This window comes from Entelurus aequoreus, linkage group LG17 (assembly GCF_033978785.1).
Source record: "Entelurus aequoreus isolate RoL-2023_Sb linkage group LG17, RoL_Eaeq_v1.1, whole genome shotgun sequence".
Taxonomy (NCBI): Eukaryota; Metazoa; Chordata; class Actinopteri; order Syngnathiformes; family Syngnathidae; genus Entelurus; species Entelurus aequoreus.
This window is the reverse complement of record NC_084747.1, coordinates 8,764,607-8,905,751: the sequence shown is the minus strand read 5'-3', so window position 1 is coordinate 8,905,751 and position 141,145 is coordinate 8,764,607. Positions and strand designations below refer to the sequence as shown.

General features: G+C 41.8%; 6 protein-coding genes and 1 pseudogene across 9 annotated transcripts; 2 read left to right on the top strand and 5 right to left on the bottom strand.

The window, feature by feature from the left end:
• Positions 1-3,288: 3,288 nt before the first annotated feature.
• On the bottom strand, positions 3,289-16,822 carry LOC133632238 (gastrula zinc finger protein XlCGF57.1-like). The gene is made up of 2 exons (XM_062024557.1): positions 16,359-16,822; positions 3,289-6,478 (listed from the first exon to the last, which is right to left on the bottom strand). Exons 1-2 carry the CDS (start codon positions 16,471-16,473, stop codon positions 4,941-4,943), a joined length of 1,653 nt encoding a protein of 550 aa, XP_061880541.1. The 5' UTR covers positions 16,474-16,822; the 3' UTR covers positions 3,289-4,940.
• A 16,306-nt stretch (positions 16,823-33,128) lies between these two features.
• Positions 33,129-46,259, bottom strand: LOC133632253 (gastrula zinc finger protein XlCGF57.1-like). The gene is made up of 2 exons (XM_062024589.1): positions 45,961-46,259; positions 33,129-34,445 (listed from the first exon to the last, which is right to left on the bottom strand). The coding sequence occupies exons 1-2, from the start codon at positions 46,073-46,075 to the stop codon at positions 33,169-33,171; spliced, it is 1,392 nt and encodes a 463-aa protein (XP_061880573.1). The 5' UTR covers positions 46,076-46,259; the 3' UTR covers positions 33,129-33,168.
• A 5,096-nt stretch (positions 46,260-51,355) lies between these two features.
• LOC133632278 (gastrula zinc finger protein XlCGF17.1-like) lies at positions 51,356-53,171 on the top strand. Its single transcript, XM_062024628.1, has one exon. The coding sequence runs from the start codon at positions 51,682-51,684 to the stop codon at positions 52,747-52,749; it is 1,068 nt and encodes a 355-aa protein (XP_061880612.1). The 5' UTR covers positions 51,356-51,681; the 3' UTR covers positions 52,750-53,171.
• A 10,365-nt stretch (positions 53,172-63,536) lies between these two features.
• On the bottom strand, positions 63,537-136,934 carry LOC133632280 (zinc finger protein 135-like). Its single transcript, XM_062024630.1, has 2 exons — positions 136,598-136,934; positions 63,537-64,573 (listed from the first exon to the last, which is right to left on the bottom strand). The coding sequence occupies exon 2, from the start codon at positions 64,529-64,531 to the stop codon at positions 63,548-63,550; it is 984 nt and encodes a 327-aa protein (XP_061880614.1). The 5' UTR covers positions 64,532-64,573; positions 136,598-136,934; the 3' UTR covers positions 63,537-63,547.
• Positions 65,922-66,040, top strand: LOC133633002 (5S ribosomal RNA; annotated as a pseudogene).
• Positions 80,651-87,226, bottom strand: LOC133632231 (uncharacterized). Its single transcript, XM_062024548.1, has 4 exons — positions 86,935-87,226; positions 84,783-85,031; positions 83,068-83,202; positions 80,651-82,377 (listed from the first exon to the last, which is right to left on the bottom strand). Exons 1-4 carry the CDS (start codon positions 87,035-87,037, stop codon positions 80,885-80,887), a joined length of 1,980 nt encoding a protein of 659 aa, XP_061880532.1. The 5' UTR covers positions 87,038-87,226; the 3' UTR covers positions 80,651-80,884.
• Positions 115,810-119,404, bottom strand: LOC133632295 (uncharacterized). Of its 4 annotated transcripts, none has more exons than XM_062024650.1 (3): positions 118,791-119,404; positions 117,015-117,669; positions 115,810-116,528 (listed from the first exon to the last, which is right to left on the bottom strand). In XM_062024650.1, exons 2-3 carry the CDS (start codon positions 117,539-117,541, stop codon positions 116,345-116,347), a joined length of 711 nt encoding a protein of 236 aa, XP_061880634.1. In that variant the 5' UTR covers positions 117,542-117,669; positions 118,791-119,404; the 3' UTR covers positions 115,810-116,344. The 4 variants fall into 3 exon arrangements, 3 of the variants coding, with proteins under 3 accessions (XP_061880634.1, XP_061880635.1, XP_061880633.1); XM_062024651.1 differs by having other exon boundaries at positions 117,015-117,385; XM_062024649.1 differs by lacking the exon at positions 118,791-119,404 and having other exon boundaries at positions 117,015-117,948.
• Positions 136,935-141,145: the final 4,211 nt, after the last annotated feature.

Below are 141,145 nucleotides of genomic sequence, written 5' to 3'. Positions count from 1 at the left end.
AAGAGCCATTTTGGCAAGTTTCACAAATTAAAGAAAGTAATGGGAGCCACAAAAAAAAAATTAAAATGAAAAACACCGCATAAAAAGCTTAAATGCTTTGTGCTATGTTAACTAGGGGTCTCCGACACACGCACCGGCACCCACTTTAATGTGGAAATTTGATGTTAGTGCAGCCCGCGAGTTTTGAATGAATGGCGCTTGATAGTGTCATACTTACCAACCCTCTCATTTTTCCCGGGAGACTCCCGAATATCAGAGCGTGATGACACTGCATTTGGCGCCCTCTACAGTCTGCCCTAAAAGTGTACCTGCTCGACCACATGTAGAATGCAGTTTCAGCTTGCTCACGTAAGTGACAGCAAGGCGTACTAGCTCAGCAGCCACACATCTTACACTGACGGTACCAATACCCAGAATCCCATGCAGCCCTAACTCTTCCGCTCAACCAACGCACGGAGGGGGGTGATGTGTGGGGGATTTGGTGGTAGCGGGGGTGTATAATGTAGACCGGAAGAGTTAGGGCTGCATGGGATTCTGGGTAATGGTTGTGTTGTGTTTATGTTGTGTTACGGTGGGATGTTCTCCAGAAATGTGTTTTTCATTCTTTTTTGGTGTGGGTTCACAGTGTGGCGCATATTTGTAACGTAACAATGTTAAAGTTGTTTGATACGGCTACCGTCAGTGTAAGCTGTGTGGCTGATGAGTAAGTATGCTTTGCTGTCTCCTGTGTGTGCAAGTAATAACAACATGCAACATGTGGCTGGACTGGAACGCTGTATGTAAATGCTATAGAGGACAATTACTGCAGTGCAATTAGGGCATGCCCTTTATTTAGTAATTAGAGTGTAAATAGGATTATTTTTTCCCTGGGAGTAATCTAGGAGAGACACTGAGATCCATAAACCTCCTGGGAAAATCGGGGGGGGGGTCGGCATGTATGTAGCTGAGCCGCATCAGAGTGGTCGCCGACCCCTGCTCTAGTATATGTTGGGTTTTTTTGTTTTGTCATAAAAAAATACAATCATGTGTGCTTACGGACTGTATCCCTGCAGACTGTATTGATATATATTGATATATAATGTAGGAACCAGAAATATTAATAACAGAAAGAAACAACCCTTCTGTGCGAATGAGTGTGAATGGGGGAGGGAGGTTTTTTTTGGGTTGGTGCACTAATTGTAAGTGTATCTTGTGTTTTTTATGTTGATTTAATAAAAAATAATTTATTTTTTTATTTATTTCTTGTGCGGCCCGGTACCAATCGATCCACGGACCGGTACTGGGCCGCGGCCCGGTGGTTGGGGACCACTGCCATATATGGATAATCCGCTTGAACAAAACGTCACACTGGAACAAAATTCCAAACGGACCGCTTGGGAGGAAGTAAGAAGGAAGGCAAGTTTGTTTTATAAATATCTCTGCTGTCAGGGACCGCTGTCGGTCTTGAACCCCAAGATGCAGAGATGGCAGGTGCAGGGCGGGAAAACATGACTTTAATGTCGAAAAACAAATAGTGCAACTGGTAAGTGCACATGCAGGGACAACAGGAAGCAGGCAACAGGAACCAGGATAACAGGAAACAGGCGACAGGATACAGTATGCAATCATCGAGCCCTGACCGGAGGGCGAGGCAGGCATGAATAGCAGCCTGATAGGCAACTGCAACCAGGTGTACCAGGCTGGCAATCAGGGACAGGTGAGGGGAAACGAGCGCTGAGGGACAAATGCAGGAAATGGAACCAAAATAAGAGCGCTGACAGGAAATAAACACAGACACAGAGGACAACCCAAACAAAACCAAACTGTCAGTAACGAGCCTGACATCTGCAATGCCTCCACAGTTTGATTTCAAATGTTCAGGACTCAATCCCAACTACACATAAGCAGGGACTAATAGGTAAAGAAAATAGTTGGTTTTGCATAATAGGGCCCTTTTGAATAGTCATAAAAAACGAATAAACTTAATTTGCATACAAAAACCAATTTAAAAAATTAAGTTTAATGAACTATAGCGCTGAACGAGTTTTTGCAGTGAAACCTACAAGATCGACATATGGAAGTTTCTCAAGAAAGTACGATTTTACAACAGCTGGAAGTAACAATTAGTTACAGCTAAGAGCTAATAGCTAACAGTCCCCTGTAATTAATGAACCAAGTGCTCCCAACTTATTTCCACCAGAACCTCCTCTGTTTTCAGGTCAACTCTGCAAAATTTCGACTGCTATCATCTGTGCAACGTTTCCCTGTTGGCAAGTTGCCAAGTTCCACCGTCCTCATGAATTTGGGCCGTCTCGTGCTGACCAAAGATGAACTCAAGTTTTCTTCCGGTTCCCGTTTCAGCCATTTGGATTTCTTCAATAGTTTGTTGTGTCATTTTTATACAGAGCCAAAAAGTTGTGAGCGAAAAGATCTTTACGCTCGTAACCTGTGAATCTCCTGGGGGCTCGGCCCCCCACTGTTCTTAAAACCTAGTGACGCCCCTGTTTTTCTCAGACCTGGAGTCATGGAAGGATATATCATTTATTTTGAAACCATACAGGTGTGTACAGAAACCCGAATTATGTGCTCAGTGGCCTTAAATTGCCAAGCCAATTCTCTTTTAGGCAACTTTTCCCGACTTGTCCCGATCATGTTTTGTTTAGTTATGTTCTGTTAATTTTGGACTCCATTGTTCCTGTTTTTGTGCACCCTTGTTTGTTTTAGTTTCCATGACGACTCATTAGTTTCACCTGCCTCATGTGTTCGGGACACGCACCTGTTCTAATCAGGAGATTATTATTTAAGCCTGTCGTTGTCAGTTAGTCGGGCTGGCGACATTGATTGTTCCATGCTTTGTTCAAACTGATCGTTTCATGCCACAGATTCATGCTTGTTTTCATGCGATTATTCGCTTCATGCTATGCCAAGTAAGTTTTGTTTATTCATGCCACAGTTAGCGAGTTTTTTGTTTCATGTTCATAGTTTATGCTAAATCTTAGCTTTTGTTTCCTGCGTTAAGTTGTGCCTTCGCCTTGAGCGCTTTTTGTTTTTACCTTTTTGAGAGTCATGATTAAAAATGTTCCTACCTTCAAGCCTTGTCCGGTATAGTTTGATTGCATCCCGGGAGAACAAATCTTGCAGTAAGCTGCGAAAAAAACCCCGTCGTGACAGAATGTCGCCAGCCCGACTAACTGACAACGACAGGCTTAAATAATAATCTCCTGATTAGAACATGTGTGTGTCCCGAACACATGAGGCAGGTGAAACTAATGAGTCATCATGGAAACTAAAACAAACAAGGGTGCACTAAACAGGAACTATGGAGTCCAAAACTAACAGAACATAACTTAACAAAACATGAGCTGGACCACGGATCATGATAACTTTATTTGTATATCAAACATTATCGGGGCCTGAGACAAATAATACAAAAAGAGGACACTATGTCAGGTTCAAACACCGATAACATCTATTAAACAGACAAGAAGCAAGGAATTAAACAGAGACAGGATTCAATTTAGCTCAATGAGGATAAACGTCTGGGCTGTACTATTGCAGTCTTCCACCACGCTCTGACAAAAGGATTGCGCGCCTCCTCTTTTATTTGGACTGATTACATGGCAACAGTTGTTTCTAAGTGGAGAGGGGGTCGTAAACAGCCATTGCCCTCGGTCACAAAACAGTTCAAAGAAAAGATGCCTGGAGCTCGCGTCAGGTCCTGCTTCCTCTCCGCTTTGTAGATCTCGGGTCAAGACTAGATCTTCCTGTGGATTACAATAGTTAAAAGAAACCGACACCTTCATGTCGCTTCCCACAGTGGAGTTTTACAAGCCTTTTGCTTGGTAAGATCAAAGACAGCTTTTGTCCTCTCGCCTCATGGAAACACAAAGTTTTGTGACAATTATTCTGACACACTACATGTTTACTGCGCTTATATTTGTGTCACATGAGTTTTTATTTCTGTAATAAAACAGAAGTAAATGTTGTTGAACATAAGGGATACTTTGTAACTACAACACTATTACACAAGATTGACACAACACGAACACAACTTCATGATCATTAATGTACACTTCCGTAATCCAAAAGGAAGGTGAGGGAAACCCCATCCATGTTGTTCTGAACCAATCCAAGTTGTGTAGCTGCTGTTCTTAGCATCAGTCGAACTCACAGGAGGAAAAAAAACATTTAATTCTTTTTTTTCTGTTACAGATTAACTTAGAAGACAACTAAGTTAACACACTAAAATGCCGACTGTATAAAGAATTGCTTGAATGTTTAGTTTGATGTAAAGATTTTAGCACTAACAAATTTAATTCGACACATGCTGAAACACCATACATGTTGTGCCTTTTTTTTTCAGAAAAAGCTATTGTACGAACTCTGAAACTAAAGGGTTTTTCTCCTGCGATCAAACAATTTGCTCTTTTTAGTGCAGCTTTGAACACAAACGGGTGTATGTTTTTGTATCTTAACATATATGTTATTGTCTGGCATCTTTCTTACGCCACATATGGAACATGTTTTTTATTGTCTGGCATCTTTCTGACGCCACGTGTGGAACATGTTTTTTATTGTCTGGCATCTTTCTGACGCCACGTGTGGAACATGTTTTTTATTGTCTGGCATCTTTCTTAGGCCACGTGTGGAACATGTTTTTTATTGTCTGGCATCTTTCTTAGGCCACGTGTGGAACATGTTTTTTATTGTCTGGCATCTTTCTGACGCCACGAACCATGAATTGATTTACGTGGACCCCGACTTAAACAAGTTGAAAAACTTACTCGGGTGTTACCATTTAGTGGTCAATTGTACGGAATATGTACTGTACTGTGCAATCTACTAATAAAAGTTTCAATCAAACAAAAAACGTGTGGAACATGTTTTTTTTCTATTGTGTGTTTCCCTTGTGTCACCTCATACATCACCTGGAAAAAAAGCTTTTCCCACAGACTGAACAATTAAAGGCTTTTTTCTCCAGTGTGTGTTCTCATGTGTCCTGTGAGATGAGTCTTGAGAGAAAAGTTTCCCCCACAAACTGAACATTTAAAGGGTTTTTCTCCAGTGTGTGTTCTCATGTGTCCAGTCAAATTTTCCTTGCGTGAAAAACCTCTCCCACAAACTGAACATGTATATGTTTTTGCTCCTGTGTGTGTTCTCATGTGTGCAGTCAAATATAGTTTTCGGGCAAAATTTTGACCACAAACCGAACAATAAAATGGTTTCTCTCCTGTGTGTGTTCTCATGTGTGTTGTCAAATCACTCTTACGAGAACATCTTTTACCACAAACTAAACACATGAATGGTTTTTCTCCTGTGTGCGTTCTCATGTGCACAGTCAAATGGATATTTTGGGAAAAATGTTGACCACAAACTAAACATTTAAATGGCCTCTCTCCTGTGTGTGTTCTCATGTGTGCTGCCAAATTAGCCTTTTGAGATATATTTTTACCACAAACTGTACATTTAAATGGTTTTTCTCCTGTGTGTGTTCTCATGTGTCTAGTCAAATTGAGTTCACGATAAAATGCTTTACCACAAATTGAACAATTAAATGGGTTTTCTCCTGTGTGTGCTCTCACGTGTGTAGTCAAAGTTTGTTTTTGAGAGAAGTTTTTACCACACACTGAACATATGTATGGTTTTTCTCCTGTGTGTGTTCTCATGTGTGTTGTCAAAGTTTGTTTTTGAGTGAAGTTTTTACCACAAACTGAACATTTGTATGGTTTTTCCCCTGTGTGTATTCTCATGTGTTCAGTCAAAATTGGTTTTTGGGAGAAGCTTTTAGCGCAAACTGAACAATTGAATGGTTTCTCTTCAGTGTGTGTTCGGATGTGTATTGCCAATTCACTCTTGCGAGAAAATCTTTTACCACAAACTGAACACCTGAAAGGTTTTTCTCCAGTGTGTGTTCTCATGTGGTTTGTTAAATGGGTATTGTAAGCAAAATTTCTATCGCACTCTGAACAATTAAATGGTTTTTCTCCTGTGTGTGATCTCATGTGTGCTGTCAAATTGATCTTTTGAGAAAATGTTTTACCGCAAACTGAACACTCGAAAGGCTTTTCTCCTGTGTGCGTTCTCATGTGTACTGTCAAAGTGTTCTTTAGTGTAAAGCTTTTAGCACAAACTGAGCAACTGAAACATTTTGTACCGCTCTTTTTTTTGGAGCAATCGGACTGTTTGTTGTCAGTGTGAGTCCTCATATCACCTTCACAGTCTGTATCGCTGCTCAAAGTTACTTCAACCTCGTCTTCAGCCTCACTATCTGACAGTGGAGCTAAGAGATTTTTCACTTGTGGTTTCTCTTCATCATCTTCAGTCTTCACAGAGACAACAGTCAATGACAACTTGGTGAGATCAGCTTCTTGAGTTATCCCAAATTCCTCCTCTTCCTCTTTAATGTGGGGGGACCTTGGATGCTCTTGCTTCAAAGTGGAGCCTTCACCTTGCGGCTCAGGGAAAATTTCTTCCGTATGACCAATCAGTTGCTGGACGTCTGCAGGACAAAAACGACATAAAAATACTTTAGTTCAGACATGATCCATGACATATTTATCCTTTAAATCATTTCACACACTGTCTTCAAAGTACTGCATGTGTGTGTAGTGTTTCATGGCCACTCCTTTAGTGCCTTGCCAGAATGATGGATCAGTGTTTACATGACATGGCCTAGACTCAGGACAGGTGAAATTTTGCGAGGAACAAATGATCGAAGTGGATTTCTATTTTGGCTTCCCACGGTCATAAAAACATTACAACCAAATAAAAAGTGATTAATGGGCCGTGCAATTTCCTGAGAAAGAAAGAAAAGTGTTGTCAGTGGTTAGGATTTGCGGCAACATGCGTGGAACAAAAGACTGCACGCTGCAGTTTGGTTAAAAAAGACAAAAGCACAACAAACTTATTCCAGCATCTGAAACAGAAGCATCCTTGGGGGGGAGGTGGGTGGTATGGGTGGGATATAAACAAAAATATTTGGACATTTAGGGCAGACAATAGATATGATTTATGTGAATATGATGTAATGGATAGGAATGTCTGATGCTGGATGTCAATAAAAAAAAGGAAAAAAAAAGAAAAATAACAGTGATATCGATTTGACTTTTTTTTGCTAGAATTTATTGTAAAAATAACAGTGGTATTGTTTTTACATTTTAATGTATTTTTTTTGTTGCCAGAATTTTACAGTAAAAAACAACTGAGGTATTGTTTATATATTCTTGATTTTTTTTTGCCAGAATTTTACTGTACAAATAACAGTGGTATCGTTTTTTACATTTTTCAAATTTTTACTTGAAAAATAACAGTGATATCGATTTGACTTCTTTTTTTTTTAGCCAGAATTTATCATAAAAATAACAGTGGTATTGTTTTTACATTTTCATGTATTTTTTGGAAAAAAAGAAATTTGACTTTTTTTTTTTTTTTGCCAGAATTTATCGTAAAAATAACAGTGGTATTGTTTTTACATTTTCATGTATTTTTTGGAAAAAAATAAATTTGACTTTTTTTTTTGCTAGAATTTATTGTAAAAATAACAGTGGTATTGTTTTTACATTTTAATGCATTTTTTTGTTGCCAGAATTTTACAGTAAAAAACAACTGAGGTATTGTTTATATATTCTTGATTTTTTTTTTGCCAGAATTTTACCGTACAAATAACAGTGGTATCGTTTTTTACATTTTTCAAATTTTTACTTGAAAAATAACAGTGATATCGATTTGACTTCTTTTTTTTTTTGCCAGAATTTATCGTAAAAATAACAGTGGTATTGTTTTTACATTTTCATGTATTTTTTGGAAAAAAAGAAATTTGACTTTTTTTTTTTGCTAGAATTTATTGTAAAAATAACAGTGGTATTGTTTTTACATTTTAATGTATTTTTTTGTTGCCAGAATTTTACAGTAAAAAACAACTGAGGTATTTTTTATATATTCTTGATTTTTTTTTGCCAGAATTTTACCGTACAAATAACAGTGGTATCGTTTTTTACATTTTTCAAATTTTTACTTGAAAAATAACAGTGATATCGATTTGACTTCTTTTTTTTTTAGCCAGAATTTATCGTAAAAATAACAGTGGTATTGTTTTTACATTTTCATGTATTTTTTGGAAAAAAAGAAATTTGACTTTTTTTTTTGCTAGAATTTATTGTAAAAATAACAGTGGTATTGTTTTTACATTTTAATGTATTTTTTTTGTTGCCAGAATTTTACAGTAAAAAACAACTGAGGTATTGTTTATATATTCTTGATATTTTTTTTTGCCAGAATTTTACAGTACAAATAACAGTGGTATCGTTTTTTACATTTTTCAAATTTTTACTTGAAAAATAACAGTGATATCGATTTGACTTCTTTTTTTTTTTGCCAGAATTTATCGTAAAAAAATAACAGTGGTATTGTTTTTACATTTTCATGTATTTTTTGGAAAAAAAGAAATTTGACTTTTTTTTTGCTAGAATTTATTGTAAAAATAACAGTGGTATTGTTTTTACATTTTAATGCATTTTTTCGTTGCCAGAATTTTACAGTAAAAAACAACTGAGGTATTGTTTATATATTCTTGATTTTTTTTTTTGCCAGAATTTTACCGTACAAATAACAGTGGTATCGTTTTTTACATTTTTCAAATTTTTACTTGAAAAATAACAGTGATATCGATTTGACTTCATTTTTTTTTGCCAGAATTTATCATAAAAATAACAGTGGTATTGTTTTTACATTTTAATGTATTTTTTTGTTGCCAGAATTTTACAGTAAAAAACAACTGAGGTATTGTTTATATATTCTTGATTTTTTTGCCAGAATTTTACCGTACAAATAACAGTGGTATCGTTTTTTACATTTTTCAAATTTTTACTTGAAAAATAACAGTGATATCGATTTGACTTCTTTTTTTTTTGCCAGAATTTATCGTAAAAATAACAGTGGTATTGTTTTTACATTTTAATGTATTTTTTTGTTGCCAGAATTTTACAGTAAAAAACAACTGAGGTATTGTTTATATATTCTTGATTTTTTTTTTTGCCAGAATTTTACCGTACAAATAACAGTGGTATCGTTTTTTACATTTTTCAAATTTTTACTTGAAAAATAACAGTGATATCGATTTGACTTTTTTTTTTTTGCCAGAATTTATCGTAAAAATAACAGTGGTATTGTTTTTACATTTTCATGTATTTTTTGGAAAAAAAGAAATTTGACTTTTTTTTTTGCTAGAATTTATTGTAAAAATAACAGTGGTATTGTTTTTACATTTTAATGCATTTTTTTGTTGCCAGAATTTTACAGTAAAAAACAACTGAGGTATTGTTTATATATTCTTGATTTTTTTTTTGCCAGAATTTTACCGTACAAATAACAGTGGTATCGTTTTTTACATTTTTCAAATTTTTACTTGAAAAATAACAGTGATATCGATTTGACTTCTTTTTTTTTGCCAGAATTTATCGTAAAAATAACAGTGGTATTGTTTTTACATTTTAATGTATTTTTTTGTTGCCAGAATTTTACAGTAAAAAACAACTGAGGTATTGTTTATATATTCTTGATTTTTTTTTTTGCCAGAATTTTACCGTACAAATAACAGTGGTATCGTTTTTTACATTTTTCAAATTTTTACTTGAAAAATAACAGTGATATCGATTTGACTTCTTTTTTTTTTGCCAGAATTTATCGTAAAAAAATAACAGTGGTAATGTTTTTACATTTTCATGTATTTTTTGGAAAAAAAAGAAATTTGATTGTTTTTACATTTTCATGTATTTTTTGGAAAAAAAGAAATTTGACTTTTTTTTTTTGCTAGAATTTATTGTAAAAATAACAGTGGTATTGCTTTTACATTTTAATGCATTTTTTCGTTGCCAGAATTTTACAGTAAAAAACAACTGAGGTATTGTTTATATATTCTTGATTATTTTTTTGCCAGAATTTTACCGTACAAATAACAGTGGTATCGTTTTTTACATTTTTCAAATTTTTACTTGAAAAATAACAGTGATATCGATTTGACTTCTTTTTTTTTTGCCAGAATTTATCGTAAAAATAACAGTGGTATTGTTTTTACATTTTCATGTATTTTTTGGAAAAAAGAAATTTGACTTTTTTTTTTTGCTAGAATTTATTGTAAAAATAACAGTGGTATTGTTTTTACATTTTAATGCATTTTTTCGTTGCCAGAATTTTACAGTAAAAAACAACTGAGGTATTGTTTATATATTCTTGATTTTTTTTTTGCCAGAATTTTACCGTACAAATAACAGTGGTATCGTTTTTTACATTTTTCAAATTTTTCAAATTTTTACTTGAAAAATAACAGTGATATCGATTTGACTTTTTTTTTTTTTTTGCCAGAATTTATCGTAAAAATAACAGTGGTATTGTTTTTACATTTTCATGTATTTTTTGGAAAAAAATACATAAAAAAAAAAAAAACAGAAGCATCCAACCCAGTGGGGGAAATGCAACTCTTTACAAGGCGAACAAAACCGTAACAACAAACAAACTGACTAAAAAGCAGCTTATTGCGGTGGAATCATTTACTATGAAAGTATCATGGATGATAAGAGAGAAACACGATGGGGGACGATCACTAAAACAGTCGCTAAATATCTGGTGAACATACACTTTGTGTTAGCTACTTACTAAAACTGTGCTTTATTATTTAGTTGTATGCAATATGCAGTGTTACATTTTTGTTTAGGGGAGTATTTTATTCATGTTTTGCCTTCCAGCGGAAGGTCTTCAGTTGTTTGAAAATGATTCTATACAAGGTGCAATTCATATTTCTTGTACAAAACCCAAAAGCAGTGAAGTTGTTACGTTGTGTAAATGGTAAATAAAAAGAGAATACAACAAATCCTTTTCAACTTATATTCAATTGAATAGACTGCAAAGACAACATATTTAATGTTTCAACTGAGTAACATCATTTTTTTTTGTGCAAATAATCATTAAATCAAAATTTAATGGCAGCAACACATTGCAAAAAAGTTGTCACAGGGGCATTTATACCACTGTGTTACATGGCCTTTCCTTTTAACAACACTCAGTAAACATTTGGGAACTGAGGAGACACATTTTTGAAGCTTTTCAGGTGGAATTCTTTCCCATTCTTGCTTGATGTACGGCTTAAGTTGTTCAACAGTCCGGGGTCTCCATATGTCGCTCCAAAACCTGTATCAGTGTTTCCCACACATTCATTTATTTATTACGTCCACCACAAATTATTATTATTATTTTTTTTTGTCCTGTCCAGCTTCTCAGGCAAATCATATAGTTGATGTAGATGCCCATATAGGCTGTTGAGATTTACTTTACAAAAGAGAAGTGTAGGATACTTCTCTTGTTGCCTTATTTGTATTTGACCACTACTGTTTTCTGTTTATTTGTTACTGACTGTGGCAGGAAAACCTCTGCCTCTGTTTCACTTTATGTTGCTGGTAAATAATATGGTTGTAGTAGTAGGCTAAAGTTAAATTATTTAGTATGCACTAATTAAAGGGGCAGAGCTTTAAGAGACATTTTAGCTTTTATATTTTATAAGATATATTTTTTGTAAGAACCACAATTAATAAATATATTTCAGTGAATAACTTATTGTTCAAATCTGTATATAAATATGTACATAAAGTGTTGTAATTATATTGTAAAATGGATGGATGGATGGAAGTTTAAAACAAGACTGTTATTATTAATTAGTAAGTACACATTTTTTTTAGCCTTTTTAGAGAAAATCATATCATTGTAGTAAATTATGCAAATTGATCGATGATGTCATGGTGACCACGCCCATAGCCACGCCCCCACTGCCACAGGTATCTTGGCAGTTTATGGGAAACACTGCTGTATGTACCTTTCAGCATTAATGGTGCCTTCACAGATGTGTAAGTTACCCATGTCTTGGGCACTAATACACCCCCACACCATCACACATGCTGCCTCGTACACTTTGCGCCTACAACAGTCCGGATGGTTCTTTTCCTCTTTGGTCTGGAGGACACGACGTGCACAGTTTCCAATGTGAAATGTGGACTCGTCAGACCACAGAACACTTTTCCACTTTGCATCAGTCCATCTTAGATTAGCTCGAGCCCAGCGAAGCATTTCTGGGTGTTGTTGATGAATGGCTTTGCATAGTAGAGTTTAACTTGCACTTACAGATGTAGCCACAAACTGTAGTTTCTGACAGTGGTTTTCTGAAGTGTTCCTGAGCCCATGTGGTGATATCCTTTACACACTGATGTCGCTTTTTGATGCAGTACCGCCTGAGGGATCGAAGGTCACGGCCTTGCCGCATATGTGATTTGTGATTCACCAGATTCTCTGAACCTTTTGATGATATTACGGACCGTAGATGGTGAAATCTCTAAATTCCTTGCAATAGCTGGTTGAGAAATGTTGTTCTTAAACTGTTGGGACAATTTGCTCACGCATTTGTTGACAAAGTGGTGACCCTCGCCCCATCCTTGTTTGTGAATGACTGAGCATTTCATGGAAGCTGCTTTTACACCTGTCAGGTTCAAACACCGATGACATCTATTAAACAAGACAAGAAGCAAGGAAATAAACAGACAGAATTCAATTTGGCTCAATTGAGGAGAAACGTGTACATCTGTACCCTTGCACAGTGTCATCACGCTCTGACGGAAAAGGTTCACGTCTCCTCTTTTATTTGAATATTCCCTGTTGACATAACAACATCTGTTTCTAAAGGAATGGGAGGTATGTAAACAGCTCTTGTTTTTGGGTCACATTAACACAAAAGAAAAAGATGCCTCGGGCTTGGGCTAGTCCTGGATTGAGCTTGGGCAGGTCTTGGATGACAATAGATAACCCCCCCTCCCGTCTCCTCCCACCGTACACAATGGAATTTTCCAAGCCTTTGGCTTGGTGCAACAAAGACAACCTCTTGTCTGTTCATTGGGAACTTAGAGAATGGAAAGTTTTTTGATAATTTACATACAATTTTTCTGGCAGCACCCAATCATGGCACCCACCTGTTCCCAATTAGCCTGCTCACCTGTGGGATGTTCCAAATAAGTGTTTGATGAGCATTCCTCAACTTTCTCAGTCTTTTTTGCCACTTGTGCCGTTTTTTTAAAAAACATGTTGCAGGCATCAAATTCCAAGTGAGCTAATACTTGTGAAAAAAATAACAAAATTTACCAGTTCAAACGTTAAATATCTTGTCTTTGCAGTCTATTCAATTGAATATAAGTTGAAAAGGATTTGTTGTATTCTCTTTTTATTTACCATTTACACAACGTGACAACTTCACTGCTTTTGGGGTTTGTATTTTTGTTAAATATAAGCTACAGTATTTGAGTTGGAAAAAAAACAAAAAAACTCCACAATCTTGAGTCATCGCTTGCCGTTTGCCAAACCACTGATGAGAAGCACTGATGTAAACAATAAAAAATAACGATTTACCATTTGAAAGTGTTGTTTAGTAAATGTTCACTTGAAAGAAAAGCTTTGTGGTACTCAGTACACCCCCGAACTGTTTTACAACCTTTTCTTTGAACTGCTTTGGTAACCAAAGGCGATGGCTGTTTACGACCCCCCCTCCCTTAGAAACAGATGTTGCCATGTAATCAGGGAAAGTCCAAATAAAAGAGGAGGCGTACAATCTTTCGTCAGAGCGTGGGATGACACTAAACAAGGGTACAGTGTCTACACGTTTCTCCTCAATTGAGCTAAATTTAATTCTGACTCTGTTTAATTCATTGCTTCTTGTCTTGTTTAATAGATGTCATCAGTGTTTGAACCTGACAAGACTATATAGACTATATATAATATATTACTTAAATTTGTTTTCATTTCTAAAAAAAATGGTTTTCATTTAAAACAGCACTAGGTAACTTCTTAGTCTTCATTCAATATTTTCATAACTTTTGGGACATGGACTTACAACTTGTTGAATGAAAGCTCTGTCATGGCCTGAGGGCGTAAAATTACTGCTATCATGACAGAAGCTGCAAAACCCCCGACGAAACAGAAAGTTTTGTCCGAGGAGACAAAAAATAAGAAAAAGGGAGGCTACCCGGAAAAAAGGACAGTCAAGGATCAACATTGCTCACTGGCATGAGCTCAAAGATGAGGAGGAATTTTCGACCAATGCCGCCTTGGCTCTGTTCCTGCTAAACTAGTAAGTACCTTTCGATCCTTAAATCGAAAAAATGATGCTAATGTGCGGAAATGTGCATGGTAGCAATAAAAAGCCACCACACAGCCTAGCAGGCACAAGACATTGATACAACGTTGATTATACAAAACCCAAAACCAGTGAAGTTGGCACGTCTACTATGCAAAGCAAAAGCCATTTATCAACAACACCCAGAAACGCCGCCGGCTTTGCTGGGCCCGAGCTCATCTAAGATGGACTGATTCAAAGTGGAAAAGTGTTCTGTGGTCTGACGAGTTCATATTTCAAATTGTTTTTGGAAACTGTGGACGTGGTGTGAAAAGAACCATCCGGATTGTTTAAGGTGCAAAGTGTAAAAGCCAGCATGTGTGATGGTATGAGGGTGTATTAGTGCCCAAGACATGGGTAACTTACACATCTGTGAAGGCACCTTTAATGCTGAAAAGTACATACAGGTTTTGGAGCAACATATGTTGCCATCCAAGCAACGTTACCATGGACGCCCCTGCTTATTTCAGCAAGACAATGCCAAGCCACGTGTTACAACAGCGTGGTTTCATAGTAAAAGAGTGTGGGTACTAGACTGGCCTGCCTGTAGTCCAGACCTGTCTCCTGTTGAAAATGTGTGGCGCATTATGAAGCCTAAAATAGCACAAGGGAGACCCCCGGACTGTTGAACAACTTAAGCTGTACATCAAGCAAGAATGGGAAAGAATTCCACTTCAAAAATGTGTCTCTTCAGTTCCCAAACCTTTACAGAGTGTTGTTAAAAGGAAAGGCCATGTAACACAGTGGTAAAAATGCCCCAGTGACAATTTTTTTGCAATGTGTTGCTGCCATTAAATTCTAAGTTAATGATTATTTACCAAAAAAAAAAAAAGTTTCTCGGTGTGAACATGAAATATCTTGTCTTTGCAGTCTATTCAATTGAATGTAAGTTGAAAAGGATTTGCAGATCATTGTATTCTCTTTTTATTTACCATTTACACAACGTGCCAACTTCACTGCTTTTGGGCTTTGTATTAAAACAGGACGTACTACTGTAATTAGTCCTAAGTTATTAACAAAAAGTGTCCATGTCTGAAGAATTAATTTTTTGATGAAATTTATAATGAGATGCTGGCTTTTTTTTGCAATCTAAGTAAAGTGTTGTTTTTTTTAAACCCACCCATACATCCATCTTCTTCTGCTTATCCGAGGTTGGGTCGCGGGGGCAGCAGCCTAAGCAGGGAAGCCCTGACTTTCCTCTCCCCAGCCAGTTCGTCCAGCTCCTCCCGGGGGATCCCTAGAGTCAGCCGGGAGACATAGTCTTCCCAACGTGTCCTGGGTCTTCCCCGTGGCCTCCTACTGGTCGGACGTGCCCGAAACACCTCCCTAGGGAGGCGTTGGGGTGGCATCCTGACCAGATGCCCGAACCACCTCATCTGGTTCCTCTCAATGTGGCTTTACTTTGAGCTCCCCCTGGATAACAGAGCTTCTCACCCTATCTCTAAGGGAGAGACCCGCCACCCGGCGGAGGAAACTCATTTGGGCCGCTTGTACCCGTGATCTTGTCCTTTCGGTCGTAACCCAAAGCTCATGACCATAGGTGAGGATGGGAACGTAGATCGACCGGTAAATTGAGAGCTTTGCCTTCCGGCTCAGCTCCTTCTTCACCACCTTCTACCATCCTAGTCACGTCCGTTGTGTCCTTGAGCAAGACACTTCCCCCTTGCCCCCGGTGCCGCTCACACTGGTGAATGAATGATAGGTGGTGGTCTCGCTTCCGTCAGTCTGCCCCAGGGCAGCTGTGGCTACAAATGTAGCTTACCACCACCAGGTGTGAATGAATGATGGGTTCCCACTTCTCTGTGAGCGCTTTGAGTATCTAATAATAGAAAAGCGCCATATAAAATCTAATCCATTATTATTATTATTCTTGTTCTTTATGACCTCCAATCCTCTGCACGTTGATGTAGACATGTGGTCCAGTCTTCTCTTCACATCTCTTACTCTTCCCCAACATCTCTTCTTTCACATCATTATTTTCTTTACACAAGCGCTTGTTTTGCTCTTCCACTTTCTTCATTTGACTTTTGCATTCTTTCATCTCCTCTGATGTGAACTCCACTGCCTTCTTCAAGCTAACAATCATGGCGGCTCTTTCTTTACATTCTTCAACAAGTTTCGACTTCAAAGGCCTTGAAATTCAAATAGCTTTCAAATGACAAAACTTCAAGTCACTCACCTTCGTCTTTCGTCTTTATCTCCGTTGGTGATTTGCTGGAAGTTGGTGGCGCTGATTCTCTTTCATGTTCTCTTTTAGCGGACGTCGCCATCTTAGCATAGCAGTAGTCGTCCATCTTCTATCACGTCTTCAATCTTCACTTTAGATAACACTCCATCGCTTCAAACTCAACTTTCGTTTCGCGGGCTACGAATATTTGACCATTTTTATCGCTGTTGGATCGCAAATGCTAAACTTTCTCACAAAGCCGCAGCCTTCCGATCCGCCATCTTGGTCGCCACCACAGTCTTTGAGCAGCTCGATCCATTTGCGCATGCGCCAAAGGTCGGCCACTTCCGCTCCTGCTCTCGTCCTCTTATTCTGTTGACATCTGTTCTTTTTGTTTATTCTGCCTGCTTTCTAGACATGAATTTGACACTTATTTCATGTTTCTTCATTCTGCCTGTTTTCTAGACCAGTGTTTTCCAACCTTTTTTGAGCCAAGGCACGTTTTTTTCATTAAAAAAAATCCGAGCAGAAAAGGTTACAAAATGAAACTCCACCAGGTTGTCGTGCCTTATTTTGAGTTTGTTGTTGTTTCCTGTGTGCCGTGCTTTAGTTCCTGTCTTGCGCTGTTATTTTGGTGACTCTTCCTGTTTTGTTGGTGTTCTCCTGTAGCAGCTTCACGCCTTCCTTTGAGTGCTATGGGTGAGGGCCGACATCCGGGCAACTGAGCTACATACGGGTTCTTCGAGCCATAGCAACCAGACTGGCGTTGCCAACAAACCGTTGCCATTACTCTTTAACCTGTCGACCTACGCTGGTTAAACCCGTCATTCTGCCTCCAAAATGCAGAAAAACTGTGTTGTTTTTGGTTGTGCTAACCACAACTGGAAACAGGGAAAACAAAGGTTGTATTTTGTTCTGCCAAAGCGTGATAAAAGCCCACAGAGACGAGACAAATGGCTCGCAGCTTTACACCGGGAAAACGAGGACGGTTCTCACTGGAGTCCCCCAAAGTCCCGGGTCGTGTGTTCGGATCACTTTGTTTCTGGTAAATATAAGGAACAAAAATCCACCTTCTTAACCACAACTCGGCTATACGTCCGTGCTAATGTTGTACTTGTTGAATTTGTACCTTATAACGTTCGACAGCTGAAGTTGTTGTTGTACAAAAATAACATGCGGTATATACTATATAGTCTATAGCCTAGCTAGCTATTTTCGAAAACCGGACAACGAGAGGATACCAAAGGCAGCGTTAAGATGGACACCACCGGGAAAACGTAAGCCAGGGCGGCCAAAGAACACCTGGCGAAGAACAGTTGAAGGGGAGCTGAAAGAGATGAAGCTTACATGGGGCGAGGCACAGAGACGAGCACAGCAGCGAGATGAATGGCGTCGAGTCGTCGAAGCCTTATTTCCTATCCGGGAAGAAGAGGATTAAGTTAAGTAAGTAATATACTATATAGTCTATAGCCTAGCTAGCTATTTTCGAAAACCGGTTTCGTTTAAATTTGCACTTAACAGTTGGGTTTTTAAAAACCAATAAACTCTATAATTTTCATGTTGCCATTCAATACATGTAGCCCTCAAATCTGTCAATATTTTATACACTAACACTTGATCTTTTTGTTGATAACTTCCGCGTCTCTTTCTTAGTAGCGCGCAGGCTAAGCTAACTAGCAAGCTAAGCTAAGCCTGAGAAGCTTTAAAGTTCAGAGACGAGTCTGACGCAAATAATACATTTTCATTTTTTCCACACGATATGCGAATAAGTAAAAATGCGTAAATGAAGGATTTAACGCCGACTTCCAAGCCACAACGCTCGTTAAATGCTTTTTCTGTCAATGCTGTGTTCGCTGTGAGCTGGTTTTTTTTCAACAAATTCCCGGTTGCTAGGGGATTGGTAGGCGGAAGTGACGTAGGTCCGCCCTCACCCATTGCCCGCACCTTCTTTGTGTTAGCAATCAAGACTATTTAAGTTGTGCGTACGCTATCCTTCTTTGTGTGGACATTGTTGATTGTCATGTCATGTACGGGATGTGCTTTGTGGACGTCGTCTTTGCTCCACACGCTGTAAGTTTTTGCTGTCGTCCAGCATTCTGTGTTTGTTGACTTTGCAGCCAGTTTAGTTTTACTTTTGTTTTACATAGCCATCCTATGCTTCAGTGCCTTTTCCTAGCGGGACTTATTTTTTGGTTTAAGCGTTACATACCTTTTTACCTGCACGCTGTCTCCCGCAGTGCTCTGCATATTGGGATCACGACAAACCATCCTCGACGCGTTCCGACTTCTACAAAGCAATGAACTACCTGCTGCCACCTACTGGTATGGAGTATTACAAGATTACCCTGCCAAGCTCTACACAGCACAGGCACTAGACAACGGCACATTATTATGATTATTGATTTGCAAAAAATGTTTTTTGGACCAATTAGGTGAAGTTGCAAAATTTCCCACGGCACACCAGACAATATCTCACGGCACAAACAGTGTGCCGCGGCACAGTGGTTGAAAATCACTGTTCTAGACAACAATTTGACCATTATTTTAATTAATGTGTTTTATTTTGACAGCGTTTGCGGAAGCTGCTGTAATGTTTGTAGGTGTACCTTGTTGCTGGTTCAATATTGAGACGGTTGGATGGATGTGGATGCATTCATTTTAGTGTTCTCGTCAGACGTGTAGAAACGCCGACTCGACCATGAATTGATTAACGTGGACCCCGACTTAAACAAGTTGAAAAACTTATTGGGGTGTTACCATTTAGTGGTCAATTGTACGGGATATGTACTGTACTGTGCAATCTACTAATACAAGTTTCAATCAATCAAAAAAAGACAGAGCAATCGGATTTGACAAAACCTCATCGAGCTGGATGCAATCTTATTTGGAAGGGAGGCACCGTGCCCCCCCTCTCGGTGAGCTGTGGAGTCCCCCAAGGCAGTATATTGGGGCCTTTACTGTTCCTAATATACATAAACGACATGTCATCAGCATGCGACTGTGAATTGTTCCTGTTTGCGGATGACTCTGCCCTGCTGGTATCAGACAAGGACAAGTCACAGGTGGAGAAAATCCTCAGTGCTGAACTCTGTAGAACTTGCACCTGGCTCGCTGACAACAAGCTATCCATACACTTGGGTAAAACAGAATCCATCCTATTTGGGTCCCACATCAACCTTAAGAAAGTCACTGACTTCACCGTAAAAGTGGGTGACATTGTTATCATCAGGAAAGATGAGGTCACCTACCTAGGTTCCATTCTAGAGGCTAATCTTTCCTGTGATAAAATGGCAACCAAGGTAATCAAAAAGGTCAACCGACGAACAAGATTTCTATATAGAATCTCCTCTCTGGTCAACAAAAGCACCTAGAAGATTCTAGCGGGAACTCTCATTCAACCCTTTTTCGATTGCGCATGCACCTCCTGGTACCCTAGCACCTCCAAAACCCTCAAATCTAGACTCCAAACATCCCAGAACAAGCTAGTCAGGTTACTTCTAGACCTCCACCCCAGATCCCACCTCACTCCTACCCACTTCTCTAAAGTGGGCTGGCTCAGGGTGGAGGACAGAGTTAAACAACTTGCACTGAGCCTGGTCAATAAAATCCGCTACACCTCCCTGATACCGAAGTACATGTCAAACTACTTCCTTAACGTAAATGACCGCCATAACCACAACACCAGGGGGAGCTCCACTAACCACGTTAAACCCAGATTCCGAACTAACAAAGGTCTTAACTCATTCTCCTTCTATGCCACATCAATGTGGAATGCGCTCCCAACAGGTGTAAAAGAAAGGGCATCTCTATCCTCCTTCAAAACCGCACTAAAAGAACACCTGCAGGCAACTTCAACCCTAAACTAACACCCTCCCTTCCACATCCTACCTCCCCGGATTGTAAATAATCAAATGTAGATACTTGTTCTTATGCTTTCTGATCTCTCTCACTATGTCCACTACTTGCTGTACATATCCTACCAAGTCAGTCCTACACTGTTCCAATGTCCATTTCTCTGATGATGCAATTGTTGATGACTGAAGTGTTGATATCAACCAAACCTACACCCCGGATTGTAAATAATGTAAATAATTCAATGTATATACTCTGATGATTATCTTGTGTGATGACTGTATTATGCTGATAGTATATATCTGTATCATTAATTGATTAACGTGGACCCCGACTTAAACAAGTTGAAAAACTTATTGGGGTGTTACCGTTTAGTGGTCAATTGTACGGAATATGTACTGTACTGTGCTATCTACTAATAAAAGTCTCAATCAATCAAAAAAATACACCAAGCCAAACCGGAGTCAATGAAGAGAACGTCGTTGTAAGCTTGACCATTTACTTTTGACATTTTCTTCATAGACAAGATGGTGAAAAAGTGAAAATAACAAAGAGACACAAACAGACTTATTGCCTCTGCACATATTTGTCTACTATGACATACAAAATGTAACTGTAATGTCCCAAAATGTCCAGCAGAGGGCCTGAATGACTTGAACCTCCACACATTGTATCTAATTCGACAATTGTATTCAACATATCGGCACTATTACACTTTCTTAACATGTCTGACGTGTTGCTAACTTGTTAAAGACAACTTACGGCATTGCTTCTTCGCCACTTTGTGTAGGATGGCAACATAAATGACTACAGAAGACCGCAACATGCACGACTTGCTTTCGAACGAATACCGGAAGGCAACCAACAGGAAGTAATTTAGCGGAAGTGACATCATCTAACTGCTGTTTCCCGATTATAGCATACAATAAATAAAAACAACTTTAGCTCCAAATTAAAGCATTGCAGTCACTTATACAAAAGTATTATCAAGTAATTATGTAAATAATATTAACAATTGACTTCAGGACAACACATTAATAATCAACATCGCTCACATGCACCTGTCCCATACATCAGGCGTAACATTGTCCACTAGTGCGTGTTGACGTCACCACGCAGTCAGCGTATATCTTAAATATCACAGCTGCATTGCTTTTGATTGATTGATTGAAACTTTTATTAGTAGATTGCACAGTACAGTACATATTCCGTACAATTGACCACTAAATGGTAACACCCCAATAAGTTTTTCAACTTGTTTAAGTCGGGGTCCACGTTAAATAATTCATGGTACAAATATATACTATCATCATAATACAGTCATCACACAATTTAATCCTCAGAGTATATACATTGAATTATTTACATTATTTACAATCCGGGGGGTGGGATGCGGGGGGTTGGGGGGTTTGGTTGCTATCAGCATACTTCAGTCATCAACACTTGTATCATAAGAGCAATGGACATTGAAACAGTGTAGGTCTGACTTGGTAGGATATGCACAGCAAGTAGTGAACATAGTGAGCTCAGAAAGCATAAGAACAAGTATATACATTTGATTATTTACATTTGATTATTTACAATCCGGGGAGGTGGGATGTGGAGGGGGGGTGTTAGTCAAGGGTTGTAGCTGCCTGGAGGTGTTCTTTTAGTGCGGTTTTGAAGGAGGATAGAGATGCCCTTTCTTTTACACCTGTTGGGAGTGCATTCCATATTGATGTGGCATAGAAGGAGAATGAGTTAAGACCTTTGTTAGATCGGAATCTGGGTTTAACGTGGTTAGTGGAGCTCCCCCTGGTGTTGTGGTTATGGCGGTCATTTACGTTAAGGAAGTAGTTTGACATGTACTTCGGGGACGGCGCGGCGAAGTTGGTAGAGTGGCCGTGCCAGCAATCGGAAGGTTGCTGGTTACTGGGGTTCAATCCCCACCTTCTACCATCCTAGTCACGTCCGTTGTGTCCTTGGGCAAGACACTTCACCCTTGCTCCTGATGGCTGCTGGTTAGCACCTTGCATGGCAGCTCCCGCCATCAGTGTGTGAATGGGTGAATGTGGAAATACTGTCAAAGCGCTTTGAGTACCTTGAAGGTAGAAAAGCGCTATACAAGTATAACCCATTTATCATTTATCAGGGAGGTGTAGCGGATTTTATAGACTAGGCTCAGTGCAAGTTGTTTTACTCTGTCCTCCACCCTGAGCCAGCTCTCTTTGGAGAAGTGGGTAGGAGTGAGGTGTGATCCAGGGTGGAGGTCTAAAAGTAATCTGACAAGCTTGTTCTGGGATGTTTGGAGTCTAGATTTGAGGGTTTTGGAGGTGCTAGGGTACCAGGAGGTGCAAGCGTAATCGAAAAAGGGTTGAACGAGAGTTCCCACTAGAATCTTCATGGTGCTTTAGTTGACCAGAGAGGAGATTCTGTTGAGAAATCTTGTTCGTTGGTTGACCTTTTTGCCATTTGTTTACAGGAAAGGTTAGCCTCTAGAATGGAACCTAGGTAGGTGACCTCATCTTTCCTGGTGATAACAATGTCACCCACTTTTATAGTGAAGTCATGGACTTTCTTAAGGTTGATGTGGGACCCAAACAGGATGGATTCCGTTTTACCCAAGTGTATGGATAGCTTGTTGTCAGCGAGCCAGGTGCAGGTTCTACAGAGTTCAGCACTGAGGATTTTCTCCACCTGTGACTGCAACACACACTGGCTGGCTGTGTGTGTTTGGTCTGAGCTGATCTCAACCAGTTTTGTCTATAATTTCGTATTTTAGACATATACAACTTTTATTCAAAGTACCAATTGTCCACCCAGTGCTAATTTAAGTGGATATGCAAAGAAAAGAGTTGGATGGTTTTTACTGTTTGAGACTCTTATTAATCTGTGCTGGTAGCTCAGCAGCAGCTACCAGCACAACCAGGCCAGGGCCTCAGTAGCAGCAGCAGCAGCTAGCACCATCAGGACAGGCCAGCTGTTGTATGCATTTGCACTGGAGAGCAGCATCTAGATCTGCTAACACCACCAGGCCCAGGATACCAGCAGCTTCTACGCCTCCAGCAGCTCCAGCCTGTTCCACCAGATCAGGCCAGCTCCAGTCTTCAGCAGAGGCCCAGCAGCTATCATCAGGCCGGCTCCAGGCTTCACTAGAGGCCCAGCAGCTATCATCAAGCCGGCTCCAGGCTTCAGCCATCGCCCAGCAGCCATCATCAGGCCGGCTCCAGGCTTCAACAGAGGCCTAGCAGCTATCATTAATAATGGCCACCAAAAGAGACAGGGAAGAACTAAAGAGATCCAATGAGGAGCTACGGAAATCAGTGGAGTTTATGGCACACCAAATGGAAGCAATGGCAAGTAAGCAAGACACTTTGATGGGCATGATGAAAGATATTAAGGAACTGAAGAAGCAAAATGAAGAGAAAGACAATATGATTGTGCAACTGAAAAGTAAATTATCTGATTTAGAACAATATACTAGAATGAACGATGTCATCGTTACTGGTCTGCCAACGCGACCTGCGTCATTTGCTGCTGCAGTGAGGTCCGAGGTCCAGGGATCAGTGCCCAGGGACCAAGAATTGGACTCAGTGGAGCGGCAGGTGGTGAAGTTTCTCCAAGAAAAGGGAATTAGCATAAATAAGGAGAATATAGAAGCTTGTCACCGTTTCCCTCAGAAAGATAAAAGCAAACCGGCAACCATCATTATGAGGTTTGCAAATAGAAAATTCAAAATCAATCTTTTGCAACAAAGTAGGATGCTCAAGGGATCAAATGTTTATCTCAATGAACATTTAACCAAGAGCAATGCTGATATTGCTAAAAGAGCTCGGTACCTACGCAAAGAGGGACAAATACAAGCAACATGGTCGTCCAACTGCAAAGTCTACATAAAGCTAAATGGTGCACCTGAGCAGGCACAAGTGCTAATGGTCAGGAGCTTAAATGATTTGGATAAATTTGCATAGTCTGTGGTTTGCTGATCTATATGTTTTTTTGTGTTTTTAGAGTTGACATCTATTCTGTAAATCCTTATTAACTTTAAATGTCTATCAAACTTCCCAAAAAAGGTCTCAGAATTGCCCACTTGAACATCTGTAGTCTGAAAAACAAGGTAATTGAGTTGAGTAAAATAATGTTTGAAAATGATCTACATATAGTAGCAATTTCTGAAACTCATTTGGATGATTCAATTGACAATATTGAAATATTTATACAAGGTTACAATATAATTAGACTTGATAGAAACAAACACGGGGGAGGAGCAGCCTTTTATGTACAAGGCCACATTCCAATAAAGCAAAGAGGAGATCTGGGGCCGTACTTATCAAGCTTCTTAGAAGTCCTGAGAGTTTGCGAAATTTAGTCCTACTCTCAAACTTAAGAATAAAAGCTTTTTATCAACGTTCTTAAGTCTAAGAATCACTCCTACTCTCCACGATATTTAAGAGACCTTCAGAGGTGTCTTAAGTGGTTAGGAGTTGCCAGCAGGGGATGGCACTGAGGCGGGAGAGACGTGCACGAACGTTCAGGGAACGGAACAATGTTTTTTTTTTTTTTGATGACGAGCAGCTGATCAAACGGTATCGTTTACACAGAGCAGATATTATTTTTGTCACAGATTTAATACTTTTCGATTCCTTGTTGATTTCTGCATGTGTCTGCAGTGGGCTAGTATATATAGAGCCACCCACACCAGTTTCAAATTAGTTGCCTAATTAATGAATTTGAAAGAAAATGTTATGACAGTAGCGTATGTGTGTGGCCGTGAGGTGAGTGACGTCAGTGAGTGTGTGGGCGAGAGAAGAGAGGGAGCGGTAGCGTGAGTGCCGGCGGGGACTAGTTTGTTTTGTATTATTTTGTAGTTTATTGTCAAAATATACACTCCCATTGTCCACTTAAATATTTCCAAGATATTTTTTTATTCTTAGACAACGGATTCCCTTTCGTGATTGGTCATTTCTATGGACACAGAAATGACGTCACCTAAAATTCCGTTTACGGCACATAGTAATGTCGTAATTCAGCTCTGAGTGTGACACTTAAGATTCAGTCCTACACTTCGCTGAAAGTGTGAGTAAGACGCTTGATAACTAACTTTTAAGTGCAGCTTTCAGCGAATAATTTATTTACTCTTAAGTCAACTCTTAGCAGACTTCTTAGGAGTAATTCTAAGAAGCTTGATAAGTACGGCCCCTGGACTTGACAGATGTAGAAGCAATCTGGATCCAGGTTCACTTGCCACATCTAAAGCCATTACTAATCTGCTGCTGCTATAGACCACCTTCCTCTGATGCAGCATATCTTGAAAAAATGTGTGCAATGCTTCAGAATGTTTCTGACACAGACAGAGACATTTATTTCTTAGGAGACTTAAATATTGACTGGCTCTCAAAAAACTGCCCTATGAAAAGAAAGCTTAATGACACTGCCACTGTATGTAACCTAACTCAAATGATAAATCTACCAACCAGAATAAATATGAACAATTCAGGTGTATTGTCTTCAACTTGCATTGATCATCTTTTTACTAATTCAGAAGATAAATGCTCAAAGGTCGTGTCTGTGCCAATTGGATTTAGTGATCATAACATGATTGCTATAGCAAGAAAAGTGAAAGTCCCCAAAGTTGGACCTACAATTATGTATAAGAGACTCTACAAACATTTCTGTGATAATGCCTTTATTGAAGACGTACATAACATACAGTGGGACAGTGTATTTGAGTCAAAGCATACTGAAGCAGCTCTGCATGAATTCATGAAGTCATTTTCTTCTGTCTGTGATAAGCATGCACCCATCAAGAAGCTCACCGTCAGATCTGTCAAAGCCGCTTGGCTTGACTCTGACCTGAGAAACTTGATGAAAGATAGAGATATACGGAAAAGAGTTGCAGTAGATTCAGGTAGCTCAGAGGACTGGCTAGCATATCGCTCTTTAAGAAACAAAGTCACCAAATTAAATAAACAGAAAAAAAGGGTGTACTACCAATCTAGAATTGAAGAAATTAAACATGATGGAAAACAACTTTGGAGTACTCTCAATCAAATCATGGGTAGAGATAAAAAGGGAAAAACACCAGCATTTATTGAATCAGGTGAAGGCTTTATCACCAAGCCCAAAGAAATTGCTGATTACTTCAACAATTATTTCATAAGTAAAGTTGATACTATAAGAAATGGCATGCTGCCTCTAAATTGTATTCTATCTGAGTCACTTATTAAAAATGATATCATGCAGGACAAAAAATGTAAATTTGAATTCTCAGTCACTAATGTATTGGAAATTGAAAATCTATTGTCTGAGTTGAAATCTGACAAACCTTGTGGTCATGATAATCTAGATAGTAGACTTTTAAAATTGTCAGCTGGAATAATAGCCAGTCCGATATGTTATATTTTTAACTTAAGTTTTAAAAAAGGAATATATCCTCAAATATGGAAGGTTGCTAGAGTAACTCCTCTACCAAAAAATAGGAAAGAAGCATTCACTGGATCGAATAGTAGGCCAATTAGCATTTGACCAGTATTAGGAAAATTAATGGAAACAATTATATTTAAGCAAATTCAAAATTATTTCTCTATAAATGACATTAATTCAGACTTTCAACATGCATATAAAACTGGCCATTCAACATGCACAGCTCTCACACAATTAACAGATGACTGGCTAAAACAAATTGACAGTAAATTATTAGTTGGCACAGTGCTATTAGATTTTAGTGCTGCTTTTGATATTATTGACCACAAACTACTACTTATAAAACTGTCTGCTTATGGTTTTAAACTCTCAGCGATTAACTGGATGAAAAGCTACCTAGTCAACAGACAGCAATGTGTCATGTTCAATGGAACCCTTTCAAATATTAAAACATTATATTGTGGTATTCCCCAGGGAAGTTGCCTGGGACCTTTATTATACTCAATATTTGTAAATGATATGTCATGTATTTTAAAGAATGGTTGCTGTGCAATTTACGCAGATGACACAACAATATATGCTTATGCTGATAATTGCACAGACCTGAGCAGTATACTACAAGACAAGGTTATGCAGATTTCTAAATGGGTTACAGAAAATAAGATGAAACTTAATATTTCCAAAACAAAATGTCTTGTTATTTGCTCAAAACATGCTCATAGAAAAGAACGCATATTGAATGTTTCTTTGAACGGAGTTCATATTGAACAAGTTAAAGAAGCCAGGTTGCTGGGAGTTACATTAGATGAAAGACTATCTTGGGCCACTCACATTAATAACATAGTAACAAAAATGAGCAGAAGCATCTCAATCATAAGAAGAAGTGCCTATTTTTTTAACTAACACAACTACGAAACAAGTTATACAATCCCTTGTATTGTCACATATTGACTACTGCCCAGCAATCTGGTCTAATGCATCTAAACAAGAACTCAATAAAATCCAGCTTACCCAAAACAGAGCTGCCAGACTCGCTCTCCATTGCTCATTTAGGACCGGCGTTGAGATCATGCATAATGAATTGTCATGGATGAGAGTTGGTGAAAGACTAGCGTGTAGTTTGATTCTATTTTTAAAAACAATCTATACATACCATAAACCTTCATATCTGTATTCTCAGCTGTTGCTTGCTAGTGAAAGTCACAACTATGGTACCAGGTTAGCCCTAAGAGGTGCTTTCACCCGTCTTAAACCCAAAAGTGATGTTTTGAAAAAGACTGTAATGTATAGGGCAATCACTTACTGGAATCCACTTCCACAATATCTGCTATCAATCACCAGCAGAGTGGCTTTTAAGAATAGACTAAGAGGAGAAGTATTGCGGAAAGAGATTATTCTAGATTGTACCTAATGTCATGACTGTTTTTATTGACTATTTTATTGATTATGGGACAAGCAGTAGAATATGGTGGATGGAACTTTTTTCGTCACTAGTGTCTTTGGTACACTAATGTGTATATTTTAGGCCATTGGTTCTTTGTTTTATTTTTTTTTTGCAAAAATATATATATATCTATTTTTATATTGCTCTTTTTATCTTTGGTATGAACAATATTATGTAAACTCGAAGTTATTATTATTTTTTTGGTTCTTTGTTGTTGCTATTTTTGTATTACAACATTTTGTTATTTGATCATGTTGTACTGCATTTTAATCTTTTGTTTTGTGATTGTGTGATGTTTTTTGCCTGGACCCCAGGAAGAATAGTCTCCACTGCGGTGTAGACTAATGGGGATCCCTAATAAACTAAACTAAACTTGTCCTTGTCTGATATCAGCAGGGCAGAGTCATCCGCAAACAGGAACAATTCACAGTCGCATGCTGATGACATGTCATTTATGTATATTAGGTACAGTAAAGGCCCCAATATACTGCCTTGGGGGACTTCACAGCTTACTTATCAGTGCATGATGGGAGACTATATCTTCCGGTCTGGTAGAGTGGCCTGCACACAGTGAACATGTCTTACGTTGTCGTGTCTTTAGCCTTCATAAGCTTCAGAAAGCAATGAATATAAACAATTGCCTTATTGGAAAGTTAGAGTAACAAGACTTTGTAACTTTTAAGTGTCTTGTGTGCAATTTATGACTTTTGTTCCTACTGCATTAATGTTTATTTGTCCACATTATGTGGTTATTTTGGGTACTCAAATTTGCCTGTTTTTCAAAGTTTCATTTTTAATCGTCATTGCTACATGATACTACAATTCCATCCATCCAATTTCTACCGCTTGTCCCTTTTGTTTATGTATTTTATAGTATTTGAGTACAACATAATGCATTGCATAATGATAATCACACACATATATACAAATACATGTATATATATATACAAATACATGTAATACACACACACATATATATATATATATATATATATATATATATATATATATATATATATATATATATATATATATATATATATATATATATATATATATATATATATACAGGGTTTCCCGCAGCGCTTTGTTGTTGTCCCACACACACAACCATCTGATTGGTTACACGCAGAGCGGTAACAGCCAATCAGCAGTGCGTATTCAGAGCGCATGGAGTCAGTGCTCACGGCAGAGGCAGGCAGAGACGGTGCGGGTTAGCAGAAAGGCGTTTAGCAGGTAAGCATAATGCAGCGGACTCTCCCCAAATGATAATAAACACCTCCCAGTCAACTACTAGCAACATCACTATGAGCCCGTTGACCTTCTAGAAATATAAGCGGCAGATCAGCTCGCTCGCAGTCCTTGAGGTGAAGGCTAACTAGCTTTTAGCGTAACGTTAGCTCATTTTGCGGTGTATGCATGCGTGCGTGTGTGTATGAGTGTTACGGACAGCAAAGCCCTGTCCGTCTGAGAGAAAGACAAGCATTATTGACCTACAGTTAACTACTAAGTTATTTCACTTTACCATTTTCTGTGTTGAAGCAGCAAAAAAGGACATTATGTTAAATAAAGAGTTTCTGTCTCTGATAGTTGATATAATAATGTAACTGCATCATAAAGCCTACATGAACTCCATGGTGTTCAGGGATGAATAGTCTCTCCTATTGCTAGTGTACTATTTTTTCAGCTATAGTTACATGAATCATTAGTAATGTAGCAGCCTAGTTTGGAATGGCAGGGTCCCTGCTATCACATGTTGATACAAATATAACATTTACATAATAAAAACAGGCTTCCCAAATGATGTAATAAATTAAGCATGAGTTGAGCATATGTCAGCATGTGGCCCTACTTTTAACTCTTTTTTTTCAAACGCTTATTGCAAATGCTTATTTACAGTAAGTCATTAATTGGACTTAGTAAATATTGACTTACTAAGACAAAATAGTGACATACTTAGTATCTCAGGTCACTAGGACTGTTTTGTGTTTTGTTTTTACTTTACGGAAAAAATATCGAGATATATATCGTATATTGCCATTCAGCATACGGAGCGGAAAACACAACCAAAAATTGTAGGCTTCTTCACGCGACGAAGCCGGCCTACTTCACCACAGTTTGTAGTCTATTGCCCCCCCCAGGCAGCGATGAGATGGAGACGTGATGGTGGCGACAGGCCAAATTACACTGTTCCTTACACCCTCCCAGCCGTCTCCGTCCGTCTGCCTGTCAAGAACAATTGTAAATATAAACTATAATACTTATATTGTGGCAATGTTAATATTTGTAAGATGCTAGATATTTCCAGTACAGCTAGTGCTATTTAAGTATGAACTGTGCACACTAAAACTGTTATTCATGGCGGGAACACTGCAAATGTGTGTCACGTGACGATTGGTTGGGATTTTGGCCCTGTTCTTCAGGCCAGGTCCCAAAGGGGTGGCGAGCAAAAGGAACAGGCCTATGGTCTTCAGACTGAAACTGTGGAGGAGGGATTCAGACGCTCTCTCAAACCGCCCACCCACACCATATCCCTTGTGACCCACTATAGTGCACCGTGAACAGTCAACTGCAGAGGGCGTGGGTATGAGTATGATTGATGTGATTAAAAGCCTACTGAAATTATTTTTATTTATTTAAACGGGGATAGCAGATCCATTCTATGTGTCATACTTGATCATTTCGTGATATTGCCATATTTATGCTGAAAGGATTTAGTAGAGAACAACGACGATAAAGTTCGCAACTTTTGGTCTCTGATAAAAAAAAGCCTTGCCTGTACCGGAAGCAGCGTGACGTCACAGGAGGAAGGGCTGCTCACATTTCCCCATTGTTTACAATGCAGCGAGAGCGATTCGGACCGAGAAAGCGACGATTACCCCATTAATTTGAGCGAGGATGAAAGATTTGTGGATGAGGAAAGTGAGAGTGAAGGGTTAGAGTGCAGGACGCCAGGGTGTATCTTTTTTCGCTCTGACAGTAACTTAGGTACAAGGGCTCATTGGATTCTACACTTTCTCCTTTTTCTATTGTGGATCACGGATTTGTATTTTAAACCACCTCGGATACTATATCCTCTTGAAAATGAGAGTCGAGAACGCGAAATGGACATTCACAGTGACTTTTATCTCCACGACAACACATCGGCGAAACACTTTAGCTACGGAGCTAACGTGATAGCATCGGGCTCAAATGCAGATAGAAACAAAATAAATAAACCCCTGACTGGAAGGATAGACAGAAAATCAACAATACTATTAAAACATGGACATGTAACTACACGGTTAATGCTTTCCAGCCTGGCGAAGCTTAACAATGCTGTTGCTAACGACGCCATTGAAGCTAACTTAGCAACGGGACCTCACAGAGCTATGCTAAAAACATTAGCTCTCCACCTACGCCAGCCAGCCCTCATCTGCTCATCAACACCCGTGCTCACCTGCGTTCCAGCGATCGACGGAGAGACGAAGGACTTCACCCGATCACCGATGCGGTCGGCGGCCCGGAGACGGGGGAAGTCAAGGTGAGGTCGGCGGCTAGCGCGTCTGCTATCCATCTCAAAGTCCTCCTGGTTGTGTTGCTGTAGACCGCCGCTAATACACCGATCACACCTACAGCTTTCTTCTTTGCAGTCTCCATTGTTCATTAAACAAATTGCAAAAGATTCACCAACACAGATGTCCAGAATACTGTGGAATTTTGGGATGAAAACAGAGCTTTTTTGTATTGGATCCAATCGGGTCCGCATACTTCTGTTCCCTCCGTGACGTCACACGCATACGTCATCATATCTAGACGTTTTCAACCGGAAGTGTGGCGGGAAATTTAAAATTGCACTTTATAAGTTAACCCGGCCGTATTGGCATGTGTTGCAATGTTAAGATTTCATCATTGATATATAAACTATCAGACTGCGTGGTCGGTAGTAGTGGCTTTCAGTAGGCCTTTAAGTGAGAGAAGCACACACGCCTTTTCATTTTCTGTGCATTCTAGTCAAAAACTGCTAGCGTGTGTACTCGTGTGTTTTACTATATCTGTCTTCTGGGTGAATATGTTCCAACAAACTAAGCAACTAAACATTTTTTCTACTGTGTGGTTTCATGTATCAGGTATGTCTTTGTCTGCCAACACAACGACTGAAAGAGTTTTCTCCAGGGTGTTTAATTCTGTGTTGAGTCAAATTTTGTCCATAGAAAAGCTTTCGCTTTAAATTAAGTACCGTATTTTTCGGAGTATAAGTCGCTCCGGAGTATAAGTCGCACCGGCCGAAAATGCTTAATAAAGAAGGAAAAAAACATGTATACGTCGCACTGGAGTATAAGTCGCATTTTCGGGGGAAATGTATTTGATAAAAGCCAACACCAAGAATAGACATTTGAAAGGCAATTTAAAATGTCTAAAGAATAGTGAACAACAGGCTGAATAAGTGTACGTTATATGAGGCATAAATAACCAACTGAGAACTTGCCTGGTATGTTAACGTAACATATTATGGTAAGAGTCATTCAAATAACTATAACATATAGAACATGCTATACGTTTACCAAACAATCTGTCACTCCTAATCGCTAAATCCCATGAAATCTTATACGTCTAGTCTCTTACGTGAATGAGATAAATAATATTTGATATTTTACGGTAATGTGTTAATCATATCACACATAAGTCGCTCCTGAGTATAAGTCGCACCCCCGGCCAAACTATGAAAAAAACTGCGACTTATTGTCCGGAAAATACAGTAACTGTTTTTTTCTCCCGTGTGTGTTCTCATGTGATTAGACATCAGTGGCCTAGTGGTTAGAGTGTCCGCCCTGAGATCGGTAGGTTGGAGTTCAAATCCCAGCCGAGTCATACCAAAGACTATAAAAATGGGACCCATAACCTCCCTGCTTGGCACTCAGCAACAAAGGGTTGGAGTTGGGGGTTAAATGACCAAAATGATTCCCGGGCGCGGCGCCGCTGCTGCCCACTGCTCCCCAAGGGGATGGGTCAAATGCAGAGGACAAATTTCACCACATCTAGTGTGTGTGTGACAATCATTGGTACTTTAATCTTTAATGTGAGTGTGTGAATGACATTTACCGCAAACAGAACACCAAAATGTTTCTATCTTTTAAATCTTTTCTACTTACTATGTGTTCTTAGGTGACCGGACAAACGGCTCCTTCGAGTATAGCTTTTGCCACAAACTGAACAACTGAATGGTTTCGCTCCCGTGTGTTTCATTTGGTGTCGAGTCAAACCCTGTTTGTAAGAAAAGCTTTCACTACAAGCTGAGCAACTAAATGGTCTTTCTCCAGTGTGAGTTCTCATGTGGTAAGTCAAACTGCCCTTTTGAGAAAAGGTTTTACAACAAACTGAACAATGAAATATTTTTTCTCCGGTGTGTGTTCTCATGTGTTGAGTCAAATTCCCATTAGTAGAAAAGCTTTTACTGCAAACTGAACAATTAAATTGTCTTTCTCCTTTGTGTGTTTTCATGTGGTCAGTCAAATCACCTTTCTCAGAAAAGCTTTTGCAACAAACTAAGCAATTAAATATTTTTTCGACTGCATGTGTTCTCATGTGTTTGGTCAAATTCCACCTATGAGAAAAGCCTTTACAGCAAGCTGAACAATTAAATGGCCTCTCTCCTGTGTGTGTTCTCATGTGTAGAATCAGCTGTCTTCTTCGAGAAAAGCTTTTCCCACAAACTGAACAAAGAAAAGCTTTTTCTCCTGTGTGTGTTCTCAAGTGTTCGGTCAAACTGCTGTTGTGCGAAAAGTTTTTACCACAAACAGAGCAATTGAATGGTCTTTCCCCTGTATGTGTTCTCATGTGTACAATCAACGGATTCTTTAGAGAAAAGCTTTTACCGCAAACTGTGCAATTACATGGTTTTTCTCCTGTGTGCGTTCTCATGTGCAGCGTCAAACCGCTATTTTGAGAAAAGCTTTTACTGCAAACTGAACAATTAAATGGTTTTTCTCCTGTGTGTGTTCTCATGTGTATAGCCAAACGGCTCTCTTTTGTACATCTTGTACCACAAACCATGCAGCTCAAAGTTTTTTTACACGTCTTCTTTTTCGAGCAGTCGGCGTGTTTTTTGTCAGCGTGAGTCCTCATGTCACCTTCACAGTCTGCATCGCTGCTCAACGTTACTTCAACCTCGTCTTCAGCCTCACTATCTGATAGTGGAGCTAAGAGGTTGTCTACTTGTGGTTTCTCTTCATCATCCTCAGTCTTCACAGAGACAACAGTCAGTGGCAGCTTGGTGAGATCAGCTTCCTCCTGAGTGATCCAGAGTTCCTCCTCTTCCTTTTTAATGTGAGGTGGCTGTGAAGTCTCCTGCTTCAAAGTGGAGCTGACCCCCTGCAGCTCAGACGGAAGTTCTTCAGAATGACTAATCAGTTGCTGGATGTCTGAGGAACACAAACACGTTGAATGTGTTACGTTACGGTGCATAATCTTTGTGTTGTCCATAGGTCCGGTCGATTGTATGAACGTGATCGATGATAGTGATACGTTTCAGGTCAATCAGCTGTTAGCATAAACAAACTCGATCAAACATAGCGGAAAATATCTATCTAGAGTCTTCAGTTAACCTAACGTGAATATTTTGGGAATGTGGGAGAAAGCCGGAGTACTTGGAAAAACCCCATACAGACGTCCAAATAGAGATTCGAAGACCCACGCGGCGTAAAGTTAGACGTTACTGTCAGGTTCAAACACTGATGACATCTATTAAACAGACAAAGAAGCAAGGAATCAAACAGAGACAGAATTAATTTTGGCTCAATGAGGAGAGCGCGTAGACCTGTACCCTTGCACAGTGTCCCACCATGCTCTGACGAAAGATTGTTTGCCTCCTCTTCTATTTGGACTTTCCCTGATTACATGGCAACAGCTGTTTCTAAAGGGACGGGGGTCGTAAACAGCCGCCGCCTTTGGTTACAAAACAGTTCAAAGAAAAGGTCGGTTCAAAGAAAAGGTCGTAAACAACCGCCGCTTTGTAGATTTCGGGTCAAGACAAAATATTCCTGTGGATTACAATACTTCAAAGAAACCGACACCGTCATGTCGCTCTCCATCCTACACAGTGGAGTTTCACAAGCCTTTTGATTGGTAAGATCAAAGACAGCTTTTGTCTGCTCGCCGGGAACTCACTCAAACACAACGTTTTGTGATAACTTAGATACAATTATTCTGACAGTTACTGTCAGTAGTAATGTCAAAATCCGGGTAGTATTCACAGTCTTGAGCAAGGAATGCATTAATTAACCTAAAATAACTTTCTCTCCTTACTTTTGCAGAGGGCAACCTCTGTTTCAGAGTCCGTCATGCGCTCAACCCGCTGTAGCACGCAGTACTCAACGCCAGATCTTGAAGTAACAAATCATTTTCAATCAATCATTTTATGTTTTTGACTAAAATGTAAACGCAAAAACCCAGCAAATGCAGTTACGATTGAAACTAGTCCACCTGACTTCAACTATGTGTTTGAGACACGACACAACCAGAACCCTTGTGTGGTGTTCGGGTCTGTGGGACCCGTTTTCATTTTTTTATAATAAAAAAAATGATACAATTAATACATTTTTCAAACTGAGACTCACTGACTTTGGCTCATTTAATGTGAAGAACATATATCAGAATACATATTTAATGACCACACACCATACACCCCCCCCTACACATTTCTATTACATAGAAGATGTCCGGGGCTAATAGAAGTGTGGAAATTGATTTTTTTGTGTACCACACACACACACACACACACACACACACACACACACACACACACACACACACACACACACACACACACACACACACACACACACACACACACACACACACACACACAGCAGGCCTAGACAGGAGGAGGACAGAGTGTAGGTACACGGAACATCAGAGGGTCAAATGTGCGAGAAAATGAGAGCAGGCAGTGTTGACAAACAATGTTGCAACCTTGTGTGGGAACCGCAGGTGCAGAAACACAAAAGAAGAATCCCTGTGGGATGCAGAAACTGGCGGAGAAATTTTCCGTGCAACGTTCATATTGTTGTTACTCAGCCAGCGTTTGTGGGTCTGATGGACCCGTTGCATTTTGTGGCTTTTAATGCCTCACAATAAAACAATTTTATGTTGAAATACTGAACAGACGTTTACCTTATCCCAACAAACATCTGTTCAGTATTTTAACATAAAAGTGTTTGATTGTGAGGCATTAAAAGCCACAAAATGCAACGGGTCCATCAGACCCACAAACGCTGGCTGAGTAACAACAATATGAACATTACACAAGGGTTAAAGGCCTACTGAAAGCCACTACTACCGACCACGCAGTCTGATAGTTTATATATCAATGATGAAATCTTAACATTGCAACACATGCCAATACGGCCGGGTTAACTTATAAAGTGACATTTTAAAATTCCCGGGAAATATCCGGCTGAAACGTCGCGGTATGATGCCGTATGCGCGTGACGAAGTCCGAGTAACGGACGTTATGGTACGCCGTAGAATCCTATACAAAAAGCTCTGTTTTCATTTCATAATTCCACAGTATTCTGGACATCTTTTGCAATTTGTTTAATGAACAATGAAGGCTGCAAAGAAGACAGTTGTAGGTGGGATCAGTGTATTAGCAGCGGACTACAGCAACACAACCAGGAGGACTTTGTTGGAGCGCAAGCCGCGCTAGCCGGGCTAGCCGCCGACTTCACCTTGACTTCCTACGTCTCCGGGCCGCCAAACGCATCGGGTGAAGTCCTTCGTCCTTCTGCCGATCGCTGGAACGCAGGTGAGCACGGGTGTTGATGAGCAAATGAGGGCTGGCTGGCGTAGGTGGAGAGCTAATGTTTTTAGCATAGCTCTGTGCAGTCCGGTTGCTAAGTTAGCTTCAATGGCGTCGTTAGCACAGCATTGTTAACCTTCGCCAGCCTGGAAAGCATTAACCGTGTATTTACATGTCCACGGTTTAATAGTATTGTTGATTTTCTATCTATACTTCCAGTCAGGGGTTTATTTCTTTTGTTTCTATATGCAGTTAAAGCACGATGCTATCACGTTAGCTCGTAGCTAAAGCATTTCGCCGATGTATTGTCGTGGAGATAAAAGGCACTGAATGTCCATTTCGCGTTCTCGACTCTCATTTTCAAGAGGATATAGTATCCCAGGTGGTTTAAAATACAAATCCGTGATCCACAATAGAAAAAGGAGAGTGTGGAATCCAATGAGCCAGCTTGTACCTAAGTTACGGTCAGAGCGAAAAAAGATACGTCCATCGCTGCCTCTCAAGTCATTCACTGTAACGTTCCTCATCTACGAATCTTTCATCCTCGCTCAAATTAATGGGGTAATCATCCCTTTCTCTGTCCGAATCTCTCTCGCTCCATTGTAAACAACGGGGAATTGTGAGGAATACTAGCTCCTGTGACGTCACGCTACTTCCGCTACAGGCAAGGCTTTTTTTATCAGCGAGCAAAAGTTGCGAACTTTATCGTCGATTTTCTCTACTAAATCCTTTCAGCAAAAATATGGCAATATCGCGAAATGATCAAGTATGACACATAGAATGGATCTGCTATTCCCGTTTAAATAAAAAAAAATAATTTCAGTAGGCCTTTAATGTTAGAATGGTTAAAAGTAAGCAAAAAGGCGCCATGGAGAAACCAAGACCAGGTCTGGGCACAGAAAAGGGAGTGCTGCAGAGCCGAACAAAAATGTCGCAAGATAAAGCTCCAATCTTATTACAAGATTAGATGTGTTCAACCAGACTTTGCGAAGAACAAGGGTAAATTATTTTTTCTGAAATCATAACAAACTGTGGTAACAACTCCTGTGCCTTGTTTGCTTTAAAAGATCCCCCGGTTTCACTTCCCTTAGAACTAATTTCTACATCAAAGTGCAATGAGTTTGCAATATTCTTGAATGATAAAGTTTAAGACATTATCAAAATGCAATCATTTCCAGAAAACAAATAGCTACTCTGCAGACAGCCAAACAACGAGAGTTAGCACTTTCCACTCCTGTCACTGACAAAACAGTCAAAGAAGCTCATCCACAGTCAAAGTCCATCGTTAAGCTGCCTCGATATCTGCCCACCAGATTTTTAAAGTCTGTGCCCGAACAATTTGTTACAATTTTCTCCTCGAGTTAACATCTCGCTTCAGACCGGAACATTTCCAAAGACTGGAACATTTCCAAAGGTCCTAAAACTGCTGTCATTAGGACCCTCTCAAAGAAGACTAGTCTTGATGCCACTGTACTTATCAGAATAATTGTATCTAAGTTATCACAAAACTTTGTGTTGCCATGAGTTCCCGGCGAGCAGACAAAAGCTGTCTTTGATCTTACCAATCAAAAGGCTTGTAAAACTCCACTGTGTAGGATGGGAAGCGACATGAAGGTGTCGGTTTATTTGATGTATTGTAATCCACAGGAAGATTTTGTCTTGACCCGAGATCTACAAAGCGGAGGAAGCAGGACCTGACCCCCCTCCAGGCACCTTTTCTTTGAACTGTTTTGGAATCAAAAGCAATGGCTGTTTACGACCCCCCTTCCTTTCGAAACAGCTGTTGCCATGTAATCAGGGAAAGTCCAAATAAAAGAGGAGGCGTACAATCTTTCATCAGAGCGTGGTGGGAGACTGTACAAAGAGTACAGCCCAGACGTTTCTCCTCAATTGAGCTACATTGAATTCTGTCTCTGTTTAATTCCTTACTTCTTTGTCTGTTTAATAGATGTCATCAGTGTTTGAACCTGACAAATCCTTTCGAGCAGAAGCACTATAGACGAATAGTAGAGGAAACGCGTTATATTTTCGGTTCGGGGACAAAACAGGAAGTACATTTCCAAACCGCAGCACGTGCAGTCAGGCAACTAGTCCAATAGATGGCGCCATAGCACAAACAAGAACACACTTTTCCTGTCGGTTTTGAAAAATAGTACTATGGGCTGATAGTTGTTCAGTACTGTCAGGTAAAACACTGATGACATCTATTAAACAGACAAAGAAGCAAGGAATTAAACAGAGACAGAATTCAATTTAACTCAATTGAGGAGAAACGTCTGGGCTGTACTCTTTGTACAGTCTCCCACCACGCTCTGATGAAAGATTGTATGCCTCCTCTTTTATTTGGACTTTCCCTGATTACATGGCAACAGCTGTTTCTAAAGGGACGGGGGTCGTAAACAGGCGCTGCCTTTGGTCACAAAACAGTTCAAAGAAAAGGTGCCTGGAGGGGGGTCAGGTCCTGCTTCCTCTCCGCTTTGTAGATCTCGGGTCAAGACAAAATCTTCCTGTGGATTCCAATAGATCAAAGAAACCGAAACCTTCATGTCGCTTCCCATCCTACACAGTGGAGTTTTACAAGCCTTTTGATTGGTAAGATCAAAGACAGCTTTTGTCCACTCGCCGGGAACTCATTGAAACACAAAGTTTTGTGATAACTTAGATACAATTATTCTGACAGATTCTTCATTCGTCACTCCAAGCAACGTTTTTAAGTTTTACAATAGAACTAAAACAATTCATACTTACCAAAAAGTCCCATGTGTGATGTTTGTAGGAGTATTTTCATGCATATTTGTACGTGCTATTGTATGTAATGAAACGTTTACGCATGTCTGTGTTAGTATTATTAAAGAGGGCACCATTTTTTTCTAATATTTTACACAGTATATCCCGCCCCCTCACAGTTCCTCGTACGTAATGTCGTAATTACGTACATATGTAACACATGCATGCGCATTAGCATTGGGTGTTGTTAGCTAATAATAGCAATTTGGATAGCTAGCGTTAGCGATCATTGAATGTATATTCTATCATAACAACAACACGATTGCAAATTGTTATTTGCTTCTCTTGGAGCTACTTGTGTACGTGTGCACACGCTCCCTGCGCGTACGTGTTGAGGAGACCTTCTTTTTGTATTGTTTCAGTTTTGTAAATCCACCAAAACGTCACCGTAGAGTCATTCAGTCTATTCAGCTGATTGGAGAGCCAGCTTCCGCGGCAAGTGGGTCCATGAAGTTGACTTCTGTTTTGTTAGACCAGCCATTTTACTGCCGTGTTACAGGCACCGTTTGGAAACAATTTGTTGAAACAGTTTGTTTGAAAATGTCCATAGTTTGTATTCCTTGTTCACCACTTAGCAAAATGCTACTTGCTGGATCTGCTTATCACCCAGCTTCTAAAACTTCCGTAGATTCAGGCTAAAAATACAAGGTTCTGGATCATAATTTGTCCCAAAGGAGTAGTTATTGGCTATCATGAAGTTTGTCATGATTAGTAGTTGTTGTTATTGAAGGATATAGTAGGGCTGGGCGATATATGGAATATACTCGATATATCGCGGGTTTGTCTCTGTGCGATATAGAAAATGACTATATGGTGATATTGGAGTATACGTTCTCACGCAGTTGCTTTTAGCTGCGGGCATTACACTACAGGCTCTTCTCACTCTTTCTTGTCTCTCCTTCTCACTGAGACATAAAACAAGCGCACCTTCTTACATACGTCACATACTGTCGCGCGTGCAACGTCATACGCCCTCGCCGAGCAGACAGGTAGCGGCATGGGTAACGTTAGCTGTGATGCTAGCGGTGCGAGTGGTAATACGAGAGAAAGAAGGTGCGAATCTGGTAACAAAGAATAATATATTCCCAAGAAAAACAGCAGGGGGTCCATCGTCTGGCGGTGGTTTGGCCTCAAGCGGGAAGATGTCGAACAGACAACCGTAATTTGTCAAGTATGCGGCAAAAGCGTTGCTACAAAAAGTAGTGTTACTGCTAATTTGTAGCATTATTTGAAAAATCACCTGCTAGAGAATGAAGAGTGCTTGAAACTCCGCATGTCAACATCTCCGTTCGGTGCCACACCAACAAAATGCCCAAGCAACCATTTCCACATCAACACCGTATGAAACAAATAGTCAACAACAGAAGGAGATGACGTCCGCAGGAACCTACCACATAGTGAAGGACATACACTATTTGATGTCCTATTATGCAGATCATTTTTATGTGACACTTATTGAAATATCTTGTGTGTCATCATGCACAGAAGTTCACTTTATTTGTTTTAAACTATTGTAGTGGCGTTCTATACAAAAAGTGCACTTTAATTTAGTGTTGTTTTGATATGTCATCTTAGTGACATCATGCACAAAAGTGCACTAATAGCTTGTTTTAAAATGTCTCTGACAATCTTGCACTTTCTGTTTTGAAATGACATGAATGTTTGTGCCACTGCTTAATAACTGTTTAATAAATACACTTTTGCTAAATTGACTTAGATGTGGTTTCCCTCTCTGCATGAAAGTTTAAAAGTAGCATATATTAATGCAGTATGAAGAAGAATGTTTTAATGTAGACACATAGAATCATCATACTGCTGTGATTATATGCATCAAGTGTTCATTCAAGGCTAAGGCAACATATCCACATATATATGGTGTATCGTGACATGGACTAAACATATCCACATATATATGGTGTATCGTGACATGGACTAAACATATCCACATATATATGGTGTATCGTGACATGGACTAAACATATCCACATATATATGGTGTATCGTGACATGGACTAAACATATCCACATATATATGGTGTATCGTGACATGGACTAAACATATCCACATATATATGGTGTATCGTGACATGGACTAAACATATCCACATATATATGGTGTATGGTGACATGGACTAAACATATCCACATATATATGGTGTATCGTGACATGGACTAAACATATCCACATATATATGGTGTATCGTGACATGGACTAAACATATCCACATATATATGGTGTATGGTGACATGGACTAAACATATCCACATATATATGGTGTATCGTGACATGGACTAAACATATCCACATATATATGGTGTATCGTGACATGGACTAAACATATCCACATACATATGGTGTATCGTGACATGGACTAAACATATCCACATATATATGGTGTATCGTGACATGTACTAAACATATCCACATATATATGGTGTATCGTGACATGGACTAAACATATCCACATATATATGGTGTATCGTGACATGGACTAAACATATCCACATATATATGGTGTATCGTGACATGGACTAAACATATCCACATATATATGGTGTATCGTGACATGGCCTAAACATATCCACATATATATGGTGTATCGTGACATGGACTAAACATATCCACATATATATGGTGTATCGTGACATGGACTAAACATATCCACATATATATGGTGTATCGTGACATGGACTAAACATATCCACATATATATGGTGTATCGTGACATGGCCTAAACATATCCACATATATATGGTGTATCGTGACATGGACTAAACATATCCACATATATATGGTGTATCGTGACATGGACTAAACATATCCACATATATATGGTGTATCGTGACATGGACTAAACATATCCACATATATATGGTGTATCGTGACATGGCCTAAACATATCCACATATATATGGTGTATCGTGACATGGACTAAACATATCCACATATATATGGTGTATCGTGACATGGACTAAACATATCCACATATATATGGTGTATCGTGACATGGCCTAAACATATCCACATATATATGGTGTATCGTGACATGGACTAAACATATCCACATATATATGGTGTATCGTGACATGGACTAAACATATCCACATATATATGGTGTATCGTGACATGGACTAAACATATCCACATATATATGGTGTATCGTGACATGCCCTAAACATATCCACATATATATGGTGTATCGTGACATGGACTAAACATATCCACATATATATGGTGTATGGTGACATGGACTAAACATATCCACATATATATGGTGTATCGTGACATGGACTAAACATATCCACATACATATGGTGTATCGTGACATGGACTAAACATATCCACATATATATGGTGTATCGTGACATGGACTAAACATATCCACATATATATGGTGTATCGTGACATGGACTAAACATATCCACATATATATGGTGTATCGTGACATGGACTAAACATATCCACATATATATGGTGTATCGTGACATGGACTAAACATATCCACATATATATGGTGTATCGTGACATGGACTAAACATATCCACATATATATGGTGTATCGTGACATGGCCTAAACATATCCACATATATATGGTGTATCGTGACATGGACTAAACATATCCACATATATATGGTGTATCGTGACATGGACTAAACATATCCACATATATATGGTGTATCGTGACATGGCCTAAACATATCCACATATATATGGTGTATCGTGACATGGACTAAACATATCCACATATATATGGTGTATCGTGACATGGACTAAACATATCCACATATATATGGTGTATCGTGACATGGCCTAAACATATCCACATATATATGGTGTATCGTGACATGGCCTAAACATATCCACATATATATGGTGTATCGTGACATGGACTAAACATATCCACATATATATGGTGTATCGTGACATGGACTAAACATATCCACATATATATGGTGTATCGTGACATGGACTAAACATATCCACATATATATGGTGTATCGTGACATGGACTAAACATATCCACATATATATGGTGTATCGTGACATGGCCTAAACATATCCACATATATATGGTGTATCGTGACATGGACTAAACATATCCACATATATATGGTGTATCGTGACATGGACTAAACATATCCACATATATATGGTGTATCGTGACATGGCCTAAACATATCCACATATATATGGTGTATCGTGACATGGCCTAAACATATCCACATATATATGGTGTATCGTGACATGGCCTAAACATATCCACATATATATGGTGTATCGTGACATGGCCTAAACATATCCACATATATATGGTGTATCGTGACATGGCCTAAACATATCCACATATATATGGTGTATCGTGACATGGACTAAACATATCCACATATATATGGTGTATGGTGACATGGACTAAACATATCCACATATATATGGTGTATCGTGACATGGCCTAAACATATCCACATATATATGGTGTATCGTGACATGGCCTAAACATATCCACATATATATGGTGTATCGTGACATGGCCTAAACATATCCACATATATATGGTGTATCGTGACATGGCCTAAACATATCCACATATATATGGTGTATCGTGACATGGCCTAAACATATCCACATATATATGGTGTATCGTGACATGGACTAAACATATCCACATATATATGGTGTATCGTGACATGGACTAAACATATCCACATATATATGGTGTATGGTGACATGGACTAAACATATCCACATATATATGGTGTATCGTGACACGGACTAAACATATCCACACATATATATGGTGTATCGTGACATGGACTAAACATATCCACATATATATGGTGTATCGTGACATGGCCTAAACATATCCACATATATATGGTGTATCGTGACATGGACTAAACATATCCACATATATATGGTGTATCGTGACATGGACTAAACATATCCACATATATATGGTGTATCGTGACATGGACTAAACATATCCACATATATATGGTGTATCGTGACATGGACTAAACATATCCACATATATATGGTGTATCGTGACATGGACTAAACATATCCACATATATATGGTGTATCGTGACATGGACTAAACATATCCACATATATATGGTGTATCGTGACATGGACTAAACATATCCACATATATATGGTGTATCGTGACATGGCCTAAACATATCCACATATATATGGTGTATGGTGACATGGACTAAACATATCCACATATATATGGTGTATCGTGACATGGACTAAACATATCCACATATATATGGTGTATCGTGACATGGACTAAACATATCCACATATATATGGTGTATCGTGACATGGACTAAACATATCCACATATATATGGTGTATGGTGACATGGACTAAACATATCCACATATATATGGTGTATCGTGACATGGACTAAACATATCCACATATATATGGTGTATCGTGACATGGACTAAACATATCCACATATATATGGTGTATCGTGACATGGACTAAACATATCCACATATATATGGTGTATCGTGACATGGACTAAACATATCCACATATTAATAAAAGGCCATATCGCCCAGCCCTAAGATAGTGAATGTTCTGAAAATGTTTTTGCTGCCGGATGCTTAAAACGATCAAAACAGGAAAATATGACATGTTGTTATGATTGTGTTTTGCTCTTCCACTTTCTTCATTTGGACTTTTGCATTCTTTCATCTCCTCTGATGTGAACTCCACTGCTTCCGGCTTCCTCCCACCTCCAAAGACATGCACCTGGGGATAGGCCCCTCCCACCTCCAAAGACATGCACCTGGGGATAGGCCCCTCCCACCTCCAAAGACATGCACCTGGGGATAGGCCCCTCCCACCTCCAAAGACATGCACCTGGGGATAGGCCCCTCCCACCTCCAAAGACATGCACCTGGGGATAGGCTCCTCCCACCTCCAAAGACATGCACCTGGGGATAGGCCCCTCCCACCTCCAAAGACATGCACCTGGGGATAGGCCCCTCCCACCTCCAAAGACATGCACCTGGGGATAGGTTGATTGGCAACACTAAATGGTCCCTAGTGTGTGAATGTTGTCTGTCTATCTGTGTTGGCCCTGTGGTGAGGTGCGAATTGTCCAGGGTGTACCACGCCTTCTGCCCGAATGCAGCTGAGATAGGCTTCAGCACCCCCCACCACCCCAAAAGGGACAAGTGATAGGAAATGGATGGATGGATGGATGCCTTCTTCAAGCTAACAATCATGGCGGCTCTTTGTTGACATTGTTGAAAAGTCGGCTAATTTCTCAGGAAGGCTTTCTTTAGGTCTTAAATTAGCTTCCAATTTACAGAACTTCAAGTCACTCACCTTCATCTTTCGTCTTTATCTCCGTTGGTGATTTGCTGGAAGTTGGTGGCGCTGATTCTCTTTCATGTTCTCTTTTAGCGGACGTCGCCATCTTAGCATAGCAGTAGTCGTCCATCTTCTATCACGTCTTCAATCTTCACTTCAGATATCGCTCCAAACTCAATGCACGTTTCGTGGCTTTGGAAAATACCAATTGAGATATTTGTTGCTATATCTGCTGTGAATCATATGACTTTAAGATCGTGAATTCGAAGAATTTCCGAACAACCATAGCATGCGGTCTTCTCTTTTTGCTCGGCTTCAAGTACATTTGCGCATGCGCTAGAAGCCCGCAAATTCCGTTTCCTACTCCACAACAGCTGTTTTTCAAAACAAAGGCAATTTCATCTTGTTTTAAAATGTATGGTTTTTTTTCTTCAATGTTTGCCCTTTTTCTGGTTTGAACAACAGCCATCAAAAAAGTCTGTGCACGTGCTTGTATATATATATTTTTTAATTTTCAAACAGTAGTTGTCCATTATTTGATGTTAGATACTTTTGCCAACCATTGTTTTAAAACAAGATTAAAATGCCTTTATTTTGAAAAATCACTGCTGTGGAGTAGGAAACGGAAGTTGCGGGCTTCTAGCGCATGCGCAAATGTACTTGAAACCAAGCAAAAAGACGAGGACCGCATGCTATGGTTGTTCGGAGAATTTTCGGATTCACGATCTTAAAGTCATATGATTCACAGCAAATATAGCAACAAATATCTCAATTCGTATTTTCCAAAGCCACGAAACGTGCATTGAGTTTGGAGCGATATCTGAAGTGAAGATTGAAGACGTGATAGAAGATGGACGACTACTGCTATGCTAAGATGGCGACGTCCGCTAAAAGAGAACATGAAAGAGAATCAGCGCCACCAACGGAGAACAATCTGAAAAGCGAAGATGAAGGTGAGTGTGTTGCGTTCCCTCATTTGAAAGCTATTTGAATGCCAAGCCCTAAAAATAGAAATTAGCCGACTTTGTTGAACAATGTAAACAAAGAACCTGTTAGCATTTTTACCTCCATCAAAAATGGCGGAAATGTTTTTTAGAAGTTACCGCAGTAGTATCCTGCACCGGAAAAACTGCCTTAATTTAAATAAAAAGTGATATTAATCGAGATTGGAAAGTATATAGTTTGTATTTTTTGTTTAGCACTTAGCAATAGTGCTAATGGGTGAGGGCCGACATCCGGGCAACTGAGCTACATACGGGTTCTTCGAGCCATAGCAACCAGACTGGCGTTGAAAACAAACCGTTGCCATTACTCTTTAACCTGTCGACCTACGCTGGTTAAACCCGGCATTCTGCCTCCAAAATGCCGAAAAACTGTGTTGTTTTTGGTTGTGCTAACCACAACTGGAAACAGGGAAAACAAAGGTTGTATTTTGTTCTGCCAAAGCGTGATAAAAGCCCACAGAGACGAGACAAATGGCTCGCAGCTTTACACCGGGAAAACGAGGACGGTTCTCACTGGAGTCCCCCAAAGTCCCGGGTCGTGTGTTCGGATCACTTTGTTTCTGGTAAATATAAGGAACAAAAATCCACCTTCTTAACCACAACTTGGCTATACTGTCCGTGCTGATGTTGTACTTCTTGAATTTGTACCTTATAACGTTCGACAGCTGAAGTTGTTGTTGTACAAAAATAACATGCGGTATATACTATATAGTCTATAGCCTAGCTAGCTATTTTCGAAAACCGGACAACGAGAGGATACCAAAGGCAGCGTTAAGATGGACACCACCGGGAAAACGTAAGCCAGGGCGGCCAAAGAACATCTGGCGAAGAACAGTTGAAGGGGAGCTGAAAGAGATGAAGCTTACATGGGGCGAGGCACAGAGACGAGCACAGCAGCGAGATGAATGGCGTTGAGTCGTCGAATCCTTATTTCCCATCCGGGAAGAAGAGGATTAAGTTAAGTAAGTAATATACTATATAGTCTATAGCCTAGCTAGCTATTTTCGAAAACCGGTTTCGTTTAAATTTGCACTTAACAGTTGGGTTTTTAAAAACCAATAAACCCTATAATTTTCATGTTGCCATTCAATACATGTAGCCCTCAAATCTCTCAATATTTTATACACTAACACTTGATCTTGTTGTTGATAACTTCCGTGTCTCTTTCTTAGTAGCGCGCAGGCTAAGCTAACTAGCAAGCTAAGCCTGAGAAGCTTTAAAGTTCACTGAGACGAGTCTGACGCAAATAATACATTTTCGTTTTTTCACACGATATGCGAATAAGTATAAATGCGTAAATGAAGGATTTAACGCCGACTTCCAAGCCACAACGCTCGTTAAATGCTTTTTCTGTCAATGCTGTGTTCGCTGTGAGCTGGTTTGTTTTCAACGAATTCCCGGTTGCTAGGGGATTGGTAGGCGGAAGTGACGTAGGTCCGCCCCCACCCATTGCTTGATCTGCTTATCACTCAGCTTCTAAAACTTGTAGTTCATCCTCCTTATATTCAGGCTCAAAAATATAAGGTTCTGGATCATAATTTGTCCCAAAGTATTCTTTGTTGGCACTCATGAAGTCTGCCTTTATTGGTAAAAGTTGGTGGTGGTGTTGAAGGAAATAGCGAAGGTTATGATGTGTCTGTGTAAATAATGTGCCGCCGTTTGCTTAAAATGATAACAAATGATGAAAAGACGTAAAAATGACATGTTATTATGAATGTGCCTGTTATTACAGTACATATATACTTACAGCGTGTATATAAAAAGTTGCTGGAAGCTTTTGGATATTTCTTAGTTTTTTATTGGCGAAATAGAGTGCATCCCCATTACCTGCATTGTTAACTGACTTTTGCTAGCATTTATTTAGGAGTTAGAATGAGTGATGGGCAGTAGTGCACAACAAGTAGCGACGCTATGTAGCTTAACTACAGTTCCCAGTAGCGTGGCGTTAACTTAGCTATTTTTCCACCCATGTAGTGACGTAGCGTCCATCAAACGCTACAAAGAGAGAACATAGACTGCTAATCAAGGGCTGGAAAAGAAAATATATATTGCTATAATTATTTTATTTTATTGTTAATATGATAGTTAGTTATTTGTTACTAATGTATACCTGGTTGTTCTTTTAGATTATATTTAAAATTGCGTTTTGGTGGTACCGTTTTTACATTTTCAAATTAATACATTTGATTGATTGATTGAGAAGTTTATTGACATCTTAAAGAATTTAATCCATGTAATGCTTTAAAAAGGCAAATGGATGGCACAAAAAGCTTGTTTCCATTGTGGTCCATTAAATATTCATCACATTTGATACATTCAATAATAAAAGTTATACAACCTGTAGCATGCATATAAAAAATAATGTTACATTTTTTTATAAATGATGTACATATACATAGGGGTGTAACGGTACGTGTATTTGTATTGAACCGTTTCGGTACGGGGGTTCCGGTTCGGTTCGGAGGTGTACCGAACGAGTTTCCACACGAACATATGAAGTAGCCACCTAAGCTAAAGTCTTAACAAGCTGCTCCGCTTCGTTCTGTCTCTCTGTCAGTACTCTACACAGCACCCAGCATTGTCCCACCCACACAACCATCTGATTGGTACACACAGAGCGGTAACAGCCAATCAGCAGTGCATATTCAGAGCGCATGTAGTCAGTGCTTAGTGTTTAGCAGGTAAGCATCAGGCAGCGGACTCTCCCCAAATGATAATAAACACCTCCCAGTCAACTACTAGTAACATCACTATGAGCTCGTTGACCTTCTAGAGATATAAAAGGCAGCTCAGCTCGCTCGCAGTCCTGGCTTGAGGTGAAGGCTAACGGAACCGGGAACCTTCAAGTTGCTGGCACGGCCGCTCTACCAACCGAGCCACGCCGTCCCATCCAATCTTCTTCTGCTTATCCGTGGTCGGGTCACAGGGGCAGCAGCCTAAGCAGGGAAGCCTTCCCTCTCCCCAGCCACTTCGTCCAGCTCCTCCCGGGGGATCCCGAGGCGTTCCCAGGCCAGCCGGGAGACATAGTCTTCCCGACGTGTCCTGGGTCTTGTCCGTGGCCTCCTACCGGTCGGACGTGCCCTAAACACTTCCCCAGGGAGGCGTTTGGGTGGCATCCTGACCAGATGCCCAAACCACCTCATCTGGTTCCTGTCCATGTGGCTTTTCTTTGAGCTCCTCACGGATAACAGAGCTTCTCACCCTATCTCTAAGGGAGAGCCCCGCCACCCGGCGGAGGAAACTCATTTGGGCCGCTTGTACCCGTGATCTTGTCCTTTCGGTCATAATCCAAAGCTCATGACCTTAGGTGAAGATGGGAACGTAGATCGACCAGTAGATGGAGAGCTTTGCCTTCTGGCTCAGCTCCTTCTTCAACACGTCCGCATTACTGAAGACGCCACACCGTGAACAAGACTCCGAGGTACTTGTACTCCTCCCCTTGGGGCAAGATCTCCTCCCCAACCCGGAGATGACACTCCACCCTTTTCCGGGCGAGAACCATGGACTCGGACTTGGAGGTGCTGATTCTCATCCCAGTCGCTTCACACTCGGCTGCGAACAGATCCAGTGAGAGCTGAAGATCCTGGCCAGGTGAAGCCAACAGGACCACATCATCTGGAAAAAGCAGAGACCTAATCCTGCAGCCACCAAACCAGATCCCCTCAACACCTTGACTGCGCCTAGAAATTCTGTCCATAAAAGTTATGAACAGAATGGGCGACAAAGGGCAGCCTTGGCGGAGTCCAACCCTCACTGGAAACGCCACGCTGTCCCATTAATATTATGTATAGTATATCAAAATATGTGTATATATACATGAATACACACATATGTATGGGCTATATATATATATATATATATATATATATATATATATATATATATATATATATATATATATGTATATGTGCGTGTGTGTATATTTATATATATGTAGATGTTACTTTACATGTAGTCGGCTTTCGGCCCTTGGCCAAAAATTTTTAGCCAAATGTGACCCTCGAGTCAAAAAGTTTAGAGACCCCTGCACTGGTCTTTCTAGAGCTTTCCAGCTCTTTAGTATTCAAACCATAACTGCATTTAAACATGTTCTACAACCTGTCACTATTTACACTTCACGCACCCTCTTTATTAACCAGTAGAATTGTCCTTTGTTGCCTTTCTTCCTCTCCACCATGTTATTGCTTGTATGCACTTTGTGTGTGCGTTTTGACACACTCAACATCATGCGCCTCCGCTCTGTAGTCACCGCCTCACAGCGGCATTCAGATGAAAGAACGGTACCGGTACTTTTCAAAGGTGGTATAGTACCGATTTCAATTGATACTTTATTAGTAGCAGTATACTGTACAACCCTACTACACACACATACAGTACATAGAAGAAAGTGTGTTTTTGTTGTTTGTGTCTTGCAGACATCCAGCAGCTGATCTGTAATCCAGAAGAAGTTTCCCCTCAGTTAGGGGGGAGCTCCACTTTGAAGCAGGAGACTCCACAACCACCCTGCATTAAAAAGGAAGAGGAGGAACTCTGCATCACTCAGGAGGGAGAGTGTCTTCTAGGACGAGAGGAAGCTGATTACACCAAGTTTCCACTGAGTATTCTCTCTGTGAAGACTGAAGATGATGAAGAGAAACCACAAGTAGACAACCTCTTAGCTCCACTATCAGATAGTGAGGCTGAAGACGAGGTTGAAGAACCTTTGAGCAGCGATAAAGACTGTGAAGGTGATATGAGGACTCACACTGACAACAAACACTCTGAATGCTCTACAAAGAAGAGAGGTAAAACATGTTTGAGCTGCTCAGTTTGTGCTAAAAGTTTTACTAAAAAGAGCAGTTTGACTCTACACATGAGAACACACACATGTGAAAAAACATTCAGTTGTTCAGTTTGTGGCAAAAACTTTTCTCAAAATGGCTCTTTGACTCAACACATGAGAACACACACAGGTGAAAAACCATTTAATTGTTCAGTTTGTGGCAAAAGGTTTTCTCAAAATAGGGATTTGACTAAACACATGAGAACACACACAGGTGAAAAACCATTTAGTTGTTCAGTTTGTGACAAAAGCTTTTGTCGAAATAGCCATTTGACTCAACACATGAGAACACACACAGGTGACAAAACATTCAGTTGTTCAGTTTGTGGCAAAAACTTTTCTCAAAATGGCTCTTTGACTCAACACATGAGAACACACACAGGAGAAAAACCATTTACTTGTTCAGTTTGTGGCAAAAGCTTTTCTCAAAATGGCTCCTTGACTGAACACATGAGAACACACACAGGTGAAAAACCATTTAATTGTTCAGTTTGTGGCAAAAGGTTTTCTCAAAATAGGGATTTGACTCAACACATGAGAACACACACAGGTGAAAAACCATTTAGTTGTTCAGTTTGTAACAAAAGCTTTTGTCGAAATAGCCATTTGACTCAACACATGAGAACACACACCGGTGAAAAACCATTTAATTGTTCGGTTTGTGGCAACAGCTTTTCTCAAAATGGCTCTTTGACTCAACACATGAGAACACACACAGGTGAAAAACCATTTAATTGTTTAGTTTGTGGCAAAAGGTTTTCTCAAAATACGGATTTGACTCAACACATGAGAACACACACAGGTGAAAAACCATTTAATTGTTCAGTTTGTGGCAACAGCTTTTCTCATAGCGGCTCTTTGTGTCGACACATGAGAACACACGCTGGAGAAAAACCATTTATTTGCTCAGTGTGCTGTAAAAGGTTCACATATAATGCAGACGCAGTTAAACACATAAAAACACACAAGGGAAAATAACAAATTAGTTGTTTAGTTGGTGGTATGTTGCTCATATGTGGTGACATCCACCCTACCCAAGACCTCACTGCTTCTTTCACAAATATCTGAGGTATTCATATAAACTTGGATTAGTTGAAGCATAATCTTATCCACTCATGACCCCATGTCTTCTCTGTATCTGAAACCTTCCTGAACAGTAAGATAGATGATGCTTCAAGTGCTTGGTTACTCCTTCTTCAGTCCAGGACCTGGGGCCTCATGTGTCAAGTTTGTGCACGCTCAAAAACCTGCACTACACCCTTTTTCACTGCAAAGTTGAGATGTATCAAAACTGACGTTCATGCATAAGTGATGCTGGGTAACAGTTCCCACAATGGACCACAATGGAAACAATCCTTTTGGCTTTTTGTGCCATCCATTTGCCTTTTTAAATTATTACATGGATTCATTTATTTAAGATGTCAATAAACTTCTCAATTAATCAGTCCCAAAAAGTGTCAACTTTTACTCCTCAAACTGATTGATGTGCAAATCAGAGACATATGAACAATTAACCCCCACAACCCAACCCCCACCTCCCTCGACATTCGGGCATAACAGGTTCAATCCGGCCCGTGAGATTAGTTTGTTAAGAGTAAAAATCAGCTGCATTTTTTAATGACTTTTACTCCTCAAACTGATTGATATGCAAATCGCTGACATATGAACAATTAACGATCGTTTAGAAACTGAGTTCGGAGAGGAAGTGACGCCAGAAAGCCCGCGCCCCACACAGGAAGTGATGTCAGAAAGATCCCGCCACAGCCAGCTTCATAATAAAGCGGTATCGTAACTCGGAGCTATCAACTGGAAATATGGAGGCGAGTCATCCAGATATGCCCGTGTTTCTCCTTCTTCTACATGTACAGACACTTGTGGAAATCACACATGAATACCTTAAGAGAAAGCAAATGCATCTATTTGGGATACAACAACAGAAGAGAACTTTCCAATGTGTGATTCACTACAATAGGGCCCCAAAGCACACTGGATTCCAGTTAATTGAAATACCACAACACTGGATATTGTTAAGATAAGTTAAACTTAAGAATTTGCACACAAAGCAACACTGGAAGTGACTATGACGTGTGCATATTCCACGCGTGCGTATTAGGTCTCGTTACGCCGGCTGACGGGAGGCGGGGAGGGGTCTTAAACGGTGGCATTGTGTGTGTGTGTACAAGGATAAGGTTAGGTGGGATTTACCCTGGATAACCTACTTGGTGTAAACGGGTCCTAAAAAGAATATTTTGCGTTACCATAAATGATTGATGATTAATCACAGTGTTCGTTTAGACCGGCGCAGGAAGGCATTGCACAGGCAGCGATGACGTCACACACCAGTGGTAGAGGGGTGTGCTCTGTCCAATAATGAATTTTTTGCCGATATTCGGATATTGTCTAACTCTTAATTACCGATTCCGATATCAACCGATACCGATATGTACAGTCGTGGAATTAACACATTATTATGCCTCATTTTGTTGTGATGCCCCGCTGGATGCATTAAACAATGTAACAAGGTTTTCCAAAATAAATCCACTCAAGTTATGGGGAAAAGTGCCAACATGGCACTGCCATATTTATTATTGAAGTCACAAAGTGCATTCTTTTTTTTAAACATGCCTCAAAACAACAGCTACAAAAACAATGAAGGCGCACAGCTTCAGTCCAGAGCATACTAGAGTCATAAAGTAAACAATAACATAGTCCTCCTTTAGTAGACTGCCTGGCATACTGTATAACAGGAAATTATAAACTGGGCTCAATCTGCCCTGCTCTAACGTATTTGTATGAGTAACACAAATGTGCTGCAAGCTAGTGGTGAGTGCTTGAAGTGGCCTAGCAGTCAGTCAGAGCTTCTGAAATGCTGCGTTGAGACAGGGCACCTCTGTTCACTGCAAGCTGCAAAGTGTGTGCCATGCAGGGCAGACTAGCCACACCAAACTCCACCGTAGCTTTTGCCACACTGCGTGCGTTGTCCCTGACCACAATGTGGGCTTTCGCCTTGGGGTGGTTTTTGTTGTATTTTTGTCTTTTCTCTGCGGAGTCTTTAAGCGACAACTGTGTGGTATAACTTTTTTTCAGTGTTTGCTTTTCATCCATCTTCCGCTTGTATTCATCGTGTATCTCCTTATGATTCTTGAAGAGGTGGGAGATCAAATTGCTCGTATTAAAGGCAGACGTCTTGGTTCCTCCTCGCATAACCAACTTTTTGCAGTCATTGCAAATTGCCAGTTTTTTTATCCGTCAGAGACACTTCAAAATAATCCCAAACCATAGACATGGTGTCGTTAGTCAGTCACCAAGCGAGCTCGCTTGTTTGCCACGGCTACAGCACCGGCAACAACACACTCTTGTTGTTATGCTACGCTCGTGGTGGTTTGATGAGGTCATCAAGCGTCGCCAGTAAACCTCTCATGCTGCAGTTGTCAACTCCTGTGTTGTGTGTGGGAGAGGGGAGAGGGGAGGGGCTGCTGACTGGGAGACGCAACTGCTCTGTACTTCTCCCTACGTCCGTGTACCGCTCCATACAGCGGCGTTTTAAAAAAGTCATAGATGTTACTTTTTGAAACCTAAACCGATAATTTCCGATATTACATTTAAAAGCATTTATCGTCCGATAATACTGGATATTATCAGACATCTCTACTTGAAACTGGTTTTGATAAAAAGGAAAAATCCCACATTTCAGGTCAATGAGTGATTTGGTGGGAGTGAAGCTGTTGCTGAGAGAGTTTGCATGCTTTAAATATGTGTCATACATATATAAATATTAATAAATAAGTTAATGATGCAGAGTTATAAAATATTATTAGAAAATGTGTGATTGTAAAATCTCCTGAGCAAAATGTAAATGGATTGTGTTAATTGTGTTGCAAAGCGGAAGGATTGTTGTGATGTTGCGACCCCACGGACTGTAAACAAGGCAGAACATGCAAGAGGGGAGGGTGCTTGAGCACGTTGTCTTCAGCTCCTCCAAACATTGAAGTGTATTCCATGATTTGTGCAACACTTCAAGCAAGTGATTATTAGAACCTCTTTTCGTCAAAAGCAGCCAACGAGGTATTGTATTTTTGTCATTTCATTTCTTTCTGAGTGTTTATTGATGTGAAATCAAAGTCTGATGTACTGTATTGTACTGTATTTTGTAAGTTCTCACGGCGTGTTGGCGTGGATGGTGTGTACAGCAAGAAGGAGTCAATAAACGCCCGTTTTACAAAAACTAACTTTCCTGTGTTGCCGTGTATCGAACGGAGCTCCACTAACTGTCTGGTGTTTTACAGGATTCATGGAAGTTTATTGTCATAGCAGCACACGATACACATGAGATGGCACACAATTTAGTAGCATGTGAACAATAGGATTGGTCCTGGTGGAGATCTACACTCTTAGTGCTTTTCTTCTTTATTCAGAGGACTTTCTAAAGCATGGGTGTCAAACTCTGGCCCGCGTAATTTCACTTGGCCCTTGAGGCGATATCAAATTAACACTAAAGCTGACCCGCCGTGGTAACACCGCATTCACCACCAATTCTCCTCCCAGGAGACTCCCAAATTTCAGTGCCCCTCATGAAATGGTCACTGAAGCAATGTTAGTCCAGTCACATGATATGTGCGGCTTCTGCACGCAGTCGCACACAAAAGTGAATGCAACGCATACTTGATCTTCATTGATACAGGTTACACTGAGGGTGCCCGTAAAAAAATAACTTTAACACTGTTAGAAATATACGCCACACTGTGAATCCACACCAAACAAGAATGACAAACACATTTCGAGAGAACATCCGCACCGGAGCACAACATGAACACAACAAAACAAATACCCAGAATCCCATGCAGCCCTAACTCTTCCCGGCCGCAATATACACCCCCGCTACCACCAAACCCCGCCCACCTCAACCGACGCACGGATGGGAGGGGGGGGCGGGGTTTGGTGGTAGCAGGGGTGTATATTGCAGCCCGAAAGAGTTAGGGCTGCAATATACACCCCCGCTACCACCAAACCCCGCCCACCTCAACCGACGCACGGGGGGGGGGGGGTTGGTGGTAGCGGGGGTGTATTTTGCAGCCCGAAAGAGTTAGGGCTGCATGGGATTCTGGGTATTTGTTTTGTTGTGTTTACGTTGTGCTCCGGTGCGGATGTTCTCTCAAAATGTGTTTGTCATTCTTGTTTGGTGTGGGTTCACAGTGTGGCGTATATTTCTAACAGTGTTGAAAAACAATTTTTTAACTGGCACCCTCAGTGTAACCTGTATCAATGAAGATCAAGTATGTGTTGCATTCACTTGTATGTGTTGCATTCACTAATGCTTCGTGTGTACCAATCAAATGGTTGTGTGGGTGGGACAATGCTGCGTGTGTACCAATCAGATGGTTGTGTGGGTGGGACAATGCTGCGTGTGTACCAATCAGATGGTTGTGTGGGTGGGACAATGCTGCGTGTGTACCAATCAGATGGTTGTGTGGGTGGGACAATGCTGCGTGCTGAGACAGAGGCAGAGGAGCGAAGCAGCTTGTTAAGACTTTAGCAGCTAAAGTTAGCTTTAGCTTAGAAACTCGTTCGGTACACCCCCGTGCCGAACCGAAAGCCCCGTACCGAAACGGTTCAATACAAAACACGTACCGTTACACCCCTAGCAGATACAAATGACACATTCATGTTTTTGTGTAATGATGACAACGTATGCTCGCGCGGACGATTGACTAGTTGATGGTTTTCTTTTCAAATGTTCGTTCATAGCCGTTGTGCTGCTATGATAGGCCATTTCCGCTCGACACAGTGTGCATACAACAACATTATTAGGCTGTTTATTGAAATACTCCCACACTTTTGACCACTTTTGGCATGCTTTTCCCCCCTCGCTCGCATCGTCTGCTTTGATCGTCTGCTTTGATCGTCTGCTTTGCGGTCCGCCATGACGGTAGTGTGACGTAAATATGCGACACGGCGTCGACGTATTTACGTAACCGATGACGTCGACTACGTCGACGCGTCGTTTCAGCCTTAGCTGGCACGTTGTTAAAATGGATGTAAAGCGGACGTGAGGACAGCTCGTAGAGGACGTTAAAGGCAGTGTCTTTAAAGCACGACCCCAAGACTGTGGTCCGGCTCGATGAGTTATAATGACTGATAAACACCTTCGTTGGATAACGAAGGTTGCCTCAGTTCAAAGCCTGAGCCCCGACATTAATGAACTAGCATCCCAAAAAAGATGGCAGGTATCTGGTTTGGGCACATCAGATTATATCAGTGCTAGGTATTTGGGCTTCTAAACTAACAATAAAGGTGACACTTTAAACAGGGAGCCGCCGCTCTACAAGGGTTGCTTTACACCTTTCCTGTTTGTGGGCTCCCAGACCGTGGTCGAGGAGCGCAGGGGAGACGTTCCCTCCAGGGCCCATGTTGTGTCGGGGGTAACACTGGGTCCATGAAGCTCCGCTCTTTGGTCGGAAGGACGAGGCCGTCGATTAGTTACAACTTGCTCACTTTATTTATTATTTCCACAGGGTACAACCGGACATCCACCATGCTATTAACACTCCTCAAGACTAGGACAAACAGTGAATGCATTTAGACTGGCAAAGCAGACTATTAGTTATTGTCTGCGATGTATGTTGAGAGATTACTCAACGTGTAGTTTTGTAATCCATAACTATTGTGAAGCCCTGAAGTGGTTGCGGCCGTCAAGTACGACCGCCAAGTTCAGCCTACAAGCACAGTGTCCTGACCAGATATCTAGATCCCTAGATTGATTGTTGTAAAACGTTCTTTATCACATTGTTTACTTTCACACGTCCATTAAAGCTATGATTCATGTATGATGGCTCAGGTGTGATTCACTACAATAGTCTAACAGCTGCTGATGGTGAGGCAAGCAAGGTTTACTGTTCAAAGAAATGTGGCAATAGTCTACATTGAAACACAGGGTAAGGATACACTTCCAGGTCAGAGGTGACTATGACGGGCGCATTTTTTTCCGCGCTTGCGTACTAGGTCAAATTGCGCCAGCGGACGGAGGGGGGAGGGGGTCTTAAGCGGTGGCATTGTGTGTGTGTGGACAAGGATAAGGTTAGGTGGGATATACCCTGGATAACCTTAGCCTGCTTAGTGTAGAAGGGGCCTTAGAGATAGTGGGTGTTATGTCCACTCAATAATCCACCGAATAACTTGATGGACTCCATGTTTAACTTAGCTTAGTAGTAATGCTCGCTAACTTTTCTATTAGTGGCATTTGCCAAAAATAGGAAAGAGGAACTCTTCAGTTTTGATTAAAAAATTCAGACAGCGACCAAACAACTGTAGGCTAGTCTTCAAAACACGCTGCTAACGAGTCGTTGCTCGCGACTTGAACACGTCCATTCTTTTCTGTTACTTGACGACACGACAAACTGTACAGAGACTTTGTTAAATGTGACTAAATACTCACCTTACCTCTAAACCACGACATGATGAATATAAAAACACACCAAACGGGCCTAACAGAGTTGTTGTTTTGCTTTTAGTTTCTAAATTTGACTTTTGCATTCTTTCATCTCCTCTGATGTGAACTCCACTGCCTTCTTCAAGCTAACAATCATGGCGGCTCTTTCTTTACATTCTTCAACAAGGTCGGCTAATTTCGACTTTGAGGCCTTGAAATTCAAATAGCTTTCAAATGACAAAACTTCAAGTCACTCACCTTCATCTTTCGTCTTTATCTCCGTTGGTGATTTGCTGGAAGTTGGTGGCGCTGATTCTCTTTCATGTTCTCTTTTAGCGGACGTTGCCATCTTAGCATAGCAGTAGTCGTCCATCTTCTATCACGTCTTCAATCTTCACTTCAGATATCGCACCAAACCATACTTGCCAACCTTGAGACCTCCGATTTCGGGAGGTGGTGGTGGTGGGGGTGGTTGGGGGCATGGTTAAGAGGGGAGGAGTATATTTACAGCTAGAATTCACCAAGTCAAGTATTTCTCAGACCGCCATCTCAGACGGCCGCTGCTAAATAGCAAGCTTGTCTGCGCCGCACCACTACAAGGGGCGCAGCCACACGGAATTCATGTTTGTTCCTAGGTTGTTCGTTTGAGAGCGTCAATTTCCATTCAAGTGGGGAGGGTGGGGGGGCAGCGCCTTTCACTCAAGACATGCATAATCCCTGCAAGAGGGTAGGGCATAAAACAAAGCGGGGATGTGTAAAAGCATCATATACATACGGCACTTTAGATTGTGACCCTTTCAGGTAGTCTTATGGGTGTTTTTGGTTTGATATATCTTTTTTTTTTTTTTTTTTTGGTGTCGCACCACAAAGGGCAGCGTCTCGGCTCAGTACTTCAAAAGAGGCTTCGGCAATCCCGCGTAGACAGACCACATTTCAGTGGAGCATGCTGTGCCGCTGTGCGCAGGAGAGCTGTGGCGGCGTTGCGGAGGAGACTTCTCATTAAAGAAAATCTGCAAAACTACACAGGAAAAGGCACCCTCCCTCGCCACTGGGAGAAAGATTGGAACTGTCAAACAAAGCACACGCCTGGAAGATGTCTCAAAACAAAGACCCTCCCCAGGGGGGCGTGGCCTCCAGCTACGGCTGAAAATCGGGAGATTTTCGGGAGAATATTTGTCCCGGGAGGTTTTCGGGAGAGGCGCTGAATTTCGGGAGTCTCACGGAAAATTTGGGAGGGTTGGCAAGTATGCTCCAAACTCAATGCACGTTTCGTGGCTTTGGAAAATACGAATTGAGATATTTGTTGCTATATTTGCTGTGAATCATATGACTTTAAGATCGTGAATTCGAAAATTCTCCGAACAACCATAGCATGCGGTCTTCGTCTTTTTGCTTGGCTTCAAGTACATTTGCGCATGCGCTAGAAGCCAGCAACTTCCGTTTCTTACCCCACAACGTTGTTTTTCAAAATAAAGGCAATTTAATGTTGTTTTAAAACAATGGTTGGTAAAAGTATCTAACATTAAATAATGTACAACTACTCTTTCAAAATAAAATATATACAAATACAAGCATGTGCACAGACTTATTCGATGGCTGTTGTTCAAACCAGAAAAAGGGCATACTGATTGGTTATTTTACTCCTGTTTTACGTTGGGTCGAGGGGGAGGAGTCACAGCCCCGCTTTACCGTGTACCTCTTGCTTGGTTTACTTGCTCGCTATTATTTGCACGTCTAACAGAATTGCGACATCCAGTGGACACATTAAGAACAGCAATTTCTTTCATTTAAAAAAAATGCAGCTGAAATTTACATTTCACAAACTCATCTCACGGGCCGGATTTGCACATCAATTAGGCTGAGGAGTAAAAGTTGGCAGTTTGTTATGCAAACAGTTACCCAGCATCACTTATGCGTCAAAGTCAGTTTTTATACATCTTAACTTTGCAGTGAAAAAGGGTGTAGTGCAGGTTTTTGAGCGTGCACAAACTTGACACATGAGGCCCCAGGTCCCTGGACTGAAGAAGGAGTAACCAAGCACTTGAAGCATCATCTATCTTACTGTTCAGGAAGGTTTCAGATACAGAGAAGACATGGGGTCATGAGTGGATAAGATTATGCTCCAAATAATCCAAGTTTTTTTTTTTTGATTGAGACTTTTATTAGTAGGTTGCACAGTGAAGTACATATTCCGTACAATTGACCACTAAATGGTAACACCCGAATAAGTTTTTCAACTTGTTTAAGTCGGGGTCCACTTAAATTGATTCATGATACAGATATGTACTATCATATATACTATCATCATAATACAGTCATCACACAAGATAATCACATTGAATTATTTACATTATTTACAATCAGGGGTGTGGGGGGGGGGTAGGATATGGACAGCAAGTAGTGGACATAGAGAGAGAGAGAGAGAGAGAGAGAGAGAGAGAGAGAGAGAGAGAGAGAGAGAGAGAGAGAGAGAGAGAGAGAGAGAGAGAGAAGAAAAAGTATCTGCATTTAATTGTTTACATTTGATTATTAGCAATCCGGGGAGGGTGTTAGTTTAGGGTTGTAGCTGCCTGGAGGTGAACTTTTATTGCGGTTTTGAAGGAGGATAGAGATGCCCTTTCTTTTACACCTGTTGGGAGCGTATTCCCCATTGATGTGGCATAGAAAGAGAATGAGTTAAGACCTTTGTTAGTTCGGAATCTGGCTTTAACGTGGTTAGTGGAGCTTCCCCTGGTGTTGTGGTTATGGCGGTCATTTACGTTAAGGAAGTAGTTTGACATGTACTTCGGTATCAGGGAGGTGTAGCGGATTTTATAGACTAGGCTCAGTGCAAGTTGTTTAACTCTGTCCTCCACCTTGAGCCAGCCCACTTTAGAGAAGTGGGTAGGGGTGAGGTGGTATCTGGGGTGGAGGTTCTAGAAGTAACCTGACTAGCTTGTTCTGAGATGTTTGGAGTTTAGATTTGAGGGTTTTGAAGGTGCTAGGGTACCAGGAGGAGCATGCGTAATCGAAAAAGGGTTGAACGAGAGTTCCCGCCAGAATCCTCAAGGTGCTTTTGTTGACCAGAGAGGAGATTCTGTAGAGAAATCTCGTTCGTTGGTTAACCTTTCTGATTACCTTGGTTGCCATTTTATCACAGGAAAGGTTAGCCTCTAGAATGGAACCTAGGTAGGTGACCTCATCTTTCCTGGTGATAACAATGTCACCCACTTTTATGTTGAAGTCATTGACTTTCTTAAGGTTGATGTGGGACCCAAACAGGATGGATTCTGTTTTACCCAAGTGTATGGATAGCTTGTTGTCAGCGAGCCAGGTGCAAGTTCTACAGAGCTCAGCACTGAGGATTTTCTCCACCTGTGACTTGTCCTTGCCGGATACCAGCAGGGCAGAGTCATCCGCAAACAAAAACAGTTCACAGTCGCATGCCGATGACATGTCGTTTATGTATATTAGGAACAGTAAAGGTCCCAATATACTGCCTTGGGGGACTCCACAGCTCACCGAGAGGGGAGGGGGGGGGGGGGGGGGCACGGTGCCGTTCACCTCTACCACCTGCTCCCTCCCCTCCAAGTAAGATTGCATCCAGCTCCATGAGGTTTTGTTAAATCCGATTGCTCTGAGCTTATCCAGCAGTATAGCGTGGTTAACGGTGTCAAAGGCCTTCTGAAGGTCCAGCATGACCATGCCGCAGTATTTGCCCGCGTCCACCTCATGTTTGATGTGGTCGCTCAGATAGAGAAGACATGTGTCAGTGGAGTGGTTAGTTCTGAAGCCGGATTGGAATTTGTACATGAGTTTATTAGTGGCAAGGTAACTATCGACCTGTTCATAAACTATTTTCCCCATTACTTTCGAAATGGAACTGAGAATAAAAACAGGTCGGTAGTTGCCAGGTTCCAATTTGCTTCCTTTTTTAAAGAGGGGAGTTACTCTTGCTATCTTAAAATCTTTTGGTACTTGGCCTTGTGTAATTGATAGGTTTATTATGTGCGTGATGATCGGGGCAATGATGGAGGCAGAGTCCCTGAGGAATCTGGAGGGGATGTTATCAAGGCCGGTGGCCTCGTTAGGGTGGAGCGCGCTCAATTTTTTAAACACCTCATCAGCTGTGACCATTTCTAATTTGAAATCATCGTTGGATACTCTTAGCTTTCTGTAGAAGGCTTTAATGTGTTATACACCAAAGCGACCAGAGTGGTGGGACAGCTTGTTGACAAGAGTTGCGGCTATGCTGGTGAAAAAGTTTGTACGAATACCTCAGATGATTGTGAAAGAAGCAGTGAGGAGGTCCTGGGTAGGGTGGATGTCACCACATATGAGCAACATACCACAAACTAAACAGCTAATTGGTTATTTTCCCTTGTGTGTTCTTGTGTGTTTTACTACGTCTGCATTATGTGTGAACCTTTTACAGCACACTGAACAACTAAATGGTTTTTCACCTGTGTGTTTTCTCATGTGTTCAGTCAAATGGCTCTTAATAGAAAAGTTTTCACCACAAATTGAACAGTTAAATGTTTTTTTGCCTGTGTGTGTTCTCATGTGTGAAGTCAAAGAGCTATTTTGAGAAAAGCTTTTGCCACAAACTGAACAACTAAATGGTTTTTCACCTGTGTGTGTTCTCATGTGTGAAGTCAAAGAGCTATTTTGAGAAAAGCTTGTGCCACAAACTGAACAACTAAATGGTTTTTCACCTGTGTGTGTTCTCATGTGTCGACTCAAATAGCTGTTATGAGAAAAGCTTTTGCCACAAACTGAACACTTAAATGGATTTTCACCTGTGTGTGTTCTCATGTGTTGAGTGAAATGGGTATTTTGAGAAAAACCTTTGCTACTAACTGACAAATTAAATGTTTTTTCTCCTGTGTGTGTTGTAATGTGTCGACTCAAATAGCTATTTTGAGAAAAGCTTTTGCCACAAACTGAACACTTAAATGGTTTTTCACCTGTGTGTGTTCTCATGTGTCGACACAAATAGCTATTTTGAGAAAAACCTTTGCCACAAACTGAACAATTAAATGTTTTTTCTCCTGTGTGTGTTCTCATGTGTTGAGTCAAACAGCTTTTTCGAGAAAAGCTTTTGCCACAAACTGAACAATTACATGTTTTTTCTCCTGTGTGTGTTCTCATGTGTTGAGTCAAACCGCTATTTTGAGAAAAGCTTTTGCCACAAACTGAACAACTAAATGGTTTTTCTCCTGTGTGTGTTCTCATGTGTAGAGTTAAACGGCTCTTTTTAGTAAAACTTTGACCACAAACTGAGCAGCTCAAACATGTTTTACCTCTCTTCTTTGTAGAGCATTCAGAGTGTTTGTTGTCAGTGTGAGTCCTCATATCACCTTCACAGTCTTTATCGCTGCTCAAAGTTACTTCAACCTCATCTTCAGCCTCACTATCTGATAGTGGAGCTAAGAGGTTGTCTACTTGTGGTTTCTCTTCATCATCTTCAGTCTTCACAGAGAGAATACTCAGTGGAAACTTGGTGTAATCAGCTTCCTCTCGTCCTAGAAGACACTCTCCCTCCTGAGTGATGCAGAGTTCCTCCTCTTCCTTTTTAATGCAGGGTGGTTGTGGAGTCTCCTGCTTCAAAGTGGAGCTCCCCCCGAACTGAGGGGAAACTTCTTCTGGATTACCGATCAGCTGCTGGACGTCTGCAAGACACAAACAACAAAAACACACTTTCTTCTATGTACTGTATGTGTGTGTAGTAGGGTTGTACAGTATACTGCTACTAATAAAGTATTGTGGTACTAATCAATTGAAATCGGTACTATACCACCTTTGAAAAGTACCGGTACCGTTCTTTCACCTGAATGCTGCTGTGTGGCGGTGACTACAGAGCCGAGGCGCCTGATGTTGAGTGTGTCAAAACGCACACACAAAGTGCATACAAGCAATAACATGGTGGAGAGGAAGAAAGGCAACAAAGGACAATTCTACTGGTTAATAAAGAGGGTGCGTGAAGTGCAATATGGAGGTTTTTGGGCTTCTAAACTAACAATAAAGGTGACACTTTAAACAGGGAGCCGCCGCTCTGCAAGGGTTGCTTTACACCTTTCATGTTTGTGGGCTCCCAGACCGTGGTCGAGGAGCGCAGGGGAGACGTTCCCTCCAGGGCCCATGTTGTGTCGGGGGTAACACTGGGTCCATAAAGCTCCGCTCTTTGGTCGGAAGGACGAGGCCGTCGATTAGTTACAACTTGCTCACTTTATTTATTATTTCCACAGGGCACAAGCGGACATCCACCATGCTATTAACACTCCTGCACATGCTACCACTACCTCTCCTTACTCACCCACTCACTTACTCACGTCACTTACCCCACATACTGCCACTCTTAAAGGTGCACACACACATACACTACTCTCACAACAGCTGCTTTAAAACACGCCTTGCCAAATGTGGTGATTAGTATTACCACCTTTGCTTCAGACTTAGGTCAACATTTAAATAATAAGCATTCAGATCTGCACAAGGAGTTTAAATAGTGACAGGCATAATGTAGTTGTTACACCTGTCCTGCTGCTCTCTCTTTACTCGCCCGCTCACTCACTGACGTCACTCAGACAACACGTTGACATTCTCACAAACACACATACTACTCTCATAAGTTAACCAGCTCCCCTGCTGTGCACATGTAGATACGTAGACGCGCACACAGCTGCTTGGCTTGATGCCAAATATTAGCGCAGTTAAAACTCCCCAATTAGCAGTCAACTAATGACTTAACAGCATTACTACCTTGAGCCCTCCTGATCTCGTCCGATCTAAGAAGTTAAGCAGGGTCGTGCCTGGTTAGTACTTGGATGGGAGACCGCCTGGGAATACCAGGTGCAGTAAGCTTGAGTGTGGCAATGGTATGTAGGAACCTGCTGCCACACGTTGCGACCACCGAAGACAGCAAGAACTCGACTCGGTGAAAGAAACAACGTGAGTATGTCTCCCTGCTCTTCGTGCACCGTTCTCATGGATAGGTTGGCCCTACTAGAGGACCTTGTCCGCCATCTAGAGCAGAGTAATTTCGTAACTTTAGACGCGGTGGACACTAGCATTAGCTGTAGTGAGCTGACTAGCCCAGTGTGTAGCAGCCCTAAGCAGCCTACAGCAAAGTTGAACCGGTTGAGACGCATTATAGATTTAATCCTTTAGCTAGTCCTACACCCCAGGCTACCGGGCACCCTTAGTCATAGGGGTCTCCATCACCCGAAACAAACAGCTTAGCAAACCAGCCATAATTAAGTGTATTCCCAGGGTCAGAGCACCTGACATTGAAGCTAATCTTAGGGAGCTAACTCGCAACAGGCCTAGTAAACTTGTACGACAAGCCAATTGCACCACTATAGCTACGCAAACATAGTTGTACACGTTGGCTCCAATGACACTAGGATGAGCCAGTCAGAGATTACAAAGAGGAACATAGCTAGGACTTGTAATCTCGCTAGAAAGATGTCCAGGTATCGAGTACTTGTCTCTGGCCTCCTGCCTGCGAGAGGCAATGATGAGAGGTATAGCAGATTAGTCTCGCTTAACAAGTGGCTGGCTAGTTTTTGTAGACAACGTTCATTGATAATTGGCCGTCTTTCTGGGGGAAACCGGGCTTGCTGATGAGGGACGGCCTTTACCCTAACCGAGAAGGCGCCATCACTCCATCTAGAAACATAGATCACTGGTTAAGTCACACTTGACTAACTACACTAGAGCAAGCTCGGACACAGGCAATTACAGTGTCTGTTAGACCGAGTAAGGAGTCAGTTAAGCCAGAACTAACCAGCGCCAGGCTGGAAAATTCCTGCACACATAGCATTTCTCGTAGATTTATACACAACTCGTTTTTTCTGTAGTGACTGTACCAGATGTGAACATGCATTCTACTGAGGTGGCAAATAATGATGTGTTCAATCTATCGCAGCACCAAGCAAACAATCTGAAAATCCCCATCAAATCAATAATATATCATTCTAATTATTTAAGACGCACTACACAAAATAAGCATAGACTCTATTGCCCCTCTCAAGCTGAAAAAGCCCAAACCCAAGACTACGGCTTGGCTCAACGAGACCACCAGAGCAGAGAGGAGAGCATGGAGACAGGCGGAGCGGAGGTGGAAGAAAGATGTCCGCAGGTCTCTCTTGAGATACTGAGGGACAGACAGAAGAGCTACCACAGGGTGGTTAAAGCTGAGAGAGACAAGTTATTTTGCCAGTCTCATTGCCAATGCTCCAAACTCCAGAATTATATTCAGAATCATCAATTCTGCTGTTTGCCCTCCCACCACTGTTATCCAGGATGCATCGCCTACAAAGTGTGATGAGTTTCTGTTGTTTTTCTCAGATAAAGTAAACACCATCAGAAGTAATAATAATAATAATAATGAATTGCATTTGTTACGCACTTTACATTTGTTAAAATCTCAAAGTGCTACAAAGTATCAAAAATAAAAATAGAAAGTAAGAATATATAATAAAAATTTTTAAATAGAAATGAATCATGACACACACTAGATAAAACAGAAACATAGATAAAGTAGAAATAAGAGCCTGAAAGCACTAGATAAAAAAAACAGGCAAGCAAGCAGTGCATTTAAAAACAAGAAGGCAGAGAAATTAGATAAAAGCTGTGCTAAGAAGGTGGGTTTTTAGTCCCTTCTTAAAATGGTCGACCGACTGTGGTGCTCTAAGATGGTCGGGGAGAGCGTTCCAAAGTTCGGGAGCGGTCGAGCAGAAAGCCCGGCGGCCCATTGATTGTAGCTTTGTCCTGATGGGTTTGAGGAGGTTAGTGTTTGAGGAGCGGAGGTTGCGGGTAGGGGGTTGAGGGGAAACTAGGTCCTTGAGGTAGGAGGGGGCGTTGCCGTAGATGCATTGGTGAGTGAGCAGGTTGATCTTAAATTGGGTCCGGGATGCAATAGGGAGCCAGTGGAGTGATTTGAGGATAGGTGTGATATGATCACGCTTGCGCACTCTCGTCAGGATCCTCGCTGCGCTGCTTTGAATGTACTGGATCTTTTTGATGGTCTTTTTGGGGACCCTGACGAGAAGTCCGTTGCAGTAATCAAGCCTGGAGGAGATGAAGGCATGGACGAGTCTTTCAGTGTCGGCTGGGGTGAGTGAGGGGCGGAGTCTTGAGATGTTGCGGAGGTGAAAGAAAGAGGTTTTGCGCAGATAGTTGATGTGGGCTTCAAAGTTCAGGTGGGGGTCCATTTTCACTCCCAGGTTGGTGACAACTGGGGAGAGTGGCAGGTCCTGTCCAGAGAAGGTGATGCTGGTTATGGGGCATGTGTTGATCTGGTGTGGGGTGCCTATTTTCATGACCACTGTTTTTGAGCTATTGAGCTGCAAGAAGTTGATGCTCATCCATGCCTTTATCTCCTCCAGGCAGGTGGTGAGAATGGAGAGGGGCTTTGGAAATGAGGGTGAGGTTTGCATTGTTTGCAGGTAGAGCTGTGTATCATCAGCATAGCAATGGAAGGAAATTCCATGCCTGCTGATGATACGGCCAAGTCGTAGTAGATACAAGGTGAACAGGGTGGGGCCGAGGACAGATCCCTGGGGTACACCGCAGGTGACAGGCAGGGTGCGCGAATGTGAACCTCCCAGGGAGACATATTCTGACCGACCGGAGATGTAGGACTTGAACCACTGTAGTGCTGTATTGTTGAGACCGATGGTGGATTGAAGGCGACTGATTAGGATGTTGTGGTCGACAGTGTCAAATGCGGCTGTAAGGTCCAGTAGGATTAACAGAGAGGGGGAGCCGGCATCTGCCGCCATCAGGAGGTCGTTAGTGACCCTGACCAGGGCGGTTTCTGTACTGTGGGCAGAACGGAAACCAGATTGAAATTTTTCGCTAATGTTGTTGAGTTTGAGATGAGTTTGGAGCTGTGAGGAGACTACTTTCTCCAGTATTTTAGAGAGGAATGGTAGGTTTGAGATGGGCCTGTAGTTGGAGAGGGTGTCTGGGTCGAGGGAGGGTTTTTTAAGAAGAGGGGTGAGGATGGCGGTCTTAAGAGTTGGTGGAATGTGGCCAGTCTGAAAGGAGAGGTTGATGATGTTGGTGATCAGGGGGCTTATTGTACAGATGTTGGTTTTGACTAGGGTGGTGGGAAGAGGGTCCAGGGCACAGGTAGAGGGCTTCATTCTTCTGACAATGTCCTCAATCTCTTGCTGTGTAGTGCTGGTGAAAGATGAGAGGGGGTTAGGGATCAGAGGCAGTGGGACGATGGTTGGGACAATTTGAGTGACGGGGCCAGAAAGGAGGGAGCGGATGTTGTCTACCTTAGTTCTGAAGAACTCAAGGTAGGTGTTGCATTGATCAGCTGTTGTGTTATGATGTTTGGAGGATTGTGGTTGCAGAAAGTGGTTGACTGTAGAGAAGAGTGTTTTAGAGTTGCCAGGGTTTTTGTTGATTATTTTGGAGTAAAATTGTGACTGTGCCTCCCTGAGAGATCTTGCGTAGGCCTTTTGGTGTTCCCTAAAGGCCTGTCTGTGGATAGTTAGCCCAGTGGAGTTTCGCCGCCGTTCCAGAGCCCGCCCGGCCGTCTTCATTTTCCTCAGCTCGGGTGTGAACCAGGGTGCTGAGTGTGAGAAGGTCACTGTACGGGTTTTAACAGGGGTGTGGGGGTCGAGGAGGTTTTTCAAATTGGTGTTGTAGTGGTCGACTGCATCGCTCAAGGATGGGGGGATTGCAGCAGAGAGGAGTTCCAGGTCGAAGGTGAAAGTGGCGGGGTTTATGTTTTTAAAATTACGGAAATTGATTTGGCGTTTGGGCTTGATATGAGAGGTAGGGAACGGTAGCTCCATGGAAATGACCTTGTGGTCAGACACGCCCAGTGAGTAGGCGACCAGATTTTTGATGGGAGTGGAGTCTGTGATGACCAGGTCAAGAGTGTGTCCCCTGCTGTGTGTGGGGGTATCCACATGTTGTGTGAGGTCCAGAGAGTCCAATAGTTGTAAGAAATCAGATGCAAATTGGCAGGATGGGTTGTCCACATGGATGTTTATGTCTCCCAGAATTATGACATTTGTGGATGTTGAGCAGAGGGTGGTGAGGAGGTCAGAAACTTCGGAGATGAAAGTTGCGTTTTTTTTGGGTGGTCGGTAAATGAGGAGCAGGGTCATGGAAAAGGGGGGTTTGCAGTTGAATGCAAAGCATTCGAAAGTGGACAGCGGTGGCAGGGGGACAGGGGACAGTTCCAGGTGGTCCTTGTGGAGAATAGCTATGCCACCACCACGCCCCGTGCTGCGGGCCTTCTCCAGGTATTTAAGTATTTTTAAAGGCCTACTGAAACCCACTACTACCGACCACGCAGTCTGATAGTTTATATATCAATGATGAAATCTTAACATTATAACACATGCCAATACGGCCGGGTTAACTTATAAAGTGACATTTTAAATTTGCCGCTAAACTTCCGGTTCGAAACGCCTCTGAGGATGACGTATGCGCGTGACGTAGCCCGGCGAACACGGGTATGCCTTCCACATTGAAGCCAATACGAAAAAGCTCTGTTTTCATTTCATAATTCCACAGTATTCTGGACATCTGTGTTCGTGAATCTGTTTCAATCATGTTCATTGCATTATGAAGAAGGAAGCTGAGCAAGCAAAGAAGAAAGTTGTCGGTGCGAAATGGACGTATTTTTCGAACGTAGTCAGCCACAACAGTACACAGCCGGCGCTTCTTTGTTTACATTCCCGAAAGATGCAGTCAAGATGGAAGAACTCGGATAACAGAGACTCTAACCAGGAGGACATTTGACTTGGATACACAGACGCCTGTAGAGAACTGGGACAACACAGACTCTTACCAGGATTACTTTGATTTGGATGACAAAGACGCAGACGTGCTACTGTGAGTATGCAGCTTTGGCTTTTTTTTGCGTATGTACGTAACTTTTTTAAAATATATAAGCTTTATGAACCTTGGGTTAGGTGAACGGTCTTTTGGGCTGAGTGATTGTGTGTGTTGATCATGTGTTTGAACTGTATTGGTGTGTTCTATGGAGCTAGGAGCTAGCAGAGGAGCTAGCATAACACGTACCGTACCTACGTGCGCGTCACGTACGTAACTTTTTAAAAATATATAAGCTTTATGAACCTTGGGTTAGGTGAACGGTCTTTTGGGCTGAGTGATTGTGTGTGTTGATCAGGTGTTTGAATTGTATTGGCGTGTTCTATGGAGCTAGGAGCTAGCAGAGGAGCTAGGAGCTAGCATAACAAACACGCAGGTGTTATTATGCAGGATTAATTTGTGGCATATTAAATATAAGCCTGGTTGTGTTGTGGCTAATAGAGTATATATATGTCTTGTGTTTATTTACTGTTGTAGTCATTCCCAGCTGAATATCAGGTACCGTGAGTATGCAGCCTTGGCTGCTAAACATTCGATAACTTGACCGTATGTGCGCGTCACGTACGTAACTTTTTAAAAATATATAAGCTTTATGAACCTTGGGTTAGGTAAACGGTCTTTTGGGCTGAGTGATTGTGTGTGTTGATCAGGTGTTTGAATTGTATTGGCGTGTTCTATGGAGCTAGGAGCTAGCAGAGGAGCTAGGAGCTAGCATAACAAACACGCAGGTGTTTTTATGCAGGATTAATTTGTGGCATATTAAATATAAGCCTGGTTGTGTTGTGGCTAATAGAGTATATATATGTCTTGTGTTTATTTACTGTTGTAGTCATTCCCAGCTGAATATCAGGTCACCCCCGGCTCTCACAGCATCTTCCCTATCTGAATAGCTTCAACTCCCCACTAGTCCTTCACTTGCACTTTACTCATCCACAAATCTTTCATCCTCGCTCAAATTAATGGGGAAATTGTCGCTTTCTCGGTCCGAATCTCTCTCACTTCATGCGGCCATCATTGTAAACAATAGGGAACTTTGCGTATATGTTCAACTGACTACGTCACGCTACTTCTGGTGGATGCAAGCCTTTTTTTTTATCAGATACCAAAAGTTGCAATCTTTATCGTCGTTGTTCTATACTAAATCCTTTCAGCAAAAATATGGCAATATCGCGAAATGATCAAGTATGACACATAGAATAGATCTGCTATCCCCGTTTAAATAAAAAAAATTCATTTCAGTAGGCCTTTAAGTAACATCCCACCTTGCACCCGGGACTTAGCTATTACTCTGAGATGCTCATCCACTTTCTCCATGTTCAGCTCCATCTCCCTTTCATCCCTCTCTAAGATGGCCGCCGCCTGGAGACCAGCCACATCCCCTCAGGATCCCGTCCCTGCCCTCCTACTTAAGGAGGTTTTCGATGCAGTAGGTCCCCACATCCTGTCCATCATCAACTGCTCCTTGGCCACAGGTATAGTCCCATCATGCCTAAAAGAAGCAGTGGTCCAACCCCTTCTTAAGAAAGCCAACCTAGATCCCACTCACCCCAGCAACTACAGACCCATCTCAAAATTACCATTTCTGTCTAAACTGTTAGAAAAGGCCGTCCTCAACCCGCTGCAGTCGTATCTCCAACACAACAACATACTGGAGAAATTTCAGTCCGGATTTAGGGCCGGCCACAGCACTGAGTCCGCCCTCTTGAAGGTGTTAAACAACCTTCTCCTCATCACTGACTGGGAAATGTGCTACACTGGTTCTCCTGGACCTCAGTGCAACGTTCGATACTATAGACCATACTGATCTCCTGGACCGCCTCAAACATGGGGTCGGCATCACTAACACAGCCCTGTCCTGGTTTACGTCCTACCTCAACAACAGAACCTTCTCTGTGAACATAGCCAACCATTCCTCCCACTGTGCCAACCTCACCTGTGGGGTCCCTCAGGGCTCAATACTGGGTCCCATCCTGTTCTCCATCTACATGCTCCCCCTTAGCCAAGTCATTCATCGCCATAAAATTGCCTTTCACTGCTACGCTGACAATACTCAAATCTGTCTTCCACTCAAGACAGACGATCCCTCTGGGCTGGACCTTTTGAAAGACTGTTTGCGGGACATAAAGGAGTGGATGTCACAAAGCTTCCTGCAGCTCAATGACATCAAGAGTGAAATTCTTCTGTTCAGCAACTCCACCTCGGTCAGTCAGATCAGAAAGAATTTGGGAAGTTTGGCCACTCTTGAAAAACCCCATGTCAAAAACCTTGGGGTCATATTCGACCCAGACCTCAAGTTTGACAAGCAAGTGAAATTTGTGGTGAAATCCTGTTTTTTCCAACTGCGCACAATAGCCAAGATCAAGTCTTTCCTCTCCCCCAGTGACCTACGGAGGGTCGTGTTGATGCTCATCTTCTCCAGACTGGACTATTGCAATGCCCTCTATGCTGGGGTCACCGACAAGACCATCCATAGCATGCAGCTAGTACAAAATGCAGCTGCCAGGCTGGTGACAGGCACAAAAATGAGGGACCACATTTCTCCCATCCTCTCCTCCCTTCACTGGCTCCCAGTGAAGCACAGAGTGAAATTTAAGATCCTCACGTATGTATTCAAAGCGCTCAATGGTCTCGCCCCAGCTTACATCAAAGATCTCCTGGACCAACCTACCAGCTCCAGGCTTGGTCGTTGCCTTAGATTTGACAACCAGATGACCCTGAAGGTCCCACGGTCAAACCTAGCGACAAAGGGAGACCGTGCTTTCTCAGTGATGGCACCTAGGCTATGGAATAAGCTCCCTCTGAATATCAAGTCCGCCACCACTCTGGACACTTTTAGAGCACAGCTTAAAACTCACCTCTTTACCGCAGATTACTTTTGATTTATGTGTTCATTGTGTGTTTTAAATGTTTATTTTAGATTCCTTTGTGTGTCTCAGTCTATGTTTTTTTTTGTTTCTGTTTTTTTTGTTTCTCTACTCGGGCTGCGCCCCGGGCTGATGTAACAGTTGGTTGGGGGGCGCATAATAAATGAAAATAACTAACATAACATAACAAACGACGCGTTCAATCTATCGCATCACCAAGCAAACAATCTGAAAATCCCCATCATACCAATAACATATTATTCAAATTATTTTAGGCGCACTACACAAAACAAACATAACATTATTAATATCACTACTATGGATAACATTAACAACAATTCCTCAAAACAGCCCACTACCTATAATATGGGCTTTTTAAACATCAGATCATTGTTACCCAAAACGTTATTACCGTATTTCCCGGACTATAAGGCCACTTGAAATCCTTTTTTCCCCTCAAAACTCGACAGTGCACCTTCTAACCCGGTTATATGAATTTTTCCCTCTTAACGAGGCATCTCCTCCTAACTATACGAATGCTTATATTGCCCGTCCCCTTAAAAGGGATGGAGGAGTTGCATTAATATACAATGAAAACCTTAACATTACCCCTAACCTAAGTAATAAATATAAATCATTTTAGGTGCTTACTATGGGGTCTGTCACGCCGCTACCTCTCTACCTAGCTGTTATCTACCACCACCCTGGGCCCTATTCACACTTTATCAGTGAATTTTCAGAGTTTGTCGCTGATCTAGTGACGCACGCAAATAATATAATTATAATGGGGGATTTTAATATCCATTTGAATACCCCATCAGACCCTCCGTGTGTGGCGCTCCAGACTATAATTGATAGCTGTGGTCTTACACAAATAATAAATCAACCCACGCATCACAACGGTAATACGATAGATGGAGTCCTTGTCCGGGGTGTCACCACCTCCCAAGTTATGATACTCTCGTACACTAAAGAAATGTCCGATCATTACCTTATAAAATTCGAAGTTCTGACTCATTGTCAACAAGCTACTAATAACCACGGTTTTAGCAGGTGCAAAATTAATGCTGTCACAACTATGACTCTTGCTTGCCTACCGCCTTCGGTAATGGTGCCATTCCCAAATTATGTGGGCTCTATCGATAACCTCACTAACAACTTTAACGATGCCCTGCGCAACACCATTGATAGTATAGCACAGCTGAAGCTAAAAAGTGCCCCTAAACGGCGTACCCCATGGTTTACAGAAGAAACTAGAGGTCTTAAACTATCATGTAGAAAGCTGGAATGCAAATGGCGTGCGACTAAACTTGAGGTTTTCCATCAAGCATGGAGTGATATTTTACTAACTTATAAACACATGCTTACCTTAGCTAAAGCTAATTACTGCTCCAATCTCATCCGCCTCAATAAAAATGATACTAAATGTGTTCAGTACAGTAGCATCGCTAACCCAACAAAGGACTCCTGCCAGTAGCTCCACCCACTCGGCAGACGACTTTATGAATTTTGTTAATCAGAAAATCGAACTCATTAGAAAGGAGATTAAAGACAACGCGCCCCAGCTGCAACTGAGTTCTATTAACACAGATACAAATGTATGCACAACGGATTTTGCCCTCCAAAATAGTCTCTTTCTTTTTGATTAAATAACATTAGAGGAACTACTGCGGCGTGTAAATGGGATAAAACAAACAACACGTTTACTTGACCCACTTCCTGAGAAACTTATCAAGGAGCTGTTTGTAATATTAGGGTCATCAGTACTAAATATTATAAACTTATCACTTTCCTCTGGCACTGTTCCCCTAGCATTCAAAAAAGCGGTTATTCATCCTGTGCTCAGAAGACCTAACCTCGATCCTGACCTCATGGTAAACTCCAGGCCGGTGTTCCACCTTCCCTTTATCTCGAAAATCCTCGACAAAATATTTGCACAGCAGCTAAATGAACACTTAGCGTCTAACAATCTCTGTGACCCCTTTCAGTCCGGTCAAATCACAGCCCTCGCAAAAAATGACTAATGATCTCTTGCTAACCATCGATGCTGATGTGTCATCCATGTTTTGCTGCCTCTTGATCTTAGCGCTGCTTTCGATACAGTCGACCATAACATTCTATTAGAGCGTATCAAAACACGTATTGGTATGTCAGACTTAGCCTTGTCTTGGTTTAACTCCTATCTTACTGACAGGATGCAGTACATTTCCCAAACCTACTCAGTGGCCTAGTGGTTAGAGTGTCCGCCCTGAGATGGGTAGGTTGTGAGTTCAAACCCTGGCAAAGTCATACCAAAGGCTATAAAAATGTGACCCATTACCTCCCTGCTTGGCACTCAGCATCAAGGGTTGCAATTGGGGGTTAAATCACCAAAAAAAATTCCCGGGCGCGGCCACTGCTGCTGCCCGCTGCTCCCCTCACCTCACAGGGGGTGATCAAGGGTGATGGGTCAAATGCAGAGAATAATTTCAAGACACCTAGTGTGTGTGACAGTATTTGGTAGTTTACTTTATTATTACAACAATGTGACCGCGGAGCAACGTTCCCTCTAAGGTGCGCACCTGCGCACTGCTCACGCGTCCTCTGCGCACAGCAAATCTACGCCGCGCAAAAAATCAAATCCCACTTTAAACAAAATAAACAAACTGTTTGTTTTGTATGATTTTGCAATGCAACTGTGAGTAACAGGTGACGAAAGGCGGCCACAACAGATAAAACAATGTTTGTCAACACTTAAATTATTGTAACGTCTGTGGAGACACTTAAAGGAGGACAGGAATTCCATCGGTCCCTTTATTTAGCAAAATTGTTTGTCGGCCATAACTACACCAAAACAATGTGTAAAATAATTTTATCTAGCAAAACTGGTCGTTGTCTACCGTAGAAACCAAGCCAAAAGCAACTCTTTGTCATCTGTTATATCAACAGCAGCCGCTCTCTCTCTCTCTCACCTGCACCAACACACACACTATGGCAGGGGTCACCAACCTTTTTGAAACCAAGAGCTACTTCTTGGGCACTGATTAATGCGAAGGGCTACCAGTTTGATACACACTTAAATAAATTGCCAGAAATAGCCAATTTGCTCAATTTACCTTTAACTATATGTTGTTATTAATAATTAATGATATGTACACTTAATTGAACGGTTTAAAAGAGGAGAAAACACGAAAAAAATGACAATTAAATTTTGAAACATAATTTATCTTCAATTTCGACTCTTTAAAATTCAAAATTCAACCGAAAAAAAAGAAGACGAAAACTAGGTAATTCGAATCTTTTTGAAAAAAATTTAAAAAAGAATTTATGGAACATCATTAGTAATTTTTCCTGATTAAGATTAATTTTAGAATTTTGATGACATGTTTTAAATAGGTTAAAATCCAATCTGCACTTTGTTAGAATATATAACAAATTGGACCAAGCTATATTTCTAACAAAGACAAATAATTATTTCTTCTAGATTTTCCAGAACAAAAATTTTAAAAGAAATTCAAAAGACTTTGAAATAAGATTTAAATTTGATTCTACAGATTTTCTAGATTTGCCAGAATCATTTCTTTGAATTTTAATCATAATAAGTTTGAAGAAATATTTCACAAATATTCTGCGTTGAAAAAACAGAAGCTAAAATGAATAATTAAATTAAAATGTATTTATTATTCTTTACAATAAAAAAATAAATTTACTTGAACATTGATTTAAATTGTCAGGAAAGAAGAGGAAGGAATTTAAAAGGTGAAAAGGTATATGTGTTTAAAAATCCTAAAATCATTTTTAAGGTTGTATTTTTACTCTAAAATTGTCTTTCTGAAAGTTATAAGAAGCAAAGTAAAAAAAAAAAAAGAATTTATTCAAACAAATGAAGACCAAGTCTTTAAAATATTTTCTTGGATTTTCAAATTCTATTTGAGTTTTGTCTCTCTTAGAATTAAAAATGTCGGGCAAAGCGAGACCAGCTTGCTAGTAAATAAATACAATTTAAAAAATAGAGGCAGCTCACTGGTAAGTGCTGCTATTTGAGCTATTTTTAGAACAGGCCGACGGGCTACTCATCTGGTCCTTACGGGCTACCTGGTGCCCGCGGGCACCGCCTTGGTGACCCATGCACTATGGCAATTAGCCACTGGTGCATTTATGGCCACACAAAAAGTTGGACAACTCCAACACTACACGTAAAGTGTCAATTTCAGGTCGTTTTACTATGACTCCTCAATCAGTGTGCTTGTTCTACTGTCATTTGTTAAGAATGTTATTTTTTGGATATTAATCATGAAATAATGTTACAGGACTACATAATTGCTAATAAAAATATTTATTTTACGGACAGAAAGTTAATAAACACTTCATCTCATGCAACATGCGAATGTTTTAAGGGGAACTAAATGTGATCTATGAAATGGGTACACAATCTTTCCAAAGCAGGACCCCCACCCAGGCATAAAATACTATAGTGCATAGCTGATTTGAAAAAAAAACAATATCTAAGTGGGCCAAATCACATATATTAGAAAATAATTTCTTGATATTGACTACTGTCACTTGATTATAATAATAAGACATTTAAATTGTTATGTCAGGTTTGAGACAAATGTGCTGCTGGTATGGCCACAGTGTGCACGTCTGTATTCCACTGAATGCTCAGGGTGTTTGTGCGTTTGCTCACACACATGAAAAATTAGAGGGAACATTGCCTCGGAGTATGTTAAAGGCCTACTGAAATGAATTTTTTTTATTTAAACGGGGATAGCAGATCTATTCTATGTGTCATACTTGATCATTTCGCGATATTGCCATATTTTTGCTGAAAGGATTTAGTATAGAACAACGACGATAAAGATTGCAACTTTTGGTATCTGATAAAAAAAAGGCTTGCACCTACCGGAAGTAGCGTGACGTAGTCAGTTGAACATATACGCAAAGTTCCCTATTGTTTACAATGATGGCCGCATGAAGTGAGAGAGATTCGGACCGAGAAAGCGACAATTTCCCCATTAATTTGAGCGAGGATGAAAGATTTGTGGATGAGTAAAGTGCAAGTGAAGGACTAGTGGGGAGTTGAAGCTATTCAGATAGGGAAGATGCTGTGAGAGCCGGGGGTGACCTGATATTCAGCTGGGAATGACTACAACAGTAAATAAACACAAGACATATATATACTCTATTAGCCACAACACAACCAGGCTTATATTTAATATGCCACAAATTAATCCTGCATAAAAACACCTGCGTGTTTGTTATGCTAGCTCCTAGCTCCTCTGCTAGCTCCTAGCTCCATAGAACACGCCAATACAATTCAAACACCTGATCAACACACACAATCACTCAGCCCAAAAGACCGTTTACCTAACCCAAGGTTCATAAAGCTTATATATTTTTAAAAAGTTACGTACGTGACGCGCACATACGGTCAAGTTATCGAATGTTTAGCAGCCAAGGCTGCATACTCACGGTAGCTGGTATTCAGCTGGGAATGACTACAACAGTAAATAAACACAAGACATATATATACTCTATTAGCCACAACACAACCAGGCTTATATTTAATATGCCACAAATTAATCCTGCATAATAACACCTGCGTGTTTGTTATGCTAGCTCCTAGCTCCTCTGCTAGCTCCTAGCTCCATAGAACACGCCAATACAATTCAAACACCCGATCAACACACACAATCACTCAGCCCAAAAGACCGTTCACCTAACCCAAGGTTCATAAAGCTTATATATTTTTAAAAAGTTACGTACGTGACGCGCACGTACGGTACGGTACGTGTTATGCTAGCTCCTAGCTCCTCTGCTAGCTCCTAGCTCCATAGAACACGCCAATACAATTCAAACACATGATCAACACACACAATCACTCAGCCCAAAAGACCGTTCACCTAACCCAAGGTTCATAAAGCTTATATATTTAAAAAAAGTTACGTACATACGCAAAAAAAAGCCAAAGCTGCATACTCACAGTAGCACGTCTGCGTCTTTGTCATCCAAATCAAAGTAATCCTGGTAAGAGTCTGTGTTGTCCCAGTTCTCTACAGGCGTCTGTGTATCCAAATCAAAAGTCCTCCTGGTTAGAGTCTCTGTTATCCGAGTTCTTCCATCTTGACTGCATCTTTCGGGAATGTAAACACAGAAGCGCCGGCTGTGTACTGTTGTGGCTGACAACGTTCGAAAAATACGTCCATTTCGCACCGACAACTTTCTTCTTTGCTTGCTCGGCTTCCTTCTCCATAATGCAATGAACATGATTGAAACAGATTCACGAACACAGATGTCCAGAATACTGTGGAATTATGAAATGAAAACAGAGCTTTTTCGTATCGGCTTCAATGTGGAAGGCATACCCGTGTTCGTCGGGCTACGTCACACGCATACGTCATCCTCAGAGGCGTTTCGAACCGGAAGTTTAGCGGCAAATTTAAAATGTCACTTTATAAGTTAACCCGGCCGTATTGGCATGTGTTATAATGTTAAGATTTCATCATTGATATATAAACTATCAGACTGCGTGGTCGGTAGTAGTGGGTCAATTGACCATTTTACCTAGAAAACCCACAAGAGGGTCATTTGACCCCTAGTCCCCCCTGTGGACACTCCTTTTGTTATGAAAATGTGGCTGTTAGTGGCACATGGCAGGGGCCACTTGAGCCTGTGTGGGGGAGGGGACCTTACAGCTCAAGCTTTAGTTCTGAGGTAGGTTGTGTGTGTTTTTGCAAGGATCAACAAAGGATCAACAAGAATGAAGGGATCAACACTCTGACATTTATTGTTAAAAAAAATACAAAACAAAACATATTTACAAAGAATGAAAAAGCAACTGTTTTCCCAGTTTTGGTGTGGAGGGTTGTTGCAGAAGCAATTGTTATTTTTGTGTGCCAAAAATAGTTTAAAAAAAAAAATTTACAAAGAAAAAAGCATATTTACAAAGAATGAAAAACCATGTCCATGTAAACGTGACTGACATACATTTGAGCAGTCACTCACAATCCTGGCACTGCCATTGCTCCTTTCGGCATTTCCCACATGTATAACGGTAGCAGTCAACACAGCGCACAGTTGCACGATTGTCCTTGCATTGGATTTTAGCCTGACACTTGGCTCTTTTTCCTAGTTGTGGTGTGGAGCGTTGTTGCCGAAATAATTGTTCCTTTTGGGCCTTTTTCATACCCACGTGGGAGTGAGCCAACTCTTTTGCAAGTTCCAGCAGGAAATCCACCCGTCTCTCCTGCCTCCCGGTGCATAATTGATAGAGCATGTGGGCATTCAGTGCTGCAATATCAATCATGTTATAGAACACTGCTACTGGCCAGCGCCGTGTTCCTGCGCGGACAGTGTACCCCCGCACCATCTGGTCCATGACATCGACGCCGCACTTTGTTGTGTTGTACTGTGTGATGGTGTTTGGCTTCTTTTTGGTGGTATCCTGTGTCTGAATGGTGCTGTGCATGCTGCTGAGAACATATACAGTCTTCCTCCGCTTGGGCGCATACACCGTCAGTGTGGCACCAGTGGTTGAAAATACCTGGGTGGTAAATTCATCGCGGTACATCTGTCGAGTTGACGGTGGAATTTCTTTGCGAATCTTGTTGACTGTGCCGAGGATGGTTGTATTCCGGCTAAGTAGTCGTTTTGCAAGTGACAGTGATGTAAAGAAATTGTCCGTGGTAACATTTCTGCCCTTGTCCAAGAATGGTTCCATCAGCCTCATGACTACACTCTCAGACACTCTCTCCCCACGAGGCCGAGTGTCGTCCTTGCCAAGATATGGGAGGATGTTGCAGACGTATTTGGTTTTCAAGTCACACGCCACCCAGAACTTGATCCCAAACTTGTCTGGTTTAGAAGCAATGTACTGTAGGAAACAGCAGCGAGTCTTGGACGGGAAAAGTTGTTCGTCGATGGTGATGTGTTGACCAGGGATGTAGGATGTGATGCAGTTGGTGGCAAACAATCCCCATATGTTTGAAATTGCAGCAAACTTATCGGTCTGTGCTCGCTCGCTGCGGGTGTCTCTGTCATCAAAGCGCAGGTGATGCATGATGTTTTGGAAACGCCCTCGGGACATGGTTTCGATGATCTGTGGGCTTCCCAGGTTTTTCGACCAGCAGTCACGCAGTGATGGCACCCTGATGATTCCCCGCATCATGGTGATGGAAATAAATGCCATTAGTTCAGGGAGGCCCATGAACCAATCCACATCCTCCGTTTGCTTTGCATGTTGAACTGTACAGTCTCGAATGATGCCAAGCATGTCCAGAGTGATGAAACACAGGAAGCTCTGAAGACGACTTGTGATTGACCTCCTGGCCTTAGCTGTTGGCTCTCCATCTGCGCTGTATGGCGATGGCGGGGTGAAATGTGGACCCGTTCCCACCTGTTCTTCATGCCATACTGTGCCATCTTTCGCAGTCTCTGTCACATCAGTCCCCAGCCGAGCTCTCTTTGTTGGTTGGGGAGCAGTCTCCTCATCTGTAGTGTGAAAAAAAAATGTAATTATGAGCAATGGGAAAGTCAAATGATATCACAAATGCAAGCATAGAAGCAAATAATAATAATAATCCCAGAACATCTCAAATAGGTTGGCTAAGCTGCAGACACCTCAGGAGAAGTAGAATCAAACAAAACTGACGGCAGTCGGCACTCAGAAACAAAATGGAGGCTCTATTCACATGGTGCCAGTGGCGGCCCACCACAAATAAATTAATATATGGGAATTGGGAAACACTGATGATATGTGTCTGCAGGCAGTAGTACAGTATATATATTTATTTATATCATCTATTTATATCTATTTAATATATAATAACTAAATATAAATAATATTAAAAAATATTTATTTATATCCATTTATCTCTCTATATATTTATTTATTACATCCATTTATCTATATATATCCTGTCCATTTATTTATTTACCTATACCTATGTCTGTATATATGTTCAATGAAAGTTTTGTAGTTCAATTCAAACTCTGTGTATATCTATATACTATATAGTATATAGATATACACAGAGTTTGAATTGAACTGAGTATTCGAACTGCGTGTTTTCTTGAGCCCCCCCCCGGTCAACCCTGTGGGAAACACTGTGGTGCTATATTTTCCAACATCCTCACTGAAATGAAATGTAAAATAGGAAATAATATGAAATGAAATCTTACCTGAAGATGACTGAGACAGCTCGGAGTCTGAATCCTCCTGAAGATTGATGTCTTCTCCATCCGAGTCGACAGGGTTAACATTGGAAAGGAGCATTTCCAATGCTTGTTGAGTGCTGAATCTCTGCATCTTCGTTCCTTGGAGAGAAGCTTCTTTCACCACAAAATTCTTGAGGGAAATGAAGCTATAGTCCACGTGCACTGGTATTTATGTCTTGGCCGTTACCTGTCTTGCCTGTAAGGTGTGACCCCCTCACCCCACAAACTGCCCCTAACAGCCTCATTACCATAACAAAATGAGTGATTAGTGTGGGAAAAGCGTCGGGCCAAATGACCCCTCTCTGGGTCTTCTAGGTAGACAGAAAAATGCTGGGACTTTCTAGTGTTAAGGTATCGTGTGGAGTTCCACAGGGTTCGGTTCTTTGCCCTGCACCCTTCAGCATCTACATGATGCCGCTGGGAGACATCATACGCAAATACGGTGTTAGCTTCCACTGTTATGGTGATGACACCCGACTCTACATACCTCTAAAGCTGACCAACACGCCAGATTGTAGTCAGCTGGAGGCGTGTCTTAATGAAATTAAACAATGGATGTCCGCTAACTTCTTGCAACTCAACGCTAAGAAAACTGAAATGCTGATTATCAGTCCAGTTAGGCACCGACATCTATTTAATAATACCACCTTAACATTTGACAACCAAACAATTACACAAAGCGACTAAGTAAAGAATCTCAATACCATATGTCCCGGCAAGAAATCTGCGTTGTAAGAACTCCGGCTTATTAGTGATTCTCAGAGCCCAAAAACAGTCTGCGGGCTATAGAGCATTTTCTATTTGCGCTCCAGTACTCTGGAATCCCCTCCCGGTAACAGTTAGAGATGCTACCTCAGTAGAAACATTTAAGTCCCATCTTAAAACTCATTTGTAAACGCTCGCTTTTAAATAGACCCCCCTTTTAGACCAGTTGATCTGCCCTCTCTTTTCTGCTCTGCCCCCCTCTCCTGCATGGAGAGGTTATTAGGTGACCCTAGATGAGGCACTAGCTGTTCCAAGGACCCGGGGTGGACCACTCATCTGTGCATCAGTTGGGGACGTCTCTGCGCTACTATGGACTGGACTCTCACACTATTAACTAGATCCACTATGGACTGGACTCTCACACTATTAACTAGATCCACTATGGACTGGACTCTCACACTATTAACTAGATCCACTATGGACTGGACTCTCACACTATTAACTAGATCCACTATGGACTGGACTCTCACACTATTAACTAGATCCACTATGGACTGGACTATCACACTATTAACTAGATCCACTATGGACTGGACTCTCACACTATTAATTGGATCCACTTTACATCCATTGCACCGGTCTCAAAGGTTTCTAGTTGTTCCCATTCATTGGGTTGAGTTTTTTCTTGCCCTGATGTGGGATCTGAGCCTAGGACGTCGTTGTGGCTTGTGCAGCCCTTTGAGAAATTTGTGATTAAGGAATCTATAAATAAACTTTGATTGATTGAACACTTATATGGTTTTTCATCTGTGTGTGTTCTCATGTGTTGAGCTATAGAGCTATTTCAAGAAAAGCTTTCGCCACAAACTGGACAATTAAATTGTTTTTCACCTGTGTGTGTTCTCATGTGTTTAGTCAAAGAGCTTTTTTGAGAAAAGCTTTTCCCACAAACTGAGCAGCTCGAACATTTTTACCTTCACAGTCCTCGTCTTCGTCTTGTGGTTTCTCTTCATCATCTTCAGTCTTCACAGAGAGAATAATCAGTGGCAACTTGGTGAGATCAGCTTCCTCTCGTCCTAGAAGACACTCTCCCTCCTGAGTGATGCAGAGTTCCTCCTCTTCCTTTTTAATGCAGGGTGGTTGTGGAGTCTCCGGCTTCAAAGTGGAGCTCCCCCCTAACTGAGGGGAAACTTCTTCTGGATTATAGATCAGCTGCTGGACGTCTGCAAGACACAAACAACAAAAACACACTTTCTTATATACTGTATGTGTGTGTAGTAGGGTTGTTCGGTATCACTACGGGTTCAAAAAGGAACGAGGCTAACGCCACGCTACTGGGAACTGTAGTTAAGCTACATAGCGTCGCTACTTGTTGTGCACTACTGCCCATCACTGATTCTAACTCCTAAATAAACCTAGCAAAAGTCAGCTAACAATGCAGGTAATGGGGATGCACTCTATTTCTTTTATTAAAAAAATATCCAGCAACTTTTTATATACCGTATTTTCCGCACCATAAGCCGCCCCGTGTTGTAAGCCGCACCTTCAATGAATGGCATATTTCAAAACTTTGTTTACCTATTAGCCGCACCTACGCTACGCTAAAGGGAATGTCAAAAAAACAGTCAGATAGGTCAGTCAAACTTTAATAATATATTACAAACCAGCGTTCTAACAATTTTGTTCACTCCCAAAATGTAATGTGCAATCACAAAAATAGTAACACTCAAAATAGTGCAGAGCAATAGCAACATCAATAACTCAACGTTGCTCATACGTTAGTGTCACACAACACACAAAATAAACATTAAAGCTCACTTTCTGAAGTTATTACTCATCCACAAATCCCTCAAATTATTCTTCTTCGGTGTGCTTCACTTGTTTTTTGACACCATCGATGATGTGGACGCGCATGCAGTCATAGATCAACAGGGACGGAGCTGCGTGAAAAAAGTCACCCGGTCTCTTCGCTCATTTTTTCTTCATCCATCCATCCCTTCGAGTTAGCTTTTATGATGACGCCGGCTGGAAAGTTCTCTTTTGGCAAGGTCTTCCTTTTGAATATCACCGTGGGTGGAAGTTTCTGGCCGTTAGCATGGCAAGCTAGAACCACAGTGAAGGACGACTTCTCATTCCCTGTGGTGCGAATATTCACCGTACGTGTTCCCGTTGTATCCACAGTGCGGTTCACAGGAATATCAAAAGTCAGTGGAACCTTGTACGCGTGTCTCTTAGTAGGAGACATTTTGTGGTCTTTACAGAAACACACAAATGAAATGAAACGTAATATCCGCACGCTTCTTCTTCTACGGGGGCGGGTGCTCACCTTGGCGGTTGCTTACAGTAGAAGAAGAAGCGCTTCCTCTTCTATGGGGGCGGTTGCTTACCGTAGAAGAAGAAGCGCTTCCTCTTTTACGGGAAAAAAGATGGCGGCTGTTTACCGTAGTTGCGAGACCTAAACTTTATGAAAATAAATATTAATATTAATCCATATATAAGGCTATTAGCCGCACTGTCAGCTTTTGAGAAAAATTGTGGTTTTTAGGTGCGGCTTATGGTGCGGAAAATACGCTGTAAGTATATATGTACTGTAATAACAGAAACATTCATAAAAACATGTAATATTTACGTATTTTCATCATTTGTTATCATTTTAAGCAAATGGCGGCACATTATTTTCACAGACGCATCACAAAGTTCGCTATTTCCTTCAACACCACCACCAACTATTACTAATAAAGGCAGACTTCACGAGTGCCATCAAAGAATACTTTGGGACAAATTATGATCCAGAACCTTATATTTTTTAGCCTAAATATAAGGAGGATGAGCTACAAGTTTTAGAAGCTGAGTGATAAGCAATAAGCACTATTGCTAAGTGCTAAACAAAAATACAAAGTATATACCATCCAATCTCAATTAATATCACTTTTTATTTAAATTAAGGCAGTTTTTCCGGTGCAGGATACTACTGCGGTAACTTCTGACAAACATTTCCGCCATTTTTGATCGAGGTAAAAATGCTAAAAGGTTCTTTGTTTACATTGTTCAACAAAGTCGGCTAATTTTTATTTTTAGGGCTTGGAATTTAAACAGCTTTCAAATGAGGGAACGCAACACACTCACCTTCATCTTCGCTTTTCAGATTGTTCTCCGTTGGTGGCGCTGATTCTCTTTCATGTTCTCTTTTAGCGGACGTCGCCATCTTAGCATAGCAGTAGTCGTCCATCTTCTATCACGTCTTCAATCTTCACTTCAGATAACACGCCGTCGCTCCACACTCAAAGTCCGTTTCCTGGGCTTAAGAAAAGGTGAATAGTTGAGGTATTTGATGCTATTTTTGAATGTATAAGATCGTAAATGTGAAACTTCTCCGGAAAGCCACGCCGCTTAGTCCGCCATCTTGGACTTTCCGCTTTGCCACTGTTCCATGTGTTTGCGCATGCGCCAGAAGTGGCAACTTCCGATCGACAACTGCACTTTCAAAAATAAAATACCTTTTAAATAACTGGCGGCCCTTTTCATCTTTTCTTACATTTCTGGCTCATAATTGAAGTGCTCCTTATCGCGAAAACATTTTTGATATCAAAATACTTTGGAGATAGAAATGAAACAAAAATCGACAATGTTGTATTCTGTCTTTTAGTGGGTTGAAGCAAACGGCAAGTTGTTTGACAAAGTAAGTGTTGTGAAAGTGTGAAACTCACACTACCCCAGTATACATTTTCAACATTATAGCATTTCACCCTTTTGACGTTTTTTCCTCTTGACTTTTATCAGTAATATCCTCATTGAACGATGACTTGTACTCGACCTCGGACCAACTGCACTCAGTGAGGAAACAAACACGCTCACATAAATATTGCTCTTATTGCAAGCATAGACAGCAGAACACTTCTATTTTCACTTTTGTACACTGACTTTAGTTATCTGCTGCACTGACAAGATGCCTGCTCGGTGCGTGTTGGCGACTGTAGCCAAACTGCTGTGTCAAAACTGCCGTGTGACGTCACCATTGACCTTTTTCTTTTACACACACCCGGGAACATGAAAACAAAATAATGGGCTCTGTTGGCCACTTACTTAATAAACATACAGGACAAAGTGCGTCCTGATTCTTTGATTCTATTTTGATGATGATAAGAAAGTTTGTCGCTGCATTACTGACTAATAACCTCAGTTTTATCTGAAGTTCCATCGAGGTTTGTTTTGAAGCGAAAGTGGGCGCAGAGCACATCCCTCTACCACTGGTGTGTGACGTCATCGCTGCCTGTGCAATGCGCACTGCCTTCCTGCGCCGGTCAATACCAACACTGTGATTAATCATCATTCATTTATGGTAACGCATTAACATTGACAGCCTTAGTTGAAACCCATACTTTATTTATTATTTTAACTGATAATGTATGGAAGTAGAATTGTCTCACATCAACTTATATATATCAATATGATTTTAATACTAATGCATATATTAATAAATATATGAATACAAATGTTACATATAAATAAATAATTTGTATAAATAAATGTGTATTTGCAAATATTTTTTTGAGATTTGAAAATATATACAAATAAAATGTATAAATATACAAATGTGACATACAAATAAATCGAGAATTTCTATAAATACACATGTATTTGTAAATATATTTTTGAGATGTTGATATAAATATGCTTGATTTTGTATTTGTATTTGTATTTAATTTGCATATGTGGATCGCCTTTTTGCTTTTGTGTCGATGAGACATTTCTACCACAAACCAGATGCACAAATACATGTGACCTACACACTCCCCTACACAACCAGCAGAGGGCACTGCAGCCAGAGCCACACATTGCACTGATAAGAGATGACATTGATACAATAAAATAATCAGCTAGCACGGTCTTTCAGATTAACTGGATACATTAGCATTAGCTAATACAACGCTTATGTTAGCTAGCTCATCCCCGTTATGCATTTTATCTGTAAAGGCGTGGATTGTTTTTGTGCAGAAAAGTCCGGGCATTTTGCATATAATGCATATAATGCTCTGTGACCCAGACCGCTCTGGCTGCACTGCCCTCTACTGGTTGTTCAGGGGAGTGTGTAGGTCACATTTATTTGTGCATCAAGGTTCAAGGTTCAAGGTTCAACTTTATTGTCCCCGCGGGGAAATTTGTCTTGGGCACAGTGCATCATTGCTTTCTTAACATACACAAAAACAACAGAACAAAAACACAAGCGCAGACACAACTACAACCAGACAACTAACATTTAAACATCAGAACATGGAGCTTGATAGACATAGATGGCACTTTGATGTAGGCATAAAATCTACAGTATGGAGATAAAGATAAAGTGCCAGTGTACATTGCACTAGAGCTCATAGATAAAGTGCTTTGTGCTAAAGTGCTTAGTTCTAAAGTGCTATGTGCTAAAAAAGTGCTAACCTATGTATTAACATTCTATTGCACCCTGTTGGTCAGCTTAATGGAGGCTGGGACAAATGATAATTTAAGGCGGTTCGATTTGCATAGTGGGACCCGGAGTCTTCTCCCTGATGGCAGGGTTCTATATTCAGGGAAGAGTGGGTGTTGTGAGTTGGAAATAATTTTCTTAGCTTTTTTCCTAACTGCCTGCTCATAGATGCTCTGTATAGGCTCATATTCTTTCCTCCCTACGATTTTCATTGCCGTTTTATGCATGCCGGCCAGTTTGCTTTTTAGCTTAATGGTTAGGTTGCCAAACCATGAGGTGATCCCGTATCTAATGATGCTCTCTACAATGGCACGGTAGAAAATCATCATGATGTGGGTGCTTACGCCGTACAATCTTAATCTTCGCAAAAAATATAGCCTCTGTTGCAGTCTATTGCACAGTTTGTCAATATGTGTCTTCCAGCAGAGAAGATTATCAATATGAATCCCTAAATATTTATATGAGGATACCTGGGTGATTTCCTGATTTTTGATGACCACTGGCTTATGGTCAGTCACTTTCCTCGGATCCAAAACCATTTCCTGTGTCTTGGTCACATTTAAAATAAGATAGTTGGTATCACACCACCTAATAAATAGGTCTATCTCGTCTTGGTACACAGAGGGGTCCGTATCCTTGTGTAGAAGGCTTAGGAGCACGGTATCGTCCGCAAATTTCACCATATAATTGTTAGGGTGCACAGTCCTACAATCATTGGTGTACAATGTAAACAGTGTTGGTGATACAACACAACCCTGTGGGACGCCTGTGTTGCAGTGTTTGGTGTCTGACAGTGTTCTGTTGACCTTCACTTGCTGTGTTCTGTTTGTTAAAAAAGAGTGGAACCATTTGATCAAGGTGGAGTTTACACCCATGTCTTTGAGCTTCTCCAAGAGTATGTGAATTTGCACTGTATTAAAAGCTGAGCTAAAATCAACAAATAAAATTCTAGCATAAGCTTTTGTGTTCTCAAGGTGCTTGGAGATAAAGTGCAAGGTGCAAAGGATTGCATCATCAGTACTGCATTCCTGCTTGTACGCAAACTGGTACACATCTAACTTTGGCTTGACATCCTTCATGAGCAGTGACACAACAAATTTTTCAAAACATTTCATAACAATCGAAGTGAGAGCTACGGGACGAAAGTCGTTGTTTACTGTGACACCGGGCTTTTTAGGCACTGGAGTTATTATTGACTTCTTCCACAGAGCTGGAACAGTGTGAGTGTTAAGTGACTGTTGGAATATTGGACACCATGCTGTAGTTAGTTCCTCTGCGCAGCTTTTGAGCAAAAAAGCTGGGAGGCCGTCAGGGCCTGCGGCCTTGCCTGTACGTACTCTACTAAAGAGACGGTGAATGCTGGTCGGGTCGACTTCCAGGCAGCAGGTGTCATCAGTGTCTGGCAGGGACTGCAAAACACTGTCACACTCCTGAGAGAAGTTTTGATGGTCGAATCTCAAATAAAAGTCATTTAGCTCATTTGATTTTTGCTGCTCATCCAGGGTGATGATTTGTTTCTTTGCAGGGTTCATATTAGTGACTGATTTCATTGTGTCCCAAAGTTTTTTTGTATTTGACATTTGGAGATGATGTTCCATTGTTAGCCTATGTTGTTCTCTTGCATTAGTGAGAAGTTGTTTGAGTTCTTTTTGGACAACTGACAGTCCTGCTCTGTCTTTACTTCTAAAGGCCTGCTTTTTCCTATTTATGCAGTCTTTTATTTCTTTTGTTACATAGGGTTTGTTATTGGGATATACTACAATGTTTTTCTTGGGTACCACATTGCCAACACAAAACTCAATGTAGTCCGTTATAGTTACTGTAGCCTCATCTAGTCCTAGTGCATGGAACAGGGACCAGTCTGTGCACATGAAACACCCCTTCAGTGTCTCAATAGCATCGTCTGACCACACATTAATTGTCTTATGCTCAGGTTTAATTGATTTAAAAACAGATTTATATGTGGGTATTAGATGTATGGTGTTGTGATCCGAGTTGGAAAGGGGGGGCTTTGGTTTTGCTGAATATCCCCCCTTTATATTGCCATAGCATTTATCTAGAATCTTGTCATTTCTTGTGTCACATTTTACAAATTGTTCAAAGCCCGGCAAGGCAGTCTCCAGTTTACAATGGTTAAAGTCACCCATAAAGAAAACAGGAGCTCCGGGTGTGCGTTGCAGCTGTTCATGTGCGCACTCTGCTATGCTCGCAGCAGCTCTGCCTGCATTGCCGCTGGGTGGGACATAAACAGCGGCTATGATGATGTTGCCAAACTCCCTAGGCAGGTAGTAAGGTCTCATTGATAAACACAGCAGTTCTACGTCGGGGCTGCATATGGTTTTTTTCACAGTGAGCTGTTTACACCACTTGTCACTCACGTACACGCCGACTCCGCCCCCTTTTCTCTTCCCGGAAGCGTCAGAGCGGTCAGCTCGTACGAGTGAGAATCCATCCAGGTCAAGCAGAGAATCCGGGACGCCTTGGTGAAGCCACGTCTCGGTGAACACCATGATGTTGGTTTCCCGGTATTCAAAGCAGCTCTTTAGGTTGACCCGAAGCTCATCCAGCTTTGGTGCCAGCGATCGCACGTTGCTGAGTATTATTGACGGCAGCGGTGGTCTGTTGATTCGCCGGCGGAGGCGTTCTCGGACACCTCCCCGTCTGCCTCGCTTGCGTTGTGGCCGTGTGCCGGTGTGTGTCGCTCGGATGACTGCCGGTAGATGTTCTGGTGGTGTGGATTGGCGTGGTGTGGGTCGGAGGGACAGTAAGGCATCTCTGGAGTAGACGCGACATCCATGTTCCCATTGCACGTTCGTTGCAAGACAAAAAATTACGCGTTCGCTGATAAAAAAGAGGATCAGCAGTACGATATAAAAACTTGCTTCCATTGTTAGGGCTCGTGCTACAAACAATTGGTAGTTCAGACGGCCGAGTTCTTTGTATGTCGAATGTCAATTAATGCCGTGATCAGTTTCACGTAAAGTCACAAGCACCAAAGCATGTTTTTAAAAACGAATAAACAAAACGAACATGATGGTACGAACACTTAAAAAACACACTTAAAAAAATCACGTAAAAGCAACAAGCACAAGCCCTGGTCGCTGCAGTGCTGCGCCCTCCACGCCCTCCATTGCTCTTATTGCAAGCATAGACAGCAGAACACTTCTATGTTCACTTTTGTACACTGACTTTAGTTATCTGCTGCACTGACAAGATGCCTGCTCGGTGCGTGTTGGCGACTGTAGCCAAACTGCTGTGTCAAAACTGCCGTGTGACGTCACCATTGACCTTTTTCTTTTACACACACCCGGGAACATGAAAACAAAATAATGGGCTCTGTTGGCCACTTACTTAATAAACATACAGGACAAAGTGCGTCCTGATTCTTTGATTCTATTTTGATGATGATAAGAAAGTTTGTCCCTGCATTACTGACTAATAACCTCACTTTTATCTGAAGTTCCATCGAGGTTTGTTTTGAAGCGAAAGTGGGCGCAGAGCACATCCCTCTACCACTGGTGTGTGACGTCATCTCTGCCTGTGCGATGCGCACTGCCTTCCTGCGCCGGTCAAAACCAACACTGTGATTAATCATCATTCATTTATGGTAACGCATTAACATTGACAGCCTTAGTTGAAACCCATACTTTATTTATTATTTTAACTGATGATGTATGGAAGTAGAATTGTCTCACATCAACTTATATATATCAATATGATATTAATACTAATGCATATATTAATACATATATGAATACAAATGTTACATATAAATAAACAATTTGTATAAATAAATGTGTATTTGTAAATATTTTTTTGAGATTTGAAAATATATACAAATAAAATGTATAAATATAAAAATGTGACATACAAATAAATCGAGAATTTCTATAAATGAACGTGTATTTGTAAATATATTTTTGAGATGTTAATATAAATATGCTTGATTTTGTATTTGTATTTGTATTTAATTTGCATATGTGGATCGCCTTTTTGCTTTTGTGTCGATGAGACATTTCTACCACAAACCAGATGCACAAATATATGTGACCTACACACTCCCCTACACAACCAGCAGAGGGCACTGCAGCCAGAGCCACACATTGCACTGATAAGAGATGACATTGATACAATAAAATAAGCAGCTAGCACGGTCTTTCAGATTAACTGGATACATTAGCATTAGCTAATACAACGCTTATGTTAGCTAGCTCATCCCCGTTATGCATTTTATCTGTAAAGGCGTGGATTGTTTTTGTGCAGAAAAGTCCGGGCATTTTGCATATAATGCATATAATGCTCTGTGACCCAGACCGCTCTGGCTGCACTGCCCTCTACTGGTTGTTCAGGGGAGTGTGTAGGTCACATTTATTTGTGCATCTGGTTTGTGGTAGAAATGTCTCATCTACACAAAAGCAAAAAGGCGATCCACATATGAAAATTCAATACAAATACAAATACGAAATCAAGCATATTTTCATTATTTTATATTCTTGGCCCTGCACTCTTTATAACCCTTCAGCATCTACATGCTGCCACTTGGCGACATCATAAGCAAATACGGTGTTAGCTTCCATTGTTATGCTGATGACACTCAACTCTACATGCCCCTAAAGCTGACCAACACGCCGGATTGTAGTCAGCTGGAGGCGTGTCTTAATGAAATTAAACAATGGATGTCCGCTAACTTTTTGCAACTCAACGCCAAGAAAACTGAAATGCTGATTATCGGTCCTGCGAGACACCGACATCTATTTAATAATACCACCTTAACATTTGACAACCAAACAATTACACAAGGTGCCTCGGTAAAGAATCTGGGTATTATCTTCCACCCAACTCTTTCGTTTGAGTCACACATTAAGAGTGTTACTAAAACGGCCTTCTTTCATCTCCGTAATATCGCTAAAATGTGTTCCATTTTGTCCACAAGCGATGCTGAGATCATTATTCATGCGTTCGTTACGTCTCGTCTCCAATACTGTAACGTATTATTTTCGGGTCTCCCTATGTCTAGCATTAAAAGATTACAGTTGGTACAAAATGCGGCTGCTAGACTTGACAAGAACAAGAAAGTTTGATCATATTGCGCCTATACTGTATTTACTTTTATATACCTATATACCTATATATATATACCTATACTGCATAAACCTTTATATACAAATATACATATACATATGTATATACCTTTATATACATACATACATACGTATATATACAGTATATATATATACTGGCTCACCTGCACTGGTTTCCTGTGCACTTAAGATGTGACTTTAAGGTTTTACTACTTACGTATAAAATACTACACGGTCTAGCTCCTGCCTATCTTGCTGATTGTATTGTACCAAATGTCCCGGCAAGAAATCTGCTTTCAAAGAACTCCGGCTTATTAGTGATTCCCAGAGCCCAAAAAAAGTCTGCGGTCTATAGAGCGTTTTCTATTGGGGCTCCAGTACTATGGAATGCCCTCCCGGTAACAGTTAGAGATGCTACCTCAGTAGAAGCATTTAAGTCTCATCTTAAAACTCATTTGTATACTCTAGCCTTTAAATAGACCCCCTGTTTAGACCAGTTGATCTGCCGTTTCTTTTCTTTTCTCCGGATCCCGACTCTGGACAGCCAGCACTTCATCCATGGTCACCGGACCTGTGCCCCCCCTCCCCCCCTCCACAAGGGAGAGGGGGGCACAGGTCCGATGGCCATGGACGAAGTGCTGGCTGTCCAGAGTCGGGACCTGGGGTGGACCGCTCGCCTGTGCATCGGTTGGGGACATCTCTGCGCTGCTGACCTGTCTCCGCTCAGGATGGTCTCCTGCTGGCCCCACTATGGACTGGACTCTCACTTTTACGTTAGATCCACTATGGACTGGACTCTCACAATTATGATGGATCCACTATGGACTGGACTCTCACTATTATGTTAGATCCACTATGGACTGGACTCTCACTATTATGTTAGTTCCACTATGGACTGGACTTTCACAATATTATGCTAGACCCACTCGACGTCCATTGCACCGGTCTCCCCTAGAGAGAGAGGGGGGGGGGGGGGGGGGACACCCACATCTGCGGTCCTCTCCAAGGTTTCTTATTGTCATCCCACTGAATTGAATTTTTCCTTGCCCTGATGCGGGATCTGAACCGAGGATGTCGTTGTGGCTTGTGCAGCCCTTTGAGACACTTGTGATTTAGGGCTATATAAATGAACTTTGATTGATTGATTGATTATATTCATATCTCAAAAATATATTTACAAAATATACATTTATTTATAGAAATTCTTGATTTATTTGTATGTCACATTTTTATTTTTATACATTTTATTTGTATATAATTTCAAATCTCAAAAATATATTTACAAATACGCGTTTGTTTATACAAATTATTTATTTATAAATCACATTTGTATATTTATTAATATATGGATATGTATTAATATCATATTGAAATATATAAGTTGATGTGAGACAATTCGACTTCCATACATGATCACTGTTACTCCCTCCGAGGTCTTAATCAAGGTTTTTCTCAGACATTTATTTCAGCCACGTCTTCTTCACGTTACCAACGATGCCAAATATAATGCCGTCAGAAGTAATAAAATAAGCAAACAGAACTTACAATTAGTCTGACATCCAAAAAAGAAAACACATAGATTTCACAAACATATCAGAAGTAATCATACCTCGTTGGCCTCATAAACTCCAGGGGAATAAAGTTTATTTTCAATCCGAGACTCCATTAACGTCTTCCACATCAAACACTTGTCGTCTCATGCTGCTTCCTTAATTCCCTCACATATTAATTGTCCCCCCAACAACGTGACCAAACCGGAAACAAAACATATATTCCCCACTCAATTGACATGGGTTTGTAAAAAAAAAAAAAAGAATTAACCCAGGGAAATATCTTTTTAATCACATTACGTGTACAATATGAACTTATCTTTATGCATTGTATTTATTTATTCTCACCAACTATGACATTATATATCAAATATACATGTTGCTTCTGTCAGCAGCTACACTGACATTGATGTGTCTCTGAGAACTGAACACATTTTTATAACTAATAACAAAATGTGTTTATACAGTAACCTGCCCACATGAGTCACATTACAGCAGGGGTGTCAAACTCATTTTAGCTCAGGGGCCGCATGGAGGAAAATCTATTTCCACGTGGGCAGGACTGGTAAAATCATGGCATGATAACATAAGAATACAAATATGAAAAAGTCAAAGAGTAAAAGTTGGCAGTTTGTTATGCAAACAGTTACCCAGCATCACTTATGTGTCAACGTCAGTTTTGATACATCTCAACTTTGCAGTGAAAAAGGGTGTAGTGCAGGTTTTTGAGCGTGCACAAACTTGACACATGAGGCCCCAGGTCCCTGGACTGAAGAAGGAGTAACCAAGCACTTGAAGCATCATCTATCTTACTGTTCAGGAAGGTTTCAGATACAGAGAAGACATGGGGTCATGAGTGGATAAGATTATGCTTCAAATAATCCAAGTTTGTATGAATACCTCAGATATTTGTGAAAGAAGCAGTAAGCAGGTCCTGGGTAGGGTGGATGTCACCACATATGAGCAACATACCACATATTAAACCGCTAATTGGTTATTTTCCCTTGTGTGTTCTTGTGTGTTTTACTGTGTCTGTATTATGTGGGAACTTTTTACAGCACACTGAACAACTAAATGGTTTTTCACCTGTGTGTGTTCGCAGGGTTCCAGTCAAATGGCTCTTAACAGAAAAGCTTTTGCCACAAACTGAACACTTATATGGTTTTTCACCTGTGTGTGTTCTCATGTGTTGAGTCAAAGTGTACTTAACAGAACAGCTTTTGCCACAAACTGAACAAATAAATGGTTTTTCACCTGTGTGTGTTCTCATGTGTCCAGTCAAATTGCTCCTAACACAAAAGCTTTTGTCACAAACTGAACACTTATACGGTTTTTCACCTGTGTGTGTTCTTATGTGGTCAATCAAAGTGCCCTTTTCAGAAAAGCTTTTGCCACAAACTGAACAACTAATGGTTTTTCACCTGTGTGTGTTCTCATGTGTCGAGTCAAATGGCTCTTAACAGAAAAGCTTTTGCCACAAACTGAACAGTTAAAAGGTTTTTCACCTGTGTGTGTTCTCATGTGTCGAGTCAAATTGCACTTAACAGAAAAGCTTTTGCCACAAACTGAACAATTAAATGTTTTTTCACCTGTGTGTATTCTCATGTGTTTAGTCAAATACTTCTGAACAGAAAAGCTTTTGTCACAAACTGAACACTTATATGGTGTTTCACCTGTGTGTGTTCCCATGTGGTCAATCAAAGTGCTCCTTTCACAAAAGCTTTTGCCACAAACTGAACAACTAAATGGTTTTTCACCTGTGTGTGTTCTCATGTGTTTAGTCAAAGAGCCATTTTGAGAAAACCTTTTGCCACAAACTGAACAATTAAATGGTTTTTCACCTGTGTGCGTTCTCATGTGTCGAGTCAAATAGCTATTTTGTGAAAGGTTTTTGCCACAAACTGAGCAGCTCAAACATGTTTTACCTCTCTTCTTTGTAGAGCATTCAGAGTGTTTGTTGTCAGTGTGAGTCCTCATATCACCTTCACAGTCTTTATCGCTGCTCAAAGGTTCTTCAACCTCGTCTTCAGCCTCACTATCTGATAGTGGAGCTAAGAGGTTGTCTACTTGTGGTTTCTCTTCATCTTCTTCAGTCTTCACAGAGAGAATACTCAGTGGAAACTTGGTGTAATCAGCTTCCTCTCGTCCTAGAAGACACTCTCCCTCCTGAGTGATGCAGAGTTCCTCCTCTTCCTTTTTAATGCAGGGTGGTTGTGGAGTCTCCTGCTTCAAAGTGGAGCTCCCCCCTAACTGAGGGGAAACTTCTTCTGGATTACCGATCAGCCGCTGGACGTCTGCAAGACACAAACAACAAAAACACACTTTCTTCTATGTACTGTATGTGTGTGTAGTAGGGTTGTACAGTATACTGCTACTAATAAACTATCGTGGTACTAATCGATTGAAATCGGTACTATACTACCTTTGAAAAGTACCGGTACCGTTCTTTCATCTGAATGCCGCTGTGAGGCGGTGACTACCTCCAGGGCCCATGTTGTGTCGGGGGTAACACTGGGTCCATAAATCTCCGCTCTTTGGTCAGAAGGACGAGGCCGTCGATTAGTTACAGCTTGCTCACTTTATGTATTATTTCCACAGGGCACAACCGGACATCCACCATGCTATTAACACTCCTGCACATGCTACCACTACCTGTCCTTACTCCCCCACTCACTTACTCACGTCACTCACCCCACATACTGCCACTCTTAAAGGTGCACACACACATACACTACTCTCACAACAGCTGCTTTAAAACACGCCTCGCCTAATGTGGTGATTAGTATTACCACCTTTGCTTCAGACTTAGGTCAACATTTAAATAATAAGCATTCAGATCTGCACAAGGAGTTTAAATAGTGACAGGTATAATGTAGTTGTTACACCTGTCCTGCTGCTCTCTCTTTACTCGCCCGCTCACTCACTGACGTCACTCAGACAACACGTTAACATTCTCACAAACACACATACTACTCTCATAAGTTAACCAGCTCCCCTGCTGTGCACATGTAGATACGTAGAACTTGATGCCAAATATTAGCGCAGTTAAAACTGCCCAATTAGCAGTCAACTAATGCAAGTGAAATGACTACATTTTGTAACAAATTCCTACCATTTGTGTTTTATCTTTAATAAATGTGTTTTACCTGCTACATGGCTTATCTGTGTAAATGTTTCCATAGTTTCGTTTTTAGTACTTAATTAATAATTGTATATATCTTAAAGCACAGACCAGGAGTGGCAACCATGAATCATGAAAAGTTGAATATAATGTCAGTAAAACCTTCTGTTCTATTCTAATCTATCCATCCATTTATCTTCTTCCGCTTATCCGAGGTCGGGTCGCAGGGGCAGCAGCCTAAGCAGGGAAGCCCAGACTTCCCTCTCCCCAGCCACTTCGTCCAGCTCCTCCCGGGGGATCCCGAGGTGTTCCCAGGCCAGCCGGGAGAGATAGTCTTCCCAACGTGTCCTGGGTCTTCCCTGTGGCCTTCCACCGGTCCGACATGCCTGAAACACCTCCCTAGGGAGGCGTTCGGGTGGAATCCTGACCAGAAGCCTGAACCACTTCATCTGGCTCCTCTCGATGTAGAGAAGCAGCGGCTTTACTTTGAGTTCCTCCCGGATGGCAGAGCTTCTCACCCTATCTCTAAGGGAGAGACCCGCCATGGAGGAAACTAAGTTCGGCCACTTGTATCTGTGATCTTGTCTTTTCGGTCATGACCATAGGTGAGGATGGGAACGTAGATCGACCGGTAAATTGAGAGCTTTGCCTTCCGGCTCAGCTCATTCTTCACCAAAACGGATCGATACAGCGTCCACATTACTGAAGACGCCGCACCGATCCGCCTGTTGATCTCACCATCCACTCTTCCCTCACTCGTGAACAAGACTCTGAGGTACTTGAACTCCTCCACTTGGGGCAAGATCTCCTCCTTAACCCGGAGTTGGCACTCCACCCTTTTCCGGGCGAGAACCATGGACTCTGACTTGGAGGTGCTGATTCCCATCCCAGTCGCTTCACACTCGGCTGCGAACCGATCCAGTGAGCACTGACGATCTTGGCCAGATGAAGCCATCAGGACCACATCATCTGCAAATAGCAGAGATCTAATCCTGCAGCCACCAAACCAGATACGCTCAACGCCCTGACTGCGCCTAGAAATTCTGTCTATAAAAGTTATGAACAGAATCTGTGACAAAGGGCAGCCTTAGCGGAGTCCAGCCCTCACTGGAAACGGGTCCGACTTACTGCTGGCAATGCGGACCAAGCTCTGACACTGATTATACAGGGAGCGGACTGCCACAATAAGACAGTCCGTTACCCCATACTCTCTGAGCACTGCCCACAGTGACCCCCAGGTCGAATGCCTTCTCCAAGTCCGCAAAGCACATTTAGACTGGTTGGGCAAACTCCCATGCACCCTCAAGGACCCTGCCGAGAGTATAGAGCTGGTCCACAGTTCCACGACCAGGACGAAAACCACACTGTTCCTCCTGAATCCGAGGTTCGACTATCCGGCGTAGCCTCCTCTCCAGTACACCTGAATAGACCTTACCGGGAAGGCTGAGGAGTGTGATCCCACGATAGTTGGAACACACCCTCCGGTTCCCCTTCTTAAAGAGAGGAACCACCACCTCGGTCTGCCAATCCAGAGGTACCGCCCCTGATGTCCACGCGATGTTGCAGAGTCTTGTCAACCAAGACAGCCCCACAGCATCCAGAGCCTTAAGGAACTCCGTGCGGATCTCATCCACCCCCGGGGCCTTGCCATCGAGGAGCTTTTTAATTACCTCGGCAACCTCAGCCCAAAAAATAGGAGAGCCCACCGCAGATTCCCCAGGCACTGCTTCCTCATAGGAAGACGTGCTGGTAGGATTGAGGAGGTCTTCGAAGTATTCCCTCCACTGATCCACAACATCCGCAGTCGAGGTCAGCAGAACACCACCCCCACCATAAACGGTGTTGAAATTGCACTGCTTCCTCTTCCTGAGGCGGCGGATGGTGGTCCAGAATCGCTTCGAAGCCGTCCGGAAGTCGTTTTCCATGGCTTCCCCGAACTTCTCTCATGTCCGAGTTTTTGCCTCCGCGACCGCGGAAGCCGCACACCGCTTGGCCTGTCGGTACTTGTCTGCTGCCTCCGGAGTCCTATGAGCCAAAAGAGCCCGATAGGACTCTTTCTTCAGCTTGACGCATCCCTCACAGCTGGTGTCCACGAGCGATTTCTAGGATTACCGCCACGACAGGCACCAACCACCTTGCGGCCACAGCTCCAATCGGCCGCCTCGACAATAGAGGTGCGGAACATCGTCCACTCGGACCCAATGTCCAGCGCCTCCCTCGTGACATGTTCAAAGTTCTTCCGGAGGTGGGAATTGAAACTCTCTCTGACAGGAGACTCCGCCAGGCGTTCCCAGAAAAACCCTCACAATGCGTTTGGGCCTGCCAGGTCTGTCTGGCATCCTCCCCCACCATCGCAGCCAACTCACCACCAGGTGGTGATCGGTAGAAAACGCCGCCCCTCTCTTCACCCGAGTGTCCAAAACATGAGACCGCAGATCCGATGACACAACTACAAAGTCGATCATGCAACTGCGGCCTAGGGTGTCCTGGTGCCAAGTGCACATATGGACACCCTTATATTTGAACATGGTGTCTGTTATTGACAATCTGTGACGAGCACAAAAGTCCAATAACAAAACACCACTCGGGTTCAGATCCCGGCGGCCATTCTTCCCAATCACGCCTCTCCAGGTTTCACTGTCGTTGCCAAAATGAGCGTTGAAGTCCCCCAGTAGAACGAGGGAATCACCTGGGGGAGCACTCTCCAGTACTCCCTCGAGTGAATCCAAAAAGGGTGGGTACTCTGAGCTGCCGTTTGGTGCTTAAGCGCAAACAACAATCAGGACCTGTCCCCCCACCCGAAGGCGGAGGGAAGCTACCCTCTCGTCCACTGGGTTGAAGTCCAACATGCAGGCTTTGAGCCGGGGGGCAACAAGAATTGCCACCCCAGCCCGTCGCCTCTCACTGCCGGCAACGCCAGAGTGGAAGAGAGTCCAGCCCCTCTCAAGAGAACTGGTTCCAGAGCCCTTGCTGTGCGTCTAAGTGCGTCCGACTATATCTAGCCGGAACTTTTCCACCTCACGCACGAGCTCAGGCTCCTTCCCCCCAGCGAGGTGACGTTCCACGTCCCAAGAGCTAGCTTATGTAGCCGAGGATCGGACCGCCAAGTGCCCTGCCTTCGGCTGCTGCCCAGCTCACACTGCACCCGACCTCTATGGCCCCTGCTATGGGTGGTGAGCCCATTGGAGGGGGGACCAACGTTGCCTCTTCGGGCTGTGCCCGGCCGGGCCCCATGGGGACAGGCCCAGCCACCAGGCACTCGCCATCGTGCCCCACCTCCGGGCCTGGCTCCAGAGGGGGGCCCCGGTGACCCCCGTCCAGGCGAGGGAAATCTGGGTCCTTTGTTTGTGTTCTTCATAGAGGTCTTCGAGCTGCTCTTTGTCTGATCCCTCACCTAGGACCAGTTTTCTTTGGGAGACCCTACCAGGGGCATAGAAGCCCCCGGACAACATAGCTCCTAGGATCATTGGGACACGCAAACTACTCTACCACGTTAAGGTGGCAGCTCAGAGAGGAGTATTCTAATCTAATCTTTGATTATAGCAGACTATATGTAATATGGAAAATTGTAAATTGTTCTTTGAGTGCAACAAGAAAAGCCCAATGTGTTTAATGCCTTTTAATTTATATTTTAAACTTGTAAAATTGTTCTTTGACTGTGAGTGTTTAATGTAGTGTAAGATTGTCTGTTAAAATAAAGCCAATATTGACATTTTTCATAGTTCCCTTTATTTGGGAAAGTATCTATACATTTAGTACATTTCGTAAACGACTATGAGCGTGCAGTGTACTTGCGGTAAAGTCTGTAAGAACATCCATGGCTTAAAGATCCACCAAGCGAGGAAGAAGTGCCTGTTGGGAGCAGAAGCAACACAACGCACAGGTGTTACACCTGGTGAGACGCAGGAGGTGCCAGGCCTGGAGTCATCCCATAGTGCCCAGAACCTCCATGTGTTGCAAACTAACCCCTCGAGCATCAAGTCTGAAAAGAGGCGGATCAAGTGGCCTGCAGCTAGCATGACCTCACTCTGGAAGCAATTCGATGACGATGTCGACCAAATTCTGGAGGCAATGGCGAAGGGAGAAGCCGACGGGAAGCTACAAGCTAGGGCTGGGCGATATGGCCTTTTTTTAATATCTCAATATTTTTAGGCCATATCGCGATACATGATATATATCTCGATATTTTGCCTTCGCCTTGAATGAACACTTGATACATATAATCACAGCAGTATGATGATGCTACTTTTTGTAGCAACGCTTTCGCCCCACACATGACAATTTACGGTTGTCTGTTCGACATCTTCCCACTTGAAGCCAAACCACCGCCAGACGATGGACCCCCTGCTGTTTTTCTTAGGTATTAATTCTTCCTTCATTTGTTACCAGATTCGCACCTTCTTTCTCTCGTATTACCACTCGCACCACAGCTAACGTTAGCCATGCTGCTACCTCTCTGCTCAGCGAGGGCGTATACGTATGTGACGTATGTAAGAAGGTGCGCTTGTTTAAGTCTCTGTGAGAAGAGACAAGAAAGAGTGAGAAGAGCCTGAAGTGTAATGCCTGCAGCTAAAAGCAACTGCGTGAGAACGTATACTCGAATATCACGATATAGTCATTTTATATATCGCACAGAGACAAACCCGCTATTTATCGAGTATATCGCCCAGCCCTACTACAACCTATGACAACAATCATTGTCGGCATCTCAGCTGAACGGTTCGGCGAGGGGGAGAAGAGAAGCTCCGGAACCACATACTCAAAGAACCACAGAGCTGTAAGGATCCACAACATTAGGCAGGAGATGAAAGCGCTGAAGTTCCAGTACAAGGCGGCAGGACATGAGGAACGCACTGGCCTGGCCCAGCTGATGTGCATCCTTCGGAAAAAGATCAGAATTCTCCGTGGGGCAGAGTGGCATTGGAGGCGGCGACGCCAAAGGTGGCACGTAAGCATGCTGCTTTCATCGCTAGGCCCTTCAAGTTCACGAAGGATTTGCTGGGACAGAAGCGCAGTGGCAAACTGGCCTCCTCGCAGGAAGACATAGATCAATATCTGAAGCAGACGTACAGTGACCCCGCAAGAGAACAGGAGTTGGCAGAGTGTAACAACCTCATAGACCCCCTGAACCAGAAGTACATTTGACATGTCGGTACTGCAGCTAAAGGAAGTCAGGGAAGTTGTCCGCAGAGCCAGGGCAAGCTCTGCACCGGGACTGAGTGGCATTTCATACAAAGTGTATAAGAACTGTTGCGTCTGTGAAAAATCCTGCAAGTGTTCTGGAGAAGGGGGAGGATCCCTGAGCAATGGCGAGTGGCGGAAGGGGTATGGATCCCAAAGGAGGAAAACTCCACTCAGCAAGAACAGTTCTGCTTAATCTCCCTGCTGTGTGTTAAGGCAAAGGTTTTCTTCAGCGCTGTTTCCAAACAACTGTGTACCTACCTGGCAAAGAACACCTACATCGGACACATCTGTCCAGAAAGGCGGCATTTCAGGAATGTCAGGATGAATGGAGCATACATACCGGTGTGGTGACGCAGCTCATTCGGGACGCTCGAGAGAACAAGGGCAACCTATCAGTACTGTGGCTTGACCTGGCAAATGCATTCGGCCCTATTCCGCACAAGCTCGTTCAACTCACTCTGATGAAACATCATGTACACAACAGGTGTAGAGACCTCATTGCTAATTACTACAGCAATTTCAGGTTGAGGGTCTCTTCCGGAGAAACAACATCCAGTTGGCACAAGGTGGAGATTAGTATCATCACAGGGTGTACTATCTCTGTGACACTGTTCTCACTAGCCACGAACATGCTCACCAAGTCTGCTGAGCCAGAGTGCAGAGGGCCCCGCACAAATTCCGGACAAAGGCAACCACCCATCAGGGCATTCATGGATGACCTCACAGTCACGACAGAATCAGTCCCAGGCTGCTGTTGGATTCTGAAGGGACTTGAAAAGTTGGTGGAGTGGGCCCGGATGCATTTCAAACCCGCCAAATCCAGATCAATGGTGCTGAAGAAGGGGAAAGTGGAGGACAAGTTCCGCTTTAACATCACAAGCACAGCCATCCCAACTATCTCAGAGAGGCTAGTCAAGAGCTTGGGCAATATTTTTGACTGCTCTCTGAGAGACACAACATCCATCCAGTCAACATGCGCAGAGTTGGATGGCTGGCTGAAATCTGTGGACAAGTCCGGCCTACCTGGGAAGTTTAAAGCCTGCATTTACCAGCATGGCATTCTTCCCAGAATCCTGTGGCCCCTCGTCTACTCGTTCCCCATCTCGACAGTTGAGATCCTAGAGCGGAGGGTCAGCAACCACCTCCAGAGATGGCTGGGACTACCAAAGAGCCTGAGTAGCATTGCACTTTTCGGGAACAGCAACAAACTGCAGTTGCCCTTCAAATCCTTAGAGGAGGAATTTAAGGTAACTCGAGCCAGAGAAGTGGTACAGTAGAGGGACGCAAGTGATCCGAAGGTGGCCAAATGAGGGATCCAAGTGAGGACTGGCAGGAAATGGAGCGCAGAGGAAGCAGCTCAAGAGGCAGATGCAAGGCTGCGACAGAGGAGCCTGGTTGGAGTAGTCCAACCAGGCGTGGCGAAGTTGGGAGAGTGGCCGTGCCAGCAATCTGAGGGTTACTGGTTCAATCCCCACCTTCTACCATCCTAGTCACGTCCGTTGTGTCCTTGAGCAAGACACTTCATCCTTGCTCCTGATGGGCCTGGTTAGCGCCGTGCATGGCAGCTCCCGCCATCAGTGTGTGAATGGGTGAATGTGGAAATTGTGTCAAAGCGCTCTGAGTTCCTTAAAAAGGTAGAATTGACTCCCAAAATGCAACACGTAACGACACAGGAAGTCCTTCATACTGACAGCCATCAGACTGTATAATGCATATGTTCCTTCTTGACTGTACTTAAATGTAGAATATATGTATAATATATTTATATTATTCACATGTGAATAATGCTGTATAGTATTTATTGTCTATTGTGAGCAAACTGTAGTGCTGAATTTCCCCCAGAGATCAATAAAGTACTTTCTATTCTATTCTCTTCTAACGAGGAAATACAATTAAAAAATGCTCAAAATCAAATCCTGGCTCAACAACATCCCTTTGGGGAGTTTCAAAATGGCGGCGCGTGTACATGCAGCGACCACTCTCTCTCCTGATAATGCGGTGTTTTCTTGTTTTACGTGTGTTTTTTCGTCTCGTGTGTGTAAGTGTTCGTCGCGTTTATCTGCCCCACGGCAAACATACAGCCGTGAGGGACTGCTCGCCATAGGCAGCACCGGAGTTAAGGACTTAAACCCGGCGGACGTCGAGGTGCTACGAAGCCTCGGATTACTCCGGCGGCCCACCACAACACCGACCCCCACAGCTGCTCCGTGCCCGCAGAGGAGGCGCCGCAAGCGGTGTGCGAGAAGGCGGAAGCGCGGCAAGCGCGGAGGTATCCGAGCCAGGCTAGCGGCTAGCCCAAACAAGCCGGCTATTCCATCCATCCTCCTAGCCAACGTACGCTCCCTGGACAACAAACGGGACCACATACAGCTCATCCGATCCACACAGAAGACGGTGAGAGAGTGTTGTGCTTTTGTGTTCACTGAAACGTGGCTCCACGACGGCATCCCGGACTCCGCCATCCAGCTCGACCAGCTAACATGCTATCGGGCAGACAGGGCCCTCACTGCAGGAGGTAAGACCCGCGGTGGCGGGGTCTGTGTTTACATCAGTGATGCATGGTGTAAGGACACTGTTGTTACACAGAAGCACTGCTCAGCCCTGGTGGAGTTCATGTTTTTAAAGTGTCGGCCTTTCCACCTACCGAGGGAGTTTACAGCCATTCTACTAGCTGCTGTTTATATTCCCCCCTGCTCTAACAACAAGGACAGAGACAGGGCACTATCTGAACTGAACTGTGCCATCACCGAACACCAGACAGCCCATCCAGACGGCTTCCTCATCGTGGCTGGTGATTTCAACCAGGCTAACCTCAAGTCAGTGTGTCCACAGCTACATCAACACATTGACTTTCCTACAAGAGGTAATAACACACTGGACATGGTCTTCACCACTCAGAGAGGAGCTTACAAGGCGTCACCCCTCCCCCACCTGGGTGCTTCTGACCACCTCACTGTCATGCTAATGCCAGCATACAGGCCGAGGGCTAAAGTCACCAGACCAGTTCAGAAGCAAGTGAGGGTGTGGCCAGTGGATGCCTCCTCTGCTCTGCAGGACTGTTTTGACACCACAGACTGGGACATTTTCAAGCAGGCAGCCACCTACAACCACCACATCGACATACAGGAATATACAGAGACTGTCACTGCATACATCACTAAATGCATCGATGATGTCACAGAGACCAGGACCATCACGGTACGGGAAAATCAGAAACCATGGCTGAAGGGGGAAGTCCATAGGTTGCTGAGAGCCCGGAACGCTGCCTTCAGAGCAGGAGATGAGGCTGGCCTGAGAACAGCCAGGGCCAACCTGAACCGTGGCATCATAGATGCTAAGAGGCAGTACGGCAGCAGGATAGCCCACCGCTTCAGTGACAGCAGAGACACCAGGAGCCTGTGGCGGGGGATCCAGACCATCACGGACTATAAACCCCGACCACAGACCTGTGACAGTGACACCGCTCTGCTGAACAGACTGAACGAGTTCTTTGGACGCTTTGAGGCACAAAACAGCACGCCTGCACGGAAGACTCCACCCCCTCCGGATGACCAGGTGCTGTCCCTGTCTTCGGCCAGCGTGAGGCGTTCCCTCTCCAGAGTCAACGCACGCAAAGCTGGAGGCCCGGACAACATACCTGGTCGTGTGCTGAGAGACTGTGCAGCGGAGCTCACAGATGTCTTCACGGACATCTTCAACACCTCCCTGAGCCAAGCTGCTGTTCCCACGTGCCTCAAAGCCACCACCATCATCCCGGTTCCCAAGAAGGCTTCCCCATCCAGCTACAACGATTACCGTCCCGTTGCACTGACGCCCATCATCACGAAGTGCTTCGAACGGCTAGTCTTGCAGCACATCAAGTCCATCCTCCCCCCCACCCTGGACCCCTACCAGTTTGCATATCGGGCCAACAGATCGACCGATGATGCAATCTCCACAGCCCTCCACTCAGCTCTCACCCACCTGGACACTAAAGACTCCTACGCCAGGATGCTGTTCATAGACTTCAGTTCAGCATTTAACACCATCATCCCACAGCAGCTGATTCACAAACTGGACCGGCTGGGGCTGAACACGTCGCTGTGCAACTGGCTGCTGGACTTCCTGACTGGGAGACCACAGGCAGTCCGGGTCGGCAGGTACACATCCAGCACCATCATCATGAACACAGGGGCCCCTCAAGGATGTGTGCTGAGCCCCCTTCTCTTCACCCTGCTGACCCACGACTGCACGCCGAAGCACAGCACCAACCTCTTCGTCAAGTTTGCGGACGACACAACTGTGGTAGGTCTCATCCACAATAACGATGAGACCAGCTACAGAGACGAGGTGAGCCAACTGGCCACATGGTGCGGTGACAACAATCTCTCTCTCAATGTAGAGAAAACAAAGGAGATTGTTGTGGACTTCAGGAGAGCGCACACCCAGCACCCTCCTCTGACCATCAACGATGCGGTGGTGGAGAGAGTGAGCAGCACCAAATTCCTGGGTGTGCACATCACAGATGACCTCTCCTGGAAAACCAACATTGCATCACTGGCCAAGAGGGCTCAACAGCGCCTCTACTTCCTCCGCAAACTGCGAAGAGCAAAAGCCTCAGCCTCCATCATGCACTCCTTCTACCGGGGCGTCATCGAGAGCATCCTGACCAGCTGCATAACTGTGTGGTACGGAGGCTGCACGGCGTCCTGCCGCAGGACGCTGCAGCGCACAGTTAGGGCAGCTGAGAAGATCGTCGGTGCCCCCCTCCCCTCCCTCCAGGACATTTACAACACACGCCTGTCACGCAAAGCACTCCGCGTGGCAGGCGACATCACACACCCCTCACACGGCTTCTTCAGACTGCTGCCATCCGGCAGACGACTGAGAAGCCTCCGAGCTCGAAGCTGTAGGCTGAGAGACAGCTTCATCCATCAGGCTGTCAGGAAGCTGAACTCTCTCCCGGCCCCCCCCCCCTTCTCACTCTGCCCTGCAATCTGAACTGAACTGTGAACTGAGACACTACACCCCACCCCCCCCCCACTCACCCACACACACACACACACACACACACACACACACACACACACACACACACACACACACCATCTATCACTTAGCCACTTTACTCCGGACTCAAAATGCTGCTAACTGTTTTAACTGTTTACACTGTTTACATTGCACTCCCATCTGAATACTTGAATACTTACGTTGCAATACTGTATATACAATAGATAGATATTATAGATATTCTGGTAATATCTTCTTCCCCTGTATATTTTTCCCCCCCTCATGCGACTGTTTAAATTGTTGTCTTTTTTATTCTTCTTTTACACTTTATATTTATAGACACCGTGGATGTGAGAGGAACGTAATTTCGTCCACCTGTATGTCCTGTACAAACAGTTGTTTGACAATAAAGCTGACTTTGACTTTGACTTTGACTTTAATATTTATTTCACTAGCTGCTACAGTGTTTACAAAATGGAGGATGACTTAGAGATAGTGGCTGTTATGGCCACTCTAAAATCAATCCAATAACTTGATGGACTCGATGAATAAGTTCGCTTAGTAATGCTCGCTAAATATTTTATTTGTGGTATTTGCCAAAAAATAGGAAAGAGAAACTCTTCTGTTTTGATTAAAAGACTCAGACAGCGACCAAACAACTAGGCTAATCTGCAAAACACGCTGCTAACGAGTCGTTGCTAGCAACTTGTACACGTCCATTCTTTTCTGTTACTTGACGACACGACAAACTGTACAGATACTTTGTTAAATATGACAAAATACTCACCTCACCTCAAAACCACGCCATGATGAAAATAAAAACACACCAAAGGAGCCTAACAGAGTGGTTGTCCAAAGGCACCGTCTATGATAAGCAGTCCTGCGGACAGCCAGAAATTACATGGAAGAACTTTGATACAACTTTTGATAGTTTGATGGATCGCCTGTACGCATTTCTGTCACCTCTACTGCGCCTGATGCAAAATAAGTCCATTTACCTTCCCCCCAAGAAGAGTTACATTTTCTCCAGCTGTGGTTCATTACCACAAACACTTTTCAGATGACAATTTCATGGACTGCAACATTTGCACTACTCTCAACAAAACAGGCACATCGATTGCGTTTTAAAGAATGTTTTGTTTGTGTTACAATCAGCACTTTTATTGATATTGTTTGGTACTTGTTTATTTTACTCCGTAGTAATGTAGTCAGCACGCTCACCTCTGAACGGAAACTGGAGGGACTAAACCAAGTGGGTTACACTCGTGAAAATGATAACTTTGTTATTTATCCCACCGTGGACACGAGGATAGCTCACTTCGCTGCTTTGCATGCTGTGGAGGGACGTTAGCCGCCCGTTTGTTATCAAGGACGCAACGTTGCACAGCTAGAATGTGTCATCAACATGCATTATCACAATATAAAAAGTTAAAGTACCAATGATTGTCACACACACACACTAGGTGTGGCGAAATGATTCGCTGCATTTGACCCATCACCCTTGATCACCCCCTGGGAGGTGAGGGGAGCAGTGGGCAGCAGTGGTGGCCGCGCCGGGGAATCATTTTTGGTGATTTAACCCCCAATTCCAACCCTTGATGCTGAGTGCCAAGCAGGGAGGTAATGGCTCCCATTTTTATAGTCTTTGGTATTACTCGACCGGGGTTTGAACTCACAACCTAGCGATCTCAGGGCGGACACTCTAACCACTAGGCCACTGAGTAGCTATATGACGATATAATTAAAAGATCTATCGTTCATATTGTATCATATCTTTTAGTATATCATATATTGTCTCTATTGCGTTGGTTAATCAGTTGATTCAAAAATCTCACGATCAAAAGTCAGTAAGGAGAGTGGTCATTTGCTGTTTGTTTTAGCTTTAAAATCTGTTTTAAATGTGATTTTTGGAATGTTAATGGTTATTTCTCATGCATCATTTGTTGAGGCTCATTATGTTACTCATTGATTTATTTTACTCATTTATTTAGGTGTTATTTATTTTGTTACAAAATGCTATTTCATTTAAATATCCGTGTCACACACTCGTGAAAGTTGTCTTTTCAAATTTGGGACTTTGTTTAATTTCACATTTTTTTAACATAAACTATCTGTTATTAAAACATGTCATACCATACAACCACCAAAGGAATTCAATACAACATTTTTAGAAAAACAAGAAGAACTAGAAAGAAATACAAATACACACCGGAGCTCTTGTAAAATGAAAAGAGCACAGCTCCCTCCCCCCTTTCTCAGCACATTCTACAGAGGCACTATAGAGAGCTTACTGACCAACTGCATCTCTGTCTGGACTGGAGCATGCAGTGCCTCAGACTGGAAGTCTCTGCAGAGAGTGGTGAGGACGGCAGAAAAGATCATCAGGACTCCTCTTCCTTCTATCCAGGAGATGGCAAAAAGCCGCTGCCTGACCAGGGCTCAGAAAATCTGCAGAGACTCCTCCCACCCCCACCAAGGACTGTTTTCACTGCTGAACTATAGAAAGAGGTTCCGCAGCCTCCGTAGCAGAACCTCCAGGTTCTGTAACAACTTCTTCCCTCAGGCCGTAAGACTCTTGAATGCATCATAATTATCCCCTCAATTCCCCCCAAAAATGGATTAACTCGCTGGAATAAAAAGACAATATAACATACATCCACAAACCTGGATGCATATGCAAAAGTGCAATATATTTATCCGTACAGTAATCAATTTATTTATATCTGCACCTTATTGCTCTTTTATCCTACACTACCATGAGCTAATGCAACGAAATTGTGTTCTTATCTGTACTGCAAAGTTCAAATTTGAATGACAATAAAAGGAAGTCTAAGTCTAAGTCTATATATGTCTATACACCTTGTGTGGTGTTTGGGTCTGTGGGACCTGTTTTAATTTTTTATTTAAAAAAAAAATGATACAATTAATTATTTTTTCAAACTGAGACTCATTGATTTTGGCTCATTTTCTGTGAAGAACATATATCAGAATGCATATTTAATGACCACACACCATACACCCCACCTACACATTTCTATATTACATATATAGAAGTGTGAAAATTGATGTTCTGTGTACCACACACACACACACACACACACACACACACACACACACACACACACACACACACACACACACACACACACACACACACACACACACACACACACACAGCAGGCCTAGACAGGAGGAGGACAGAGTTAGGTACACAGAACATCAGAGGGTCAAATGTGCGAGAAAATGAGAGCAGACAGTGTTGACAAACAATGTTGCAACCTTGTGTGGGAACCGCAGGTGCAGAAACGCAAAAGAAGAATCCCTGTGGGATGCAGAAACTGGCAGAGAAATTTTCCGTGCAACGTTCATATTGTTGTTACTCAGCCAGCGTTTGTGGGTCTGATGGACCCGTTGCATTTTGTGGCTTTTAATGTCTCACATAAGGCTGAAACGACGCGTCGACGTAGTCGACGTCATCGGTTACGTAAATACATTGACGCCGTTTTTGTGCGTCGACGCGTCGCATATTTACGCCATATTTGGCGGAGCGCAAAGCAGACGGTGCGAGCGAGGGGGAAAAAGCACGCCAAAAGTCGTCAAAAGTGTGGGAGTATTTCATTACACGGCCTAATAATGTTGTTGTATGCACACTGTGTCGAGCGGAAATGGCCTATCATAGCAGCACAACGGCTATGAACGAACATTTGAAAAGAAAACCATCAACCAGTCAATCGTCCGCGTGAGCATACGTTGTCATCATTACACAAACACTGAATGTGTCATTTGTATCTGCTAGGGGTGTAACGGTACGTGTTTTGTATTGAACCGTTTCGGTACGGGGCTTTCGGTTCAGTACGGGGGTGTACCGAACGAGTTTCTAAGCTAAAGCTAAAGTCTTAACAAGCTGCTTTGCTCCTTCTGCCTCTGTCTCAGCACGCAGCATTGTCCCACCCACACAACCATCTGATTGGTACACAGAAAGCGCTATCAGCCAATCAGCAGTGCGTATTCAGAGCGTTAGCAGCCAATCAGCAGTGCGTATTCAGAGCGCATGTAGTCAGCGCTTCAGCGTCGAGCAGATAGGTGTTTAGCAGGTGAGCATCAGGCAGCGGACTCTCCCCAAATGATAATAAACACCTCCCAGTCAACTACTAGTAACATCACTATGAGCCCGTTGACCTTCTAGAAATATAAACTGCAGCTCAGCTCACTCGCAGTCCTGGCTTGAGGTGAAGGCTAATTACCTCTCAGTTCCAGCCACATCGACCCCTTCTGAGCGCCTATTTTCAGCTGCTGGGAATATTGTATACAAGAAAAGAAGCAGCCTCACCCAGAGCATGTAGACATGCTAACCTTTCTTCATTACAACTGTTAGTCACTCACTGGAATGAGTAGAATTGGTTATTGTGTACTGTGTTGGACTGGATGTTTATTTTGCACATTTTAAAAGCAATACTTAAAGGGAAACTTCGGTTTTTTTCAACCTGGGCCCTGTTTTCATAATTTTTTCTGTATATGTGAGTGCTGGATAAAACATTTTTTGAGGTCGCGCCAGTATTGAGCAGGGCAGGCAGCCTCCAGCCCAGCTAACGCTCGTACACAGGGCAACTGGCTCTCGTCAAAATTCGGCCTATAAACATGCATTTTTTTCACACTGACAGGCTCAGATAGTTACAATGAGTGTCCGACAACATACTAGAAAGGAGAAATTAACGTATGTCTCTACCTTTAGCTGGAGATCGCTGTTTGTTGTGAGCTGTGTCCAAATCTCACCACGCTACAAATCTCGTTCCGAAATCTCGCGATAACTCGCGACAAAACACCGGTGGAAAAACAGTTACCTGACTGAGGTGAAGAGAGACGACCGAAGTGATTTTGTATTGGACTAAGTTACCGAAGACTGTTAGTTTAGTTTTATAGAAAAGGATAAAAGTAAAACAATGGTTCGTGAGTGCGCATTTCCAAACTGTGGCAACAAAATGTTGCGCTACTCTTCGCGCAGCTTTCATAGACTACCTTACTTCAACACGGACACACTGAAGTTATGGCTAGCTGTGCTACAAATGGATGCCGACACTCCTGTTGATGTACTGCGCCGTGCCGACCACAGGGTCTGCAGTGATCACTTTGATCGGGATGACTACTGCCAGTCAAAGAAGAGACCAAATCCGAAGCACCTTTACCTAAAGAAAAGTGCAGTCCCAAGATGGGAGACACCAGCTGCATGCAGAGTGCAGGTAATGTTACGTTATTAGCTAATATGTTGTGTTGATGTGATATCAGTATACACGAATGATAGTAGCAAATATAAGCACTGTATTAGCACCTTTACTAGCAAATAGCATGTGTAAACTTTCAACTAGTGTAAAAATCAGACAAAGGATGCTCATACGTAGCTGACAGCATCTATAATTGACCTAGTTTGTAATTTCAAACACTGTGCATATACTTTATCAATGAGTTGAATGTGTGATCGCTGTTTTGATGTTTTTCTTAGTTTGTAAATTCAGCTACAGCACCGCTTATAAGCATTTAGTTTACGGATGAGCAGTGGTCTTTTTCACAATCCAGCATTCTCAAAACACTACATCCAATATATAAACAATATATATATATATATATATATATATGGGTGTCAGGCGCAATACAATATCTTTTAGATCAAAATGTAGCTCAGTTACAATGGGTGGTATAGCTACTACTTTGCGGATATTTTTTTCTGATTATTGCCTTTGTTTGATTCTTTTGATATGATAGGATGGCATGACCTAAACCCATATTTTTTCCCCAAAAAATCGACTGAGCCTAATGGCCTATGAATAGAGACTTATCCCCTCTTTTCTGCGTTTCACATTCATATTAGAATAAAGTAATCAGAATCTGAAAAGTGATATTCACAAATTGATATCTGAGTAATATTTTTTCTAAAGTGTGTGTGTGTGTGCATGGTGTAAAAATGTAATATTTATACTAACCAATTACATAACATAAGACTGTTTTTATATCTACCTTTGCACATGAGGCACTGGTGACAACTAATACATTAGGAAACATCATAGAGATCAGCTTATTAGTGGCGCTGAAGTGTAGCTCAATGACTGTGTAATGTTTTAGACTACACACTTATACTTTATGGCTATTCTGATTTTGAGAACAGGGAAACAATTGTATATGTTGTAAACTTATAAACTGTAATAGAAGAAATATAATTATGAGTTGTACAATAATAATGTTCTTACTTGGCTGTGAATAAAACAATTTTAGGAGGCTGATGGTGGTGATTCTCCACAAGCAACAGAATTTGCTGCAGTCCCACAATCCACTCCTGTCAAAACGCAACACAGAGCAGACGAAGATCCATCTCAATCAAGAGGTCCTAATCTCTCATCTTGCTCAGCTGGCAATCTTGGATCATAATGCCAACATTGGCAGACCACAGGAAACAACAACAGAAGGTAAAGATGTGATATATTACTGGGAATGTCTGTGGATTGTTTATGTGTAGTCTATGTTGTTATTGCTCACTGCCTAGGAAAATATTTTGTGCAGTCAATATTTTCTGAGGAACATAGTGGCATTTGGAGGGGTTAGAACTAAACTAGTATTGTGTGTAACTGTATTTTCTGGTATAAAAAACATTCACCTAAAACTACCTGAAAAATGAATATGCAACAATGACATGGTACACTACAATTTATGTTTTTTTCTTTTTGCCTTAGGAGAATGCCGGTACAGGTTTTCCTTCTCTAAACAAAGCGCACAGTGGGTTGCAAAGCCCATCTATGAACGGACCAAGCAAACCTTCCGTACCAACCTCATGGAGAGAGTCCTGAAGAGAAGGGATGACCACACTGTTGTTTATACAGAGCCTTTGCCCTGTCGCAAACCACGCCGAAGATTACTGCACAACATAGCTCCTGTTCCGAGGCCTGAAAAGGCAGACTTACTTGCACGGCACAGTTCACGGTTCAAACCATACTAAAGCTGACAAAAAATAATGTATAGAACATTATTGGTGTGTGTGGGGGTGTGGTTGTGGGGGTGTTGGTTTGTGGTTTAAAATAAAGAGATAGAAACACAGCTGTGCTATTGTTATTACTTTATTGTAAAAGATTGAATCTTACAGTGATATGTACGTGTACAGAAATATTTACAGTATATTGAAGATGTCCTCTGCCTCGTTGAAGCCAGTGTAAGTGCCGGTGGGAGAGGGGTACTTGCTTCTTATAGCCATAACTATACATCTAGGCAACACTCTCCTATTGCCACGACCTAGACGCTCTCCTCTGAGCGCCCACTCCAGCACCACACGGTAAGCCACTAGTCTGCATTGGCTGGAGAAGAGGAAAGAATCAAGTTTATTTGTGAAAAGTATGATGACTAAATACATACTGTAACAGTTATGAAGACTAAATACATACAGTTCTGAAGACTAAATACATACAGTTCTGAAGACTAAATACATACAGTTATGAAGACTAAATACATACAGTTATGAAGACTAAATACATACTGTAACAGTTATGAAGACTAAATACATAGTTATGAAGACTAAATACATACTGTAACAGTTATGAAGACTAAATACATACAGTTATGAAGACTAAATACATACTGTAACAGTTATGAAGACTAAATACATACAGTTATGAAGACTAAATACATACAGTTATGAAGACTAAATACATACAGTTATGAAGACTAAATACATACTGTAACAGTTGTAATGACTAAATACATACTGTAACAGTAATTACTCATACCAGAGACCTTTCTCAGTAAATAAATTACACAAAGCTAAATATGTCACGTATACTCACTCAATAGACAGCTGGCCGTTTTCTCCCTGTGGTCTTGGCCGCCTCTTCCAGTTGATTTTGGGAACATGGAAGAAGGTCTCTAGCACTGCCCTGTTGATCAAGGAGGGGAAATCCTCTGATGACGTTACACAGCGTTGTGTACCGTCCACTGGGTAATCCCCAAACACAGCTGGCTGCAAAAGGTCCCATTCCCTGCAACAGAGGCATTCCTCCTCTGTAGGCAAAGGTACACAGCACCCACAGGAACACCACCAGTTTCCAGTGTTTCGCAGCCTTGCAGCAGCTGGTTCCGTGCCCTCTGCCTGTTGCCCAACTCCGTCTCTCCTCGTCCGTTCTTCAATTTCTTGAAGCTCTTCATCTGTGTACTCCGGCTCAAATAGATACGGCCGGCCATCAAAATCAAATGCAATTTCATCCACGTCGTCCACATCAGGCAAAAATTCAGCCATGACAGACAAACAAACAAACTTTTCTATAAAACTAAAATAACAGTCTTCGGTAATCCAACAGAAAATCACTTCAGTCATCTCTCTTCACCTCAGTCAGGTAACTGTTTTTCCACCGGTGTTTTGTCGCGAGTTATCGCGAGATTTCGGAACGAGATTTGTAGCGTGGTGAGATTTGGACACAGCTCACAACAAACAGCGATCTCCAGCTAAAGGTAGAGACATACGTTAATTTCTCCTTTCTAGTATGTTGTCGGACACTCATTGTAACTATCTGAGCCTGTCAGTGTGAAAAAAATGCATGTTTATAGGCCGAATTTTGACGAGAGCCAGTTGCCCTGTGTACGAGCGTTAGCTGGGCTGGAGGCTGCCTGCCCTGCTCAATACTGGCGCGACCTCAAAAAATGTTTTATCCAGCACTCACATATACAGAAAAAATTATGAAAACAGGGCCCAGGTTGAAAAAAACCGAAGTTTCCCTTTAATGTTTACAGTGCTCCAGAATATTTAGATTAGCACTTTTTTGTATTGGATGTTTATCCAATTATTATAATTTATTATATGCACATTTTAGCAAATAAGCAACACTTTCACTTTTGTTGAAATGTTTACACTGTTGTTACAGAATATTTCGTTTTGCACTTTTTTGTATTGGATGTTTATCTTTATTTTTGCACATTTTAAAGCAAAATAAGCAATACTTCTACTTTTGAAATGCTTATACTATTGCAGAATATTAAGATTTGCACTGGATGTTTACTTTTATATTTGCACATTAAAATCAAATAAGGTACTTTTAATTTTGTTAAATGTTAAAAGTTTTAAATGTTTACATTGTTACAGAATATTTTGTCACGTTGTTGTCAATGTTGACTGACTGGCCATACTTTTTTTTTTTTTGTAAATAAAAGCCATGGCTTTTGAAAAAAACTGGCCTACATTTATTTTTTCATCTTCATTTTAAATAAAAAAAATAATCGGTGAAAGGAAAAATAATCTATAGATTAATCGAAAAAAATAATCTATACTGATATAGATTAATCGATAGAAAAATAATCGTTAGCTGCAGCCTTAGTCTCACAATCAAACACTTTTATGTTAAAATACTGAACAGATGTTTATTGGGATAAGGTAAACATCTGTTCAGTATTTTGTTTGATTGTGAGGCATTAAAAGCCACAAAATGCAACGGGTCCATCAGACCCACAGACGCTGGCTGAGTAACACCAATATGAACATTACACAAGGGTTAAAGGGGCTCAGATGTTTGTAACTTGCTCTCAGTTACACTTTTCAAACATGCATTTTTTATTTGCTTGTTCTTTCTTACCTCCAATCCTCTGCGCGTTGATGTAGACATGTGGTCCAGTCTTCTCTTCACATCTCTTACTCTTCCCCAACATCTCTTCTTTCACATCATTATTTTCTTTACACAAGCGCTTGTTCTGCTCTTCCACTTTCTTCATTTGACTTTTGCATTCTTTCATCTCCTCTGATGTGAACTCCACTGCCTTCTTCAAGCTAACAATCATGGCGGCTCTTTCTTTACATTCTTCAACATATTCGGCTAATTTCTCATCAACGCTCTTTTCAGGGCTTACGATAGTCTCCAAAATTACGTTGTTGGAAACTTTAACTCGCTCAACTTTATCTCCATCTTTCGTCTTTATCTCCGTTGGTGATTTGCTGGAAGTTGGTGGCGCTGATTCTCTTTCATGTTCTCTTTTAGCGGACGTCGCCATCTTAGCATAGCAGTAGTCGTCCATCTTCTATCACGTCTTCAATCTTCACTTCAGGTAACACTCCACCGCTGCAAACTCAACCTGCGTTCCGTGGTCTTCAAAAAGACGAATCGTTGAGAATATATATGGCGGGTGGATCGTAGAAACGTCTTTCGGACGCCGCAGTCGCCCAGTCCGCCATCTTGTTGCCCGCCAAAGTAGTCCGTCCGTTTGCGCATGCGCCAAAATCAGCACATTCCGCTTCCTACTTTACGGCAGTATTTTTCAAAATATAAGCATTTTAATACATTTTTTTAAAACAACCGAGTGCCTATGTTACATACCTTTGTAAATAAAATATTATTTTATTTGGTGTGCTGTAATTATTTCGTCATTCTATTTGCACTACAACGGGGGTGTCCAAACTTTTTCCACCAAGGACCGCATACTGAAAAATCAAATCATGCAAAGGTTATTTTATATTTTTATTTTGTAAAATATAAAATGCTAAAAAAAAACACATATACTTTGTGTCTAAAGACAATAATTTATGTCTGTTTTGTGGGCAACGAAACGGATTATTAGTTATTGGTCTCAAAATATGGTTTATTATTCAACTTTCTGTATGAATACTCCAAAGTTCTTATTATTCTTTTTCTTCAGCTTTTGGAGCGCTCTACCTTCCACATTTTTCATCCGATTCAAACCGTTCCTACTTCAAACTGTCCCACACAGCAAAAAGACTCCACGGCGGATCCACCGCGGAGGTATCGCGCTTTCCGGAACGGACCCGTATCGGCGTCCACTTGCTCTCAGGAACGGATCCGCCACGGAGGCGGGTCGCGGACCCACCGTGGCTCCGAGCTGGATCCGCTCCGCATCCATGATCAAAACCTAACCTCCGCGGTGGGTGCGCCACAGACCAGCAACTGACTCATAAAAACCCTGGCTCATCTGGCCCGGGTCCATTTTGGACCCGTTTATCTCATTTACAAAATCCCTTCTGTTCTTGCTGTAGGATAAAATAGGAAACTAACACTATCACTATAGGCCCTACTACAGCAATATAGGCTTCAATATGCATTGCCTTGTATCTTTAAACTAACAATATTGTCAATAGGCAGAGAGAGAAAATGGTCAATTCACTCTATAAAGTAAATATATAACATATAAATATATATACAAATAGTAAATATAGTAAATATAAATATTTCATCTATTAGGCTACAACTTCAACGAAATGCTGCTCCGTGCACAGCTAACATATCAGAAAATGAATAACTGGTGAATGGCAAGAAGTTCAATAAAAGGTTAATTGTTTATTGATACATTTCTATTCCTCCTGATCTGTCTGTGGAGGCGGGACTCCACCAGGACCAATCCTATTGTTCACGTGCTACTAAATTGTGTGCCATCTCATGTGTATCGTGTGCTGCTATGACAATAAACTTCCATGAATCCTGTTAAACACCAGCAAGTTAGTAATATGGTTTCACATAAAAATGTTGGTGAAACTGCTCATTTCTATCTAGCGATAGGTGTGTTTATACAGTAACCTGCTCACATAAGTCAGATTACAGCAGGGGTGTCAAACTCATTTTAGCTCAGGGGCCGCATGGAGGAACATCTATTTCCACGTGGGTGGGACGGGTAAAATCATGGCATGATAACTTAAAAATACAACATGACAAAGTCAAAGAGTAAAAGTTGGCAGTTTGTTATGCAAACAGTTACCCAGCATCACTTATGCGTCAACGTCACTTTTGATACATCTCAACTTTGCAGTGAAAAAGGGTGTAGTGCAGGTTTTTGAGCGTGGGCAAACTTGACACATGAGGCCCCAGGTCCCTGGACTGAAGAAGGAGTAACCAAGCACTTGAAGCATCATCTTTCTTACTGTTCAGGAAGGTTTCAGATACAGAGAAAACATGGAATCATGAGTGGATATTATGCTCCAAATAATCCAAGTTTGTACGAATACCTCAGATATTTGTGAAAGAAGCAGTGAGGAGGTCCTGGGTAGGGTGGATGTCACCACATATGAGCAACATACCCCAAACTAAACAGCTAATTGGTTATTTTCCCTTGTGTGTTCTTATGTGTTTTACTGCGTCTGTATTATGTGTGAACCTTTTACAGCACACTGAACAACTAAATGGTTTTTCTCCAGCGTGTGTTCTCATGTGTCGCTACAAAGAGCCGTTATGAGGAAAGCTTTTACCACAAACTGAACAATTAAATGGTCTTAGTCCAGTGTGTTGTCATGTGTTGAGTCAAATTGTACTTAACAGAAAAGCCTTTGCCACAAATTGAACAAGTAAAGGGTTTTTCACCTGTGTGTGTTCTCATGTGTTCAGTCAAATTGCACTTAACAGAAAAACGTTTGCCACAAACTGAACAATTAAATGTTTTTTCACCTGTGTGTGTTCTCATGTGTTGAGCCAACTTGCTATTTTGAGAAAAGCTGTTGCCACAAACTGAACAATTAAAGGGTTTTTCACCTGTGTGTGTTCTCATGTGTTTAGTCAAATAGCTATTTTGAGAAAAGCTTTTGTCACAAACTGAACAATTAAATGGTTTTTCACCTGTGTGTGTTCTCATGTGCTTAGTCAAATTGCTATTTCGAGAAAAGCTTACACCACAAACTGAACAACTAAATGTTTTTTCACCTGTGTGTGTTCTCATGTGTTCAGTCAAACCATAATTTCGAGAAAAGCTTTTGCCACAAACTGAACAACTGAATGGTTTTTCACCTGTGTGTGTTCTCATGTGTTGAGTCAAACGGCTCTTTTTAGTAAAACTTTCAGCACAAACTGAGCAGCTCAAACATGTTTTACCTCTCTTCTTTGTAGAGCATTCAGAGTGTTTGTTGTCAGTGTGAGTCCTCATATCACCTTCACAGTCTTTATTGCTGCTCAAAGGTTCTTCAACCTCATCTTCAGCCTCACTATCTGATAGTGGAGCTAAGATGTTGTCTACTTGTGGTTTCTCTTCATCATCTTCAGTCTTCACAAAGATAATACTCAGTGGAAACTTGGTGTAATCAGCTTCTTCTCGTCCTAGAAGACACTCTCCCTCCTGAGTGATGCAGAGTTCCTCCTCTTCCTTTTTAATGCAGGGTGGTTGTGGAGTCTCCTGCTTCAAAGTGGAGCTCCCCCCTAACTGAGGGGAAACTTCTTCTGGATTACCGATCAGCTGCTGGACGTCTGCAAGACACAAACAACAAAAACACACTTTCTTCTATGTGCTGTATGTGTGTGTAGTAGGGTTGTACAGTATACTGCTACTAATAAAGTATCGTGGTACTAATCAATTTAAATCTGTACTGTACTACCTTTGAAAAGTACCGGTACCGTTCTTTCATCAGAATGCCGCTGTGACTCGGTGAAAGAAACAAGGTGAGTATGTCTCCCTGCTTTTCGTGCACCGTTCTCATGGATAGGTTGGCCCTACTAGAGGACCTTGTCCGCCAACTAGAGCAGAGTAATTTCGTAACTTTAGAGGCGGCGGACACTAGCATTAGCTGTAGTGAGCTGACTAGCCTAGTTTGTAGCAGCCCTAAGAGGCCTACAAGCAAAGGTGAACCGGTTGAGACGCATAATAGATTCAGCCCTTTAGCTAGTCCTACACCCCAGGCTACCGGGCACCCTTAGTCATAGGGGTCTCCATCACTTGAAACAAACAGCTTAGCAAACCAGCCATAATTAAGTGTATTCCCAGGGTCAGAGCACCTGACATTGAAGCTAATCTTAGGGAGCCAACTCGCAGCAGGCCTAGTAAACTTGTACCACAGGCCAATTGCACCACTATAGCTACGCGAACATAGTTGTACATGTTGGCTCCAATGACACTAGGATTAGCCAGTCAGAGATTACAAAGAGGAACATAGCTAGGACTTGTAATCTAGCTAGAAAGATGTCCAGGTATCTAGTACTTGTCTCTGGCCTCCTGCCTGCGAGAGGCAATGATGAGAGGTATAGCAGATTAGTCTCGCTTAACAAGTGGCTGGCTAGATTTTGTAGAGAACGTTCATTGATAATTGGCCGTCTTTCTGGGGGAAACCGGGCTTGCTGATGAGGGGCGGCCTTCACCCTAACCGGGAAGGCGCCATCACTCTATCTAGAAACATAGATTACTGGTTAAGTCACACTTGACTAACTACACTAGAGCAAGCTCGGATACAGTGTCTGTTACACCGAGTAAGGAGTCAGTTAAGCTAGAACTAACAAGCGCCAGGCTGGAAAATTCCTGCACACATATCATTTCTTGTAGATTTATACACAACTTGCAATGTTTTTTCTGTAGTGACTGTACCAGATGTGAACATGCATTCTACTGAGGTGGCAAATAATGACGCGTTCAGTCTATCGCAGCACCAAGCAAACAATCTGAAAATCCCCATCAAATCAATAATATACTATTCAAATTATTTAAGGCGCACTACACAAAACAAACATAACATTATTAATATCACTACTATGGATAACATTAACAAAAAATTCTCAAAACAGCCCACTACCTATAATATGGGCTTTTTAAACATCAGATCATTGTTTCCCAAAACGTTATTACCGTATTGTCCGGACTATAAGGCACACTTGAAAACCTTTTTTTCCCTCAAAACTCGACAGAGCGCCTTATAACCCGGTTATATGAATTTTTCCCTCTTAACGAGGCATCTCCTCCTAACTATGCGAATGCTTGTATTGCCCGTCCCCTTAAAAGGGGTGGAGGGGTCGCACTAATATACAATGAAAACCTTAACCTTACCCCTAACCTAAGTAATACATATAAATCATTTTAGGTGCTTACTATGGGGTCTGTCACGCCGCTACCTCTCTACCTAGCTGTTATCTACCGCCCTCCTGGGCCATATACGCACTTTATCAGTGAATTTTTAGAGTTTGTCGCTGATCTAGTGACGCACGCAGATAATATAATTATAATGGGGGATTTTAATATCCATTTGAATACCCCATCAGACCCTCCGTGTGTGGCGCTCCAGACTATAATTGATAGCTTTGGTCTTACACAAATAATAAATCAACCCACGCATCACAACGGTAATACAATAGATGGAGTCCTTGTCCGGGGTGTCACCACCTCCCAAGTTATGATACTCTCGTACACTAAAGAAATGTCTGATCATTATCTTATACAATTCGAAGTTCTGACTCATTGTCAACAAGCTACTAACTACTGCTTTAGCAGGTGCAAAATTAGTGCTGTCACAACTATAACTCTTGTTTGCCTACCGCCTTCGGTAATGGCGCTATTCCCAAATTATGTGGGCTCTATCGATAACCTCACTAACAACTTTAACGATGCCCTGCACGACACCATTGATAGTATAGCACCGCTAAAGCTAAAAAAGGCCCCTAAAAGGCGTACCCCCTGGTTTACAGAAGAAACTAGAGGTCTTAAACTATCATGTAGAAAGCTGGAACGCAAATGACGTGCGACTAAACTTGAGGTTTTCCATCAAGCATGGAGTGATAGTTTACTAACTTATAAACACATGCTTACCATAGCTAAAGCTAATTACTGCTCCAATCTCATCCGCCTCAATAAAAATGATACTAAATATGTGTTCAGTATAGTATAATTGCTAACCCAACAAAGGACTCCTGCCAGTAGCTCTACCCACTCGGCAGACGACTTTATGAATTACTTTAATAAGAAAATCGAACTCATTAGAAAGGAGATTAAAGACATCGCGCCCCAGCTGCAACTGGGTTCTATTAACACAGATACAAATGTATGTACGACCGATTCTGCCCTCCAAAATGGTATCTTTCTTTATGATGAAATAACATTAGAGGAACTACTGCGGCGTGTAAATGGGATAAAACAAACAACATGTTTACTTGACCCACTTCCTGAGAAACTTATCAAGGAGCTGTTTGTAATATTAGGGTCATCAGTGCTAAATATTATAAACTTATCACTTTCCTCTAGCACTGTTCCCCTAGCATTCAAAAAAGCGGTTATTCATCCTCTGCTCAAAAGACCCAACCTCGATCCTGACCTCATGGTAAACTCCCGGCCGGTGTCCCACCTTCCCTTTATCTCGAAAATCCTCGAAAAAAATATTTGCACAGCAGCTAAATGAACACTTGGCGTCTAACAATCTCTGTGAACCCTTTCAGTCCGGTTTCAGGGCAAATCACAGCCCTCGCAAAAAATGACTAATGATCTCTTGCTAACTATCGATGCTGATGCGTCATCCATGTTTTGCTGCCTCTTGATCTTAGCGCTGCTTTCGATACCGTCGATCATAACATTCTATTAGAGCGTATCAAAACACGTATTGGTATGTCAGACTTAGCCTTGTCTTGGTTTAACTCCTATCTTACTGACAGGATGCAGTGCATTTCCCAAACCTACTCAGTGGCCTAGTGGTTAGAGTGTCCACCCTGAGATCGGTAGGTTGTGAGTTCAAACCCTGGCAAAGTCATACCAAAGGCTATAAAAATGTGACCCATTACCTCTCTGCTTGGCACTCAGCATCAAGGGTTGGAATTGGGGCTTAAATCACCAAAAATTATTCTCGGGCGCGGCCACAGCTGCTGCCCGCTGCTCCCCTCACCTCCCAGGGGGTGATTAAGGTTGATGGGTCAAATGCAGAGAATAATTTCGAGACACCTAGTGTGTGTGACAGTCATTGGTACTTTACTTTATTATTGTAACAATGTGACCTCGGAGTATGTTAAGGTACCGTGTGGAGTTCCACAGGGTTCGGTTCTTGGCCCTGCACCCTTCAGCATCCACATGCTGCCGCTAGGTGACATCATACGCAAATACAGTGTTAGCTTCCACTGTTATGCTGATGACACCCGACTCTACATGCCTCTAAAGCTGACCAACACGCCAGATTGTGGAGGCGTGTCTTAATGAAATTAAACAATGGATGTCCACTAACTTCTTGCAACTCAACGCTAAGAAAACTGAAATGCTGATTATCGGTCCTGCTAAACACCGACATTTATTTAATTTTTTTTATTATAGAGATTTATTTGAAATAGGGACAGATACAAAAACATAGACATCTGAAACAGTAATCCAATGTATGCATCATAGTGTTTGTAGCCAAAGCTAATTTACAACACTTGTCCCCAACAACAACAACAACAACACGGATCCAACATCATTAAAATAGGAAAATAAAAAATAGAATGAGTCGATAATAATGATAATAGTACTAATACAGACAAAGTGCAAACTAGATAAAAGCCAATAATAATAATAATAACACAGACAAAGTGCAGACTAGATAAAAATCAATTAGTAAAAATTAGTAAAAACTAAACATGGGAACACGATTGTTGCTCAACTAGCCATAATTTTGTTTGTTTTTTGAAAGTGACAAGTGCAGGTATACTTTTCAAAGTGTCCGGTAAAGAGTTCCATTGTTGTGGTCCTTTTATTGAAAAGGCAGTCTGGGCAAACGATGTTCTATGGAATGGAACGCAACAGTTGCCTTTTGACACTGCTCGGGTGGTAGATCTGCTACCACTTTGCAGTCTTGTAATTGCCTTGCAGAGCAATTGGGGAGCAGAGTTATGCAAGCATTTAAAGGCCTACTGAAATGATTTTTTTTTATTTAAACGGGGATAGCAGATCTATTCTATGTGTCATACTTGATCATTTCGCGATATTGCCATATTTTTGCTGAAAGGATTTAGTATAGAACAACGACGATAAAGATCGCAACTTTTGGTATCTGATAAAAAAAGGCTTGCCCCTACCGGAAGTAGCGTGACGTAGTCAATTGAACATATACGCAAAGTTCCCTATTGTTTAAAATGATGGCCGCATGAAGTGAGAGAGATTCGGACCGAGAAAGCGACGATTTCCCCATTAATTTGAGCGAGGATGAAAGATTTGTGGATGAGTAAAGTGCAAGTGAAGGACTAGTGGGGAGTTGAAGCTATTCAGATAGGGAAGATGCTGTGAGAGCCGGGGGTGACCTGATATTCAGCTGGGAATGACTACAACAGTAAATAAACACAAGACATATATATACTCTATTAGCCACAACACAACCAGGCTTATATTTAATATGCCACAAATTAATCCTGCATAAAAACACCTGCGTGTTTGTTATGCTAGCTCCTAGCTCCTATGCTAGCTCCTAGCTCCATAGAACACGCCAATACAATTCAAACACCTGATCAACACACACAATCACTCAGCCCAAAAGACCGTTCACCTAACCCATGGTTCATAAAGCTTATATATTTAAAAAAAGTTACGTACATACGCAAAAAAAAGTTGCGCACATACGGTCAAGCGATCAAATGTTTAGAAGCCAAAGCTGCATACTCACGGTAGCACATCTGCGTCTTTGTCATCCAAATCAAAGTAATCCTGGTAAGAGTCTGTGTTGTCCCAGTTCTCTACATGCGTCTGTGTATCGAGGTCAAAAGTCCTCCTGGTTAGAGTCTCTGTTATCCGAGTTCTTCCATCTTGACTGCATCTTTCGGGAATGTAAACAAAGACGCGCCGGCAGATGTCCAGAATACTGTGGAATTATGAAATGAAAACAGAGCTTTTTTGTATTGTATTCAATGGGGAAGGCATACCTCTGTTCCCCGGGCTACGTCACGCGCATACGTCATCCTCAGAGGCGTTTTGAACCGGAAGTTTAGCGGCAAATTTAAAATGTCACTTTATAAGTTAACCCAGCCGTATTGGCATGTGTTGCAATGTTAAGATTTCATCATTGATATATAAACTATCAGACTGCGTGGTCGGTAGCAGTGGGTTTCAGTAGGCCTTTAAAAACCAGTTTGACTGTGTGTAACAAAATACAATTGGTAAAACTTAAAATATTGTATTTGGTTAAAATTTGGCAATGATGATATCGTATACTCTTCTTGTCTAGAACTTTCAAGGTGTGGTTATAAAGACACTCAATGGTCTTGATTGATGACTGGTGTGCCTGGGACCATGTGGTTAAGCCATAAGATATGTGTGAAAGAATCATTGCATTCATAAAAGTAAAAGCACAGCTAAGAGTTAAGCAGTGTCCTATAATCTTAAAACAGCCTAGGTTTGCCTTCAGGGTTTTACACATTTTCTTAATGTGACTTTTAAAATTCAGTTGATAGTCTATGATTTTGCCCAAATATTTGACTTCAGGTACTTGTTCAATGAGCTCCTCATTAATTTTTATATTCAGGTTTGTTTGAGGTAGCTTTTTTATGGAGAAGCAGACAGAGTTAGTCTTTTTAGTGTTTAGGGTTAAACAGGATGATGCCAGCCAAGATGCTATTTTGTCTAATTTAGCATTTAACTTCTCAGCAACGAGAGTACAGGTCTTACCTGATGTATAAACCACTGTGTCATCCGCATACATCTGTAAATCTATATCTGTGCATACATCTGGTAGGTCATTGATGTATAAACTGAATAGTATCGGTCCCAAGACACTACCCTGAGGTATCCCTGTTTCTATTTTGCGGAAGGAAGATCTCACATTATTAATGGTGACACATTGTTCACGGCCCTTTAGATATGACTCAAACCAGGACAATGACTGTTTGGATAAATTGAATTTAGTTAGTTTTGAAATTAAAATGTCATGATTGACTGTATCAAATGCTTTTTTTAAGTTAACATTTGACAACCAAACAATTACACAAAGCGACTCAGTAAAGAATCTCAATTTTATCTTCGACCCAACTCTCTCGTTTGAGTCACACATCAAGTGTGTGACTAAAACGGCCTTCTTTCACCTCAGTAATATCGCTAAAATTTGTCCCATTTTGTCCACCAGCGACGCTGAGATCATTATTCATGCGTTCGTTACGTCTCGTCTCCATTACTATAATGTGTTATTTCCGGGCCTCCTTATGTCTAACATTGAAAGACTACAGTTGGTACAAAATGCGGCTGCTAGACTTTTGACAAGAACAAGAAAGTTTGATCATATTACACCTATACTGTATTTACCTTTATATACATATATATTCCTATACTGTATATACCTTTATATACAGTACATATATACATATTTATATACCTATACTGTATATACCTTTATATACAGTACATATATACATATTTATATACCTATACTGTATATACCTTTATATACATATATATATATACCTATACTGGCTCACCTGCACTGGCTTCCTGTGCACTTAAGATGCGACTTTAAGGTTTTACTACTTACGTATAAAATACTACACGGTCTAGCTCCATCCTATCTTGCTGATTGTATTGTACCATATGTCCCGGCAAGAAATCTGCGTTGTAAGAACTCCGGCTTATTAGTGATTCTCAGAGCCCAAAAACAGTCTGCGGGCTATAGAGCAGTTTCTATTTGCGCTCCAGTACTCTGGAATCCCGTCCCAGTAACAGTTAGAGATGCTACCTCAGTAGAAACATTTAAGTCCCATCTTAAAACTTAAAATTTGTAAACGCTCGCTTTTAAATAGACCCCCCTTTTAGACCAGTTGATCTGCCCTCTCTTTTCTGCTCTGCCCCCCTCTCCTGCGTGGAGAGGTTATTAGGTGACCCCAGATGAGGCACTAGCTGTTCCAAGGACCTGGGGTGGACCACTCATCTGTGCATCAGTTGGGGACGTCTCTGCGCTACTATGGACTGGACTCTCACACTATTAACTAGATCCACTATGGACTGGACTCTCACACTATTAACTAGATCCACTATGGACTGGACTCTCACACTATTAACTAGATCCACTTTACGTCCATTGCACCGGCCGCAAAGGTTTCTCGTTGTTCCCATTCATTGGGTTGAGTTTTTCCTTGCCCTGATGTGGGATCTGAGCCGAGGATGTCGTTGTGGCTTGTGCAGCCCTTTGAGAAATTTGTGATGTGTTTTTCATCTGTGTGTGTTCTTACGTGTCAAGTCAAAGAGCTTTTTTGAGAAAAGCTTTTGCCACAAACTGAGCAGCTCGAACATTTTTACCTTCACAGTCTTTATCGCTGCTCAAAGGTTCTTCAACCTCGTCTTCGTCTTGTGGTTTCTCTTCATCATCTTCAGTCTTCACAGAGAGGATACTCAGTGGAAACTTGGTGTAATCAGCTTCCTCTCGTCCTAGAAGACACTCTCCCTCCTGAGTGATGCAGAGTTCCCCCTCTTCCTTTTTAATGCAGGGTGGTTGTGGAGTCTCCTGCTTCAAAGTGGAGCTCCCCCCTAACTGAGGGGAAACTTCTTCTGGATTACCGATCAGCTGCTGGACGTCTGCAAGACACAAACAACAAAAACACACTTTCTTCTATGTACTGTATGTGTGTGTAGTAGGGTTGTTCGGTATCACTACGGGTTCAAAAAGGAGAGAGGGTAACGCCACGCTACTGGGAACTGTAGTTAAGCTACATAGTGTCACTACTTGTTGTGCACTACTGCCCATCACTGATTCTAACTCCTAAATAAACGCTATCAAAAGTCAGCTAACAACGCAGGTAATGGGGATGCATTCTATTTCGCCTATAAAAAAAACTCATTCAGCAACTTTTTATATACACGCTGTAAGTATATATGTACAGTAAAAACAGACACATTCATAATAACATGTAATATTTACGTATTTTCATAAATTTTTTATCATGCTAAGCAAATGGCGGCACATTATTTTCACAGACGCATCACGTTTGCTATTTCCTTCAACACCACCACCAACTATTACTAATAAAGGCAGACTTCACGAGACTTTGGGACAAATTATGATCCAGAACCTTATATTTTTGAGCCTGAATATAAGGAGGATGAGCTACAAGTTTTAGAAGCTGAGTGATAAGCAGATCAAGCAATTAGCACTATTGCTAAGTGCTAAACAAAAAATACAAAGTATATACCATCCAATCTCGATTAATATCACTTCTTATTTAAATTAAGGCAGTTTTTCCGGTGCAGGATACTACTGCGGTAACTTCTGACAAACATTTCCGCCATTTTTGATCGAGGTAAAAATGACAACAGGTTCTTTGTTTACATTGTTCAACAAAGTCGGCTAATTTCTATTTTTAGGGCTTGGAATTCAAATAGCTTTCAAATGAGGGAACGCAACACACTCACCTTCATCTTCGCTTTTCAGATTGTTCTCCGTTGGTGGCGCTGATTCTCTTTCATGTTCTCTTTTAGCGGACGTCGCCATCTTAGCATAGCAGTAGTCGTCCATCTTCTATCACGTCTTCAATCTTCACTTCAGATAACACGCCGTCGCTCCACACTCGAAGTCCGTTTGGTGGGCTTAAGAAAAGGTGAATAGTTGAGGTATTTGATGCTATTTTTGAATGTATAAGATCGTAAATGTGAAACTTCTCCGGAAAGCCACGCCGCCTAGTCCGCCATCTTGGACTTTCCGCTTTCCCACTGTTCCGTGTGTTTGCGCATGCGCCAGAAGTGTGCAACTTCCGATCGACAACTGCACTTTAAAAAATAAAATACCTTTTAAATAACTATAGCGGCCCTTTTCATCGTTTCTTACATTTCTGGCTCATAATTGAAGTGCTCCTTATTGCGAAAACATGTTTTGATATCAAAATACTTTGGAGATAGAAATGAAACAAAAATCGACAATGTTGTATTCTGTCTTTTAGTGGGTTGAAGCAAACGGCAAGTTGTTTGACAAAGTAAGTGTTGTGAAAGTGTGAAACTCACACTACCCCAGTATACATTTTCAACATTATAGCATTTCACCCTTTTGACGTTTTTTCCTCTTGACTTTTATCAGTAATATCCTCATTGAACGATGACTTGTACTCGACCTCGGACCAACTGCACTCAGTGAGGAAACAAACACGCTCACATAAATATTGCTCTTATTGCAAGCATAGACAGCAGAACACTTCTATTTTCACTTTTGTACACTGACTTTAGTTATCTGCTGCACTGACAAGATGCCTGCTCGGTGCGTGTTGGCGACTGTAGCCAAACTGCTGTGTCAAACCTGCCGTGTGACGTCACCATTGACCTTTTTCTTTTACACACACCCGGGAACATGAAAACAAAATGATGGGCTCTGTTGGCCACTTACTTAATAAACATACAGGACAAAGTGCGTCCTGATTCTTTGATTCTATTTTGATGATGATAACAAAGTTTGTCGCTGCATTACTGACTAATAACCTCACTTTTATCTGAAGTTCCATCGAGGTTTGTTTTGAAGCGAAAGTGGGCGCAGAGCACATCCCTCTACCACTGGTGTGTGACGTCATCGCTGCCTGTGCAATGCGCACTGCCTTCCTGCGCCGGTCAAAACCAACACTGTGATTAATCATCATTCATTTATGATATATTCTGTTTAATAATCACATGTCTTAACATTGACAGCCTTAGTTGACACCCATACTTTTTTCTGAAAACTCACCAAATCGCTGACCTGTAAATTGTGGCCCATTATCAGTGTTACTCCCTCCGAGGTCTTAATCAAGGCTCAAGTCGTTCGTTTTTCTCACAGACATTTATTTCAGCCACGTCTTCTTCACGTTACCAACGATGCCAAATATAATGCCGTCAGAAGTAATAAAATAAGCAACCAGAACTTACAATTAGTCTGCCATCCAAAAAAGAAAACACATAGATTTCACAAACATATCAGAAGTAATCATACCTCGTTGGCCTCATAAACTCCAAGGGAATAAAGTTTATTTTCAATCCGAGACTCCATTAACGTCTTCCACATCAAACACTTGTCGTCTCATGCTGCTTCCTTAATTCCCTCACATATTAATTGTCCCCCCAACAACGTGACCAAACCGGAAACAAAACATATATTCCCCACTCAATTGACATGGGTTTGTAACAAAAATAAAGCTAACATAAACTTGCATGAATTATTCCATCCATCCATCCATCTTCTTCCGCTTATCCGGGGTCGGGTCGCGGGGGCAGCAGCCTAAGCAGGGAAGCCCAGACTTTCCTCTCCCCAGCCACTTCGCCCAGCTCTTCCCGGGGGATCCCGAGGCGTTCTCAGGCCAGCCGGGAGACATAGTCTTTCCAACGTGTCCTGGGTCTTCCCCGTGGCCTCCTACCGGTTGGACGTGCCCTAAACACCTCCCTGGGGAGGCGTTCAGGTGGCATCTTGATCAGATGCCCGAACCACCTCATCTGGCTCCTCTCCATGTGGAGGAGCAGCGGCTTTACTTTGAGCTCCTCCCGGATGACAGAGCTTCTCACCCTATCTCTAAGGGCCACCCGGCAGAGGAAACTCATTTGGGCCGCTTGTACCCGTGATCTTGTCCTTTCGGTCATAACCCAAAGCTCATGACCATAGGTGAGGATGGGAACGTAGATCGACCGGTAAATTGAGAGCTTTGCCTTCCGGCTCAGCTCCTTCTTCACCACAACGGATCGATACAGCGTCCACATTACTGAAGACGCCGCACCGATCCGGTTGTCGATCTCACCATCCACTCTTCCCTCACTCGTGAACAAGACTCCTAGGTACTTGAACTCCTCCACTTGGGGCAGGGTCTCCTCCCCAACCCGGAGATGGCATTCCACCCTTTTCCGGGTGAGAACCATGGACTCGGACTTGGAGGTGCTGATTCTCCTCCCAGTCGCTTCACACTCGGCTGCGAACCCATCCAGTGAGAGCTGAAGATCCTGGCCAGATGAAGCCATCAGGACCACATCATCTGCAAAAAGCAGAGACCTAATCCTGCAGCCACCAAACTGGATCCCCTTGCATGAATCAACCCAAGGAAATACCTTTTTAATCACATTATGTGTACAATATGAACTTATCTTTATGCATTGTATTTATTTATTCTCACCAACTATGACTAGGGATGATGCTCGAAACTGGTTTTCCCGGTTGTTCGATAAGAAAAGAACCAAGTCCTCGGACTCGAATCCCTTTTTGAGAACCGGTACCCGTTATCGAGACCACTATAGTAAAGAAAAAGAGTTGGTTCTTTATTCGAATCCCTGGGAACGACTCCCGTCCCGACAAGTAATGCCCCGTGTGACATCACAAGAAATGACGTCACGTAGCTCAGTCATTTGTCAGGGTGGGGTGCAGCTTGCTGTGGGTAGTTCCCGGGACGCAAAACTGACGGCTCCGGACAAAAGCGTGCAGGTAGGAGATGATTTATTTCTCATAAATCATACACATTACAACAGACAGGAACGAAACAAAAGGAAAGCGTGCCGTTCGCACGAGAAGCTAAAGCAAAAACTTACTTAGCACAGGAATACTAGAAGCTAAGGTAACTTAGCACAGGAATCATGAGCTCGAAAACCAGAATGTCAACGTAACTGTTGCAAATGCAAACAATGAAGCCACGACGAGTGAGCGGAAAAGGCAGGCTTAAATAGAGTCTCTGATGAGCAACAGGTGCGCGTACAAGGCTGGTGAAAATCATAAGTAACCATGGTGACTAAAACAAACCCCCGAAGTGCACAAAACAACTAAGGCAGTCCAAAACTAACAGAACATAACTAGACAAAACATGATCCAACCACATCATAATACATCACAGTTTCATATCATTTCACTTTACAGGAGTAGGAAGAAGTAAAGCTTATTTAATCCTCCCCTTTTCCCACTTCATACCAATATATACATCCTTTACTGACCTTTTTATAATAAAATATCTGTGAATTAGTATATACAACAGTTTTGTAATATGTAATTAATTAATTCAGTCATTATTAATATACTGAGATGAAGAATATCTTATTTTCAATAAGGTTGAAAGTATTTCTCATAATTCTTCTTCTTTGTACTTTGTAAGCACTATTCATTAGAACAACCTCTTAAAGTGGATCATATCAGTACAATGTTTAACTTCTTTACTTAATCCATTCCATCATTTAATTCCACATCATTTTAGCTGTTTGCAATTTTACCAAGTCATCGAACTTTAATATTTTTGACTCAATAAATAAAGTGTTTGTATGTTCTCTAGATCCAACATTATGTATCAGTCTAATTGATCTTTTTTGTAACACGGTTAACGAATGTAGCGCAAATTTGTAGTTATTTCCCCACATTTCTGCACAATAACTCAGATATGGTAATACTATAGTAGCGAGCAGTAGAGAATGTGAAGTGATTTGTTAAACCAAGTATTGTGTGTTTTCCATATACAACAACCTATCTGGACTCGATAAGAGAATCGATAAGGAATCGGTTCGATAAGAGGATTCGATAATAGGCTCGAACTCGATAATTTCTTATCAAACATCATCCCTAACTATGACATTATACACCAAATATACATGTTGCTTCTGTCAGCAGCTACACTGACATTGATGTGTCTCTGAGAACTGAACACATTTTTATAACTTATAACAAAATGTGTTTATACAGTAACCTGCTCACATGAGTCACATTACAGCAGGGGTGTCAAACTCATTTTAGCTCAGGGGCCGCATGGAGGAAAATCTATTTCCACGTGGGCGGGACGGGTAAAATCATGGCATGATAACTTAAAAATATGACTATGACAAAGTCAAAGAGTAAAAGTTGGCAGTTTGTTATGCAAACAGTTACCCAGCATCACTTATGCGTCAACGTCAGTTTTGATACATCTCAACTTTGCAGTGAAAAAGGGTGTAGTGCAGGTTTTTGAGCGTGCACAAACTTGACACATGAGGCCCCAGGTCCCTGGACTGAAGAAGGAGCAACCAAGCACTTGAAGCATCATCTATCTTACTGTTCAGGAAGGTTTCAGATACAGAGAAGACATGGGGTCATGAGTGGATAAGATTATGCTCCAAATAATCCAAGTTTGTATGAATACCTCAGATATTTGTGAAAGAAGCAGTGAGGAGGTCCTGGGTAGGGTGGATGTCACCACATATGAGCAACATACCACAAACTAAACAGCTAATTGGTTATTTTCCCTTGTGTGTTCTTGTGTGTTTTACTGCGTCTGCATTATGTGGGAACCTTTTACAGCACACTGAACAACTAAATGGTTTTTCTCCAGCGTGTGTTCTCATGTGTCGCCACAAAGAGCTGATTTGATGAAAGCTTTGACCACAAACTGAACAATTAAATGCTCTTTGTCCAGTGTGTTGTCAATATTCTCTTAACAGAACAACTTTTGCCACGAATTGAAGAATTAAATGTTTTTTCACCTGTGTGTGTTCTCGTGTGTTGAGTCAAAGAGCTATGATGAGAAAAGCTGTTGCCACAAACTGAACAATTAAATGGTTTTTCTCCTGTGTGTGTTCTCGTGTGTCGAGTCAAAATGCTATTTTGAGAAAAGCTTTTGCCACACACTGAACAATTAAAAGGTTTTTCACCGGTGTGTTTTCTCATGTGTAGAGTCAAATTGGTCTTTGTAGTAAAACTTTGACCACAAACTGAGCAGCTCAAACATGTTTTACCTCTCTTCTTTGTAGAGCATTCAGAGTGTTTGTTGTCAGTGTGAGTCCTCATATCACCTTCACAGTCTTTATCGCTGCTCAAAGGTTCTTCAACCTCGTCTTCAGCCTCACTATCTGATAGTGGAGCTAAGAGGTTGTCTACTTGTGGTTTCTCTTCATCATCTTCAGTCTTCACAGAGAGAATACTCAGTGGAAACTTGGTGTAATCAGCTTCCTCTCGTCCTAGAAGACACTCTCCCTCCTGAGTGATGCAGAGTTCCTCCTCTTCCTTTTTAATGCAGGGTGGTTGTGGAGTCTCCTGCTTCAAAGTGGAGCTCCCCCCTAACTGAGGGGAAACTTCTTCTGGATTACCGATCAGCTGCTGGACGTCTGCAAGACACAAACAACAAAAACACACTTTCTTCTATGTACTGTATGTGTGTGTAGTAGGGTTGTACAGTATACTGCTACTAATAAAGTATTGTGGTACTAATCAATTGAAATCGGTACTATACCACCTTTGAAAAGTACCGGTACCGTTCTTTCACCTGAATGCTGCTGTGAGGCGGTGACTACAGAGCCGAGGCGCATGATGTTGAGTGTGTCAAAACGCACACACAAAGTGCATACAAGCAATAACATGGTGGAGAGGAAGAAAGGCAACAAAGGACAATTCTACTGGTTAATAAAGAGGGTGCGTGAAGTGCAATATGGGATCACAGACTGTGGCGATGTTTGAACTAAATGGCAAGATGGATCACATCATAGAGGCTTGCTGGATTGGAAAAAAAATGGATTGAGAGCTGGCATGGACGATTAGAGAAGACAGGCCATGAAAATGTCTGCTCGCTTGGAAAACAATGACGTTATAACCATAGACATCTTATAAGTAGACGCAGCATCAGCTGCTGTGACGCAAGAAATTCGGCCGCCATCTTTAAGTGGTGATGAGGAGCCGACGAGCAGCCTAAACTGACAGTTGACAGGTAGAAAACAAAGATGGTGTTCAGCGTTTTCCTGCTCAAATGAGCGGACTGTTGAGAATAGGAATCGGGGGATTACTTTTCACAACTAATATTAAACATTAATGTACTATTGGTTGTATTTTGTGAAAAGAATATTACCACAGAGTTGAGAAGGAGCAAAGATCTTCAATATTTGTATGTGAAAATCTGGGGGAGGATGACCCCCTTACAGGGGTTTGGTTTACAAACTTTCAGCCCCACCTGAAACAAAATTCACCAGCCGCCACTGATTATGATGCATTCTCATTTTAGGCAAAGTATAAGACAATACTTTAACAGTATAATTGTAAGCAGGAATAAGTCTTCAAGTAACAATATTCAAATACTAACATTGTTGGGTAAAACAGAATTTGGTTTTATTCTGAATCCAGTGAAACAGATTGGTGGTTTTAGCTGATATAAAGACTTTCAGGTGTTTATATATGTTTATGTTGAAGTATTTGGCAGACGCTTTTATCCAAAGCGACATACATAAAAAATACATATATAACAATCACTGTAAACATGATCATTTAAAGGGAAGAATGTAATAGAAAATATCAATACAAAGTGTTAAGACAGAATAAACTCTCTGCTGCTGCAGCAACAGAGATACAGTCTATAAGATATATAGACATCTAATGTATTCACACATTGTTTATGTAGCATGTATATATAACCTCATCATATTGTTTCTCCAATTTAAAAATGGCTTACTGTTTTTTCCCCCTTCTCTGGGATTATATTTCCAGTTTTGATCTGGGACGTCCGGTCACTTATAGCATATAATCAGAATCAGAATAGTTTTATTGCCATTGTTTGAGAACGGGTTCACAAACTAGGAATTTTTCTTGGTACAAACGTGCGACATAAAACACATATAACACATATTTGGTAATAAAAAGAGCTGTGACTGAGCTATCAGATAGACTTAGAAGGAATTCAAGGAATTCAAGGAGCTGCTGTTAGGAGTTATTGTTCATTTGCCTGATGGCCGAGGGGAAAAAACTGTTCAGGTGGCGGGAGGTGTGGGTCTGGATGGAGCGTAGTCTCCTGCCTGAGGGGAGAATAGTGTGTGTCCAGGGTGAGAAGAGTCAGCTGTGATCCGACCCACACGCCTCCTGGTCCTGGAGGAGAACAAGTCCTGGAGGGATGGGAGCTTGCAGCCAATCACCTTCTCAGCAGCACGTACGATGCGCCGCAGTCTGTTCTTATCCTGGACTGTGGCGCCGGGGAACCACACTGTGATGGAGGAGGTCAGGATGGACTCTATGATGGCTGAGTAAAACTGCACCAGCGTCTCGGTCGGCACCTTAAGTTTCCTCAGCTGCCGCAGGAAGTACATCCTCTGCTGGGCCTTCTTGATGAGTGAGCTGATGGTCAGCTCCCACTTGAGGTCCTGGGTGATGGTGGTGCCCAAGAAACGGAAGGAGTCCACAATGGGGACGGGGGTGGGAGAGTCAATCAGGGTGAGGGGGGATGGTGGGGCTGTGACTTTCCTGAAGTCCATGATCATCTCCACTGTTTTCTGGGCGTTCAGCTTCAGGTTGTTTAGGCTGCACCAGAATATACGAATACCCTATTACTGTTAAGCAAACTATGAATAATAAAACATGTGTCCTTTATCATAGCTACACGTATGACCAAAAAACGTGTGAAAATCAGTGGTATTCAGTGAGGTAAGATGATTTAAATGTGCTGACAGTTCATTGCTCCTGCCAAATGACTTGCACTGAGTGGAGCGGATCACCACTCCAAGATGGCGGCCCCGCGTCTCGTCAGCGCCAGTAGGCAGTAGCGCTCCATGCTGCGTCTACTTATAAGATGTCTATGGTTATAACGTTAGCAGTGAGTTTACAGCCTCACTGATTTAACTACACAGCAAATAAAAGTCACGTTACTTAGCCAATAAACGTTATCTTACATTCAAAACTTACCCTTCTTTGTGCAACTTCAAATGTCGAACGAAGTTGGAAGTTGTTGCGTCTCCGTCTGTAATATTCGAACTGCACGTTTAGCATACTGCAATTCGTTTTTTGTTGACCAAGTCGTAGTTTTTACACCCGAACAAAACCAACTTTGGCATAATTTTTTCTAACTGGCGCTTTGTTTGACAACTCTTCTTCATTGGTTTTCCTGCAATTTGATTGGATGAATGCTGTGGGACGAAAACAACGTAGAAATAATTTGATTGGCCATTGTACTGAGAGCACACACGCTGATATACAGACAGGTACAAAATGAAAGATACGGAGCGCTCCTGAATAACTTTTTAATCTTTGGGGTTTGGGGAAAGTAGCAAGTCCTGTCAAGTCAAAAGGCTGAAGTCCAAGTGAAGTCACAAGTCATTGATGATAAAGTCTAAGTCGAGTTGCAAGTCTCTTTACATTTTGTCAAGTCCAGTCTAAAGTCATCAAATTTGTGACTCGAGTCCAAGTCATGTGACTCGAGTCCACACCTGTTAGAAAGTAATATACATATTTAAAGGGACTCAGATTTTTGTAACTTGCCCTCACTTAATTTTTTCAAACCAAAAATATAACAAAACACTACCAGCTATCTTATTTGACCATTAGTGTTTGAACAAAGCATACATTTTTTATTTTCTTGTTCTTTATTACCTCCAATCCTCTGCACGTTGATGTAGACATGTGGTCCAGTCTTCTCTTCACATCTCTTACTCTTCCCCAACATCTCTTCTTTCACATCATTATTTTCTTTACACAAGCGCTTGTTTTGCTCTTCCACTTTCTTCATTTGACTTTTGCATTCTTTCATCTCCTCTGATGTGAACTCCACTGCCTTCTTCAAGCTAACAATCATGGCGGCTCTTTCTTTACATTCTTCAACAAGGTCGGCTCATTTCGACTTTAAAGGGCTTAAAATAGTTTTCAAATGACAAAACTTCAAGTCACTCACCTTCATCTTTCGTCTTTATCTCCGTTGGTGATTTGCTGGAAGTTGGTGGCGCTGATTCTCTTTCATGTTCTCTTTTAGCGGACGTCGCCATCTTAGCATAGCAGTAGTCGTCCATCTTCTATCACGTCTTCAATCTTCACTTCAGATATCGCTCCAAACTCAATGCACGTTTCGTGGCTTTGGAAAATACGGATTCAGATATTTGTTGCTATATTTGCTGTGAATCATATGACTTTAAGATCGTGAATTCGAAGAATCTCCGAGCAACCATAGCATGCGGTCTTCTCTTTTTGCTTGGCTTCAAGTACATTTGCGCATGCGCTCGAATCCCGCCACTTCCGTTTCCTACTCCACAGCAGTTGTTTTTCAAAACAAAGGCATTTTATTCCTATTTTAAAACAATGGTTAGAAAAAGTATCTAACATCAAATAATGGACAACTACTGTTTGAAAATAAAAAATATATATATACAAGCACGTGCACAGACTTTTTCCATGGCTGTTGTTCAAACCAGAAAAAGGGCAAACATCGAAGAATGAAATCACACATTTTAAATACTACAAAAAAAACAGAAATATTTTTCAACTTACTTAGTTGTTTTAGTTAAAAACCTTTAGAAAGTCAAATGATTACTCTGAATAAAGAAGAAGAGTGTAGATCTCCACCAGGACCAATCCTATTGTTCACGTGCTACTAAATTGTGTGCCATCTCATGTGTATCGTGTGCTGCTATGACAATA

Bases quoted from the DNA above. Each gene is read 5' to 3' on its own strand.
- LOC133632231 (XM_062024548.1), bottom strand. From the start codon at position 87,037: ATGGACGACTACTGCTATGCTAAGATGGCGACGTCCGCTAAAAGAGAA. The intron at 83,203-84,782 runs GTAAAAATGTTC...CTTCTCTCCAAG, and splicing joins CGAAGACGAGGACTGTGAAG to GAACGAAGATGCAGAGATTC. The intron at 82,378-83,067 runs GTAAGATTTCAT...TTCACACTACAG, and splicing joins GCTGTCTCAGTCATCTTCAG to ATGAGGAGACTGCTCCCCAA.
- LOC133632280 (XM_062024630.1), bottom strand. From the start codon at position 64,531: ATGAGGACTCACACTGACAACAAACACTCTGAATGCTCTACAAAGAAG.
- LOC133632278 (XM_062024628.1), top strand. From the start codon at position 51,682: ATGAGGACTCACACTGACAACAAACACTCTGAATGCTCTACAAAGAAG.
- LOC133632253 (XM_062024589.1), bottom strand. From the start codon at position 46,075: ATGGACGACTACTGCTATGCTAAGATGGCGACGTCCGCTAAAAGAGAA. The intron at 34,446-45,960 runs GTGAGTGACTTG...TGTGTTCCTCAG, and splicing joins GATAAAGACGAAAGATGAAG to ACATCCAGCAACTGATTAGT.
- LOC133632238 (XM_062024557.1), bottom strand. From the start codon at position 16,473: ATGGACGACTACTGCTATGCTAAGATGGCGACGTCCGCTAAAAGAGAA. The intron at 6,479-16,358 runs GTGAGTGACTTG...TTTGTCCTGCAG, and splicing joins GATAAAGACGAAAGACGAAG to ACGTCCAGCAACTGATTGGT.
- LOC133632295 (XM_062024650.1), bottom strand. From the start codon at position 117,541: ATGACTGAAGTGATTTTCTGTTGGATTACCGAAGACTGTTATTTTAGT. The intron at 116,529-117,014 runs GTGAGTATACGT...CCTCTTCTCCAG, and splicing joins AACGGCCAGCTGTCTATTGA to CCAATGCAGACTAGTGGCTT.